The following is a 109935-nucleotide window of genomic DNA, read 5'->3' as shown; positions in this document are numbered from 1 at the left end:
TGTAAAAATAATTTCATAAAATCAACAGTAGGTTCTTTGATATGACAGGGGTGCATTTGAAATGAAAGTTTTTGTTCAAGTCAAGCCATTATTCAAACACTAGCAGAACCCTCGAGTAATGGTGTCATTGAATGTTGTCTATCACGTCAAAAGAGAAACATTTCTAAATGAACAACAAATAAAGAAATAAAGCTCACGAACTGCGTAACTTAGAAAGCATGTGAATTTATTGCAGACACACAGTACAAGACATATTCACAAGAAAGTCAGGAGGAGAGCGTTTTTAACATGTCCACTCACCTTGGTGTCCCAGATGTAAGACAACGAGAGAGAGAAAGGAAGAAAGGAAGTTAATATCACCACCTGTGGGCTGAAATATGCAACTGCTGGAAATAAGGAGCGGTGAGTGTACAAGTCTCAAACTTAGGATTTTGTGCATTGTGTGCAGTGTATGCAAACTAGGCTGGATAGCAGTTTGAGAACGTGTCTCTATAAATATTACCCCTGGAGGCTAGAAAATGTTTATGAGAAGAAGAAATATACAAACAAAGAAGATTCAAAACATGTCAAAGTCTGCGTGGAAAAGTTACATGACAACTAGTATGGGTGATGTAGGCTGCCACAACTAATATGGGTGATGTAGGAGCAGACAATGACGGTTCTAGATTGGAAAAAAACGATTAAAGTAGGTGCTGAATCTGATGAGTTTTTGAGAAAAGCTAGTTTGACACAGTCTATCATGACCGTGTCCTACTTATTATTGCGGTCAATAGCAAAGTATTTATTAGAGCGTTCCAATACTAGGTATTGTTCTTCATAAAGGGGTTGAAAGTGATGAGTGAGTGCAAGTGGGTGTGCACGATTCATTGTCTTGCCCATGTTGTGGACAAGATTGGTGGTACACTATGATTGAAGTCAGTTTTGCCAGGTTGGCAAGTGAGTCCGCAGTGTCAAATACAAACAAGTCTGTACTGATTTTGGAGTGCATCGTTCGAGTTGATTGAGTTCCCTGTGTGTTGAATTGAATCATCAAACGTCCAATTGAGCTTTTTAATGTGCGTGTTGCAGCTTAAACTCGTTGTGAAATAATGCAACTTCTTCCATAGTGGTTGTTGTTGATGTCCGTGGATTTTATATGCTAGATAAATGTCTGCGAAGGTTTGTTTGTTGAAGTTTGCAGAGCTTGACTTTTTTATATCCAGTATGAAGTCAAGAACTCAGAGATTTCCCGCATAGTGAAAATAGCTTCTGTTTAGAAAAACCATATATGCGACTTTTTGAATGTTGTATGAAGGCATCTTGAAATGAATGAAGTCTCCCTCGTGTTGCGGGGTTGCTATGGTCTCTTCTATAATAAAGTAAGAAAAATAGTTTCGTGTCCAATGAGTTTTTTGGATTGAGTTTTTCTTCTAAAATATATGTATTTTAGAAAACTATTGGGGTATTAGTTTGATGGCATACAGGCAGTAAGAAATCATGCAATAGACGGATATAAATTTGGGAGAAGGAAGAAAAATCTCTGCTCAAACACATAGGAGACACTATTTGTCGAGGCGCGGGATTGCCATTTTGCTGAAGGATTGTGATGCATGTTCACAATGATCGCAAATTAATATCACGTTGCTGGATCACCAGCAGTGGACGTCGTTGAATGTTGTCTATCACGTTGGAAAAGAAACATCGTCTCTTCTGTGGGAGAGAGGTTGCAGGGTAGAGAAAAGGGCATCTCCCACTAAGCCACGAAGTCAATTTTGTATTTTGTCAAGGCAGGATAGGCTGTTTTGAGCAGCTCCTGCACAGATATGGCAGCAGTATTCCATCCTTGGACGTACTTGGCTTTTATATAGATAGAGAATTGCATCAGTAGTGAGATATCTTCTGGAGCGGTAGAAGGATCCCACCATCTTTCCAGCAATCTTGGCAACAGACTTGATGTACGTGTTCCATTTCAGATCAGGAGTAAAGGTCAAACCCAGAAGCTTGTCAAAACATGGGGCCTCTCCCAGACGAGAGCCATCCATCACAATTGATGCCAGATGGGGATCAAAGTGTTGATGATGTAAGGATAGGAGTTTGGTTTTAGATGCATTAAAGATAACCAGACACGTCTTCCCCAACTGAACCACGCTCTCGAGATCAGAGGAGAGAGAATCAGAGAGAACTTTGTCATTTACAGCCTTTGATGTGTTGCTGTAGATGGTCGTGTCATCAGCATAGATGTCAACGAATGATTTAAGTATGTGTTTAGGGAGGTCATTGATGTAGATCAGGAAGAGAGTTGGGCCCAGGATTGACCCCTGAGGGACTCCAGCATTAATACTGCAGGCCTCTGATGTTTTGTCCATCGATCACTACTCTTATGAGCCTATCAGAGAGAAATGATTTAATGATTGAGAAAACATTTCCAGTTATATCGTAGCTGGAAATCTTGTGAAGTAGACCCTTATGCCATACCTTGTCGAAGGCCTTTGATATGTCAAGAGCAATTGCCCTAGAAAGGAAGCCTTTGTCAAGAGATTCACTAATCTTGTGAGATATAACCGTCAGCACATCTGCGGTAGATCTTGCAGAGCGGAAACCATATTGTGTGTCACTAAGAAGATTGTTTCTGCTGAGGTGGTTGACTATTTCTCTATTTAATATGGATTCCAGCAACTTAGTCATAACACACAGGAGACTTATTGGTCTATACTGAGAGGGAGATGACTTATCACCTGAATTCTTAAATAAAAAATAAAAAAGTAAATTCTTTTGAGTGGTTCAGTTTTCAAACGTGTGTGCGAAAACAAATCTGAAAACGAAGCCTCTCGCTCCTACCTCACAAAGATGAAGAGGTGGGTATGTTTCGCCCTTTTGAATTCTTACGACTCTTAAAAAGTTAATATTTAAGGTGAAATTAAAACTACTTTAAAACACCAATAAATGATTCAGGTAGGTTACAAAGGAATGGGAATATTTATTTGTTGTAGATTTGATTTTTTACCACTTTTTCGAATCTCTCTGTATTGTAAAGCAACCCCCTCCCAAAAAAAAAAATAATTAAAATAATAATTAAATACTTTTCAAAGTATTTCCTTATTTAAGAAAATGCAAAGTATTTCCTTATTTAAGAAAAATACAAGGACTGGGCAATCTTGACTAAAGTCATACGCAAAGTGACAAATATGAAATGAAATGCAAATTAAATATTTAGAAATTTAAAATGAATCGGAATCGAAATCGAGAATCATATCGTATCGGGAAAAAATTTGGAATCGTCCCATCACTAATATATACATATACATGCATATAAATATGCCTACATGCATACACACACACACACACACACACACACACACACACACACACACACACACACACACATATATATATAATGGCAGCTCCTTTAAGAAACTTGTTTCTTATCATTGATCACTTTCAGTTGTAATAAAGTCGGTCAACTTAGCTAATACACGCAGATCGTCGTATAATAATAAGATCACTCTGACTGACGCTAAAAGCATTTAATAAAAATAAATGTTTAATTTCAACTTGTATCTCTCGTGGTTTATGGTAGTCTAGTGGTTCGGGTCCTTGCTAATGAAGCCAGACATGACTTCTGTTGCCGGGGTTCGAATCTCTCAACTGGCGTTAATCGTGACACCCTGCACTGATGATTCCTGAAAGGATGAAACACTAGTGTCTGTAGGTATTTAATAATTATTATAGTATATATATGTACAAATACTTTGCAAAGGATGCGACAGATGTAAAGTGTTCCCGCTTGTTTTCTTTTCCTCATAAAGGAAATGTTTCTTTTCCTTAATCTTTCATTGTTAAAGTGTTTTTTTTATTTAATAAGTCTGTTCTTGTGAAAATTTTCAAACGACATATTTTTTGAATTTGTCCAAATGGTCTTGAAACAATTGTAACTAATAATGAAATACACTTTTGTTGCTATCTACCCATTTCTTGAAGTCTTGGTTTTTGTTAAAACAGTATATATATATATATATATATATATATATATATATATATATATATATATATATATATATATATATATATATGCATATATATATATATATAAACCTAGGGAATCAGACAAAAAGACACAAAACCCACCAGCTAATTGAAGCAAAAACAGATAAAATCCCAAATGAATCAAAAACATTAAAAATCACTTTTTATATTTTTATTTTAATTTAATTAAATTTAGGAAAATTAAACACCAGAGAACTAATTTTGAGAAGGTATAAAAAATTAAGCATCTACGGAATAAATGTAAATCGAAAATAGAGTTTAAGACCATTCTTAAAAACGATATAGTTTTAAATAGGATTCAAGTACTTCTCACAGAAATATACATACTTTAAAATATTAACTCTTGTTTGAAAGCAAGTAAGTCGATTTTTCTAAGTTAGGTACGCGTTTTCAACTCTCTTTCTTATCTACATCAATGACCTCCCTAAACACATACTTAAATCATTCGTTAACATCTATGCTGATGACACGACCATCTACAGTTTTTCTTGTATTATCTTTTACAATTATTATACTAATAAGAAAGTAAAAAATTAAAATCTTATTACCAGAATTAATTCATCATAATAAATTTCGATTTAATCGTAAATACGTCAATGATTATAAAATTTTGTTAATAGTTTGAAAAAAATCAATTACTCTGTGATTGTTCGAAACTTGACAGAAATTTGGGAGTATTTAAACTATCGAATAGAAAGCCACTTGAATAGTATTTGAGGTGTAGCGCTTAGTTCCCATTTAAAATTATATACCCTGATATGACGATCATAAAATCTGTTTACAGTCGATTTCTATTCCGTACGTGCTTAATGTTTCTACAATTCCAAAATTATATAATTTTCTGTTGCTTATTTTCCGTTGTATCAGTTAATTATCAGCAATGTTTGAAAGTATTTTTCTTGACAAAAATGTTTTGTTTAATTTTTCAACATTTTTTTGAACATGTAAATCAACTGCTTTCTTTGAAAGGTTAACTAAGAATTTATGCAACTTTTTTAAAAACTTTGTTTTACAAATAAAATAAATTTAATCGTATTTTGATGCTATTATCATTTTAGTTTTAGTGATTAGTTAAAAATAATAAATATTTATCACTAGCACCAATAATAAAAAATTAAATTAAAAATTTTAAAAAATCGGTTTTGGAATCGTAAATTAGGGATACATTTTTCTGATTCCGATACTTTCAAAAGTTCCAATTTTTTACAGCCCTTTCGGTATAAAATTTCAAATTTTTTGTTAACTTTTATTTTATTTTTTTCTATTTTCTTTTTTACTTTCTCAAAATGCCGCCCTGACATGTGCCGCTCGTAAAATAGGGGCACATTTTTCCGATTCGGATACCTCCAAAAGTTCCGATTTTTCTACAACCTTTTTGGTATAAAATTTTAAATTGTTTTGTTAGCTTTCATTTATTTTTATTTGGTTTTTCTATTTTCTATTTTTATTCTCACAAAATGGCGCCCTCTCGTATATTCCGATTTTTTTTTACAAACTTTTGGTTCTAAAATTTAAGATATTTTGTTAGCTTTTATTTATTTTTATTTATTTTTTATTTTCTATTTTTACCTTCTCAAAATGCCGCCCCCTGGCATGTGCCGCTCGTAAAATTGGGACACATTTTTCCGATTCCAATACCGCCAAAAGTTCCGATTTTTTAAAAACTTTTCGGTATAAAATTTAAGATATTTTGTTAGTTTTATTTATTTATTTATTTATTTATTTTTCTATTTCCTATTTTTACTATCTCAAAATGTTTTCCACTTACATGGGCCGATTGTAAAAGAGGGACACATTTTTCTGATTCCCATACCTCCAAAAGTTCCGATATTTTGCAACCTTTTTAACAAAAAAAATCCGATTTTTTGTTGGCTTTTATTAATTTTTTCTATTTTTAACCTGTCAAAATGCCGCCCCTATCGTGTGCCGCTCATAAAATAGGGACACATTTTTCTTGATTCCGATATCTCTAAAAGTCCCGATATTTTACAACCTTTTCGGTACAAAATTTCATATTTTTTGTTAGCTTTCATTTATTTTTTTATTTTTTTTACCCTCTCAAAATGTCGCCCCCTGGGACGTGCCGCATGGGCGGACCGCCCCCGCTTGCTACGCCACTGGTCACCAGCCACCTACACAAACCTGTATTGTGTAAGAGACCTGGCTGTAATGCGCCACTTTGAAACACAAATGCATGGGACTATATTTTTATCTCTGCGCGTATGAAAACAGTAAACAGGTTGGAACGTTTTAGAAACTCGATAGTGTACCAAAATCAAAACCAGTCTAGACAGTGCTTTCGCAAGTCACCATTATCGCTGGCTATAATGTCGCTCACATCTAACTCCATCCAAAGGACGTTAAAAATCACACCAAGTCCCAGCAACGATTCCGTGATCCAGCTTTTCGCCCGATTGAAACTGCTGCTCGAGATTATCACCATGTGAACTTCAACTGCCTACATAAAAAAAAGCGGCACAAGTAAACGTGTTATAAAAAATACCTGTAAACCAACGAAATACTCTATCCCTTACTAAGGAAGCTTATACAAGCATCAATGGATGAATGCTCACAAACTGGAAAACTGCCTCTGTGGTACCAGTCTTCAAGAATTCTGGTGAAAGAACTGACCCACTAAATTATTGCCCCATTAGCCTCCTCCCGCTTTTCGCCAAAATATTTGAGTCCTTAGTTAATAAAGCCCTAGTCCAGCACCTAACAGCTGCTAAACTCTTGACTGACAAACAATATGGATTCAGGCAAGCCCGTTCAACAGCAGATATCTTAACTGTAGTTTCTGAACGTATATACCGTTCATTGGATAAAACAGGGGAGGGTAGAGCGGTGGCCCTTGATATATCTAAGGCTTTTGACAGGGTATGGCACGATGGTCTTCTAAGGAAAATTAGATCATATGGAATCACTGGAAGAATTCATAACGTAATTAAATCCTTCTTAAGTAATAGAAAAATCAAAGTTGTCCTCGACGGACGTACATCCAAACAATATGACATAAATGTGGGAGTGCCTCAGGGGTCTATCCTTGGACCTCTATTGTTCCTGATATTCATAAACGACCTCCCTGATAATATTGTTTCGGAGATGGGTATATTTGCCGATGACACCACTCTCTATAACAGATATGAGGGGAAAACAAATGAACACATATCCAAGAAAATGGCAGAAACACTAGAGGATGACCTCCAATCCGTAGTGGAATGGGGACAAAAATGGTTGGTCTCATTCAATGCTGCTAAGACTAAGCTTGTTTCCTTCAATAACTACAAGAAACCTTCTCTACCACCAATAGCAATGGCCAAGAACACATTGCCTGAAAGTACTTCTTTTAAACTCCTCGGCCTAACGTTTACAGGGAATATAAACTGGAATAGATACATTGAGAGCATTGCCAAGGCTGCTGCAAGGAAGGTTGGCTCCCTCTACCGTGCTAGAAAACTACTTACGCCTGCCAGTATCCTATACCTCTATAAGGCAACCATTCGCCCATGTATGGAGTACTGTTGTCACATCTGGGCTGGTGCATCTGCTGCTTGTCTCTCGCTCCTGGACAGGGTTCAAAAAAGAGTCGCAAACCTGATAGGTCCTGAACTGTCATCTGGGCTTCAACCTCTGTCCCATCGACGAGATGTTGCATCCCTCTGCCTGTTCTACAAATACTTTAATGGTGAATGCTCTGACGAACTGCAAACACTTGTACCTCCCCGACGTAACTACCCCCGACAAACCCGACAAGCTACTAAGTCTCATCCCTTTACAGTGGAAATCCCTAGGTGCAAGAAAGCCTTTTACTCCAATAGTTTCTTCCCCAGAACTGCGGGTCTTTGGAACTCCCTTCCGGGATTCTGCTTTCCCAACTGCAATGATATGCAGAAGTTCAAGTGTAATGTTAACAAACATCTTTCTACTCTTCTCCCTTCATAATGACCCCGCTAATTAATTCCCTAATAGTAGCCCCCTGCTTCAAAGTGGCACTGTGCCTTGTTTGGGGTGAAAATTGAATTAAAAAAAAAAAAAAACTTTTTTTCCCGAGTATTTCACATTTGTAAAAGTTTCTTCGTAAAATCACGCTAACATTAATAACTTTTTCAGTCTCGGATGATCTCTCCAGTCAGTAAAAGCTTCCAGTAATACATTTACAATCATGCAATATTCTTTTCCATTTGAATGATGTTTCCGAACTCTTCTCTTATAAAAAATACACATCTCACCACATTATTAATAGGACCCATTATTTTTAATTTTACCCACTTAAGACAGTACACATTTAAAAAGGATTGTGATTTGCACACAAAAAAATGATCCATTTCTGGTTAAATAAAAAAAAAAATATTTTAAATATTTGTAATTGTTTTCGAGTCGTTGCTATTTACTGAGGATTTTTTAAAAAGTTTTTCTCTTGTTAGAGAAAGGAGTCTCAATCCATACTCTCTATTTAGTCATGAATTCGGAAACCGGTGCGGTCGACCCCCGCCCCCTCTCTCTACAAAGTTATTGATTAATAGTAAGAAAAAAAAGAAAAAAAAAAAAAGAAAACATTAACAACAACAACAACAACAACAACAACAAAGGAAAATGTAACGCTAATTGCAGAAGAATTGTCGTTTTTATGAAACAAAACTATTTTATTTAATACTAGCAGTTCCGCCCGGCTTCGCTCGCCCCCTGTGTACTGTTCATAAGGTTATGTGCATATGTATATATTAAAAAGTGTGAATATGTAAAGTAGGCTCTGTATAATGGTCTTCTTAACTACCATAGAGAAAAGACAGACAGACATTTTCACTTTTATAGAGATAGATAGATAGATTGGATGCAATATATAGTAATGATTTAAAAGTATATATATATATATATATATATATATATATATATATATATATATATATATATATATAAAAAGACTCATGCGCCACCACCGAGAATCGAAACCAAAACGTTCAGCTCACGATTTATTTTGCCTCTGCCGTAAATGACTGGGCTATGAAAACATGTTTACTGCAAGGCTAAAAGTTAAAACATGAACCAATGTCAACTACGTTATGCATTCGTAATGGCGGCGTTCGACCTTACCTTCACCTGGCAAATTTCATTTTTTCTTTTTAATTTTCACACTTTTGCACCGATTTTTCCGGGCTAAAACCCAAATAGAAAGTTTGGCATAGATTCAAATACCTTATGTATGAAGTTTCATGTCTGTAGACCAAAAACTCTAGGGGGAGTTTGGCAGGCAAAATTTGTGCAACAAAAATATATACGTATACATAAATATATATGGAAACAATTTTGTGTTTCCCGTAAATATTTTACGCAAATATTATGCAAGGATAAATCATGTAGAATATCTGCATGAATATAATTACACGTAATAGTTAACTAAAGATGATCATCCCATGAGAAAACCGAAAAAACTAATAGGGAATTAATTAAAATGAATGTTAAAGAATATGCTAATTAGCTAGATCTTTTGCAGATGGATGCAATTGTAGCAGTATCAGAATTTTTGTAGGAATTTTTGACACCCCTAACACGAAACTGCGAATACAATATAAAAATCTCGTAATTTCTCTGTTAAAAGTGGGTTATTTATTTTCTTTATGGATTATACTTCCAAAATAAACTATTACAGTTGTTTTAAAAGTAATAAAAATATTTTTATTTTTTTTTTAAAACAGTAATGAATTTTCCGAACTCAATATTTTTCAATTTTTAAACTCAATATTTTTAAATTTTTAAATTTTAAAAATCTATCAAAATTTTTCTATTGATTCTATTTTTACGATATTTTCAGGGTCAATGTGAAATTTTATGTTCTTTCCAATAAACCGAATATAATATTTTAGACAAACGTTTTTTTTAAATTCACGCCCCCCCATTTTCACGCCCCCCCCCATTTTCACGCCCCCCCCCATTTTGAAATGTCTATTAAAAAGTAAATAATTAATTTATGTTTAATAGGTTTATATATCACAAATTGAAGAGAAAAGGTCAATAAATAATATATTCAAATTTAAAACAAAAAAAAAAATCAGTTTTTTAGAAATTTACCTGTAAAGTCCGAAGTTTAAAACCTTATTTTATAAGAACACATTTTTTCTTTTTGTCTTTTTTTTTTTTTTTTAATGAAACCTTGGTCCTTGCTCCTTTAATTGAAAAAAAAAATTAGGGCTTGAATTACATTTTTCGAGGAGTTATAAGCTTAGAAAGATAGGGGGTCGAATAATTTACGCCTCTCATTTTGAAATGTCTATTAAAAAGTAAATAATTAATTTATGTTTAATAGGTTTATATATCACAAATTGAAGAGAAAAGGTCAATAAATAATATATTCAAATTTAAAACAAAAAAAAAAATCAGTTTTTTAGAAATTTACCTGTAAAGTCCGAAGTTTAAAACCTTTTTAAAAAAAAAAAAAACACATTGTTTTGTTTTGTTTTTTTTTTAAATAAAACCTTGGTCCTTACTCCTTTAATTGAAAAAAAAAATTAGGGCTTGAATTACATTTTTCGAGGAGTTATAAGCTTGGAAAGATGGGGTGGAATTATTCACTATTTTCACGAAATTTCTGACACTGCTAATGCAATTGTACAACCTAAGTATAACAAAATTGTATTTTCTTTTTAATAAGTAGAGAGGGGAGGGGTTTCAATATGAATATCAATACACCCAAAAGAAAAACGAATTTATAGTACAGATAACAAAGTTTTATAGCATTAATTTAAAATTTTAAATGCGACAATATTTTAACGCCGTTTTCAATTTTATATAAAACAATATTTCGCCCTAATACATTTGTGGCATTTCCTGAAGAATCTCGATTTGGATTCGAATTTTGTTTCTTTTGAATAAAATTAAAACTAATTTTTTTTTTTTCACAGGAATTTAAAAAAAAAAAAAAACATACGAAAAAGGGAGCTAATGTGGCCAAAAAGTGGGTGCTCACTGTACGCTAATGTCTTAGTAAAGCAGAGTTATTTCCCTCAGATCAGTGATGACATTAACAGTCACGGGAAACGGATGTTTTTAAGGAAAGCAAAACTGCGAATATTTCAACAAAAATTTTGTGATGTACATACAAACATTTACTAAAATATGCAATTATGGAATAATGGATGTTCTAAAAACATCCGTTTCCTATGAGTCACCCTGTACCACAGCATTTGTGCGTGTAAATTTTTTTTCTTCTAAATTATTCTTAAATGAATATGGGATGCACAAGTTAATTGAAAAATAGAAAAAGTCTCAAAATTGTATCCAAGTTCACTGGATATAGATGCATATACAAAGTGTAAAATGAATGATGGGAAGTGGGGAGATCTAGAAACACACCCAAAAAATAAATGTTGAAAACCAAACAAAATGTCTATTGGGGTATGTTAGTATGGTCCCTCCCAACCATTGTCTAAGTGTTAGGATGCCCACTGTTTTCGGTTTCCCGGAAATCAAGCAGGTCGGTCTCTGATTGGGAATGGGGGCTAATAGGGGATGTGAAAAGATAGTTAGATTGGGAAGGAACAAGGGGGTAAAAGGTGACATCCAAAAACAAGATCTGTGGGAAGACTGGGGGCAAAAGAAATGTGGGGATTGGGAGTTTTCAGCGGTTTTCTAGCACCAAAAAACAAAACAGGACCATACTAGTTTATTTCTATGGGATGGGTTCCAAAAAAACGCAGGACTGTTTGCCATGCCTATGGAGGGAAAATGTACTCGTTCTTGGCTCCTTAACGGATGCATAAACTAGTGTCATGCACCCAACTGTTATCGAACTCCACTTGAAGCAACCTCCTCCAATCGCATCTGATTTTCATTTTAAGTAGATGCTTAAAGTAGACCACCAGATCACGATCTGAAACAGATGTCCCCTCGTAGACCTGTTTGAGGCGTGTGACCTATGTCACCATTCTTGCTACTGCCAGGATATCTAGAAAAGCATTCTTTTCTCCCCAGACAGCAGTGAATCGATGTTTGGAGCCCAGATCTACTTTTTCTATCTAAGAATTATTAAAACAAACTTCTTGTTAAGTCATGGATATACGAGTGACTAAATAAAGGTTAACTAATTTACACATTTTTTGCAATTCGAACTTTAATTATTCATTCTTTATGGTTTCTTATTAAATGATTGGTTTTATTACACCCAATTTTATTTATGCATAGTTTCTACATTGTGTATAATTGGGTACCATTTAGAATGCAAACGTTCTAGTTCATGCGCGCACACACACCAGACACACACACCACACACACACACACACACACACACACACACGCACATATATATATATATATATATATATATATATATATATATATATAAGTGGCCATGTCTGTGTGTGTACAGAAGGTCTCTACCAAACTCTTGTCAATTTTTGGTCTACAGACTTGAAATTAGATAAAGAGGGTATTTAGACTTGTGCAAAAAAAAATGGCTTTAGCCGGTAAAAATTGCTGCTGAAAGGTCCAAATTCAAAACAAAAATATTGACCTCGGCAGGTTGATTAAATGTATTTTTATTTTACTCACGTTCACACCAAACAAAGCATATCACCATTTGGACATAAGAGGTTATTATTTCGGACCATGCTTAGGGATGATGAACATTACATTTAAACTTCTTATCAGTACAGTCAGGGGAGCAAGTAGCAGGAAGGGAATTACAAAGTCCAGCTGTTCAAGGGAAGAAACAATTAGAGTAGAAAGCTGTCTGGCATTTGGGGATCTCAACAGTGAAGGGGTGTGATTTTGTTGCTGAGCTTGTCAGGGGCATATACGTCGAGAGGACACAAGTGCAATGAGTTCATCAGAACACATTCCATTAAAATACTTGTAAAGCAAGTAAAGGAATGCAACATTGTGGCGATAAGACAGGGGTTGGAGTTTAGTTGACAAAGCAGCACTTATTAGATTATTCTTCTTTGGACGCTATCCACAGTAGAGAGACTAATGGTAAATGCACCAGCCCAGATGTAGCAACAATACTCTATCCATGGGCGAATGGTGGCTTTGTAGAGGTATAGGATACTCTCAGGTGTAAGTAATCTTCCAGTATGATAGAGGGAACCCACTTTCTTTACAGCAGCCTTTGCAATGTCCTCAATGTATTTGTTCCAATTCATATTTCCTGTGAATGTTAAGCCGAGGAGTTTGAAGGAAGAATTCTCAGGTAGGGAGTTATTTGTCATAGATATCGGTGGTTGGGAAAGCTTCTTTTAGTTGTTAAAGGAGAGCAGCTTAGTCTTTGTAGCATTAAATGTTACCTACCATTCATTTATAGTCCCATTCCTCTACTGTCTGGGGGTCATTTTCTAACGATTCTGATATTGTCTTAGATTTATGTATATTCGTTCTTCCCTCGTGCATTGTATTCAGCAAATATACCCATCTCGGATTCAATATTATCGAGGAGGTCGTTGATGAATATCAGGAATAATAGTGGTCCAAGGATTGACTCCTATGGCACTCCTGCATTGGTTATGCTGTTTGAATGTTTGTCCTTCAATGATAACCTGAATGGTCCTATGGTCTAAGAAGGATCTAATTATATTTAGTATTTATCCAGTTATGCCAGATAATCTTATTTTCATTAGCAACCCTTCATGCCAGACTTTGTCAAAGGCTTTGGATATATCAAGGGTTACAGCCTGCCTTATCCAGTTCATGGTATATGCATTCAGAGATGACCGTTAAAATATCTGCAGTAGAATGACGTTGTCTGAATCCATATTGTTTGTCAGAGAGAAGATTAGCTTTTGCGAGATGATGGACTAGTACTTGACTGATTAAGGTCTCAAAAATTTTAGTGAAGAGGGGTGGAGACTGATAGGGCGATAATTAAGAGGGTCAGTCCTTTCACCAGAATTCTTGTACACAGAAGCAGTTTTCTAACTATAAGGGAAATAAAATTCAGCAAGGTACTTGATGTAGAGTTGGAAAGGACAGGGACTAGCTCAGCTGAGCGTTTCTTAATTAGTATAGCAGAGATAAGATCAGGCTCACACGCCTTGAAGGTGTCTAAGCTTTTTATGATATCGCTTACATGAGAAAGAGTCATTTTCAGATCATCAAGTGTAGCTTCAGTTCACATAGGGAAATTTAGGAGGGAGCTTGTTAGTTCTAAGGTGAAGTTGAAGGCAAATCGTCGGGCATGCAGTTCTGTCTTCTTGGTTGCTGTGCATGTGATCTTCTGGTTGTTGGATAGTGGAGGAATTACTGATTATCCTTTATTAGCTACTCTGTTATAGATTTTCCAGGAATCACGAGTTTCGAATCTTTTGCGATTCTATGTGTTTCCTGGTTATTTCAGCATCCCTTCTTTTGGCTTTGGCTATTTAATGCTTACAATGATTTCTAGCATCTATAAATTTTTGCCTATTTGTATTTGATTTATGATGTACGAACCGAATGAGTGAATGCTGTCTTTGTGCAATGGCAGCTGCACAATCTGTAGTGAACTAAGAAGGTAAGTGGGGCTTGGTATAATACTTCTGTGTGGGGACATATGCTTAAATGTCCACTTTGCATCATTCAGTATCGTGGGCTACTAGAGAGATTAGTAGGGTTTTAAGTTTATGAGGTGATCTTTAAGGATCAGGGGGAAATGTAGTTTGATCTAATTTGCATATCAATGAGGTTACACACTGGAATGAGGGAATATAAGCCCGGCAGTCAAGATGGCAGGGTCGAGTTTAGGAGAACCGGATGGAATGGACCGGGCCTACGAATGTTTGAATGCTGACAAGAATCCCCTTTTGTTTTTTTTAATTAGCTACAGCTACCGTTGGTCGAGAAGATTTCTTGTAGTTATTAAAGGAAAGAAGTTTAGTCTTTGCAGCATTGAATGTTACCATCCATTTTTGTCCTCATTCCACCACAGACCGGAAGTCTTCTAGCTTTAGATATGTGTTCATTTGTTTTCCCCTTGTGCCTGCCATAGAGCATGGTGTTATTTGCAAATATGCCCATCTGAGACAATTTTATCAGGGAGATCATTTATGAATATCAGGAATAATAAAGATTCAAGGATAGATCCATCAGGCACACCCGCATTTATATCATATTGTTTCGACGTACATCCATCAAGGACAACCTGGATTCTTCTCTTACTCCAAAAAGAGTTAATTATGTTAAGTATTCATCCAGTAATTCCATATCATCTGATTTTTCTGAAAAGACCCTCAGGACATACTCTGTCAAAAGCCTTAGATATATCTAGAGCTACTGCTCTACCTTCCCCTGCTTTATTCAGTGCATGTTAAATATGTTCAGAGATTAAAGTTTGGATATCAGGAGTAGAACAGGCTTGCCTAAATCCATATTGTTGGTCGGACAGAAGTTTAGCAACTGTAAGGTGATGGACTAGGGCTTGATTAATTATGGACTCAAATATTTTGGTGAAAAGAAGCAGAAGCTGCCGGCATGTTTGAAAGTTAGAGTCTGGTTTTATGCACGATTACTGATTTTTACACTGATTAACTATGCTACAGTTTTAACGTAAATTTCATTACATACAGAAACAGTTATTTATATACTTATGTTTTCACCAATTTTGAATTCTGAAGTATTTTCACTTAATTTCCATACTGATTCTCGAGAGTGTGCACACGTTACCTCCTTTTTTTGTTTTTGTTTTTTTGTGGAGGGAGTAAATTTGTACATAAGGTCTACCTCCACAATTTTTTTTAGAATGTAGGTTTTCAACTAGGGTAACTAAGAAAATCTACCTCCACAATTTTTTTTAGAATGTAGGTTTTCAACTAGGGTAACTAAGAAAATCTGATTCAAATTTTGTGGAGACAAGTACTTATAGAGATATAAAGACCTGTATTATGCACTGTAATTCACTGGCTGCCAGATTTGTATGCACGCATGATAAACAAATCTACTTCTCTCCTACTGACACTGACACCTCACAATTTTTTTTTTTTAGCATTTGTGAGTGGGTATACTGACAACGATTATCATGGTTAAATTTTGGGGAATTATCTCCCCCCCCCCTAAAAAAAAGGGGGTTGTGTACTCCGAAAGCCATTTTTTACATGGGGATGTTAGGGGTGTCTATTCTGAACACTGTTCTTAACATGGAGCGATTGGTGGTGTCTATTCCGAAAGCCATTCTTAACATGACAATACTCAAAGAAGTGAAGTGAAAAAGTCGTAATTGTTTTGTTTTAAACGTTAAAAAAGGACGACATAAAACTGAAATTTAATTTTATACTATTGGTGGAGAAGTTGAAAAGAAGAGGAAGACTTGTACAACAAACGAAAGCAGCTAGGACTTCTACCACTGATTTCAATCACTCTAAACAGTTCATATACAGTGAGAATTCTTAACTTCTAAAACTTGTTTTTACTTTCCATCATTTTAATGGACCATTTTTCGTAATTTTATTAATTCATACTGATTTACGCATTCCCTTAATAGCTTTTTTAAAATTCAAACAGTAGCTGCATGTTATCGCCCCAAACCAGCATCAATTGCCTGTGAAAGCAAGATTATTTCATTTTAATCACAGCCACCAGTGTTTGCAATTGTTGTAGAATGGCAGTGGCCACCCAAACATCTTTAGTTTACTTTTTTGTGAGGGGAAGGGAGGCTTCCACCGGGCAACAGGTCCTGTCAGTAATAAATACAAAATCTGCATGAATTAAAATATGATATTATGTGTATTTTATGAGCGGGCAATGCTGGGCAGCCTGCTAGTAGTTAATAGTTTTAATGATAGTTTTAATGATAGTGTTAAGTTTAATGAATATCCATTATAGTTTGTTAAATCATTCATTGTTATATGTTTGAAAGTAAAACGAAATACAAAATTAGATCAAACGAAGGAAGGTAGAAAAGCACGCATGTCTAGCAATCAAACTTTATTTTAGAATTGAAGAAAGCGATTTCACAATAATACAAGAAAAAAAAATGACATTAAAATAAAATGGCAGCAGCAGCAACCATCTTTATACATGTAAAGTATAATTATCGGCAGCAGCAGATTCCAACTTACACATACAAAGAAATATCACCCCCATCTCCCGGAAGTCGGTTGCTCATTTTCATTTAGAATGCAATAAAAAGGAATGTAAATACCAAATAAAAATGTTATCTCATTATACAACAAATTTTGCTTAGTTTAATTCTGTTTTTTTGGTTTTGGAAACATATCTGCAATGTCCTCATTTGAGAGTATATCACAAAAAAATACATTTGTTACTTTAAATTTGATCTTATATAATATTTTACATTTTAGATCTTTGAAATTAGATTCCCAATTAATTTGATAGCATTATTAGCATATAACTATATGTGTACCTTGTAAGATATACATAAATTTATATGCTGATAACGCTATTTTTTATGTGTAAATGTAATTGAAGAAATTCTACTTATTCTTTTCCCAAATTCCTTTATAAGAAAAAAAAAAAACCTGTATGATGTACATAACCATGATGGAACGAAAATGTCATATTGTAAAAATTCATGTAAATTGATCAAGTAGTTTTATTTTTAATTAAGAAAATAAAATTTTATTGTAAGAAAGTAATAAAGAATGCAATCCGTCAGGTCCAAAGTAGCTGAGCAGCAGCTTGGTTCCTACCAGTTTTGGCAAATAGCAAACAGAATCCTGAACAGAAGCATGTGCTCTATCCCAACTATCATCAATGGACCTGAGGTAATCTCGTCAGCATCAGACAAAGCCAAACTCTTTGCCAAGAACTTTGCAGCCAATTCTACCCTTTGCGACCAACCCCCAATATTTCCTCCTGTATCAGAAAACACACTGTGGTATACATATATCTGTATGTGATGTTGCCAAGCTAATCAAAAACCTTGATTCCAGCAAAGCAACTGGCTCTGACGGTATTCCAATTATAGTACTCAAAAAACTTCAACCAGAACTAGCACCCATACTTACAAAACTGTTTAAACATTGTCTTAAGGAGAATAGCTTCCCATCACCCTGTAATCTCATCAGTATGCCCTGTATTCAAGAATTCAGGTGATCGCTCATCCCTGTCTCAGTACAGGCCAATAAGTCTCCTGTGCGTTATTAGTAAGTTGCTGGAATCTGTGTTAAATACAGAAGTAATCAACCATCTCAACAAAAATAAACTTCTTAGTGACACTCAATATGGTTTCCGTTCTGCTAGATCTACAGCAGATGTGCTTACAGTTATACCTCATAGGATTAGCAAATCTCTCGACGGAGGCAACCTTTCTAGGGCAATTGCTCTTGACATATCTAAAGCCTTTGATAGGGTATGACATAAAGGTTTATTTCACAAGATCTCTAGCTATGATATAGCTGGAAATCTTCTCAATTATTAAATCATTTCTCTCTGATAGGTTCATAAGAGTAGTAATTGAGGGGCAAAAATCAGAAGCTCACAGTATTAATGCTGGTGTCCCTCAGGGGTCTATCCTGGGCCCAACTCTTTTCCTGATCTACATTAATGATCTTCTAAATCACACCCTTACATCATTTGTAGACATTTATGCTGATGACACTACCATTTATGGTAGCACATCTAAGACAGTAAACGACCAAGTTCTCTCTGATTCTCTCTCCTCTGATCTTGAGCACGTAGTACAATGGGGAAAGGAGTGGCTGGTTACTTTTAATGCATTTAAAACCAAGCTTCTCTCTTTGCATCATCAACATTCTGATCCACATCTGGCATCAATTGAAATGAATGGCTCTCGTCTTTAGGAGGCCTCAAGTTTTGACAAGCTTCTGATCTTAAATGGAAAACAGTTAAATCTGTTGCCAGGGCTGCTGGAAAAATGGTGGGATCTTTCTATCGATCCAGTAGATATCTCACTGCTGATGCAATTCTCTATATAAGAGCCAGATACGTCCAAGGATGGAATACTGTTGCCACATCTGGGCAGGAGCTACTAGAAAAGACTTGTTCTGCCTTGATAGGGTTCAAAATAGACTTTGTAGCCTCGTAGATGTCCTTTTTCTCTTCCCTGCAACCTCTATCTCACAGAAGAGATGTTGCGAGTTTGTCTCTGATGTATCGTTATTTTCATGGAAAGTGTTCGACTGAGCTTTAGTCTCTGGTCCCCCCCTCGACAAACTTTCACAAGAAACACTCTTCTAGCTGAAAACACTATCAATAATTCTCCCCACTCTTTATCTGTGCCTAAACCTAAACGTAGATTCCATGAACAAAGCTTCTTAGAACTGCACGCCTGTGGAATTGTCTTCCATTTTCCTGCTGTCCAGCTGACTACAATATGGTTGTCTTTAAGTCTAACGTAAATAAGTTCTTGATGAGCCGTTCCATATAAGTTAACAAATTTGCCGAATTTTCATTACTAATGATTACTATCTTGTCCAATTTCTACTGTACACTCTTTAACCCTTATCCTTGGGTGGCCTCTTGGCCTTGATAATGTGGTGATGCCTGAGTAAAAAAAAATCGAAGAAGCGCTCTCTCTCATTGCAATCTGGAACAAAGGGAGATAACAATACTTGTGAGATCAGCCTTGTAATGTTTATGATTTCCATTAATCAGTTTAAATCATTCTAAAAAACGATTTTCTGTATAAAAATAAAATTACTTGATTAATTTCTATGCCTCTTGGAATATTATCTGTTCATTCCATTCAAAGATTTTTTCTGTATTTTTGTTTTATAAGAGGAATTTAAGATAACCACATTCTGTCTCTTCAGGTTGATAATATGACAGTTGACTATTTTCTGAATTTCCATGAGATTTATTCAATTGCTAACTACAGATATTTCTATCTTTTGAAGCAGCCCAATCTGAATCACAAAACCCGATCAGGTTATGTTTAAATTTCTTATAAGTTATACAGTAATCAAAATTTCTATTAATATATTTTAAAATGGATTTTCTTAAATCTGGGTTTTGACAAATGTCAGGATAACTTGCTATATAACACAAGTCAAGTTTTGTACAGGTCATTGCATAAATTAAACTATCAATGATTTCTCTGTATATTTTACTAGCAGTTCAGACCGGCTTTGATTGAGCCCTATGTACTGTTCATAACTTTATGTGCACACACACACACACATATATATATATATATATATATATATATATATATATATATATATATATATATATATATATTAAAAAGTTTGACTCATGTCCAGGTGATCTACATCTAAAATTTCAAGTGTTTAGACCCAAAATTGGCGGAGGAGTTTGGTAGAGTCTGCAAAGATCAACCCTTGCAACTTTGACCTTTTGCCAGCCAAATTTTCGCTCAAAAACTGAATAAAAAGCTTGCTGCATGTCTGAATACTCTTTATGTAAAAGTTCAAATGTTTAGACCCAAAATTGGCTGAATAGTTTGCAAGAGACCGCACTGGTCAAATCTTTTGAACTTTGATCCCTTGGCAGCCAAATTTTTTGGCCAAAAAACCGATTAAAAAGCTTGCCCTATGTCTGAATAAACTTTATGCAAAATTTCAAATGTTCAGACCAAAAATTGGCTGAGTAATTTGGTAGAGACCGCAGAGGTGAACTTTTTTGACTTTGGCCCCAATTTTGATTCCTTGACATTTATTGTTTTGGGCTCAATTGGAATTAAAAAGTTTGATCCATGTCCAAGTAACCTACATCTAAAATTGCAAGTGTTTAGATCCAAAATTGGTGGAAGAGGTTGGTAGAGTTTTCAAAGGTCAACTCGTTGAACTTTGACTCCTTGACAGCAAAATTTCTGGCCGAAAACCTGATTAAAAAGATTTTCCCAAATGTCAATATCCTTTATATCAAATCTCGAGTCTTTATACTGAAAATTGACAGAGTAGTTTGGTAGGAAAATGTACACACAGACAATTTCTCTTTTATAGATATACTAGCCTGGGTGCCCGACGTTTCCTGGGTGTTTGTAGGTGTTTGTTGAGCAAAAAAGAAAATTAGTAGTAAGCAACCCATAATGTGCCAGAGGAAAAGGAGGTGAAAATAAAAAAACAAACGGTCTTTTAGATGTGCCCACCATGATTGTGACGTCACGGGCAGTCGAAATAACGCCTTTTATGTGGTGTCGTTGACGTGAGATTTGAATAACAGAAAAAAAAAAAAAATCGACCAGTCCTTTGTAGAAAAGTGCCCAGTTGAGGGTGAAGGAATTAATGTTTTTTAGCCAATTTTTCGATATTTGTTGTCCGAAGGGTCAAGCTTGAAAATGATACCAATCTCGTGAAAATCTGTCACCTCTGTCAAAAGTTTTTGCAAGACATACAAACACACATTTTGTCTTTTATATATATAGACTAGCGTTGCTCGAGATCGTATAAACAATGAGAAAATTGAATTTGGTTTTGTAATATATTTGTTATTCTGATGAGAGAGGAATTTTGTTTATGTATCATTTGCTATTTCGAGAAAAAGAATATTTTACCTACATAAGACGGGTATTACATGTATGAAATAATTGTATCTTACCTAGGGTAGGTAATTTACAGCACGTATATGCAAGGACGGTAATTTATCTCATCAAATCCCAAGTGATGCCAGGTATTTTGCTAATATATATTCTCATTTATTTCATTCAATCCCGGGCAATGCTGGGTGTTTTGCTAGTATATATCTCAATCAATCTCATGAAATCCTGGGCGACGCAAGGTATTCTGTTAGTATATATTTCAATCAATCTAATTCAATCCAAGGCAATGCCAAGTATTCTGCTAGTATATATTTGCATCTATCTCATTACATCCCAGCTGACCATGTATTCTGCTTGCATACATTTGCATGTATCTTATTGAATCCAGGGTGACTCCGGGTAATCTGTAAGTATATATGTGGACGTATCTTGTTGAACCCATAATTCTTGGATTGTTACAAATTTCGACAATTTAGGCCACATTATCGCTCACCTGTCTAAAATAATAACTTTGAGACATTATCTTGGCTGGTTTTTCATTACAAACACATCATCCAAATAACTCACATTTCATCATTTTTCATAATGTTTGGATATGTTACTAATTTCAACAACCATGTCACATGATTTAACTTACATTATAGCCCCCACTCTTACTAAAATAAAAACTTTGATACATAGGCTATGGTATGTTACTAATTTCGACTATTGTTTTTCATGAGTAAATCCACATTATCACCCCCTTCTATCACTAAAATAATAACTTTTAGACATTGTATAGCTGGTTATTTCATTACAAACCAACCAACAAAGTAACTCATTATATCATTTTTCATAATTCTTGGATATGTTACTAATTTCGATAATTATTTTTAATGAAGTAACCAAAATAATCGCCACCTTTTACTAAAATAATAACTTACATACATTGTCTGGTCTGTCTACTTCATTACGAATACACCAATCAAATAACTCACATTTCATCATTTTTCATAATTTTTGAATATGTTGCTAATTTCAACCGTCATTTTTTCTGAGTTCAATCACATAATCCCTCTCCTCTTACTAAAATAATACCGTTGAGACATTTCTGGGCTGTTTATTTCATTACAAACACATCAATAAAATACCTCACATTTCATCAGTTTTCATAATTCTTGGATATGTTATGAATTTCGACAATCAAATTTAATGAGTGCACATATATAATCGCCCAATTCTTACTAAAATCATAAATTTGCTACATTGACTGGGCTGTTTATTTCATTATAAACACACCAATCAAATAACTAAAACTTCATTTTTCATAATTCTTGGATATGTTACTAATTTCGACAATAATTTTTCATGAGTTAATCCACATTATCGCTACCTCCTATCACTAAAATAATAACTTTCAGACATTGTATGGCTGTTTTTTTTTTCATTACAAACACACCTATCAAGTTACTCACATTTGACATTTTTCATAATTCTTGGATATGTTACTAATTTCGACAATTATTTTTAATGAAGTAACCCAAATAATCACCCCCCCTCTCTATAACCCACACGATCCACTTCTTCTTATAAATTAACAACTTTGATACATCTTCTAGCCTGTCTATTTCATTACAAACACACAAAGCAAATAACTCACATTTAATCATTTTTCATAATTCTTGGATATGTTACTAATTTCGACAATCATTGTATATGATTTAACCCACATAATCGACCCCCTCTTACTAAAATACTTACTTTGAGACAATATCTGGGCTGTTTATTTCATTATAAACACACCAATCAAATAACTTTTAATAATTCTTGTATATGTTACTAATTTCGACAATCATCTTTTATGATTTAACCCAAATAATCCCTTTTCCTCTTACTAAAATAATAACTTAGAGATATTGTCTGGCTAGTTATTTTATTACAAACACACCAATCAAATAACTCACATTTCGTCATTTTTCATAATTCTTGGATATGTTACTAATTTCGACAGTCATTTTTCATGATTAAACCCACATAATTGACTCTGTCCTACTAAAGAAATAACTTTGAGACTTTTTTCTGGGCTGTTTATTTCATTATAAACACACAAATAAAATAACTTACATTTCATAACTTTTCATAATTCTTGGATATGTTACTTATTTCGACAATCATGTTTCATGAGTTAACCAACATTGTCGCCCACCTCTTACTAAAATAATACATTTGAGACATTGTCTGGGCTATCTATTTCATTACAAACACACCAATCAAATAACTCACATGTCATCATTTTTCATAATTCTTGGATATTTTACTAATTTCGATAATCATTTTTCTTGATTTAACACTTATTATAGCCCAGTTCTTACTAAAATAACAACTTTGATACATCGTCTTGACTATCTATTTCATTAAAAACACACCAAAGAAATAACTCAAATTTACTCATTTTTCATAATTCTTGGATATGTTACTAATTTTGGCGATCATTTTTTATCATGTAACCCGCATACTTGACTCCCTTTTACTAAAATAATCACTTTCAGACTATATATGGGCTGTTTATTTCATTATAAACACATATAGCTTACATTTAATCACTTTTCATATTTCTTGGATATGTTGCTAATTTGGACAATCGTTTTTCATGATTTAACCCACATAACCCCCTTCCTCTTACTAAAATAATAACTTTAAGACATTGTCTGGCTGTTTTTTTTTCATTACAAACACACCAATCAAATAACTCACATTTTGTCATTTTTTATAATTCTTGTATATGTTACTAAATTTGACAATCATTTTTCATTATTTAACCCACATAATCCCCTTCCTCTTACAACAAAAATACATTTGAGACATTGTCAGGCTAGTTATTTCATTACAAACACACCAATCAAATAACTCACATTTCATCATTTTTCATAATTCTTGGATATGTTAATAATTTGAACAATAATTTTTCATGATTTTACGACATAATCGCCCCATCTTCCTATATAGAGTATTAGCACAAAAATCCACCTATCTTATCCGATCCCAGGTATTCTCCAAGGAAACATCCCACCTATCTCATCCAATCCCAGGCAACGTTGGGTATTTTGCTAGTACATATATGCACTTTTCTTAAACAATCCCCGGCAACGCTGGGTATTCTGCTAATACAAATATCGAGCTATGAAGCCACATCCAAGAGAGTTCACTGGCATAATAGTACAATGATTGCATATTAATCTAATGGTAGTCGACAATGAAGTTACATCCAAGGGAGGTCACTCACATATTATAACAATGATTGTATATTAATCTAATGAAATTCGACAAGGAAGCTACATTCAAGGCAGGTCACTTGCATATTATAACAATGATTGTATATTAATCTAATGAAATTCGACAAGGAAGCTACATCCAAGGGAGGTCACTTGCATATTATAACAATAATTGTATATTATTCTAATGGAATTAGAGAATGAAGCTACATCCAAGGGAGGTCACTTACATATTATAACAATGATTGCATATTAATCTAAAGATATTCGAGAATGAAGCTACATCCAAGGGAGTTCACTTGCATATTATGACAATAATTTTATATTATTCTAATAGTATTCGAGAATGAAGCTACACCCAACGGAGATCACTCGCATTTTTCTAATGGAATTCGACAATGAAGCTACATCCAAGGGAGGTCACTTGCATATTATAACAATAATTGTATATTATTCTAATGGTATTCAACAACATTTGACAATGAAGCCACACCCAAGGGAAGTCATTTGCATATTGTAACAATGATTGTATATTAATCTAATGGAATTTGACAATGAAGCTACATCCAAGCGAGGTCACTCGCCTATTATAACAATGATTGTATATTAATCTAACGGTATTCGAGAATGAAGCTACTTCTAAAAGAGGTCACTTGCATATTATGACAATAATTTTATATTATTCTAATGGTATTCGACAATGAAGCTACACCCAAGGGAGGTCACTTGCATTTTTCTAATGGAATTCGAGAATGAAGCTACATCCAAGGGAGGTCACTTGCATATTATAACAATGTTTATAAAAACAAAACCTCCCAATACTAAGAATGGCTTTCTGAATAATAATGTTTTTATTTTAGAATTTGGGATCAGCAGTTTAGCGCTGTGTGATGTTTGGAATATGACATCTTGTCTCAATGTAGTATATGATAAATATATATTTTGCGAAAATAAGGAGGTGGTCATGCCGGCATATCTAGCTTTAAAGAAACAAACGTCACTCAAAAATAAGAAGGTCGTAATGCCTAGCATGCCTAGCTTTAGAGAAACAAACGTCATCCGGAGGGTCGGGCTTCAATATGATACCAAGTTTGTTAATTTTTGTTCTGTCTGTCGAAAGTTTTTAGCGGACATAAAAACACACACACACACATTTTGCCTTTTATATATATATATATATATATAGACTAGCAGGGGTTACCTGGCGTTGCCCGGATGTTTAGAGGTGTGTGTGCTTGGGTGGGGGTTAATCAAAACATAAGAATAAGCGAAGTAAATATTTTTAAATATTAAAATGTTAAAACTTAAAAAAATTGAAAACAAAAAAAAACATTAAAAAAACTGATGTAAGGCAAACGAACGATGTTAAATGTAAAAATCGGAAAAAACAAAAAAAGAAAATGCGAATGTGATGGAAAAATAAAGCAGAAAAATGAACGTTAAAACTGAAAAATAAAAACCAAAAAAAAAAAAAAAATCTGAAAATGGCTTAAAATAACCGTTTCAATATTAAAATTAAAAAAAAAAAATCGAAAAAAAAAGAAAAAAAAAGACATCTCACACCACGATTCGAACCCAAAACCTTTAGATAATGAGGTCGCCCTCTAAGCAACTGAGCTAAGACGACATTGACAAATTGTGTCTTTTTTTAAATATTTAAACTATATCCTTTTCCGACGTCATTTGCGCATGCGTAGAGCAAACTTGTCATGAGAGGACGGTTTTTGCTGACCCTTCCCTCTGGAAAACTGATGTTTTTCAGGTGAAGAAATTATTTTTTTTGGCCAATTTTTTGATATTTGTTGGGCGAAGGTTGAAACTTTAAAATGATACCAATCTTATTTTCCCAAAATGTTGGTGGGGGAAGGGACTAGCTCCCCTTGTCCAAATTGAATAGAAATTGTTTGATATAAGGAAAATATTTCCACATTGATCAAAGCTGATTGCTTTTGGACATTTCCGGCTATCGTCAGAAAATAACGCCAGAATTAGTGTCGCTTTTATTATATGAAAAAGCCTAATCCACATGCGGCAAGCGACAAATGTTGAATATTTATCTTCCCGAAGTTGAGCAAATTAAATAGACAGGCGAGCTCTGTTGTTAACTCGGAGATATGATTTCTATGTGATATAAAAAGTTTTAAGAAGTTGCGAGCCGACCGACTGCTTCTCTGAAAAAAAGCCTTTCTTGGACATACACAAAAAGCGAACATACATACACACATTTTCGCTTTTATATATATATATAATCTGATAGTTCTTTTTTGAATACGTATTTATCTTTATTAACTTTTGAATAAGTCAAAAGCTCTGCAACAAGGTCTTTCATTCTGAACAGGGAATACTTTTTTGTTCTTCCAATGCTGAACTTATTAGGTTAGAAATTCTTTGCACTCTGTTCATGAGAAGACAAGACAAATGGGTGTATGTACCAGCCCACATGTGGCAACAATACTCCACTTAGCAATTATGGTGGTAAATACTGGGTGAAAAAAACCCTTTCTTCTTCAATATGTCTAATGTCAGACAATTTCCACAAACATCTTCACATGAACTTGCACTAATGCCTACTAGACAGGAGAGAACGAATGCCTACTAGACACTGCCCTCGAGTGTCTAAGGTCTTTCTGTACAGGGTTTGTCAGGACAACCTGGCATGAGGATACTTTGCTCTACAAGTAAACCCTGACTAAATATTCAAAATAACATAGTATTCGCAGCCCAAATAAGATCTCAGTATGGCTAACCCACATTGGCTTTTACAAGGAATGATGCACCTTTGTCAAGTGATATTACCTTAAGTAACAACACGCAATTGGATACTTCACCAGACTAGATGTATTCTTGTCCTGAGATAAAGGGGAACTTTAATGGAATATTTGAATATCTATGTATTTCATACAGAGATCAAGTGTTACTCTTGGAAGGGGGTGCCTTGATTTCTGAGAATTTCAACCGAAGTAAAATGAAACCAATGTGAAACATTACCACAGTATTGCTTCCCTGTAGATTCATATTATGAACCATCCTTTTAAGTATTTGAAATTAATCCATCACAGTAATAATTCTCAAGGGTCTCATCAGATTCATCTTTTAACTGACAATCATTCCATGTCATTAACCTTTATCAAAGCCAAAAGCCACTGGAGAAGTGGTGATTGATTGATTACGAGGAAAAGATTTTATGAATGAAATTGTTTGATTAATAAAATTACAAAGCTTACATGAAAGCATTTTTTTTTTTATTCAATTTTTTTTTTTAATTTGAAAAATAAAAAAAGATAAACAGAATCATAAAAAATTATGACAGAAAAAAAAAAACAACAAAAATTTTATAGAAAACATTTTATTAATCGAGTAGAAAGAAATTTATTTTGGCGCAAAATTTTTCAAGTTCTCGTTTTTATATTTTGTAAAAATTAATTTTCCTTTGTGTTTTGTGCCTGTTTTATTTTTTTTGTAGTTTAGTATCCCATACCTCACAAAAAAAAAAAAATAATTTTCGTTTATTTATTTTTTTTTTAATTCAAATTTACATTTAAAAGTTTTTGTTTCCAAACATGCAGTCATTGATGGACTTCAAAAAAAAAAAAAAAAAAAAATCAAGCTTAATATTGAGATTTGAATGACCTTGGTTTTAAAAGGCTCTGTCCGTATGTCTGCTATGTTTAAGTTTGAAATTGTATTTTATTCATATTTGTGGCACAAATTGAATAAATGCATCTTAAGATCTGTTCTTGTTTGTTGAAAATAAAAATAAAAAAAAAGAGTGAATTTGAAAAAAAATTCCAAAACCAAAGTAGACAAAAAGAAGGTGTGGGTATGAACATGTGTGTGTGTGTGTGTGTGTGTGTGTGTGTGTGTGTGTGTGTGTGTGTGTATGAGAGGATGCATGCTTTATACCCATAACCAGAAAATACAGTGATTGAAACTGAATAGAGTTTGATAAAATGCATTCAATCAATCTGAAGCAAGTAAAAACTCTGATCGCCATTAACAATATTTATGGTTGAGAGAATGATAGAATAAATAGTCAAGAAAGGAAGACGGGATAAAAAGAGGATTTGGGGGAAGAGAAGGGGAGTAACAGTCGAAATAATGTGATGAAAAATTAGATTCGAAATGAAAATATAAAATAAATGATTTTTATCTACATAAGAGTATTAAAAAGAAGTTAAAAAAATTGTCACATTCATTTTGTTTTTTGTTGTTTTTACCCACTTATAAAATCTTCCGGATAAAATTCGGAAAACATAAAAATGTTTTTTCAAGAGTTGCAAAGAAGGTGCAATTAAAAATTAGGGTTTATTTTTTTTTACAGTTAATTTTTAATAGTTAAAAAAAAAAAAAAATAACCACAAGGGTCATCATTTCAAGTTTGTATTTGTTGAAAATTTTCCAATAAAGGAATTTCTTTTGAATTTCAAATTGGATTATCTTAAAATAAAAAGGGGGGGGGGGCAGTCAGCATTTTAAAATTTTGGTCTGGTCGTAGCTTAGTGGCAACCACAAGCCTGAACAATCATGTTGCGGTATTTCTTAAGAATAACGTTGGCATTGTCATCAAAATAAAGCACAGAAATTCCGCTGAGTTTGGTCGGTGCACAACATGGCTTTGGGATGCCCTGGAATTTCACCGTGTGCACCAGCAGTTGTACAATGGCGTGATTGGTGGCATTCATATTTAAACCAAGAGGAAAGATGCATTCTCCATCACAGTAGTAAGCAGAATAGCCTTCGGGGGCAATTATCCAACTCTGCCAATAGAAGAAAAAAAAGAAAGAAATACATGAATACGTGGTTAAATAGACAAGAGTTAACTATTCTGTGCTTTCTAAGTAATAATTTCCGGGGTTAAATTTGACACATTGCTTTCAAAACCTGCTACTCCAACATCCAACTCCAAACTACTTGAGTGTCTGAAAAATCAGCCTTTTTATTCAAAACTGGAAACATTTCATTTGCGTATTAGGTGACAAGATCATAAGCATATAATGTTACGTACGAGTGCGATTAAGTGTTGATACTGGTATGAGAGTCAGCTAAAATATGTGATAACAAGAACACCCCTTCCTTGACCAAATTTTTATTCGATCGGTGAAAAGTGAGTCATTCATACACCCACACTTTAAAAACTAGAGGAAGCGAGGCAGATAAAAAGCCCCTTCCAAACACATTGTAACGTGAAATATCTTTATCCGCTTAACCTCCCCACATCCATTCTTCCTTCCTAAAAGTAAAGAGAGAGGGCAAGTAATTTCAAAAGGAGTTGGTGCACAAATGAAACCACATGAGGAGAAAATATTAAAAAGATTCTGAGTCCAAATGCTGTCAGATGTAGATGCAAGCCGAGCAAGCAGAATCTGTGTCGGAGAGATTGCTGAATTCACATGTCTGAATCAATTCAATGGAGATAGCTGCACTAGATAAAGGACAATTATGCCTATGTTTCTCAAAATAGCAGCAAAGGGCAGATAACCTGAAAAACCATGCTTACTACAAATCGATGAATGGATGTGTTACCGCGAATCTCAAAGAACTATTAAAATTCTGGGAAGTTTGGAATTGGACAATGATTTCTTTTTAATATTTTATTTCTGTTGGATCTTTCACATTATTCGGATTATACTTTTTGTATATTTAATTTTGAGTTTTTTGGGGTTTTTTTTTTGCTTTGTTGGCTATGCTCGAAAATCACTACTTTTCTCTCCATTAGGGACTGACATCTTGAGATTAATGCCACCAGAAAAAAATGAAAAGGAAAATAAATAAAAACACCAGTCATTTTTGAAAAAGCTGTGTTACACCGAAAGTCTCAGAAAAAAGAAAGTATTTTAATCATTTAAGAAAATATTTTATATCAATATTAGGTACTTGTACAGTTTAATCAAGACATAAAAAAATGAAAATATCTATTTGTTATGATACCAATCAAGGGGTAGCCATGTTTCAATTTTATGAAGAAAAGCTAGTATTTAAGATGGGGAGGAGGGTGTCGGTACTCTAGACTGAATTATCTCCCCATAGCATGTTCTAAAATCCAAACATGGCTGCCTTCAGCTCGCTGTCATAAAAATGTTTTTCTGCTGTAAAGAAGAAAAAAACCAAAAAAAAAACCTACTCAATCAAATTCAGTGAATTTTTTTTTTTGAGAACTTCCGTCCAAAACCGATATGCGCAATATAACTTTTCGATATTTCATTTTTTAATGTCTTCATTAAACTGTACAAGTACCCAATATTAAATTTTCAAAAATTTTTAAATTAAAAATGAATATTACTGTAACCAATAGTGAAATGGATCACAAGTTGAACAATAAATTGATTCATCTCCATTATAAAGCGTCTATAAACCAAGTGTTGCTGATCTAAATAACTCATTACCGATTGTTAAAACAAATGGCAATGTGATCAAAGTCAGAAACAACAATGGCTAAACTAAGTGGGTTCACCATGTACATGTCTGCTTACACCTTACATGTTTTACATGACATCCAAATCATTTATTACACATTTGACATGAAGGGTATCACCACCACATTTCTTTCTGATCCATTGAAACAAAATCTGAGGAGTACCATATAACTTTAAGAAATTTACACCACCCCTTCTAAATGTGAACAGTTGCTGCATCCTGTCTAAACCACTGGCCGTTCTTTGCAACACTTTTTTTTTTTTTTGAAATCGCTTCAGACAAGGCATGAAGTCAATTGATATAAGGATCTAACAGAACAAATACCACTTTAAGGTAAAAAACAAAACAAAAAACTAACCAAATATAAGCGGACCAAGAAAAACAGCAATTCTTCCTCCTTTGTCAACAGTATCACTCATGAAATGCAAGTATTAAAGAACAAAAAATAAAAAAAAAGGAAATAAGAGTTATGAGGCTGCTGAAAATAAACCCAATGCCCACTTTCTACTCTCTAGAAACTTCTTAACAATCAATAAATGATCGGTACTGATCATGACAGACACTGAATGGTGATAAAACGAAGACTGTTGGGCATTTATGATTGAAACCTAGTGGACATGTCAGGAAGAGAATAAAGTTTCTTTGTGCCAAATATGATTGGTTTGTAGAAAGCATTTAGAATTTTATTAAAGATTCCATGAATGAGGGTATTTGGGGGGGGGGGATCTACCCGTATTGTTATAATACAGCATTTATCTAAACATGGCCATGCTTTAAAAAAAAAAAAAAAAGGAGAACATTTACTCATAAAAATGTGTTATTAAAGAATTTAAATGTAAAGTTTGATATTAAAAACAAAGAAAACTCATTTTGCACCGAAATTGTTTTTGTTACATTTTGATGTTTTTAGAATTAAAATTGCTTAAGCAAAATTCGCACCAGAAGAAAACATTTTTGGAAATTATTGCATCATTGGCTATATAATAATAAAAGTTTCTTTAAAATTATTTACCCGCCATCCGAGGTCCCTGAAGTCTACATGCATTGTCTTCCGCCGACAAATTGGTCGTACATAACGGCCTGAAAAAAATGTTTAAAAAGTTCAAAGTGGCATTTAGCAAACTGACATCAATTAAAACGTTTATTGTCTAAACAGACCCTCCCCCCTAACTGCAACTAATATATTTACACAACCTCATTTCTCCATCTGTGAATGTATGTTTTTGTTTCTATTGATATTCAAATCAGTTACAGATTTAGGCACATATATCCAACTAAAAACAAATTACAAATATTCACATTATACTAATATTCAACCTTGCATATTTCTGTATTTAAACTACTGGGCAAAGAAAAACTCAAAAGAAAGAAAAGAACAAAGAGAGCTTTTTAACCATCTATGGGGTTTCTTGTAGAGGAAGTCAGTTACCTGATAGGAGAAATTTGTTATTTTAAAAATATTTTTATTATTTGCCTTTTCTTGTAAGTGATAATATTAAAACTTTATTATTGATTAAAATGCTAAAAAAAAAAATGTGATCAAAGAATATGGAGAGTTTTCCCTATCTTCTTTCCTTGCTTTCTATAATTATTTATGATGTGTAGGGAAAATTAGATGAACTTACGAGTCCGCCGCCAGGACCAATTATGGTCATCCCTGTGCGAGACAGCTGTACGAGAGTCCATTTGTCGACGGGCAGACCGTGTACGTCTAATGTGGAGTTGTTGGCTCATTTTGAAAAAACAGACCAAAAATGCCTGCTTGTCTGGTTCTCCTTTGCGACCAACAATGCCTGCCCGCTCAGGTCCAACTTCTTTGCCTAAAGATAATGAAAATTAAAGAAAAAAGTAAAAAGTTTTTGTTTTGTTTTTTTTTAATAAAAAAGTTAAACATATTCAAATTTTTTAATCTTTGGATTCTTCAGATTACTGTTTTTATCTTGAAGGTTATTTTCACAGCATTTCAATTGTTGTAACCTCCTACCTTGTTCAAACGTATCTTGTCAAACTTAAGAATCTTTCTGCCAAACAGAGTCCTGAGTTTGACAGAATGATTTCAAGTTTGACAAGATACACCTTAAGAAGGTCAGAGGTTACATCGACTGAAATGCAAAAATAATACTCAAGATGAGAACAGTAGTCAAAATAATACGAATAAGCAATTGTCATCTTAAAAAAACAAAAATGCAATTCTCAAATTAAACTAGAAGATTCCCAAGTTAAAAAAGATGCAACAAGAAGGTTGGAAGTTAGATTGAAACTCTGTAAATATAACTTTTAACATATCATAAATTTAACAATTCCAGGAGTCAAATATTTGGAGCGGGGGGTGGGTACTCTGCACTTTACCAGAAAGAATATTTTTAACTGTCAAATATAAGCCTAATTTTAAGTTTAATTCATAGTTCGGAGGATGAGATATAGATTAATAAATTTTGCAGACAGTTAACCAAGTCATTCACTTTTTATAAACTTTAAAAAGATATTAAATTTTCAGGATTATTTAGGTTTCAAGCACTCCAAAATAAGCACCGACCAAAAGGACATTATCAGATTTTTTTTTATTTCCAGTTGAGTTAAATTGTAAATAGGACAATACATTTTTTAGCCACAGATTGTTTAAATGAAAGTTTATTTACTTTTTTTTTGTAACAATTACTAGAAAAAATAATCTATTCTGTTCACTACTTCATTTAAATTGGCTTTAGTACTTTATAATCAGGAGTGTTTGTGTGAGGCCCAAACATTATAAATGTCAAGTGTCTGCAAGTGCTCTAGAAGAAGGTGGATCAGAGACTGATTATCTCTGATCGGGTCAGCGTTGTGAAGAAAGTACAATGTTGAAAGACCCCAAACTCCATGCAGAGATATCAATGATGGCACCTCCCAATGCAATAGTGTATTGTGTGCATGTTTCAACATAGATCACAGACTTTTTATTAAAGAAAAATAGTTTTTACTATTTTAGTAAAGGATAATTATGAAAAAAAAAATTACTGTTTTGGATGGGGAGGGAATTAAAAGTGAATCAAAAACAAATTTTTTTTAAAAAAATTTTTTTAAATTAAATTAGCTGCTCAGAAATCTGCAGATCTTTTATAAAAAAAGTTATGCATAAGAATTTCATACAGTGAATTCATTGATGGACCCCCCTACGACCTAAAAAAAAAAAAAAAAAAAAAAAAAAGTTAAACTTACCTGAATTCAAATCAATCACTTTTAGAAAAAGTCCCATATTGGAGATGGGAAATATCGTCCAAGATTCAGCAGCATGGGTAACATTCAAAAGGACCCATCCTTCGTACTCAGGTGTTAAAGTATAATTAGTTTCTGGTATCAGAAGTTTATCCCTACAGAAGGAGAGGAGGGTGAGAAAAGAAAAGAAAGCAAAATGGTTTCGGTTAATGAGTAAAATTTCAAGAAAAAAAACAGAAAAAAAGCATGGGATAGAAAATAATCAAAGTAGCAGCCGCTTAGAACAAAAGCAGCAGAAATTGTAGGTGTTATTTACTTCCTTCCCACTGCAGAAAGATGAGGCACAAGTTTAGAAGGTGGCATGAATCAAGTCAACGCCTCTGGAAGAGGAGCACTTTGACCAATTAAAAACTCACTGGGTAGTCCCGTCTGCATTCCCCAGTAGGGGCATCTCAGACAGTAAGCAATAAAGTGGAGTAAGTTTATTGCATCCTCCGAACTATGAATTAAACTTAAAATTAGGCTTATATTTGACAGTTAAAAATATTCTTTCTGGTAAAGTGCAGAGTACCCCCCCCCCCCTCCGCTCCAAATATTTGACTCCTGGAATTGTTAAATTTATGATATGGTAATGGTCTATGAAGATGGACTTCCTAAAACTACACAGGACATCAGCCATTCCTCAGTCAATAGAGAAAAATCCATTTCACAAATAGCTTATACTCTGTTGGCTTTGAAGACCAGGTTAAGAAAATATCCAAGTATAAACTTAAAAGTATAAACTACTCAATGAAAAACATGAATTCATTGCTAAATGTAGGCATTAAAATAAGTATCTTCTTTGACACATGAATCTCAATTAAATTATAGAATTACATAAAAAAGCACATTAGCAAACATACCAACACCTTCATTAGTCTACAGGCACAACAAATTGCTTTGGTAGTTAGGCCCAAATAAATAAAATATTGAAATAAATTAATAAAACTAATTGTCTAAATTATTATTAATCATTAGAGTATACAATGCACACTGACGAACACACGTTTGGTAATTAATATCAAAACGAAAGTAATAAAATAGGTTATTTCCCCTTATCTGACAAAAATAATGTTTCGTTTTCTCTGAAACTTGCTACAAATTATTAATTTATTTTTAAAGACTAATATTTTTTGGTCTTTGTTTTGAACGTATATTTATTTATTTAAAGTATGCAGATGTGTTTATATATTTTTATGCATATGATTCACTCCTAAACTAATTAACCAATCATTATGCAACTTTGAACACAGTTGCTTGCTGTAATAGTGAGTAATGTGGGCTATATTTAGTTTAATGCAAAGGGTAAAAATTCAAATACCTCTGATTTTTGTGAAATTTTAACCATATATAAAAATCTTATATTTAAATAAAAATTATTATAAACCCACTCAAAACTTTAAAACTGTACAAGACAATAATAAATATTTAAAAAAATGTTAATTTTTGAGGGCATTTTAAGAGCTTTTAGAGAGTATGATATTGGCATTCCTATTTGAACATTTAAATATTTCAGATTTGCATCGAATTTGATTCATAGTCATTAGACATCATTTAAGCAAGATTTCCTAAATTTTTTCAACCCCCTCAAACTTCAGTATTAAATTTTAGACAATTTTTAGAGTCAAAATCATGTAATGATTTTTGATCAAAATTGAAACAAAGATTCTAGACATAAGGTTAAGCTGCATTATATTTTGATCTTAATCTTTGTAAGGGTACATAAAAGTAGGTCAACACTGTTCTGTTTAAGGAATTAATTTCACCGATGATGAGTATTCTCTCTCTCTATATATATATGTACGTGTGTGTGTGGGTGTGTGCATGCACATTTTCTTAGAATGAACATACTGATAAATGAAATAAACTGACACCAGCATATAATGCAATGTTGTTTGTGTAAACAAATGGAAATCCAGTATTTGACAATGTTTATCATTGTAATTTCACCTACCTTAGCAGTAGCCAAAATGGTATAGGCGTTAAAACTGTTGACTGTCGTCTAGACAGTCAAGTTTTGATTCCAACTTGAGGCTACCTGCACTGAAGAACTGTGATACAGTGAAATAGTCTGGATGACGTGTATATATTTACTTATGAATTATGACTTATCAAGGTAAAATACAACTGAAGGATAAGGGTTGATGACATGCACAGATGAATTGCCGGTAGAATGATGAATTATGAGAGGATTGAAACCCGATTACTTATGGAGGATGGTTTACGATCAGTAATTTTTGACATTAGGGAAGCAATCAAATGATAATGCATTCTACAGATGGGAATTTCTTGGGGGAAAAACTGTTCATGCAAACTGTATCTGGCATTAAACATATGGAAGAGAAGTTTTATATTGTGCTAGAAAGAGGAGAAATTGGAGCTCAGTCGAGTATCTTCAATGAAAATACTAGAAAAAAAATACTAGTAACATCTTTTATATCATTTAACATTTAACATTAAAAACTATTGCACATTAACACAAATGACTATCTTTGATATCATAGCTGTAGAGTTTGTTTTGAATTATTTGTTCAACTAGTTTTGTCAGGAAGCAATAAAATTATCTTTATTAACATTACTTTATTATATTTGGTTAAGTGAGTGGGGGGTAACAGAATCTGGTTCTACTTGAAGTTGTCGGTGATCAATAAATGTAAATTACAATATAACATCTTATCTCTTTAGTCTATTTTCATTATCAACATAATTTCTATTCATATTATTGTGAAAGCAGGTGGGTGGAGGAATGGAATTACCTGAAATCAAGAACTTCATTGTTTTTTTTTTTTTTTTTTTTACTCCGTGTTGTCCTGAGGCAATAAATGAGATTATAGTACTACATTTAAAAAGGATACCTCCAGTAAATGAATTACATTATTATATTTTTTTCCAGCAGATTAAAACATGAAAGAATAGGTTGGGTAAAGGATAAAGGGAGGATTAAGGAGAAGGATAGAAAATTGTGGAAGAGTAAAGAAGAGAGAAAGATAAAGAGAAGCTTGGAGTGAGGGAAAAATAGAAGATCTTAAATTATTTAACTTTTTAGTTTTATATAACCTGGGCAATGCCAGATAGCCCTGCTAGACAAGTGTTGTGAGAAAAGATAATTCCTGAAGCATTTACTTAATAGCCTGGAAGATGGGCTGAAGCTTAAGCATTCATTGTTTGCTGTTGGGAGAATAAGTTCAAGAGAAGGAAGACAATAAAAATCTGTCAAGTAAGACACAGACAATTATAAATGATAAGACAAGTCACCAAAATATTTATTTAGATGTGAGAAATAGAGTAAAAAGAAATCCAAGCATAATAATAGTAAATATTTATTAGGACAGAAAATTTATAGGACTTTTTCTCCTGGTTTATTATAATTATAAAGCATATTTTAATATCAATTTAAAATAAAAATAGACCACAGATTCTGGCCAAATTTTCATTTTATTTTGAGGGTTTTTTTTTCCAATTTCATTTTTTTCTAGTTTGCTATATCTGTTGTATAACTTGATCATTTCATTCATAGTTTTTGTTTATTTGTGTCTGGATTAGGATCATTGATGTGGTTTGTCATGACTTAGATTTAGGTGAGGGTTATTCTTTTACAGGGTTTTGTCTATGCGCTTATGTAGCTTTTATACAGTAAGTTTTTGGTGAACTTGATTTTGGAGGAACGAGTATTTTGTGATAGTTTTTTTTATCTGAGAAACTTGTGATGGTGTTAATTGTTGTTCTTGAATATCTTTTGTTATATAGATAAGGTTTTGAGTTGAAGATTGTTTAGATTGTGTGGATCTCTAGTTCTTTTATGAGGATTAGGAGTTCGTTTGGATTCATATTTGCTAGTTTTCTTGTGATGAGATAATATTTTTGGTATTCAGAATTGAAAATGGTTTGCAATAGTTGAGTTACTCTTGAACGGACTGGATAGATATTCTCGACAATTTTTTTGGCTTCTGGGAAGGAGATGTTCCAGGTGTATTTAATTTTCATTAACTCTTTTTCTCTCTTCTATTCTTCAGAATCTGGAGTCAGCTGAAAGTTCTCCTTGGCAGTTTACGCATTTCAGCAGTTGATAAGTTTCTTCCTGGTGGTCAGATTCGTCCATTTCACATTTTTTTTTTTTTTATTACATAACTTTCTTCTGGTACACCAGTTCTTGTGGTGTCTGAACTTCTGGCAATTATTACATCTAAGTAGATTACAGATATAGATATCCAAATTCATTATTATGTATTCAATCTTAATTTTTTTGAAGGTTTGGGTTGGTTGGTTGGTTGGTGTTTTACGGCATATCAACCACTGTGGGTCATTTAATGCCAAACCATTGATTGATTTTAGATAGTTTTTTTTTTTTTTTTAAATTTTGGTTTATACAAATTTTTAATTATTATATTGTTTTGTGTTTTTAAACTTTTGGTTGCTTTCAGAGTTTTATCAGCATTATTTATAATAATTTAAAAAGTTGTATTTTTTTTAAATATTTGATAATCTGGTGTGGTGTTACCTTATGAAACAGTTCTTTGATTTCATTTGCTGTATAATATTTGTCTCTAGTAGATTTGTATTTCCGGCATTCTGTTAATATATGTTTTATTGTCATTTGTTGGTTACAGAATGTGCATTTCGCTTTTTCTGTTGCTTCAATTAAGTGTGAATGTGTTAGTTTGGTGTGTCCAATTCTAATTCTGTTTAGAACGATGTTTTCTTTTCGTCCTTTCATTACTATTTTATTTTGTTTTTTGATTGTAGGTTGGTGTTCATGCAATTTATTTTGGGTGCATGTATCCCATTCTGCTTGCCACTTAATTTTGTTGTATTCTATTATTTTTTTTTTTGAAATCTGTGTATTGTATTTTGATGTTTCTTATATTTTGATATATAGCTTCTTTGGCTAGTTTATCAACTTTTTCATTGCCTGGTATACCAACATGGCTTGGTATCCAGGCTAGGATAATCTTTTTCCCTTTTTCGCTAATTTCATTGTATTCATTCATTATGTCGATTATGTCAGGGTGTTCGAGTTCTTCTCCTTTTAGAGCTAAGATGCATGACAAAGAGTCAATGTATATAATAAACTTTTTCCCATTATTGTTTTTTATAAGTTCAAGTGCCATTTTGATTGCCTGTAGTTCCGTTGTATATATTGATGCATCAATGGGAAGTCTTGTTTGGAGATGGATCTGTCCATCGGTACATGCTGCACTTGTTCCTTTTGTTGTTTTGGATCCATCTGTGTATATTTCTTTGTATTCTAAATATTTTTCTCTAAGCTCACCAAAGTGGCTTCTATTTATTAAGTTGTTTGTATTATTTTTCTTGTATTTAGTGAGGGTTAGATCAGTTTTTGGATTTTTTAAGGTCCATGGTGGTCTGTTACTTACTGTGTGTGCGATTATGATATTAGGTTCTTTATTAATTTGAGTTATTGTGTTTTTGATACGATGTCCAAAGGAGGGTATGTTTTTTGGTTTGCTGGTATAGAAGTTTGTATATTGCAGGTTGAAAGTTTTTTCATATGTTGGATTGTTTGGATTACTTTGTAGTTTTATTGCATATTGTAGTGTTAATTTCTGCCATCTTAAATGTAGAGGAGGTTCTTTGGCTTCTATGCATAGGCTTTCCATGGGTGATGTTCGGTATGCTCCCAGACTAAGTCTTAATCCTTGGTTTTGTATAGTTTTTAATTTTTGGAGATAAGATTTACAGGTAGAGCTGTATATGATGCATCCATAATCTAATTTTGATCGAATATGTGCATGATATATTTTTAGCATTGTGTCTTGATCTGCTCCCCAGTTTATTTTAGATATTATTTTTAAAATTTTTAATGCTTTTAGGCATCTTTGCTTTAGATCGTTGATATGTGCATTAAAGTTTAGTTTATTGTCTAGTATGACACCTAAAAATTTTGTGTGTTGTACTACTGGGATTGGATTTCCCTGTATTTGGAGTTGTGGGTCTGGATGATATTTTTTCTTTCTACAGAAATGGACACAAACAGTTTTATCTTTGGCTAGTTTGAATCCATTTTTGTCAGTCCATTTTTCTATTTTGTTCAAACTATGTTGCATTTTTTTTTCTATTGTAGACATATTTTGAGCAGAATAGGCAATTGAAAAGTCATCTACAAATAGTGACTTTTCGAATCCTGTGTCGACCGCTTGTACTCATTCATGTTTACTAGGAATAATGTGATGGATAATACACTTCCCTGTGGTACTCCTGTTTCTTGTTCATATTGGTCTGATAGTGTATTTCCTTGTCGCACTTTATAATATCTGTGAGATAAGAAGTTATGTATGAACTTTGCCATATTTCCTCTTATCCCCATATTATGGATATCTTTTGAAATTCCATATCTCCATGCTGTGTCGTATGCCTTTTGGATGTCAAAAAAGACAGCCACCACATGGTGTCCACGCACAAAACCGTCTCGAATGAAGGATTCCAGTCGTACTATTTGATCATTCGTACTTTGTTTTTGTCGATATCCACTCTGGTATTTCGATAGAAGGTTGTTTTTTTCCAGGTACCACATTAAGCAGTAGTTGATCATTCTTTCCATAGTTTTGGAAAGACAGCTGGTTAGGGCTATAGGCCTGTAACTAGTAGGGTTAGCTGGGTTTTTATTCGGTTTGACAATTGGTATAATGGTGGATTCAAACCAGGATTCTGGTATGTCTCCAGTTTCCCATATTTTATTATATATGTTAAGTAGTATTTTGAGAGATGTTTTTGGTAATTTCTTTAAGAATTGGTAATGTATGTCATCTGGGCCTGGAGTCGTATTTCTGCTTTTTTTTATTGCTCTTTTCAATTCTTTTATGCTGAATGGTATGTTATATATTTCGTTGTTACTAGTTGTAAAATTAAGTTTTTCTTCTTCTGACGTTTCTTTGTAAATTTGAAATGATGCTGAATACTGTTTATTTGATGAATTTTTGTAGAATTCTTCAGCTAATAAATTAGTTATTTCTTTTTGGTTTATGCATTTCGTTCCATCAGTTTTAGTCAAGTAGTTTATGGTGTTCTGTATATCTTGCTTTGGCGCGCATTTCTCTGTATTTTTGTAAGTTAGTTGCTGTAGGGTTTTGTTTGAACTTTTTAAGTGTGTTTTTCCTTTCTTTGACAGCTTTTTTGCATGTTTCATTAAACCAGGGATTTGTTTTTTTGGTGGGGTGTGTTGAAGTTTTAGGTATTGTTTTGATGGCAATATTGTTTAATGTTTGTGTAAAATGTTTTAGTGGTTTTTCTTTTTTTAAGATGTTTTCATTTATTTCTGTTTTGCATAGGTTGGCAAATGTTTCCCAGTCAACTTTGTGTAATTTCCATTTTTGAGTTTTTTCTTCTGGTATTTTTGGATTACTTTCTAGTAGAATGGAGTAGTGATCACTTCCATGTTGATCTTCCAGTACATCCCACTGAAAGTCCATATAGATGGATGGGGTACAAATTGATAGGTCTATTGCAGACATGGATCCATTGGCTGGGTGCATGTAGGTATTCTTGCCATTATTTAATATGCATAAGTTTGTTGATGATAATATTTCGTTTATTATATTACCTTTATTATTATTTTGCTTATTTCCCCAATGATTGCTGTGTGCATTAAAATCTCCCATTATTATGAAAGGGGGTGGTAGTTGTTTGATCAGTATATCTATTTCTTTTTTGTTTATTTGCTGATTTGGTGGAATGTATATTGAGCATATTGTTATTTTCCGGTATAGATTAGCTGTTACTGCTATTGCTTGAAGTTCGGTGTTTAATTGGAGGGTTGTGAGGTATAGTTTTTTTAATTAGTATAGATACTCCTCCAATTGGTCTATTTGTTGTTTATGTGCTTGTTTTGTCATACATATTATATTCTTTGTATTTATAGCCATGGTTTTCTTTGAGCAGCGTTTCTTGTAGACAGATTGCCGAGGGGTTTTGTTTGTTGATGATCTCTAGCATTTCTTCATGGTTAGATCTTAGTCCTCTACAATTCCATTGTAGAAATGTTGTTTTGTTGTGTTTTGTGAGGTTTTCCATAGATAGGTTTTCAATTTTGCTTTTCCTTTTAAATCTGTCTGATTTCTGTAGTGGTTTTTATCCTACATCAATTTCCATCGCTTTGGAAGTGGATGGTCTGTTTCTTGTTTCTGGTGAGAGGCTTTTTGGGGGTTTTGGTCTGGGACTTTTAGATTTACTTTGTCTTGACTGTCTTTCTTGGCTATCAGTTTCAACTAGTTCAAATTTATTTTCATTTTCAATTAATACTAATTCTGTTTTTTGTTTGTCATTTTGTTTTTTTTTGGGGGGGGTAGTTTTTTTGTTGTTCTGTTCTATTTCCATTTTTTATGTTGTTGTGTGTTTATTTTTAACATCTGTTTTCGTCCTTGTTAGTGACTTGGATCTTTCACGTTTTGGTAATTGAGGAGGTTTCATTTCTTTAGAGATTGATTCCTCAATATTGATGGAAGTTTTTCTGATTTCCTTTGTTTTGTTTTCTTTTATACTGGGTTGTTCGTTTCTGACTTTTATTTGGCTGTTAAAATTTATTTTCAGTTCTGATAAAAAGGATTTTAATTCTTCAATGTTCTTTAGTTCTTTTGCTAGGTTTGCAATTTCTGGAGCAAGGTTTAGTTCATTGTAGTTGTACATTTTGTTTGCTTGTTGGGTTATTGTGGCATATGAGTTTTTGGTGCGATTTGTGACTTCTTTGCGGGCTTCTTGGAAGGTTATGTTTTTTTGATATTTGATTGTTATTATTTCCTTCTCTTGCTTATATATTTTGCACTGTTTTGAGTGAGAGTGGTGCTCTTCTTGACAGTTTGTGCATTTGGTTTTATTTGGGCAGTCTTCTTCATCGTGGTCTGGGTTTTTTTCACTGCAGTTTCCACATGTGAAGAATCTTAGACATTGGTCTTTATTATGTCCAAACTTTTGGCAGTTGTAGCATTGTAAAGGTTTTGGAATGTATTGTTCTATTTTCATTCTTTCATAACCTATATTGATGGTCTCTGGTATTTGAGGATAATTGAATGTTAGTATATAAGTGTTTGTACATATTACCTCTCCTTTTTTTAAATGTGATTCTTTTTATATCTGTGACCCCTTGGTTTTTTAGTTCTGTTTTGATTTCTTCTGTTGTGCAGACGGAGATTTCCTGGTTTTTTATGACTCCCTTGGCGTAGTTTAGTGTTTGGTGTGGATAAGCTTTGATGTTCATTTCATGCAATTTTTGTAGTTGAAGTAGAGTTTTGGCCTGTTTTTTATTTTGTACTTCTACCAATATGATACCATTCCTTAATTTTTTGACATTTTTGGGTGTTATTTTGCTTGATATGACCTTTTGGATAGTGAAGGGTGACATTTTAGTTAACGGTATATTAGACGTTGCTTCTAACACGATGAATCTTGGAAAGTTTGTATCTTCATTGTCGCTGTCAGAGTCAATTTCTGTGTGTGGTCTCTTGGATTTTTTGGTGTTCATAATTTTTGAAAAATTCATCAGCCATGCTCCCCACCCTCCTCGGAGCCCCTTATGGGGAAGAACTATGAGGGGGTAAATTCCATTCGCCTCGGTTCTCCAGAGCTACATAGCTGGTATACTCAAATATGGGGAGGTTTCCAAGCATTCACAATATATGGTTATGCCCACCCAAGTATGGGATTTCCCTGTATTTTTATTATTCCTGATGGTTACCTTTTTCCCAGCTTGATTGACCCTTCAGCCATCACTTATTAACTCAGTTTATTGTTTATGTTGAGTGTTAGTGTGTTTTTGTTTGGATTGTCTGAGTTAGTGTTTGTCATGACCAACCGATTGATTGGATCGGGCTTATCCAACCTCCCGTCTAGCCTAGTAAGGGCCAAAGTGGTGTGTTGTAGTATCATGTTATTATTTCCTAGGCATGTTCCACTCAACCACCAGGATTCCGTTCTTAATGCATTACGGGTTGCCACCAACGGTCAACTGGTGGTCCCATTGAAGGATTTTTACCCTCTGCAGGGGGGCAGTCGGTATGTTCTGTCGCCCTACCAACTAGGCAAAAAAAAAAAAAAAAAAAAAAAAAAAAAAAGGTGAGGAGGTGGAGGAAAAAGAAAACGAGGGAGGGGAGGGGGAGGAGAATGTTGTTTTTGTTTTTGTTTTCGCAGAACATGACTAAGTTTTGCAAAAGGGAATAAAAAAACAAAGACATCTATGTAGGTGCGTTTCATCTCAGGAAGTCAGTAGACAGCCTGATCTGGTAGCACCAGTGAAGGTTTGGGAGAGTTAAATGTGTTGAGTTCCTGACATTTTTCTTCATCAAGATTTTTTTTTACATCTGTTAGTTTTTTTTTGTTTTGTTTGATTTCATCTTCTGTGCAGTTATCTAGTTCTGAGCTTCTGACCACCTCTTTTGAAGTGTTGAGGAATTTATGAAGGTAAGCTTTTATTTTTATGTTGTGTAGTGAAATGGTTCATAATAATAGTTCAATATACTTCTTATTTTTTTACTTCTATCAAAATATTGTTACGTGTTGTTTTAATCACACGTTCACTGCAAGATAGTTTTTTTTTATTATGAAGGGTGAGAGTTTGGTGATGAGTTTGCCATCCATGGACTCAAGAACTATGTATGTTGGATAGTAATTGGTTGCTTCTTCTGTTTCACTATCTGAATCTGTTCAAGTATCAGTGTTCAGATGTGGATTTTGCATAATTTCATAACTTTATCTGTGCTAGTTTATTGTCAGGTACCATATGTAGAATTTTGAATTTCATTAGTTATGCTCTTCATCCATCTCAACCCCCATGAGAGGGTTTTCCTAGTAGAAAACTCATTCACCTAGTCACATCAGAACTAGACAGCCAACACACTCATGCTCATAATTGACAGTTTAGATTTCATTCCCAACATAATTACTCACCCAGGGACAGAAAGGGGTATGCATCATTTCTTAGCAAGATTGGTCTTACAGCCATTGTCCTAATTCAGATTTTGTAGATCTGGAACATCCGACATAACCAGTCAGTTTATCAGGTCGAGCTTCTCCAACCACCTGTCTAACTAAGGGCCAAAGACATCAAAAGTCACCAACAGGTGGCTGCATTGACGGACCAACTCTGCAAAGGAGCAATCATTGTATTCTGATAACTCACAGGCAGGGTCAGAAAGAGAAAGAAAGAGAAAAAAAGAGAGAAAAAAAGAGAGAGAAAAATGAGATATAGGGAAAAAAATAAAATAAAGAGAGAGAAAAGGAGAGGAAAAACAATAAAAGAAAGAAGAAAGTAAGGATGAGGGAGAAAGAGATATAGAGAGGGAGGAGAAAGTAGGGAGAGGGAGGAGAAAGTAGGGAGAGAAGAGAGGTAGGGAGAGAAAGAGAAACAGATGGAGGGGGGAGATGAAGGGAGAGGGAGAGAGAGAGGGAGAGAGAAAGAGAGGAAGGGAGGGAGAGAGAGAGGGAGGGAGGGAGAGAGAGAGAGGAAGGGAGAGAGAGAGGGAAGGGAGAGAAGAGAGGAAGGGAGAGAGAGAGAGGAAGGGAGAGAGAGAGAGGAAGGGAGAGAGAGAGAGGAAGGGAGAGAGAGAGAGGAAGGGAGAGAGAGAGAGGAAGGGAGAGAGAGAGGAGAGAGAGAGGAAGGGAGAGAGAGAGAGGAAGGGAGAGAGAAAGAGAGAGGAAGGGAGAGAGAGAGAAAGAGAGAGGAGAGAGAGAGAGAGAGGAAGGGAGAGAGAGAGAGAGAGGAAGGGAGAGAGAGAGAGAAGAGAGAGAGAGAGGAAGGGAGAGAGAGAGAGGAAGGGAGAGAGAGAGAGAGGAGAGGAAGGGAGAGAGAGAGAGGAAGGGAGAGAGAGAGAGGAAGGGAGAGAGAGAGAGAGAGAGGAAGGAGAGAGAGAGAGGAAAGGAGAGGAGAGAGAGGAAAGGAGAGAGAGAGAGAGGAAAGGAGAGAGAGAGAGAGAAAGGAGAGAGAGGAGAGAGAGAGGAAAGGAGAGAGAGAGAGAGGAAAGGAGAGAGGGAAAGGAGAGAGAAGAGAGAGAGAGAAAGGAGAGAGGAAAGGAGAGAGAGAGAGGAAAGGAGAGAGAGAGAGAGAAGGGAGAGAGAGAGAGAGGAAAGGAGAGAGAGAGAGGAAAGGAGAGAGGAGAGAGGAAAGGAGAGAGAGAGAGAGGAAAGGAGAGAGAGAGAGAGGAAAGGAGAGAGAGAGAGAGGAAAGGAGAGAGAGAGAGAGGGAAAGGAGAGAGAGAGAGAGAGGAAGGGAGGAGAGAGGAAGGGAGGGAGAAGGAGGAGGAGGGAGGGAGAGGAGAGGAAGGAAGGGAGAGAGAGAGAGGAAGGGAGAGAGAGAGGAAGGGAGAGAGAGAGAGAGGAGGAAGGGAGGGAGAGAGAGAGGAAGGGAGGGAGAGAGAGAGGAAGGGAGGGAAGGGAGGAGAGAGAGGGAGGGAGGAGGGAGAGAGAGAGAGAGAAGGGAGGAGGGAAGAAGAAAGGGAGGAAGGAAGAAGAAGGGAGGAAGGAAGGAAGAAGGGAGGAAGAAAGAAGAAGGGAGGAAGAAAGAAGAAGGAGGGAGGAAGAGAGGAAAGAGTGAGAGTAATATACAATCAATGCAAGACAAAATTAGAGCAAGAAGTGCGGGCATTATTTTGAAAAGATCGAAAAAGAAGAGGGGAAAAAACCTTTTTGCAATTGGATTAACAAATCTTTTCTTATTAATGTTCAGCTGAGAGATCACAGTGAGATTGGCTTACGGCAATGGCAAAAAAAAAAAAAACATTTCGAAAAGATCAAAAGCGTAAACTGATCAGATTTTGCCGCCACCGCCCGCGAATGCTGCCAATCGGAAATCAATTAAAAGAAAGTTTTTATTTCTTCTTCAAAAGAAGAACGGATATCCTGATGATGATGCGGCCACTGCATTGTCTGCATTGGAAATACCATTCCAAGCTGAAGCATGACAGACTGACGAGGTGGTGGGGTAGACGACTTCTTTCACAGATGCTAGTATATGCGGATATGAAGAATCAGGTGGAGGTTGGGAGTAAGTTGAAATCAAAGAATTGCTTGTCAATAGATTTTGTGTAAATCAGTAGGAGGTGAGAGGAAGAGGAGAAAGAGGGGATGGGAAGATTGCATTTCTCTTCCCTTTGATGTTGGGTGCACATCACCTGCTGACCTAATTTAGAGAATAGAGAGGTAGAAACATTTGGAAGTGATGAGATGCCCCCTCCCTTTTTCATGGAAAAAAAATCTGCAGTTCTTTTAAGGGTCATCGCTTTTTGTTAAAATTCCAGTGATCTTATTCTTAAGGTTATTTCGAATGCATCATCACCTTACTATGAGCGGAAGTTCTTTTTGTAGATCTGAACATGTTTAAAATCTGGGGTGGAATATTTTTTTCAAGTTTGAAATACTATTTTATTCAATCAATGAAACTTACATTTGAAATACCATTTCTATTCGTAAATATGCAAGCTGAATGGGTATGAATTAAGAATTATAATCTTGCACCATTTCAAAATATACTGAAAATATTTTCCCCACTTCTCATAAAGAAAAGGAAATTCACTATGCAATATTTCTTACGAAGAGGGATAAAAAAAAAACAGTAAAAGATTAAATACTCAGTATGAGATGACTACATTTGTTTTACATTATTTCTGTAGCAGCATCCAGATGGCAGAAATAAAAATCAAGCAAACAAAAAAACCATTAATCTAAGAACATGTGTTTATATATTTATATAAGATTTGACGTTGGGGGCCTGAAGGCCAGGCGTTTGCGTTGGAATAGTTTCACTTTATTTATACAAAAAGGACAAACAAACACCCGAGATGACGGCACGGTGGGAATTTATTTTAACTCGATCAAAAAAATAGAAAGAAAAGGTGTCCGTTTCCGAATCTGAGATATTATGATCTCGGAAGTATGGGAAAACTTCTCCTGGAATTTAACAGACAACAGAAGCCGATGTAAAAAAGCCTTTCATGGACATACAAATCCTTTTGCCCTTTATATAATAGATGAAAATACTTTTTTTAAAGTAGAAACTCTTACTCAGAAATCTATGTTCAAAACTTCATATCGCAGAATACTGGAATTTAATATCATTTAAATCTTTAAAAAAATTATTTTTTTAGAATTGTTTTTTTTTGTTATAATTCAACTAATTATACTGTATATTGAGAAAAAAAAACGATTTTTTTTAAAACATAATATTGATTTTATATACATTTTTTATTCACAACTTCAAGGTAAGCTGTATAAGTACTTGGCGTTGGCCGGGTGTTTGGAGGTGTGTGTGGAAACTCCGCGGGTGGGGGGTGTTGTTAAAAAAAAAAAGTAAGTATGAGGATCGAACCCGAATCCTTGAGAGTTGTAAATTAAAGTGTGAAAAAAAAAAAAAAAAAATGTACGACGTTAACCATTGCCCCACCGCGAGATGCTAACGGAAACACGTTTGAATTTATTTAATTACTTGGATTTAGCAGGTGCTCGTTTTAATGAGTTAATGAGGTCAAGTTTGACTGCGGGATTTCATTTACTTGAACGCCCCCCCCCCCAAGATGTTATAGCAAAAAGACTAACCCACAGCGAGCGACAAATGTTGAATATTTATCTTCCCGAAATCGAGCAAATTAAATAGACAGGCGAGCTTCATTGTTAACTGTGAGATATTACGATTTATATGTGATATAAAAAGTTTTAAAAAGTTGTGAAGCGAGCGACCGCTTCTCTGAAAAAAGCCTTTTGTAGACACACAGAAAAAGCGAACACACATACATACATAATTTTCGCTTTTATATTTATAGATATACTAACAGATATACCCGGTATTGCCCGGGGTCTGGATTATACAGCTACATCTGTATGCATAATTAGTTGACTCTCGTGCATCAGGGCTTTTACATAGTTCACTTCTTGTAACAAAAAAAAAAAAGAAAAAAAAATACTCAAGCTGAGATCGAAACCAAAACCTAAAGACAGTGAGTCAAGTATGATAACCATTAGGTCAGCTTGTCACGTCTTTAAAAAGCGTTTTCATACCTACTTATTCTTAACATAAGGAAGCTGTCAGGTGAACAATTCGCGCATGCACAGTTGACAAACAGATAAAAATCTGATGACCCTTCCAAATACCAATTTTTTAATTTTGACCCCTTAGCAGTCTTCTTTTCAGATAAAAACTGATTAAAAAGTTTTCCGCATGTCTGACTACCCTATGTACCAAATTTCAAGTTTGTATATCAAAAATTTGTTGAGTTGTACTTACACCCACATTTTCATATCTATATAAATATATATAAATAAATAAATATTTTTTAATTATTTAAACTCTTCAGCTTTATAAAATGTTACAATTTTTATGAACCTAAATTTATTTTGTTTAGTTTTCATAACATGAAATATTTCCCTTTACATATTTAACAAAAACCGCTTTTAAAATCTAAGTTAATTCAAAAATGAATGTGTACAAAAAAAAGTTCATAAAAATCTGACCATTAGTTGATTTTGCTACATTTATTAACATTGGTATGTTTACGCTTTCAAAATGATCACTACATAGGAACATTGTTTTAAGGCATTGATTATGTAAACGCAATTTTGGTCTCACATTTTCATATGCTGAAAAGAAATTACTAGTATATTTTAAACATCTTTTAAATAGTAAAAAAGTTTTAATATTAAATTAGATCACAGTTAGATCATGTTACAGGGGGAGAGAGTAAATTTGTGGCACGCGCTGGAGGTCCCTATTAACTTAATTATAACAAAATAACATTTAATACAGATACTAAGATATTAAACATATTTAACAATTAAAAAAAAATTATATAAAATATACAATTACAACAATAAATAAATAGTAGACTCAACCACATCCCTTATAATTTTATGCGTAAACTAAGTATTTAGTTCAACAGTGCTCAATACATTGGTAGAGCTAGGTAGTAAGTTAGAAAAATATACATGGCAGATATATTTTTCTAACTTACTACTTATCTATATACCTCAGGACATTTATAAACAGTCTCCAAATAATACAGGGAGAAGTCAAATATCTTTGGTGGGGTTTCATTCTTGATAATGAAAAAAAAAAAAAAATGTTTAATGTCATTGAAAATGGTTTGTCTCCATGAAGAATCTTTAGCAAAACAAAGGTTGCACAATCCCAACAGCACCTTTCTCAAAGCATCATTACTTAAGTCTCCAGAACAACTGAACAAAAATGTTAAAGTATAGAAAGACGTTATATAAGCATGCATTTTTTTGTATAGTTGTTCATATGAGGGATCGAGAATCTAATTTAACCCATAGCTGGAGGGAAAATATATGGATATCCATTTTTCATCAAGGATAATTCTGAAAGTGATGAGGTAAACAGAACTCCAACCCAGCACATCAAGCCAGTCTTCCTAACATAAATTACAGATATAAATCTAAAACTTTAGCAAAATCTGACAAAACTTACTGAAATCTTTCTTTGCAGCTGAGTATAATATGCACACACTTATATGAAAATTTGAATATATCAGATTTGCATTGAATTTAATAAACAATCAAAAGATTCCTTGTATTTTCATTTCTTCTTAAGACCTCTCAGGCTTAAGCCATAAATTTGAGACATCCTAGAACCAAGATCATGCGATGGATTTTATCAAAATGAGAATAATTTTTCTAGATATAAGGTTTATTATCATCATTAAATATAATTTTATTCATCCTCCTCGGAAAATTATTCTTGTAGTCTATTATATAAAGGACAGCTCTCTGCGTATGCATGTTTAGCTAAAACTATAAAAAGGACAAAATAAATATCCATAAAGTTGGTATTTTCTTGACCGGCCCTTTAATTTTTTTTTGATTCTGTAACCCTAAACTGGAGCATATTTGATCAAAGGAGGTCAATTTTGCAGAATCCAGTTTATGTATGAACTAATAGGAAGTAACTGATGTTTTTAATCAATAAATTACTACCCTTATGCTAACTCATTCCTCGAGAAACCCCTAAAAAAAAAAAAGAGTTGTTTGTGTGCATGTGTACGAGTGGGCCAGAGAGAGGAATGGGCAGAGTAAAGAAGATGGGGGTCGGGAGAGGGGAAAGGAAAGAGAGAAATCTTAATAATAGTAATATGTTACATTTTAGCCCTGCTAGTTATTATATAAAAGTAATAGCTGTATAAAAATCCAGAATTTCAAATGATTGCAAAATTGGCAGCAATATTATTGATTGAAATAATTGAATCTATTACGTACAGATATCTATTCACTCATTAGTTATCAATGATTTTCAAGGATTCTGCAAATGTTTTAGTCTGATTTTTAAATAAAAGGATTCTTTCTTTTATAATCATGATTAGTAAAAGGTTATTATTTAGCCACATAACAGTAGTTTTTATCATTTGATGCTAGAACAAGCAAAAAGCTGAAAGGCCTTATTAAGAGAAAGACTCTTCTAAAGAAGGTTACTGACTTCTTAGCATTGGAGTTTCTGGCTGTAATGAGCGAGCAAGTATTAAGGTGAACAAACTTACTAAATAATTTATGGTCAATTGACTAAAAACACGACAAGAATACTCAGAATCATTTTCTAAAGCATTTCTGAACTTTTTAGATGAGGATTGATCATTTATATCGTTTGGATTCTTCGAACTACTGTTCTCATCTTGAGTGTTATTTTCCTATTTCAGTCATGTAACCTCCGACATTCTTCAAGTGAATCCTATCGAACTCTGAAATCTGCACAGAATTTGGAATTGAACCTTTTATTTAATGCATAGAGGTAGTATGCCCTTACTTCATCAGCCATCACTGAGCAGAAGTCTTAAATAAGTCAAAATTGTATTTTAGAATGCACTGATGACTGAATCTTCAACCTCCAGAAGAGTGTAACTTACAACTGAATTTTACCACTTACTTTATCCACTATGCCATGGATCCTTGCATTTTTCTCTTATACACAAATTGTTAGAAAAATAATAATTTTACTATTTCACTCATAAAAAAGTAGAATGAAAAATCCTATTCTAAAGTTTTATTCACTATGCTTGACATACTTTATACAAGGAGATTATATATATATATATATATATATATATATATGGAAATTTATATTTGTCTATATATAAATTACAAGAATAATCTATATTCCTATTTTTACTAGCTAAATTTAAAAAATCTAACATATCTTTTGAAAATTGTTTTGCCATATTACTTCTAGAAAAAAAAAAAATCCTCAAAAAACACTTTTTTGGAAATACAAAATTTTTTTTTGCAAGTACCTCAATTTTCACGAAGTGTCCTTAGTGTTCACTTTTGTTAACTTTCTCTGTATATAATCCAAATAAGATGGCATGCGAGTGACATTCTCACTATGATTTATGAAGATGCTGACAATGAAGAAGTTGCTATGGTAACCAACAGTCAATCAGAAGAAATCATTTCTAAAACGTCAATGTTGGAAAAGTTGCTATGGTAACTTGTTTTAATGAACGAAAATTGAAAATTTTTATTTCAAAATATAGCTGAGAAGGTGACATGAACTGTAAAAATTGTTTGAAATTTGGGCGCAAAATGAGCGAGCGGTGAAGCTTTAACGCAGTTCTAAATTAGTAAAATTAACAATTAACTATTTTTTCAACACAGTAGTGTTTGAATGATAAATATACCTTACTTCATTATATATATATATGTGTGTGTGTGTGTGTGTTTTTAATATATATTTATCCACTTTTAAAACCAATATATATGCCACTCCCCATGTGGGGAGGTAGCAAATTGGTTAAAGGGAAAATATTCCCAACTCAAATATAAGTAAAAATACACTTTCATAAATAATTGAATTCATTCAAACCATATCACAAAAACAAACAAAAACAAAAAACAAAAAAAAAAAATATATATATATATATATATATATATATATATATATATATATGATAGATATTAGAACGACAAGGCGATTTTTATAAGCATTTTTATTTTTTTATATAATAAATCTTGTTTCCACATCTCTCTGGTCACTAGAATTACATGTGACAAAGATCTATTGCAATATTTTGGGAATATAACCCCTATCTTAAGAGTTTCTTTATTTCAGGTTACTCTCCACCTTGTGTGTATAGTTTCTTATTTTATTACTTGCGAAATTACTATTTCAGGATCGCAGAAAATTAAAATTCTCAGCTTGCTCAAATGCTTAACATTGCATAATGAAAATAAATGAAGCCGTAAATATTTTAATTATATTAAACATATTTGATTCTGAGTCAATGCCAATAATAAAGATTGAAAGAAAGTACTTTCTATAGAAAAGGTAAAATAAAATACTCACTCCAAGTCATGACCTTGTTTTATCATATAGACTTCAATTCGATAGGAAGTTCTTCGACCATGTCTGGGTTTTGTCTTGTAAAGTCGAAGTTCAGCTCCAGTTACTGTTTCAAGTGGAGACACCTCACCAAAATCAAAGAAAAACGTACGATCTCGTTCATGCCTCAGAAAGTGGATTTTATGAACTACAGAAACAAGAAAAAAAAAAAAAAAAAAAAAAAAAAAATTTTTAAATAACAAAACAAATTTGTTCAAAATTAAAATTTTAAGTATTGAAAATTTTTTTTAATTTTTATTTTATAAACTCAAAAAAGTATCTTCGATAAAACAAAAGACATCTAACTTCCCTATCTCTTCCATGGATCTTTTTTTTTAAGTCTTAGCCTTCACAGAAAAAAATATTGGGTATCTAGCAACATCAACTATATCGTCCTTCAAGCAGTCTTGAACAAAATAAAACTCTTGGTTCAGTCGTCATGGCAAATCCTCTTTTTTAGTAGAGCGATTTCTCCCTTCAATATATATGGTCAGAGGTCAGGATGAAGTCAATAACTTTAGTATACCATCTCTACTTATATATAAAAGGCACTTTGTGTATGTGTGAGTTTGTCCTTTACCGACTCCCAAACAGTTGAGCCGAATTAAAAAAAAAAAAAAAAAATTCATCCATGTATTTTATGTGTTTGGCATTGTTCTTAGATTTTGTATTGAAATGCCTCTAATAAGTATCAAAAATTTTTTAAATTGAATTAAAGAACAAACAGTCTGATTTTAACCAAGGTTAACGCCTTTATATAGCTTACCATCACAAGTGAATTGGAGATTTTATCAATTGCACAAGCAGAAGGGCCCCAGCATATAAAACCAACAGTAAATTCTTTGATAAGACATGCATGCAGTTGAAACTAATGTGCCTGTTTAGAGTACAAGTGAACTGCAATACTTGACTTTTGCATTTTTAATTCAAGTCATTATAATAAAAAAAAAAATGTATAAAATCAACAGTAGGTTCTCTCTGATGCCATGTAGACTACAATGTATTGTGGCCTGTGGGGAGGCACGTGAAGCTTTTGGTACACTACAGTGTATCACCGACTAGAGCAATCAATCGATTTGATTGAACAATGGAAATTTTCAGATTTCGATGGCAATAAAATAGATCTGTGTATCCTCATTTAAACTTGTTTGATATAAGGAATATAAAGTTTTGGTTTGAGATACATAGTTAACAGCTTTCAGAGAAATTAGTTATGTTCAACTGATTTAAGAGTTTATGGATAAAAATAAAGCACATGTGATTAGAAAAATTGCTGTAATGGCAACCAAATACAAGAAAATCAACTCGACCTCAACCCTAGGTTAAGAAAAAAAAAAAAGAAAAAGAAAACTCAAGTAAAAAAGAAAACCAAAACACCGTTGCCAAGTTCCCAAGAGAGACAAAAGAACTGTAGAAATTCACTTTCTGGGAAAATAACTTTATAAAAAGACAAGGTTAGAAACACCTGTTGTTTTCAGGTCATAAATCTCTAACTTCTAGAACTGCCCCAAAGCCCAGACATTTAACAACGAAAGAAATTAAGGAAATATTCATAAAAAAACTAATTAAAATAATTGTATATAAGAAAAAAATTAAGTTTATAGAAGGCAGAACAATGTAGAGGTCTGACGAATAGACGTAAACTGACGCAATTTAAGATATAATGGTGTTGCAGTTTCACTTTTATTGATCCAATTCATGTGCGTGTGTGTATATATATATATATATATATATATATATATATATATATATATATACGCACACACACTAGTAGGGCGCCCAGCATTGCCCGGTCATAAAATACGCTTAAATGATATTTTGATTAATGCAGATTTTGTATTTATTATTATACTAGCCTGGGTGCCCAGCGTTGCCCGGGTGTTTGGAGGTGTGTGTTGAGCAAATTTTGCAGATGAATCCAATTCCATGATCCATATATAACAAAGTTGTATTTTCTTTTTAAATAAATAGAAAAGAGAGCTTTTAATAAAAATATCAATGCACAAAAAACTCAAATTTATAGGAGTATAGATATATGCATGTTTATATATATATATATATATATATATATATATATATATATATATATATATATACACACAATATTTTATATGTCGTATGTTCTTACTTATGTCAGACGGTCAGGTGGTGTGTCAATGATGCTCTATTTCGGGATGACTTCCCTTCAAGCGTGTTTGACTTTCAAATATGCATGGTAAGTTTTATTGTAGATGAATCAGGTTCACAGAAATTAGAAATTAATTTGTTTCAGATGCATAATTTATTAATATCAGACAGGTGTTGTTACTCAATATTATTTGCAGATTTTTTATATTAATATTTAGCATAAGTTAATTATCTTTGTATTATTAATTTCTCTCCATCACACCTTTGCATTGTTCTGCCTTCTATAAATTTAAATTTCTTATATACATACATTAAACAAATCTTCAAGCAAATAACTTTAATTTATTAAAATAATTGTATCTTTGTTTTGGTGAATTGTGTGTTTATTATTTCAATTTATTGTTATGATTATTTTTTTTATTCTTAAAATCACTATTTTGCAAAAATGTTATGAAAAAACTTTATTCAATTCATGGCAGAATTGTACAATCATTTGTTTTAATGTTCGTTTTAGAAATTGATTTCAAAACTAAACTATTTCTTTATTTACACCTTTTTCTTTCAAATCGATCCTTATTACTTCCTCTCATGTTTTCGTTTGCTCTACCCTGCCACTGACTGCTACCTCAACTGTTCTACATCTAAGAAATTCTTATCCTTTCTGTCAATGTGACCATACCATCAAAGCCTCCTGTTCTGCACACTTCTCCCTATACTATCCAGATTTAGTTTTCTGAGGTCATGAGATCTAAGCTTAATTTTAAAATGCACATTACACATCCACCGTATTATTCTCATATCGTTTCTCTCCATTAAACACATGTCTAAAAAATGTAGTTGGTCAAGTTTCACTTCCATACATCATATTATGTATGCCCAATAGACTCTTCTCTTGGTCAACTGTGGAAACTGTTGATTAGTAATGGCAGAGGTTCTCTGACCTTACAACTCTAACTATTAATCACACCAGCATCAAGTCCAATAGTATCACTAAGATAACAAAACCTCTGAACAATCTCAATAGCATCACTATCCAAATATACTTTCAACCCATCAGATTTCATTATACTTTTATTATACACAAACTGGTTATCTCCTTATCTATCTGTAATTCCACTGCATGGCTTGCATATCTAATGTTTACAAGTGCCACAATAATAAAAATAAAATAAGTTGTACCCACCTTTTTTTTTCACAAACTAAACTTTCCTCATTTTGAGGGCTTACCAATATTATAACCTTTAATCATCACTTTGCTAATATTTACTCTCAGACAAAAGATTAAAGATTGGATAATTTGCTTTTAACCATCATTTATTTTTTATATAAAACTAAAAATACCCATCAAGAATGGATCAAATTAATTTCCCAAACAAAAGTTTTGCATTTTTTTTTTTATTTTGTTCAAGCTGGGGATGGGGCATCCTACCGGATACTAGGCATTCACCCACTATTTCATATTCCAATTGAAGAGATTTTTTCAAATTTTAACCATCCTTTTAAGTACAATTGTTTGAATCACCCTTGCACTTGGTTCACTGGGTATAGTTACCAGGTAGTTTGGGAAATTCTTTTTCATGCTCCTATAATTTTTGAAATCACCTTTAGGTCCTCTTATAAAGATTAAAATCAAGATATAATATTACTAAAGTTGATTACGATTTTAATTCTAGAAAATGTCATAATTCAAGGCGCTTCAAGAGACTGGAATTAGCAGATCTTGGTTAAAAGATCATGAATTCAATGCTAATCTGAAATATTGGAATTTTTAAATAAAAGTTATGTCCTAAAAAACTCTTTAAAATATTCTAAAAGAAACCAAAATTTGGGGAATATTAATTGAAGTTTAATACATATTGTAAAAATTTCACTAAAGGTATCTAAATTTTCACAAAAAGTTGGTGACCTTTGCATAAAACTAAATATGGCTCACAATCACACTCCATACGCTCAGCAGCTGTGTTCCTGAATTCATAATAAATTAATCGGTATAGAACTAAATCCTATACATGCAAGCCTAACTTTATATAAATATACATATGGGTAATATTGGGCAGCCCTAATAATTTTGTATGAAGAAAGGAAAGGCTGTTTTAGGAAAAAGAATGTAGTGACTGTTAAAATAAATCAATAAGAGAGGGAAAGAAGCCTGAAACTTGGTCAAGCAAGATTGGATAGAGAACGAATAAAAAAATGCAGTGGAATCATAGAAATGGCAAAAAAACAAAATGCGAATCTTTTAACAAAGGTAGTCATGTTGAAAAATTGATTGTGTCAAAAATACTCTTTTGTATATCAAAGAAAAATATAGAAACGGATGCTGCAGTCTACAGGCGAGTAATTAAAATAACGAGACTCGTGTGTGACGGTGTGTGGGGCAAAAGACGTAGACAATAATCATCAAAGAAATAATGCAGCAAACGTATGCAGCTATTGCAGCCGGAGATTTGGGAGTGAGGCAGGGAAATCCAAAAATAAATAAAATACTGATGTTGTAAGATTGAAATAAACCTATAACATTTGTTGAAATTTTTTCACGTCTCTTTGAAAATATATTAACATCCGGGCTTTATTCTCAAACTGAAATATCTTCACAGAATTTATTTATAATTTTGAATTCAATGAAACAAATACATCTCATACTACATGTCATTTCCTATTTCTTTTTGCTTGTTTTGTTTGAAAATATCTATTTATAAAGTTAAAGCATGTGCAAACGTTTATATAATTCTATATATAGTATTCATGCCTAAACTAATTAACCGATCATTATGAATTTTTGAACTCAAAGAACTCAACTGATAGATGTAAAAGTCTAAATTTGGTTTAGATGTAGTTTAATATAAAAGTGGCAAAAGGGCGTGGAAGCCCTTTGTGAAATTCAGATACCACTGATTTTTGTGAAAACAGGTCATTTGGGTGGGGCGAGGGGGTCGTTCCAAACAAGGCATGAAGCCACTTGATGAAAGGAGCTTAAAAACAAAAAAAAACAAAAAAAAAAACCCCAACTAATTCAAGGTCAAGAACTAGCACAGAATAAGTGTTAGATGGATAAAAAAAAAAAAAAAAAAAAAACAGCAATTCTTCTCCTTTGGCCAGAAACATCATTTATGGAATTACCATAAGTGATGTTATGAGGATTCCCAAATCTCAGTTTCTTTAGAGACTATAAAAGTGTTTTTAAGAGGCAAAATATATCAGACTGGCATTAAAAACAATCAGGTGTTTAATCTTAATGGCATTTACCTTTGATTACATATCACAAAATAGCCAGTTTAGTGTATAAAAATGAGTAAATAAAAATTCAATTTTTTTTTCAAACAAAATTTAATATTTTTCATTTATAAATGTACAATTCTTTTTCTTGTCATTTATTTTTTCAGGTTACTTCAAGTTAGGTTACTATTTTCGGAGTTGGGTTATTTTTTTTTATATTTTTCAATCTAATATGCATGTTATTGTGTGCCTATATATATATATATATATATATATATATATATATAAGTGTAAGCATCTTTAATACATGTCAGTTAGATTGTGTTTACGTTTGATTCAGACGTCGATTTTATTTGTGAAATAATGTGTGAATTTGTCCACATCATCATTATCTACCACAGAAGTGTTAGTCTTATAGACAAACTTTTTATGTAAAAATAAGAACAAGATGGAAATCCGTGCTTTTTTTTTTTTTGTCAAACTCATTTAATCGTGCCCATCACAATCATCGTCGTCCTGATCATTGAGTATTTATGACTTTTGGAATGTTCCTTCATGTGTATTATGTGTACGTATGTATATGCATGTGTATGTATATGCGTATATGTGTGCTTCTACGTGTGTATGTTTGCATGTGTGTGCACATGCATATGTATGTTGGCATACATCTGTGTGTATGCATGTGTTTATTTCCATGTGTGTGTGTGGGGTGGAGAGGGCTCTTGTAAGCCGTGGCGAAGGCAACCCCTCTAGGAGAAGCTAATCTCTGATTTAAAATAACCATAAAGCGGGAGACCAGTTCTGCAGTTCGACTTCTTGCTGGCTATCTTGCTCTTGCTTGTTGTTGGACGTCAACATTTTGAATCGAGAGAGAGATTTAGCTGTCGTACAAAGCTAAAACTCTGTAACATCATCTTTGTATAGATACTCCCTCAGGCATTTGTTTATAAAAAAAAAAAAAATAGTCCTGTGGCGATAAAAAAAGCTGTGACGTGTGTAGGCCTGAAATGCTGGATGCATGTAACAATTGATCTGTTATCATATGTATATATGCATGTATCTATGTATATATATATATATGTACATGTGTATGTATATGTGTATATATGTTTGTGTGTGTATATATATATACATTTATATATGTTTGTATGCATGTGTGTGTATATATGCACATGTTTGCGTATATGTGCATGTGTGTGTGTATGTGTATGAATGCATATATATGTAAGTGTATGTATATATATGTGCGTATGTGTAAGTATGTGTATGTATTTGTATATGTGTGTGCATATATGGATGTATATGTATGTGTATGTATGCATGTGGGCATGTATATGTATGTATGTGTATTATGCATTGTGTGTATATATATATAGATATGTATGTGCATATGTTTATAGATATGTATATATGTATGTATGCGTGTATATATTTATATGTATGCATGCCAATGGCCGTCTTGTGTATGTTTGCACATGTGTATGTATATGTATGTGTGCGTATTATGTATTGTGTATGTATGTATGTATGTTTGTGTCATATGTATGTGTGCGTGTATATATATGTATGTATACACATGACCGTCTTCAGTGTCATGTCTGCTTGAGCATGTGAATTCGCAAGTCATTTTCAGGCTCATGAACTTTCAGTGTCAGAGGGAGTGGCACTTGTCTGACAAGACGTTGCAATCATCATATATATATATATATATATATATATATATATATGGCATAAATATCACAAAACACAATTGCAACTACTCTTCTGATTTTTTCGTATTTATGTAATCATGCCCATATTTTTATTTTCTTTTAAAACTGATGAGTTCTTATTCTTCTGATGAGTCAGGACGGAAAAAATTTAAAAATTGACATAATTATATATATATATATTTTTTTTTTTTTATTACATTTTCACCCCAAACAAGGCAAATTGCCACTTTGGTGTAGGGGGCTACTATCAGGGGAAACAACTACTGGGGTACTATGTAGGGATTTGGGCAGCAAGGTGTCGGTTCACGTTACACTTGAACTTCTGCACGTCAGTACTGTTGGGGAAGCAGGGACCTGGAATGGAATTCCAGAGTCTTGCGGTTCTGGGGAAGAAACTATTGGAGTAAAAAGATCTTTTACATCTAGGGATCTCTACAGTGTGGGGGTGAGATCTAGTAGCCTGTCGGGTTTGTCGAGGGTGCTCGCGTCGTGGGGGCACAAGTGATTGCAGTTCGTCAGAGCATTCACCACTAAAATACTTGTAGAAAAGGCAGAGGGATGCAACATTTCGTCGATGGGACAGAGGCTGAAGCTTAGATGCCAGTTCAGGGCCTATCAGGTTTGCGATTCTCTTTTGAACCTTGTCAAGGAGCGAGAGACTAGTAGCAGATGCACCAGCCCAGATGTGGCAGCAATACTCCATACATGGGCGAATGGTGGCCTTATAGAGGTACAGGATACTTTCGGGTGTTAGTAGTTTTCTAGCACAGTAGAGAGAGCCTACCTTTCTTGCAGCGGCCCTGGCAATGCCTTCAATGTAATTGTTCCAACTCATGTTTCCTGTGAACGTTAGGCCAAGGAGTTTGAAAGATGGACTCTCAGATAAAGAGTCGTTGGCCATTGCTATGGGTGGTAGAGAGGGTTTCTTGTAATTATTGAATGAAACTAGTTTAGTCTTGGCAGCATTGAACGCGACCAACCACTTTTGTGAATGGTTCTGCACTATGAAGTAGGTGCTGTCAAGAATTGAACATTTTAATATGCTGAAAGAAGTAAATGGAAAGATGGACAATGTTTTGGAATATAGACTTGTTGTCACATATATATATATGATGATTTACTACTAAAAATATATATATATCTTGCAATAAATAAATCATATTGGTTGGTCGTTTGTTGTTTTTTTGTAAAAGATTCATCACTTATCAAGGCTCAAAGATCACTTGAGGATAAGGGTTAATGGGTGTATGGTAGTCACTGAGACAGCAAAGTAATCATTAGTGGAGGAAATTGGGTAAAATTTGATTATTTAAGAAGACAGCTCAACAAGAACTTGTTTACATTGGACTTTAAGGCTACAATATTGTAGTCAGCTGGAAAGCAGGCTAATGGAACAAAGTTTCACAGGCAGGTAGTTCAAGGAAATAAGCTTTGTTTATAGAACTTGCATTTAGATTTAAACACAGATAGTGAGTGGAAGAAATTGTTGGCAATGGTTGTAGCTAGAGGAGTACTTTTCGTGAAAGTTTGACAGAGGCAGACGATGCTCAAACAAGCACTTGCCATAAACTAATGATAGAGTAGAGACAGGCTAACAATGTTTCTTCTGTGGGAAAGAGGTTGCAGGAAGGATAAAAGGCATCACCTACTAAGTTTCGGTGTTAGATTTGAACACTGTCAAAGCAGGATAAGGTGCTCTGACCATTTCCTGTCCAGATGTGGCAAGAGTACGCCATTTTAGAACATATTTAGCTCTTGTACAGGTAGAGGCTTGTGTCTGGAGTGTAATACCTTCTGGAGTCGTACAATGATGTAATCATTTTTCCAGTGACCTTTGCAGCAGATTTGATATAAGTTGAAATAAATTTTAGAGAAAAGTCAAAGTTGTTTTTCCACATCATTTTTGCATGTTTTTTTTTTTTTGTCTAAATTGCAATTGTTTAGATTGGCTTAATCTAATAATTATTGCTTCCATCCTGATACATTTTCATTTACCATAAAATGACATGATACATTTGTAAGTATTTTTCACTTATCTAAAGCCTGTATTTTTAGTGAAAATTGGCTTTTTGAGATAGGTTAGAGCATCCTTCAGTCTTTGAGACTATGGAGGGGCACTGTCAACGGTGGCTGAATTAGGTTGATCTTCGATTTGCACAGTCGGCTGAAGATGTCACAAGTAGAAGTAGGTGTGCTGAGTAGAACAACAGTTGGGAGTTGGGCAGTTTTCCTTTTGTGTCTTTTCTGTTTCCTGGTCGCTGTATCTTTCCTCACCCAGAGGAAGTCTTTAGGATACCAGAGTTTTCCAGGATAATCTGTCAGTAGAGTGTGCCACACAGCTGACTTTTGGACCAGTAGTATACAAAATAGCAAATTTTCTAACTGCCAACAAACTGAACAATCACAATTTGGTAATTACTTGTGTTACCAAAATAAATTTGATATCACTATGTATACTTTGCGAAGATCTGTATGTCCACATTAAAAGTTTTTAGATACAACTGAAAATAAAATTTTGGTTTGAAATACCTACTTTGATTTTGTAAGGGTCACACGTAATGGGGTTAGTTAGGAGATAAAGAGACATATTAATCGGATTGTTCTTATTTTTATTATTTGCACAAGTTTCAGTCAATGTAATCTCTAACCATTTTGTTGAACTCAGGAATCTTGCAGACCAGTCGATAAAGTACTTAGTAAAATTCAGTTGTTCTGAAGGTTCAATCTTCACTGCAGGTGACACTGAAAATACAATTGCGAACAACTTAGGACTTCTCTCTAGTTGTGGCTGATGGAACAAGAGGATGGTATCCCGCGGACTGACTAAATGGTTACGTTTGAAATTCCATGCAAATTCCCAAGAAATAACCCAAATAATACAGATACGTTAGTAGCAGAGGGAACAGGCATTTTTTTTTAACTATCATCATGATATATCTAGACGAGATAATTCAATATATGAACCGTGTAATCTGATGATTTAGTGTCAGATAAATTAACAGAATAAAGTACATCATAAGTTGGACGCCTTAACGGGTTATATCTATGTTCCTCCTCACAAGGACAGATGCAAGGTTAGTTTTTAATGTGGGGACAATCTAGATCCCTAAAAAAGGCACTTTGGATTGGAACAAAACTTAAAAAGGTATCAGTCTAGAATAATTTCTTCTTTACTAACCGAAGACAGAAAAAAATGCAGTGTAATGTCATAATAGATACATTTTGTGTTTAGCCAAAAATGTGACAGTTTCCAACCATAAGGGAAACCGACATGGCATGTCAGATGTACACAGAATCCTTGAAGAAAAAAAAAAAAAAAAAAAAAAAAATGTAAATTCCCAGATGATTATCACAAGGAATATGTAAGAAAGTGTTGAAATCTTATAATTTTGTCATGATTCAGTGAACAAATGAGAATAAAATGAAGTTGCTTAAAGCGTGAATTTTATTTTCCATAAACTGAAATCACATGTTGGAAAAAAGACAATTCAATTAGGTGTGTTCTTTTTTGTTGGAGACTTACAAAACACTGCGCCCATATAAGAGATGTACATTTCCTTGTTTTGATTGTTATATTTCTTGAAATAACTAGTAATTAATGTGATAATTTCCACATTCTTATTTGGACACAGGATGTTATGAGTTATCCGCCTCTAAATGATAAAAATGACCAAGATTTTGTTTGTTTTGAAGTTCAACATTCATCATGATTACTAACCAGCCAAGCATTACCATAGTCAACGAAGGGAAGAGTCTATCAGGCATGTACATGCAGTGTGATGATGCATGGAAGTGAAACTTGGCCAGTGAAGGTTAATGACATGCATTGCATGGAGAGAAATGATATGAGAATGACGCAATAAACATATAATGCGAGTCTTAAAGACTCGCTTAGTCCTGATGATTTCAGAGAAAGTAAATCTGGACAGTATAGAGAGATGTGTGCAGAACAGGAGACTTTGATAACATGGCCGGGTTGAAAGACTGGATACGAGTACTGAGGTTAGCAAATGTAGAACATTAAAAAAGGTAACAGGTTCAGAGAAAAAGAAAACAGAAATGAACCTGCAAGAAATATTAAAAACTTAGCCAGGAATAGACTAGTTTGGGAGACAGTTTCTTAAAGCCGTTCAGTGCATGTGAGTATGTAAAACGGATGTTAAACCAAATATGACAATGATCATGATTTTCAATTTAACGTCCATTTTGCATGCTACCATGTGTTGAATGACGTTTAGACACTTCCAAACTTATCTATTCTGGTCAAGTTTATTTATCCCTCTTTTTGAATTTTTTTTTTCTTCAAGTTTCATTTGCAAGTACTAAATTATTAGCATAGAACATCTCTTCTGGACAATCCATACAAAATTTCCTGGACGACAGTTCTAAGACAAGTGAAAAACAACAAACGAGGTATATAATCTGATGTACTCCTAATATAACAATTAAGCTGTGACTAAATGCATTTTTAAGTCAAACATGACTTTGAGCAGTTCTGTACAATAATCACATTTTAGAATTCTACAGAAGAGTTCCTAAATTTTACTAATTGCATTTTAAAATGGTTTATAAAGGATGAAGATATTTTGACTAAAGAAAACATTTCTTTGCAAGTATCAAAAGAATACTCTCAAAAGTTTGGACAGTTGGGGTGAAAGTGAGAAGTCCATTTCAATTTATTAAGATAAAATTGACCATTCCAAACCAATCAGATTACTAATGGAGAAAAGAGAAGCATTATGGAGATGAAAGCTTAATAAAGGTATGTACACTTTAATAAGAAAATCTTCTGCTTTACCGAGATGAAATATATATTTATTAATAACAGTACGATTTGACTTTTAACAACTTTCACCAAAGTCAGTTCCTTTCAATAAATTCATTGAATCCGAAAAGAGGGCCAATCAAGCACAACTATCCATTGACAATGTTGAGACGAGTGATTGCCAGTTTCAATTTCATTGGTAAACATAACAGATGGACAACAATGAGTTCAATTACCTAAGAGAGGCCAACTTACAATGGGGAAAGAGGTGGCTTGTTACTTTTAATGTATCTAAAACCAAGCTTTTATCTTTACATCATCAACGCTCTGATCCCCATCTGGCATCGTTTGAAATGAATGGCTCTCGTCCTGGGGAGGCTCATGTTTTGACAAGCTTCTGGGCTTGACCTTTACTCCTGATCTTAAATGAAACACATACATTAAATCTATTGCCAAGACTGCTGGAAAAATGGTGGGATCTTTCTATCGATCCAGTAGATATCTCACTGCTGATGCAATTCTCTATCTATATAAGAGCCAGGTACGTCCAAGAATGGAGTACTGTTGCCACATTTGGGTAGGAGCTGCTAGAAAGGACTTATCCCACCTTGACAGAGTTCAAAATAGACTTCGTAGCCTTGTAGGGGATGCCCTTTTCTCTTCCCTGTAACCTCTTTCTCACAGAAGAGATGTTGCGAGTTTGCTTTATCATTATTTTCATGGAAAGTGTTCGACTGAGCTCCAATCCATGGTCCCTCCTCGCTAAACTTTCACAAGAAACACCTGTCTAGCAGAAAACACTATCATTAATTTCCCCCCACTCTTTATCTAAACGTAGATTCCATGAGCAAAGCTTCTTTCTTAGAACTGCATGCCTATGAAACTGTCTTCTGTTATCCTGCTTTCCAGCTGACTACAATATGGTTGTCTTCAAGTCTAACGTAAACAAGTTTTTAATGAGCCGTTCAATATAACTTAACAAATTTACCGAATTTCCATTACTAAAGATTACTATATTGTCCAATTTCTCCTGTACACTCTTTAACTCTTCTCCTCGAGTGGTCTCTTGGCCTTGACAAGTGGTGATTGCTATGTAAAAAAAAAACAAAAAAACTCCCATTCTGTGAATCTTTAAAAAGTAGAAATTGATATTTTAATCAATTCAGAAATTGGACAGAGGGCTTTTTATATTTTCCAGCAACTTAAAAATAAGAAAAAGTCATCTGACAAAGGATTTAACTGCTGAAAAGAAACAGGAAAGAAAAAGCGGTGTGACAGCTGAGTAGTGAAAAAAAAAAAAAAAAAAAAAAGATCCCATGAAGAACAGTTACACCCAAATAATACATAAAATGAAGAAAAGCTAAGAAATTTAAAAACTAAAAAAACAAAACAAAGCAGAGACAAAGTGGAGAAAATTTCTTCAAACACTGGGTGTTTATTGTTGGTACTATCATCATCATCATCATAATGGCTAAAAGAGGAAAAAGGAGTGAATTGTTGATGGGAGCCAGAAAGTGAAAATACTTGCCAAAGGCAAAGTAAAAATTGTTACTCAATAATAAAGTGTACGGTTCATAAAATAGCAATAAAAAGGGAACTCCAGGGCCCGGGGCGACAAGATAAAAGTGTAGTATCTGTCAGAACAGATACTGCAAGCAAAGACCAGATGTGGGGGCAACCCCACATACCTGACCTTTAACCAGCTCCCATTTCCCACCTCTCGGGAGTTGGTCCCATTTTTCCCTTCCCCCTCCCTTCACTCCTCACATTAAAAATTGGCCTTGTGCCTAATTTGCTCGGTGGGGGAGCAAATAAATACCCACTCCTAAGAGGGAAGGAAGTACATTACAAAAATAAAAATGTTCACACACAATCCTCAAAACTGCCAAGTTTGGAGACCGAGATTACAGGCTGTCAGAAAACGTCAGAACCCTGATTAAAGGGAAATAAACTGATAAAATTATAAGCAATATGTTATATAAAATAACATGTATCATATCAGCATTGTTTACAGACTCAACATTGCCTTTTAAATGCTACCAGTATAAAGCAAATTCAATATATTCTTAAAGAGAAGTTGAAAGCATTTATTTTATTTACCTTCTCTAAAGGGGATGAGACCCACAGTCAGCTGTGGGTTTCATGAATGTGTTTCAGTAAAACAAACTGGATATGACCTTTGAATACCCAGGTTTTAACCACTTAGCCCCTGCCGATTCATTGCACTCTAACAGTACCAAGAAGCAAACATTTACTTACACACACACACATATATATATATATATATATATATATACTAGCAGTCCAGCCTGGCTTTGCTCAGGCCCTATGTACTGTTCATAACTTTCCCTATGCCTGAATGCGCTTTATGTAAAATTTCAAATGTTTAAACCAGAAATTGTCTGAGTAATTTGGTGGAGACTGCAGAGGTAATTTTGTTTAATTTAACCCCACTTTTAACCCCTTAACATTTGTTTTGGTCTCAAATCAAAATAAAAGTTTTACCCATGTACAAGTTACCTACATCTAAAATTTCAAGTGTTTAGACCTCAATTTGGCGGAGGAGTTTGGTAGAATCTGCAAATGCCAACTCTTTCAACTTTGACTTTTTAGCAGTGACATTTTCGCCCCAAAACTGATTAAAATGTTTGCTGCATGTCTGAATGCCCGTTATGTAAAGTTTCAAATGTTTAGACCAAAAATTGGCTGAGTAGTTTGCTAGAGACTGCAAAGTTAAAATCTTTTAAACTTTGAGACCCTTGACAGCTCAAATTTTCGACCCAAACCAATTAAAAAGCTTGCCCTATCTATGAATACGCTTTATGTAAAATTTCAAATTTGTTTAACTTTGACCTCAATTTTGACCACTGAACATTCATTGTTTTGGTCCCAAATCAAATTAAAAAGTTTGACTCGTGTCTAAGTAACCTACATTTAAAATTTCAAGTGTTTAGACCCAAAATTGGCGGAGGAGTTTGGTAGAGTTTTCAAAGATCAAATTGTTAAACTTTGACAGCCAAATTTCTGCCCGAAAACCGATTAAAAAGATTTTCCAAAATCTTGAGTCTATAGACCGAAAATTGGCAGAGTACTTTGGTAGGGAAATGTACACACACACACACAATTTCACTTCAGCTTTATATTATAGATATATATACATATATACATACATATATCTATAATATAAAGCTGAACGTCTGTGTGGGTGTGTGCGTGTGTGTGTGTCTTGTCACAAATAGGCTCCTATATGGTTGACTATTTTAAAAACTGATTACATATAATGATAGAAGATGTATTGAGACACAGGAATGGGTATGTTTGATTTGGCAGAACGGTGGTTCATTAAAATTATGGGGGTCTGCGTTCGTGCCTGGTCCACAAAGTATGGAAATAAAAAAAAAAAAAAAAAAAAACGTTTACAAGTATTTTTGATATAGATGTACATAAGAATACTTTGATAAGTAGGGATGGTATAATAAAATTGTGGGGGTCTGAATTTGCGCCTGGCCGCCATAGAATGGAAATAGGCACAAACTTTAATAAAGACTTTTCATATCTATCTGCGTAAGTATACTTCGATAAATCAGAGTCCATTTTCTGTAGGCTGTTTTTGAACCCAGTCAACGACGGGTACTTTTGCTAATATATATATATATGAAGTGGTAAAAAAAAAAAAAAAAAAAAGAATACAACACAAACAATCCAATCTCATAAATTTATTTCAACCCCAAAATGGGCCTTTTTAAATGAGCTGAGCTATTCAGATTAGCATCTGATTTATATAATAGAGAAATACACAACCAATATTTGTCTTTATTAGAAAAAGATAACGCTTTTCTTTTAACGGTTAATTAAAAAAAAAAAAAAAGAAAAAAAGTCTTTTGAACGCTGATGTTATTAAAACTTAAATTCTTTTCTACAGTTTGCATTTTGGAGACGGAAGTGTTTTTTCGAGATAAGTGACTTCTATATTAATCACACTTTTTATCTTTAGATTAAAATATTAATAACTACATTTTATTTCAGTATTTAATTTATGTATTTCTGTTTTATTAAATATTGCATAAACGCAATCCATTATATTATTCTTTCAGTCCCCACCCCTTAATCCTGCTTTCATTTTATCTCACAATTACTTATAACATCACCAACTAACTTTCGGAAGAACCCCCCCCCCCCCACCTTAGCTTTTCTTTTATATCGCAAGTTTCTTAAAACGTGACTAGCTAAAGTCCAGAATAAGATCACACTTTTCTTTTAACGGTTAATTTAAAAAAAAAAAAAAAAAAAGTCTTTTGGACGCGATGTTATTAAAACTTAAATTCTTTTCTACAGTTTGCATTTTGGAGATGGAAGTGTTTTTTTGAGATAAGTGACTTTATTAATCATACTTTTTATCTTTAGATTCAAATATTAATAACTACATTTTATTTCAGTATTTAATTTATGTATTTCTATTTTATTAAATGCTAGACTTTTTCTCGTCCATAAATGTTTATTTATCTACCAACTTGATTGCAAAAATAGATTAGGTAATTGTATTCATTTTTAGTTTGTGAAAGGGCAATTTATCACCAGACTTTCCTTTAAACACGTCCGTTGGACTTTTATTAAGTAGAATACTTAATTATTATTATTTTTTTTTTTTTAATGGAGAGTAGAAAACGCATTATGGATGAGTTATCGTCAGCTCCAGTTACTCTCGCTTCTCTTTATTTGTCCCTCAGTCCTCATTTTTTAAGGAGTGATTTTTCTGACAAAGGGAGAAGAAAAAGCTGTTTTGTAGGTTAGCAGTATTTTGCGTGAACAGTTGGCAGAGATGGCGGAAATTTTCTGTTTCTATGTCTATCCTTGTAGCCATGTCACTAGTAAGGGTGCTGGAGGTAAACATTTTATCTGGGCTGACGTTATCCGCCTGATAGTCAGAGACACGAACCTTGGATTAACCACTAAGGAGGCTGTCCTATCAGCAGGTGCAAAGTACTAGGACTGCTGTATTGCCATTTGGTGAATGGATTCTGGACCATGCAGTAGCTTCTGGTGGGGCCTCTCGATGCCATATTAATGGGTAATTGTTACGGCTTTACCTTATGTTCAAAAAAAAAAAAAAAAGAAAAAGAAAAAATTCTTCATTTCTTTTTCTCTCCTAGTTTCCTCTCTGTCCTGCTCTAAGCAAATCTGACGACCTAGTCCACAAATTCCAAAATTCCCTCATGACAAGTTTCAAGAAAAAATACACGATTTAAACCCGGTTCTCCAACTTCCAGTGTAGACCCCTACTACCAGGTCTCCTTCTCCAACATCAGGGGTCTACGTTCTAACCTTCCAGAGGTTGAAACTCAATTACAAGAGACTAAACCAGACCTTTTATTTTTAAGTGAAACTGGCATTGGACAGGCTATTTCCCTAGAAGAGTTCGCAATTAAAGGATACTCAAACTTACTTCTAAATTTAACACCCAAGATCGCCATGCGCATGGAATATGTGCCTATATTAAAGATGGCTTTCCATGTGGTAGGGACATCTCCAGAGACGATCCTATCTTACCCTATATGTGTTTCCGGGTTGCATTAGCTCACACTACTGCATTTATATTTATTCTCTATCGCCCCCACAACAGCGGAGTTACTATCTTTAAAAGCATATCTGAGAAAATTGACCAAGTCTTATCTGCTTATCCTTCAGCTAACATTCACGTATGTGGAGACTTCAATGTTCACAACGTCGAATGGTTGACCCACTCAAACAAGACCGATGATGAGGGGAGGTTCTGTCATTTCTCCATTGATTATGACCTCACTCAGATTGCTCATGAACCCACCCGTGTGCCCGACAATGACGGCCAGTATGCGAGTCTACTAGACCTTTTTCTCACAACTTGCCCTGAACTATGCCCAGTTTCTGTTCTGTCTCCTCTTGGATCTTCCAACCACTCTGTTGTATCAATTAAGATAAAAATGAAATGTAATAAGTCCCCAGACGTACCTCTCCATCATACAGTATATTGATACACTAAGGCTGACTGGGATAGCTTTCGTACATTTATAATCGGATCTACCTCTGCGTTCTATGTTTAAAAAGGATGTGTCCTCTATAGTATTAGACCTGACGGAATGGTTAATTGTAGGTATAGACCGTTTCATACCCTCAAAAAAGTTCCAGCAAAAACCTAACAGCCAGCTATGGTTCTCTACAGAATGTGCTGCTGCCATTGCGCACAGAAATCACTTTTTCCACTGCTTCCAACGTAATAGATGTATGGAAACTAAAGCCGCTTTCAGGACTGCCAGCAATCATTGTAAGAAAGTAATAAAGAATGCAAGAGAGTTGTATGCTCAGTCCGTCAAGTCCAGTTTTGGCAAATAGCAAACAGAATCCTGAACAGAAGCGTGTGCTCTATCCCAACTATCATCAATGGATCTGAGGTAATCTCGTCAGCATCAGATAAAGTCAAACTCTTTGTCAAGAACTTTGCAGCTAATTCTACCCTTTGCGACCAAGGCCGCCAACCCCCAATATTTCCTCCTGTATCAGAAAACACGCTATGTGATATACATATATCTGTACGTGATGTTGCCAAGCTAATCAAAAACCTTGATTCCAGTAAAGCAACTGGCCCTGACGGTATTCCAATTATAGTACTCAAAAAACTTCAACCAGAACTAGCGCCCATACTTACAAAACTGTTTAAATGTTGTCTTAAGGAGAATAACTTCCCTACACCCTAGAAAATCTCATCAGACATTTATGCTGATGACATTACCATTTATGGTAGCACATCTAAGACAGTAAATGACCAAGTTCTCTCCGATTCTCTCTCCTCTGATCTTGAGCACGTGGTACAATGGGGAAAGGAGTGGCTGGTTACTTTTAATGCATCTAAAACCAAGCTTCTCTCTTTACATCATCAATATTCTGATGAATGGCTCCCGTCTTCAGGAGGCCTCGTTTTGACAAGCTTCTGGGCTTGACCTTTACTCCTGATCTTAAATGGAACGCATACATCAAATCTGTTGCCAAGGCCGCTGGAAAAATGGTGGGATCTTTCTATCGATCCAGTAGATATCTCACTGCTGATGCAATTCTCTATCTATATAAGAGCCAGGTACGTCCAAGGATGGAATACTGTTGCCACATCTGGGCAGGAGCTGCTAGAAAGGACTTATCCTGCCTTGATAGAGTTCAAAATAGACTTCGTAGCCTCGTAGGAGATGTCTTTTTCTCTTCCCTGCAACCTCTATCTCACAGAAGAGATGTTGCGAGTTTGTCTCTGATGTATCGTTATTTTCATGGAAAGTGTTCGACTGAGCTTCAGTCTATTATCCCTCCTCGGTAAACTTTCACAAGAAACACTCATCTAGCTGAAAACACTATCAATAATTCCCCCCACTCTTTATCTGTGCCTAAACTTAAACGTAGATTCCATGAACAAAGTTTCTTTCTTAGAACTGCACGTCTGTGGAATTGTCTTTCGTTTTCCTGCTTTCCGGCTGACTACAATATGGTTGTCTTCAAGTCTAACGTAAACAAGTTCTTCATGAGCCATTCCATATAAGTTTACTGAATTTCCATTACTAATGATTACTATATTGTCCAATTTCTACTCTACACTATTTAACCCTTATCCTTGAGTGGCCTCTTGGCCTTGATAATGTGATTCCTGTGTAAAAAAAAAAAAGAAACCAGTAAAAAAAACTAAAGAAAAAAGAGAAAAGAGAAGAGTGACAACGTTGTTGAGAAATAAACTTAAGAAGCATTGAAATAAAGTTAAAGAGGTGGAAAAGAGATCCAACTTTCCAAACTATGCATAAAATTAGGTTATATTTCAGCAATAACACAATGTTGCGTTTTGCAAGTGGTTTATTGTACCTAGATTATCAGTGTACACATGCGACTTTACATATCAAAGAAAATCATGTAATAGGGTTCAATCGCACAAACGAAATGTCTAGTTTACAGATCCATGTAGTGAAATTACTCATTCATCAAATGTTTCTTTCAGTAAATTGATCGCATCATTTGCAAATGATGCTTCATGATTAATTGCCAAACCTAGCCAAACTCAAAATAACTGAGAGTTGTCAATTCTGCGACTAAAGAAAAAGTTGTTAATTTAAAGTTTGCTGCCTAAAAACAACAATATAAAAAAAAACGCTCTAGACAAATATTAATATAGAAAAATAAATAGTTACTGATCCAATTCTATCCTGAAAATAAAAAAAATAAAAAAAAGAAAGAAAAATCTCAATATTCAAGATTGTGCATCAATTGTGAAGAGATTGAAATGAAAGAAAATTTCAAATTGTTCAAAAACTGGAAAATTGTGCATTCCGTTTTTGAACAATTTGAAATTTTGTTAAATGTTTACGTTGCATCCTTTAAATCTCTCTGTGTGTGTTACACAAAAAAGTTACTTAGTAAAAAATTGTGATGACTCCATTTAAAGCATCTAGAGAAATTGAGAAAACAAGTCTATTTTCATCTTGTATTTCTTTCTGATATTTATAATTATGCGTTTTTTCTTCCTTTCTACAAACTTTCCAGTTTTCCTTCAACTTTATTGATTCAGATCTTATCTATATATTAATACGATACCTGTGTGTTATTTTCTGTGTCACGCTTACATCCGGGTCATTTAATTGTTATGTACTTTCATTTGTTGTCATAAATAATTTTACCAAAAATTCTTCACAAGTTTTGGTTTCGGTTTCAATTATAACTGATGGCACTCCAGTAATCTATTTTTTTTTATAAATAATTTTATCAAGAATTCTTTATAAGTTTTGGTTTCGGTTATGGCTGAAAGAACTCAAGTTGTGTATATATGTTTTTTCAGACGTTTTTATTTCAGTTTCGATTCAAGCTAATGCATCCAAGTCATATGGATATATATATATATATATATATATATATATATATTTAGAAATCGCAACTTTATAATATAAAAATCGATAGAACATTAACTCTATAATAATATATATGAAATCTACAAGAATTAAAATATCATATTTAAGCGTACTTTATGACCGGGCTTTGCCAGGCGTTCGTGCTAGCTTAGATAAATACGTTTGCAGTTTTAACAAAAAGCTACAATAATATCAGAGCATCTCCATTTACACTGAACATCTACAGAATGTCAAGAACAATATATTACATATGAATGCGTCCCCTCTGGAATTTCCACAGGTCCTGCTAGTTTTATATGAATACTAGTGCAAACACTGGTGAGAAATCATTTTTGATAGAGGGCGTACATTCGTTTTAAACTAAATATTAAGATGAAGAGAGTTCAGAGATGCTGAGTGATGGTCTTTCAAGCAAGTGCCAGCATTCATCCAAGATGAGATGAGTGGAGGTTATTTTTAGGTTTTATTTTTCCAAATACCATATTAAAATGGAGCGACTAAAGAAAGAGTGCAATCTGTTTTTAGTAAAAGCTATTTTCCATAGAGATTCAAAAGTTCATCCTAGCAGAAAATGGCTAAAGTATCCTAGCTTCCAAACCCCACTCTCCTCTCTATAATTGTTGGCAGTGAAAAATGGCCAATATTTCAACAGATTATTTTTCAAATATTACACAACAGCCTGAAAGTTTTATGTTGGATATCTAGAGTTGAATATTAATAAAATGGTGTGGTAGAGAAGGGAGATTGAACCATTATTATTATTAGCAGTAGTAGTAGTGGTTGAGGTGGTAAGAGTGCAGAGTCAGAGATAGAAAAAAGCAAAAATGGATATGATGTACAGACTTTTCCTCATACATCCAAAAAGATAATATTAAACACAAATGCCATGAACAAAACTTCTTTCCTGCACATAAAATTCTGTTCTGCCAGTCTGCTTTCCATCTGACTTTAACATGGTTATCTTCAAGTCCACTGTAAACACGTTCTTGTTGAGCCAACCCCTTAAGTACTCAATTTCTTCCACTAACGATCACTATGCTGTTGTCTTGGTGATCATCATACACTCATTAACCCTTATCTTCGAGTGGAGTTTGTGTCTTCATAAGCGGGAAGTCCATTGTAATTAAAAAAAAGATCTGAACAATTTTTATTATGGTGCTGAATTTGTAATTACGAAACCAAACGCAGACAAAATATAAAGACATCACTACATTAACATAGTACCTTAGCACTTTCTTTATATAAAGTTTTGTTTTTACACGCCCAATCATTTTTTATGCGGACATTGGAAGCACATTGTTTCGATTGCGTCTAGACACTGTTAATGTAGACCTATTGCTCCCTTTAAGATTAGGTTGGTGCAAAAACTATGGTTTTCTCACATATGTTACTTTTATATATGATTTCTGAATGCATTGATATATAAATAGCCATGTTTTATACCGTTTTAAAGCGCACGTTTCGCTGTATCAAATCACGTTATTCGGTACCATTCTCAATCTTTTCATTTTTTTTGCAGGCTTTTCGACAGGATGGACAGAATTTAAATTTGCATGATTTTCTTGTTCCAATTCAAACTAAGCTGAAAAGCTGCCGAGACAGCTCGTGATATCAACGATGCGTTTGGTCCAGGAACCACTAAAGAACATGTGGTACAATAGTGGTTCAAGAAATTTTGCAATGGTGATGAGAGCCTTGACGATGAAGACGATCGTGGCCGGCCGACTGTGGTTGAGAACAAACATTTGAAAGTCCTAATTTAAGTCGATCCTCACAAAACCACACAAGAAGTTACTGTTGAACTCGAGGTCAACCACAACAGTCGTTTGCCATTTAAAGCAAATATGGAAGCAAAAAAAATTGGATAAATTGGTGCTGCATAAATTAAATGATAATTTTTAAAAAATCGTTGTTTTGAGGTGTCTTCTACGCTCCTTCTGGGCAACAAAAACGATCCATTTCTCGAGCAGATTGTGATGAGAAGTGGATCCTCTACAACACCGGCGATGTTCAGCACAGTGGTTGGATGCCAGAGAATGCCCACAATATTTCCCAAAGCTGAAATCGCACACAAAAAAAGTGATGGTGACCGTTTTGATGGTCTGTGGCAGGTTGGCTTTGGTGTTGTGTGAGGTCATGTCAGTGAGGTTATCAACGTATGATAAAACAAAAGAGTCCAGTTGGTCCAGGTCGGGAGAGGAGGGGGGGGAGGCAGTGAGAGAAAGGTACAAAATTGTAGCACGTCTTTTGAAGCCTGGGTCTCTTTGGACTTGTAAGCTGGCGCCAATCCTGCAGTCACACCCAGAGTCTGCCAGTGGCCACCTGATTGCATCAAGGGATCAACACACTCTTCAACACATCCAGGTACACATTGATAGCTGGAATGCCTATTTGAATAAATCTATCCCAAAACCCTGAGAACATCTCCCACATGGAATGGCTGAGCGACCCTGAGCTGAGAAAGTTTTAAGGACAGCCAGTAACCTCCACAGGTGGGGATCAGCAACTGCCCTTGTAGAAATTTCAGACAAACAATGGAACACATCCCCGATGATTGCAGTGATGGACTAAATTGTACTGACCAGGATTTGATGGACCCAATATTGGCATATGATGATATAGCAAGAATCTAATAAAAGCAATAAACACCTGAATAGTCGCCCTTTCATAAAATAAAGAAATATGAATGTAGATCAAATCAGCAGAAAACGAATGACTATGCATAAAGTAAATTAAAAAAAAAAAAAAATTAATATCCAGTATAGCAACAAGTCCGGGGGAAACATACCAGAAAGAATTGTTAGAAATAAGTTGTACATCATTCGCTATGATTATGTTATCCCTACAGTTACATATTTAGAAAATGGAGTTGTTAAATAAGAAATAGTAATATAGGATAAGAAGAAAAGTAGTAACCGTAGTTGAAGTCAATGTTCCTAATGATACTGGCTTAAACAAAGCTGAGGAGGAGAAAATAATTAAATACCAATATCGTATGTATAACATAAAAACTGAAATATTGCAAGGATCTACATCATTCTGGTAAGCATAGAAGTTACCAAGCTTATGAAAAATAATTAAATACCCAGTGAATCATGTGTAAGAGAGATCCAAAAAATTGGACTTAATTTCACCTCTGATTACCGCAAATGAATATTTTTTATCATAACGAGCTTGTGATTATATTAAATTGGAATATATATTGTTTTTAATTGTATCTCTGGTAGATTCAGAGTTTTAGTCACACACATAAGATTTTCATTATTGCAGCAATATTATGAAAACACTAGAAGAATATGAATTCCAGGACAGGTAATATTCATTACATGAATAGAACAGATTTGCACCACTTTTATATTTATTTACAATGATTAAAATCAAGATGCTAAACCTCATGTCTAGAATCCTCTTATTACCCGATTTTGATTTTAGAAAATGTCTATTCTCTTCAGCAAGAGTTCTTAAAAATTAAAATTCAGGGAATTTTGATAATTGATGACTAATAGTGATGGACCAAATTCAATGCAAATCTGAAATATTTGAGCTTTCAGATGAAAGGTTATGCCCATATTAAACTGCTTAAAAAACCTTTAAACCTTCGTAGCTTTATCTAAAACCAAACTTCTTTCTTTACATCATCAACGTTCTGATCCACATCTGACATCAATTGAAATGAATGGCTCTCGTTTTGGGGAGGCCTCATGTTTTGACAAGCTTCTGAGCTTGACCTTTACTCCTGATCTTAAATGGAACCCGTACATCAAATCCGTTACCAAGGCCGCTGGAAAAATGGTGGGATCTTTCTATCGATCCAGTAGATATCTCACTGCAATTCTCTATCTATATAAGCGCTAAGTACATCCAAGGATGGAATACTGTTGCCACATCTGGGCAGGAGCTGCTAGAAAGGACTTATCCTGCCTTGATAGAGTTCAAAATAGACTTCGTAGACTCGTAAGAGATGTCCTTTTCTCTTCCCTGCAACCTCTTTCTTACAGAAGAGATGTTGCGAGTTTGTTTCTGCTTTATAGTTATTTTCATGGCAAGTGCTCGACTGAGCTTCAATCTATGGTCCTGCTTCGCCAAACTTTTACAAAAAACATTCATCTAGCTGAAAACACTATCAATAATTTCCCCCACGTTTTATCTGTGCCTAAACCTAAATGTAGATTCCATGAACAAAGCTTCTTTCTTAGAACTGCACGCCTGTGGAATTGTCTTCCGCTTTCCTGCTTTCCAGATGACTACAACATGGTTGTCTTCAAGTTCAATGTAAACAAGTTCGTGATGAGCCGTTCCTCTTAAGAAATTTACCGAATTTCCATTACTAACGATTACTATAGTGTCCAATTGACTACTGTACACTCTTAACCCTTATCCTCGAGTGGTCTCTGGGCTTTGATAAGTGGTGATGCCTATGTAAAAATAAAAAAGAAATACTAAAAAATTGTAATTTGAGAAATACCTATTTATTGATGTCTAATATCTATTGTTAAAATTTCATAAAAATTGGAGGAAGCTGACTTTTCACAAAAGGGCTTCTATGCTCTTTCCCCTTTTGCACAAATTCAAATTAAACTAAATATAACCAACATTACCATCCCTTATACCTAGCAACTGTGTTCCCAAATTCATAATGATCAATTAATATATCTGTACATAAAATATATCAGGTTGACAAAAAAGTTCTTGCAGTTTTTAGATTAACATATCTCGGCTCAAACAAAAATTTATTTATCGAAATAACCACCATATCAGAATCAACACACTTTTGCCGTGGAGGAGAACTGAGCCTTTTCTGTTGACTAATGCTGGATGTTGTTAAAAGTTTTTGATGCATTTCATCCATTTCTTGACAGTACTTTTGCGCCATAATAGTTTCGCTTGCATTCAAAAAACTAATGGATGAGAACAATCGCAGACCATCAGTATGACCTTCCTTTGGTGCAACTCTGATTTCAGGAAGTGTCGTGGAGCTTCGTTGGTGCCTAACCACCTAGCTGAGCTGCAATAAAGAATCCACTTTTCATCGCAAGTCACAACCTGGCTGAGAAATGGGTCATTTTTGTGTAAAAGAAAGGAAGATGACACTTCATAACTGCATTTCTTTTGGTTGTTGTTAAATTTGTGAGCACCCACTTATCAAGTTTTTTGTCTTTCAAGGATTTCCAAACACTTGTTGGAAATCCGTGTACATGTTACATCAAGTTCAGAAACAAGTCCTCAAACAGTTGTGCATGGATTAGTTTTGACTAAGACTCTTAATTGATCATTGTCAACATCTGATGTCCGACCACTACGCTGATCTTCAAGATTCTCATCGCCACCACAAAATTTCTTAAACCACCATTGTGCTGTGCGTTCAGTAGTGGTTCCTGGGCCAAACATTTTCTTGACATTGTGAGCTGTTTCAGCAGCTTTTTGATCTAGCTTGAATTGAAACAAGAAAATTGAATTTGTTTTTTTCCATCTTGTATTCAACATTCTAAAAAAACAATTGTTTTAAAATGATTTTAATTTAAACAATAGGATAGACCAAAAGATATTCTTTAAAATGATATATAAAGTAAAGGTACTGTAACAGAAACTTAGTTGAAAATACATCATTTGAAACTAAAATTAAAAATTCTGTAACCACTTTTTTTGTCAACCTAATATAAGCATATGTACACACGTAATCTCATATGGATAAAGATACAAGCATGTAGTTTATTCCTTATATATCATAAATATTGCCATTTTTCTTGAAAAGTATTTTTCTTTGACAATGTCAGTTTTTTTCTGTTTATGTAGCTGACCCAAAATGTTTTTATGCATGTTGTCATTGATGAATATGGAGTTACTATATATGGGTCCAAATTCATAAGCAAGAGCAACCTGTAATCTCTGAACGTATATACCATTCACTGGACAAAGCGGGTGAGGGCAGAGCGGTAGCTCTAGATATATCTAAGGCTTTTGACAGGGTATGGCACAAGGGTCTCCTCAGGAAAATTAAATCATGCGGTATCACTGGTAGAATACTTAGCATAATTAATTATCCTTCTTAGATAAGAGAAAAATCCAGGTTGTCCTCGACGGTCGAACATCTAAACAGTGCGATATAAATGCGGGAGTGCCTCAGGGGTCTATTCTTGGACCTCTATTGTTCCTGATATTTATTAATTATTGTTGTCACATCTGGGCTGGTGCGTCTACTACTAGTCTCTCACTCCTAGACAAGGTTAAAAAAGAGTCGCCAATCTGATAGGCCCTGAACTGGCATCTAAGCTTCAGCCTCTGTCCCATCGACGAAACATTGCATCCCTCTGCTTGTTCTACAAGTATTTTAATGGTGAATGCTCTGACGAACTGCAGACACTTGTGCCCCCACGACGCAGACACCCTTGACAAACCCGACAGGCAGCTAAATCCCACCCCCACACAGTAGAGATCCCTAGATGTAAAAGATCTTTCTACTCCAGAACTGCTAGACTCTGGAATTCTATTCCAAGTTCCTGCTTCCCTAACTGTACTGACATGCAGAAGTTCAAGTGCAACGTGAATCGACATCTTGCTGCCCAAATCCCTACATAGTTCCCCAGTAGTTGATCACTGATAGTAGCCCCCTACACCAAAGTGACAATGTGCCTTGTTTGGGGTGAAAATGTAATAAAAAAATAAAAAAATTAAAAAAAAAAAACCTAGACAGCTGTTTGTTCACATTGTATTTAAATTTATGCATACTTAGTATGATTGGAAAGCAGGAAGAGAATTCCAAAGGCAAAAAGTCTAAAGAAAGAAGTTTTCAGATTAGAAAATCTTCCCGTATCTAGGGACCTCTACAGTGAAGAGATGGGATTTTGCTGCTAATTGAGTGGGTCAAGAGTATTTTAGTAGAGTGAGTATAAGTGCAGTAAGTTCATCGAAGCACATTGCATGAAAATACTTGTATAACAAGCACAAAGATGCAACACTGCAGTGACGTGACGGGCATGCTGCTTGGCAAATAACATTTTCCATTGTAACTTCATGCAACCCATCTATCCCATCAACCATATGGATACTTTCGGCAGCTTCACAACTCTTGCTTTAGTCCTCACATTCCATGAATGATGTTTCTGACGAAGGGGGAAGAATTGCTGTTTTCTGAATTGGAATCGATTCCTCTAATACTTATCATTAGCTAGATTTTGACCTTCTTGACGTAATATATTTTTAGCTCTTTAGTGGCTTCATGCTTTCTCTAGAGTGATTTTCATTAATAAAAAAAAAAAAAAAAAAAAAAATTAAAAAAATCGTTGAAATAATGGCAAGGTGTTGTGGCTACATTTACAACAGGCTCTCTTAAGCCTTGAGTACGAATCTTATTAGGGAAAGGGAATTCTTCTCCATACCACCATTTTTATTGCTATTTTCTATTCTGTTATTTTCAGGAAAGTGTTCGACTGAGTTTCAATATTTGGCTCCCTCTTGTAAAGAATTAACAGTAAGAACTTGTGTCGCTACCACAAAGATAAGATACATTCTTCCCTCCTTCCATGTGTTTAGTGTCAGGCGAAATTTTCATGGACAGAGTTTTTTTCTAAGGGCTTCCCATTTGTGGAACACATTATCACAGGGTTGCTTCTCTGCTGATTACAACTTGTATTAAATTCCAATGTCAACAAATTCTTGTCATAATCTGCTCCATAAGTAATCAAGCATAGTTCATAGCATTGGTCAATGTCAGTACTTTCATAGTATTCTTCATCTCTCGGCTGATATTCATTCTGCCTCATTAACCCTTATTGTAAAGTGGCTCTTGGCCTTAATAAGTGGTAACCCAATAACAAAATGTAAGGTTAAACTGGGTTTTAAATTTTAGCTTGTAAACACAGAATCATTCAATCAGTACTGTTTCAATTAAGATAAATCTTGTGGGGGATGCGCTCTTTCCTAAAACCTTTTTCTTACAAAAATGAAACTGATACTCTTTATCTACTCTATAGTTATTTCCATGGTAAGTGCTGGACTGAGCTCTAATTTATGCTGCCCTCCTGTAAACCATTCACAACAAAAACCCGTCTACCTATAACTATTGTAAATAATTTTCCTTTCTAAAACTAAACAGAACTTCCATGAGCAAAGTTTCTTTCCAAGACCTACCTGTCTGTGATGCACAATACTACAGGGGCTACTTTCTAGCTGATTACAACATGATAATTTTAAAGTTCAGATCAACAATCATTATCAGTAGTCATGGTATTGTTTCACAGTCGATCTAACTCATTAATCCTTTTATTTGAGCAGTTTTTGGACCTTGATAAATGGGAACTCATTAGTAAAAACAAGTGTTTCTTTTTACACTACCTTTACCTGCTGTTTGGTATAAGATCCCTGAATAACTTATGTATCGATTAACAATAGAAGTATGCAATATTTAAAATTGTTGTTGGTTTCATTTTTTTTTTTTAATTTGTTTAGCTCCTTTTTTTTATGATACCTAAGGGGGTGATAAGGACATTCATACCTTTTTTAAGAAGATAAGTTTGAAAAGTAACATTAACAATGTTGATTAATGCTTGAAGAAGCTTACGATAATGTTACCGAAAAGAACTTAACCCACTACGCAAAAATAAAAAAGTAATGCCGATTTTAAAACAAGTTTTTTTCCCCCAAACAATCCAAAATTATGAGAAAAACGATTTTCTTTTTCATTTTTATTGACAAACAGTTGCCTATCTCTGGCCTTCGAACTGGGATAAGAGTGTGGTGTCTGTTCTGTTTTTGGTCAGAGGAAGAGAAATCCTTGATTTGGGCAACTTTTATTTTGTTCCCATCCAGTGTGCTTCATTTGAATGGAAAAGATAGAGTTAGATATCTACCACATAAAAGCCGACCCGACCCCGTCTCTAACTTTGCCCTCGTGAGGAGGTAAGCAAATAGGGACAAACAGATGGTTGATTTCTCAGTCAGGACTGAAGATTTTTTCCATCACCAAATACTTGAAAAAAAAAAAAAAAAAAAAAAAAAAGCTTTTTTCTCTTCCTCTACATAAAAAAATTATTAGTAGCTTTATAATATATCACACACACACACACACACACACACACACACACACACACACTTATATTAATTAAGTAAGTCATAAGAAGGCTAGTGAATGTTTAATTTTGATTATGAACAGTTGCTGTGTTTGGCTTCCTGCCATATTTTTTTCCTACTTCCATTTACGTTTCATCAAAAGTGGCCAGAAATATTTCTGAATCATCTTCCCTAAATTAAGGATTTCTTCTTTGCTTCAACATTTGTCAGAAGCTTTTTTAAAAACTTCTGTTGCTTGTTCCCATTTACGAAACCACAAGGCAACTTTTTTGGTTCTTCTTTGTTATTGTAGAGAAATGGTATATATTTTCATTGTCATGTCCCAGTAATGAACATGTCCAACAATTACAAAAAACTAAGGTAGAAATTTAATTATCAATGAAAATAATTTTTCAAGACAATTAGTGAAAACGGATTTTTGCGAAAAAAAAAAAAAAAAGAAGAAACCGAAGAGTTCTAATCGTAACAAAACTGAAAATCTTTGATCAATAGTGATCTTGATCTCCACAGATGTAAAACGCCAGGGTTTTATCCAATAACAGCAACGTCATCATTTCGTGTGTTTACTATTTTCCCTATCAACTTTTATGTGCATTGGTGTTATAACGGTTAATGGAAGCAACGTTTTGTTTTGTTTTTTTCTTGCTATCGGATTTTTATATTTACATTGTAAAACAAATAGATTTTTTTTAACAAACTACACAGACGAGCGTTAATAAAATAAAATGAATTTTAACGTCCTCTGTTGATACTTATGTATACAAAGATAATGTTGCTTAAAGGCCTTCTTACTTTTTTGGAAAATAAAAAAGGTGCAAAAAACAAAAATAAAAATAAAGTTCACCCTCTATCAATTTAAATAATCAAAACGAATTTTTTAGGCCGATTTTGGATTTTATTATATCAAGAGTCATATATTGTATTATATGAATATATTTTTTAAAATTATTCGAAACCTGTTACAACAAAATCTTTGTTTAAACTTCATAACGTGGAATATTGGAATTTAATATCATTTAAAGCTTTTTAAAAATAATCATTTTTTAGGATTTTTTTTTTTGTTGCAATTCAAATAATTATATTACTGAGAAAAAAGAAATATCAAGAAAAAGTGTTTATTTTTTTTTTTAAATAATATTAATTCTATGTGCAATTTTATTTCCAACTTTAAGGTAAGTGAAATAAATAACAAGATTTTTTATATATATTTTTCAATTAATTGATCTTTTTGAGCTTTAAAAAATGTTGAAATTTTTATGGACCTACATTTATTTTGTTTAGTTTTCGTAACATGAAATAGAGGGGTAGAACATCTAAAAAAAAAAAAAAAAAAAAAAAAAAAAAAGAACTCCCTCTAATATATTTAACAGGACATGCTTTTATTATGTAAGTTTATTTAATAATGAATAAATATCGAAAATTTCAGGAAAATATTATTATTTGATTTTTGCTAGATTTTTAAAACATGGGTATCTTTACGACTTCCAAAAGTCCGATTCCATGAAGAAAGCTTCTTTCTTAGAATTGCATGCCTGTGGAACTCTTCCGTTTGCCTGTTTCCCACCTGATTACAACTTGGATGTCTTCAAATCCAACATAAACAAATTCCTGATGAACCGCCCCCTTAAGACACTTTATCAAATCTCCAATACTAGACATTACTACGATACTATCCCATTGATTACTGTACATGCAACAACCCTTATCCACGAGTGGCTTCCGGGTCTTAATAAGTGGTGATCACCATGTAAAAAAAAAAGAACGTCACTACATAGGAACGTTGTTTTAAAGCGTGGATACTGTAAATATGATTTTAGTTTTCCATTTTCTTTATTTTTGTATGCTGTAAAAATTTTAAAATATTACCAGTTTATCTAAAGCTTCTTTTAAATAGTAAAAAGTTAGAATGATAATATTAAATTACAGTTACATGGTGTTACATACAGGGGGGAAGGGTTTAAAACTGGTGCGCGTTAGAGGTACCTATTGGTCAATTTAGAAAAACTTAAATTTTCACTAACTGTCTTTGAAAACTGTTTTCATTAATAATTAATTTTCTACTATCATTTTTCATAATTTTTGGATATTTTCATTACGGCAACATAACAATTCAATATTTCAATTTTCGAACTTTGCTACAATAACGAAGAACCACGTTAAAAAACGACCCTGGTGTCTAACTCTGTCCCATGGGGAGGCATAGTAAATAGGTACAATAACGAAGAACCACTTTTTCTTTGTTAAAGTTTTTTCTTTGGCAATTTTTTTTTTTTTTTTTTTTTTACAATGGAGTTACCACTTATCAAGGTCACAGAGGCCACTCGAGGAAAAGGGTTAATGACTGTACAGTAGTTAATGGGACAATATCGCAATCGTTAGTAGTGCAAATCAAGAACTCATCAAGAACTTGTTTACATTGGACTTGAAGACAAGCATATTGTAGTCAGCTGAATACCAGGCAAACAGAAAAAAGTTCCACTTTCTCTTTAGGTTTCATATATGACGCTGGCTAATTATGTATTATGAACCTATGACACAACGGATAAAGTACTAAGCATTAATCAATTTTAAGTAACAGTATTCTGGAGGTTCAATTCTCAATACATGCAATACTAAGAATATAATAATATACAAGGTTCCTTCAGTAAGTTTCCAGACATTTTTTGATCAATTTTTACGATTTCAGGTTCAAATGAGCAGCTACAGCAAGAATTGGAATGGACCCTACTAAAGCCCGATTGTCACAACTGATGAATTTACAAAAATGCAATCTGGACATAAGGACACTTTAGAAGAACGTTATGCAATAAAATTCTGTTTTAAACTTGAAAAAAAAAAAAAAAAAAATGCTTTAGACTGCTTTTGGACCATCTTGCATGAATCAAGCATCAGTTTTTGAGTGGCAGAAAAGATTCAAGGAAGGCAGGAAGTTAATGAGGAATGATGAGAGGTGAGGAAGGAGTAAGGAAGTCAGAACACTAGAGTTGATTGGCCAAATAAAGAATTTCATAGATAAGGAAGGTTGTGTATCTATAGAGACAATAAGTGTACAGTTTGATGTTAGTCATAGGAACTATACACTACCTGGGGCTAATACTAACTCTATATGAGATACATAGATATTCAAATGTTTCAATAAAGTTCTTTATCTCTCAAACACCGAGTTAGAAAAGAAATTGAGAACATAATTTTCCTCTCCCCAATTAACCATTTTCATATGTTGTAGTAGAACTTTTGTTTTTGTCTCTTGGTCTTACAGGACAAGAATTTATCTAGTCTGGTGGAATATCGAGCTTCATGCTATTACTTGAGGTAACATCACTTGGAGAAGGTGTACCATTCCTTGTAAAAGCTAATGTGAGTTAGCCATAGTGAGGAGATCTTATTTGGGCAGCAAATACGAAATGTGATTTTGAATATTTGGTCAGGGTTTACTTGTAGGGAAAAGTATCCTCGTGCCAGGTAGTTCTGGCAAACTCCTATAAAAGGAAACCTTAGATTTTGATGCAGATTTCGAATTTATTATTATACTAGCCTGGATGCCTGGTGTTGCTCGGATGTTTGGAGGTGTGTTGAGCAAAAAGAGAAAAAAAGTGGTAGAAGGCTGGCAGGCTCGAACCCGTACCGCGAAAGAGGAAAAGAACGTAAAAAGAAAAAAAAAACAAACGAAAAAAACATTATATTTTGTCCGTTGCTAAACAAGAAGTGGCGAAGGTGTAAATTAAGGCTAGTGAAGCGAAAAGAGGGGATGACTTTCGAAAATATCGGCGAAAAAAGCGACTCCTCCTTGTAGAAAAGTGCCCAGTTGGGGGTGAAGGAATTAATGTTTTAGCTAAATTTTCTGATATTTGTCGTCCAAAGGTCGAGATTTAAAACGATACTGATATTGTGAAAATCCGTCGCCTCTGTCGAAACTTTTAGACATACATACATACATACATACATACATGCATACCAACAAACACGTGAATAGAGAATAGAGAGAATTTTATAAAAGTCGATGTAAATAAATGTAAATTGGACGTCTATTCACAAATCAAATATATTATAATCTAGGGAGTTTTTTTTTTTTTTTTACATAGGTATCACCACTTATCAAGGCCAAGAGGTTACTCAAGGATAAGGGTTAAAGAGTGTACAGTAGAAATTGGACAATATAGTAATCGTTAGTAATGGAAATTCGGTAAATTTGTTAATTTATATGGAACGGGCTCATCAAAAACTTGTTTGCGTTAGACTTGAATACAACTATATTGTAGTCAGCTGGAAAGCAGGAAAACGGAAGACAATTCCATAGGCGTGCAGTTCTAAGAAAGAAGCTTTGCACATGGAATCTACGTTTAGGTTTAGGCACAGATAAAGAGTGGGGGAAATTAGTGATAGTGTTTTCTGCTAGACAGGTGTTCCTTGTGAAAGTTTGGTGAGTATATAAAAAGTTCTAAAAAAAAAAAAAAATAGTAACCCGCCCCGAGAAGCCTTTGCTGAACATACAAAAACACGTGCGGCCGTTTTGCCTTTATATATATATATATATATATATATATATATATATATATATATATATATTAGACCCAATATATAGTAATGATTAGGATTATGACAAAATATTCTTAGCGTTTTGACTCGAGTATATATCCAACACAGATACTGTTAATCAACTGAGAACTACATCACTATATAAAAGCATATAAGATATGAACTCAATACACACTCAAGAGTCAAAACAATGAAAAGAATATGCTGTTGTGTTGTCCAAGCCCTAGTAATGATTTAAAAGTTAAAGAAATGACTCATGCGCCACCACTGAGAATCGAAGCCAAAACATTTAGCTTATGATTAACTTTTTCCTTTGACATTGATGGCTGAGGTATGAAGACATGTTTGCTGCAAGGCTAAAAATTAAAACATATAGCTATTACGTTATGCATGCATATTTGTAATGCCGTCATTCGACATTCACCTGAAAAAATCCATTTTTTTTCATTTTTGCAAAAGCCTCGATTCCCCTGGCTAAAACCTAAATATAAAGTTTCACATGGATTTAAATACCCTATATATTAAGTTTCATGTCTGTAGACCAAAAACTAATGGAGGAGTTTGGTGGGCAAAATTTTTTAAATAATTTTTTTGCATGCACACACACACACACATATATATACCCATGCTAGTATATATATATATATATATATACTAGCATGGGTGCCCGGCGTTGCCCGGGTGTTTGGAGGTGTGTGTTAAGCAAAAAAAATGGTAGTAGGAAAGCAGGCTCGAACCCATAACGTGAAGGAGGAAAAGAACGAGAAAAAACGTGACGCCTTTGCTGTTACGACCACCGCCAAACCAGAAGTGACATAGGTTTAAATTAAGGCTAGACAATCAAAAATATCGGTGAAAAAAAGCGACCCCTCCTTATAGAAAAGTGCCTAGTTGAGGGTGAAGAAAATGTTTTTAGCCAATTTTTCGGTATTTGTAGTCTGAAGGGTCGAGCTTCAAAACAATAATGATCTCATAAAAATCAGTTGCCTCTGTCCCAAGTTTTAGGCAGACATGCAAACATACATACATTTATATATTGGTAGCTCAAAATTTTCGACCCAATTAAAAAGCTTGCCTTATCTCTGAATACCTTTTATGCAAAATTTCAAATGTTAATACCAAAAATTGTCTGAGTAATTTGGTAAAGCCCGCAGAGGTCAGTTTTTTTTGTTTTTTTTTAACTTTGACCCCTATTATGACCCCTTAATATTTGTTCTGGGCTCAAATCAAGTTATTAAGTTAGATCCATCAGCATACACCTCAAAACACCCTGGCAACGCTGGGCACCCATGCTACTATATCTATAAATGTGAACATGTCTGTGTGTCTGTCTGTGTGTACATTTCCCTACGCAATAACTGTCAATTTTTAGTCTACAGACTCAAAATTTGATATACAGGGTACTGAGATTTGGGAAAATCTATGTGATCCGTTTTCGGCCAGAAATTTGGATGTTAAGGGGTCAAAGTTCAACGATTTGACTTTTGAGAACTACCAAACTCCTCCTACAATTTTGGGTCTAAACACTTGAAATTTTAGATATAGGTTCCTTGGACATGGATCTAACTTGATTTGAGCCCAAAACAATAAATATTAAGGCGTCATAATAGGGGTCAAAGTTAAAAAATATTGACATTTTTTTTTTGTTTTTTTTTGCTCAGCATACACCTCCAAACACCCGGGCAACGCCAGGCACACATGCTAGTTGATGAATACATAAAGTTTCACATTGATGCGACGTAAAATGGCAAAACGACTGAGATTTGTCACTTCCGGCTAACCATCATCATATCTTGTTGCTCCATCTCTTCAACCAGCGGCGTGCGGTTTCATTACCAACACTGAGGTCTTCGTCCGTGCAGTTGGGCCCCAGTGGGCAAGATGTTAAAATGTGCTCGATGGTCTGAACTTGGGCACCACAGGTGCATTCAGCAGTTGTAGAGTAACCCCACATGAGGAGGTTGTCGCCAGTTTTTGCAACTTTTGCCCTTGCTCTATTCAGAGTGACCCACTCCGAACGGGACAGGTGTGTGCCAGGTGGTAAGGTTTCACTGGGCTCTGGCAGTGCTATATTTGTAGACTGAGGGTCTACCTCTCTCCATATCTGCAGCCGGTAAGAGGATGTAGGAGTGTCCGGTAGTTCCTCCACTGTGGCAAAGCTTCGCCGGGACACAAGTCGTCTAGCCACCTCCGAGTAGCCATAGAGAGGGTGTCTGAGGTTTTAGAGTTGTTTAGTACGCTCAACTCTTGCAATTATATCCTGGCAGACTTTAGGTGGTGGTATACCACTTAATCGGTATAGGGCTGGTAGAGGTGTGCTTTTTAAGTTTCCGGTTATGATCCGGCAAGCTTTTTGGAGATCTGCATCAATGCGGTGAGCATGGGCTGAGCGAGACCATACTGCAGCGCCATATTCAGCCGTGGAGTAACATAGGGCTAATGATGTTGTCCTTAGTGCGTGTGGGTCTGCTCCCCAACTCGAGTTAGCCAGTATGTTGACTAAGTTAATTCGAGGCGCGATATTCTTTCGGAGCTTGTCTATGTGTGTCTTGAAGGAGAGAGTTCGGTCCAGTGTGATGCCAAGGTAGACTGGATATGGTTCATTTACTAGCTCCTTACCTTCCCATTGGATCTTCAGCTTCCTGTTGGCTATGTGGTTGTTAAGGTGGAAACTACAAACTTTTGTTTTCCCATTTCTTATAGTAGGAGGCTAGGGTTTTTAAGGCACTGGAGATTCTTTTCACAATTGCTTCAAAGCTCTTGTCTTGTGTCGCAAGACACGTGTCATCCGCATAGATGAATCTACGGATGTCTGTAAATTCTGGTAGGTCATTTGTATAGATGTTAAACAAAGTCGGCGCCAAGACAGAACCCTGGGGCAGACCATTCTTCTGTGACCTCCACCGACTCTGCCCACCATCCATTTCGGCAAAGAATCTTCGATTCCGGAGAAGAGATTCTATAATGGAAACCATTTTTCTGTTCTTCAAGGTCTGGCCAACTTTCAGCAGAAGTGCTCGGTGGTTGATGGTGTCATAGGCTGCCGTGAGGTCGATAAATACATCCCCTGTGATTTTTTTCTTTCATACCCATCCTCTATGTACCGAGTCAAGTTCAGAACCTGACCAACGGCTAACCATGCTAAGCAGTCAGTGGTAAATTGTAGCAATTGGTTCCCTGTGTATATTACACATACGAAAATCTAGGTCAACACATAAGGAATTGTAAAAAGTGATTTCTTCCATAAGAAATTCTGAATTTTATTTTTATTACAAATATATTCATTATAATTAAAATGTTTTCTTTTCACAAATAATCAAAGGAAATATTTGTTAAAGATCTTTAAGTTTAATATGACAAATTCGACAACTTTGTTTTATAACACATCACTCAATAAAAGTCCTGGAGGCAAACAAAATAACTTTGTACTATTCAGGCTACTTTTCTCATCTTGAATGTTATTTGCATGGTTTGATTGCAAGATATACCTTATTCAGGTATATCTTGCTAAACTTGGGAATCTGCACAGAACTTTGAATGGAACCCTGTATTTTAATTCACTTAAAAAAATAAAAAAATAAAACTTGCATTTTTAGTGTTTAGCGAAGTAAAAATAAAAAAACCTTAGTTTTAGAATTGTAAAACTACACAGGCTGGTGAAAAATTAATTTTAATACGTTTGGGAAAAGTTATTTTTTTTCATATTTTGCTTAGTTTCGATTTATCGACTGTTAATTATGAATACAAAAACTTTTAATGCAAGTTTAAATCTGAAATGTTTAAAATGTCAATTACAATATCATTTAAAGGCTGAACAATTTATCTAAAATAGAAACCGAGTAAGAATTTCCATTAGTTTCTATTCTACAATTTAACCTTTTATTCATTCTTAAAAAAAAAAAAAAAAAAAAAAAAAAGAAAGGAAAACGTTTGTCTTTTATCATATTACTAAACCATTAAAAAGTTTTTAGTAAAACAAGTCTTTAATAAAGTTAATGAGTTTTGAAGCCATTGAACGAACCCCCACAGAGATTGGAATGAGAGGAAACCCACTCACATTTGGGTGGGATTATTTTTGGTAAGAAGAGGTTTTACACGGCTACACATTGTTTTGTGAGTTTTTAATGAAATAAATATGTGGATCTGTCTGCTTAGATATTGGAGTAAATAAAGTAAGCAAATACAAGGAGTTTGTAAGATGATGAAGAAGAAAGAGTATAGAGGAGGAGAAGAAGGGCGAAGAAGAAGAGAGGAGAAGGATAGAGGAGGAGAAGAAGCATAGAAAAGAAGAAGGAGGAGAAGAAGCATAGAAAAGAAGGAGGAGCAGGAGAAGCATAGAAAAGAAGGAGGAGCAGGAGAAGCATAGAAAAGAAGGAGGAGCAGGAGAAGCATAGAGAAGGTCTGGCGAAAGAGACGGGTCGGCTTTGGGTGGAGGTGCTTAATCCTTGTCTTAACATGCTTCAATGAGTGTCTACTCATTTATCAAAGAAAAGGGCCAAAAAAAACGTGGTGGGTGCCCTCCTACTGAGATGCAACCCATTCTTCCTTGGTCTTACTCATAACCACTACTCCTTCTTTGAGGGTGAGGTATTTCAACTCCAGCAATAACGAAGTCAACTTAATCTCCAATGATAAACAAGAGAGATAAATAATAATAAAAAATCCACTGACAAACAAATTCATCGTCCGACTAACGTAACCCTTTTAGTTTGCCTTGAAATTCACATAGATAACTAGGTGTACTTAACCGGTGTTGCCCGGATAGAGACAGGGAGAAAAACAATGCAATATATATATATATTAGAAACTTGTGGTTTTTCCCCGTGAAGACGGAATATTTACCCCCCCCCCCACACACACACACATTCTCACGTCTGAGGTTTGACACGTGGTCAGTTAGGGTTTTGAAAAGTCAGCACAATAAAGGAAGTGTAATCTGACCCACAAAAATGCCCTGGTAGTTCCATCGGCATTCCCCTGTAGGGGCGCCTCAGGCGATTAGCAATCACTCACACTTTCTAAAAGGCAGAAAGTAAAACCAGAGAGAGAGAGAGAGAGAGAGAGAGAGAGAGAGAGAGAGAGAGAGAGAGAGAGAGAGAGAGAGAACCTTCTAGGACTGAACAGACAGAACCATAACCGAAACCGAGAGCAACAACGAATGGATTATTGCGGACCAAGCGGACGGGAACGAAAATCCCCCCTCCCAAGAACGGCTTTCAGAATAAACATCCCCAACCTCCCCATGTTAAGAACGGCTTTCGGAATAAACACTTCCAGTCTTCCTATGTTAAGAACAGCTTTCGTTTCTTTTTTTTTTTCCAATTTTTTAAATGGATTATTATTAATGATTGGGCACTAATATGGGTGGGGAGTGATTATTCTCCTTCAGGTCCGCCAAACCTATTTTTCACACGGGGGGGGGGGGGTTACTACATGTTTTTTTTCCTTACTTCTTCGGGACAAGATCAAAGTGTAGTATCTGTTCTTCAGATGCTGCTGCACTTCTATTTTTTGTTCTCTTTCGGTGGAGGAGAAATCCTTCACGACTGAGAATTTTTATTTTTGTACCTTTGCTCCACGTTAAAAAACGACCCTGGTGTCTAACTCTGTCCCGTGGGGAGGCACAGTAAATAGGTACATATAGGCGAGTAACTCAACTCACGCACAAACACGAGAGCTTGTGCTTTGTCCGATAGTTTAATTCCCTATTTGCCTCCCTATGAAGGCGAAGTCCGGTTTTTAATTTGTGGAGATATTTAATCCCTCACTCCCAGGGTTTATCTGGATTGAGACAAAAATAATGATTGTCTATTTAGAATTTTTCCTCTTCCGAACATTGGGGCAAGGTGGGGTGGGGGGGGGGAAGAAAAGGGTTCTTGTGCAGAAGAGTAGATTCTGAAACAAACGCATTTCAGGTGAAAACATTACGTACTTATGCGTCATGTCAAAATTAGTACGAATTCCCCAAATTTTATTTTTACTTATAATTATTTAGTTTTCTATTGAATCATTTTTCGTAAATTTATATTAATTTTGACATGACACGTACGTGCGTGATAATGTTTTCAGGTGAAATGCGTTTATATTTTTAACATCCACTAGTTTGCAGAAAGCACCCCAAAAATGTTTTTTTAAAAAAGGGCGGGGGTTAGTTGGCATCCTCCGTCTATCAACTTGACGCATTCAAACACCGTTCATTCTATTCTTTCATCATTTGTGAATAACTTTCACTTCGGCAGTGATCAAAATACCACATTTACATCATGGACAACGCTACTTAAATATCCCCAATGGTTTAAAACGAATTTTATTTATAAAAATGCCTGCAAAAAACGTTGATGCTAACACGAATCATAAAGAAAGTTCCATTTTACTATAGGTGCCATCATAATATCTCCTACTTCGCTCAATTGTTGCCCTAATTCTAAAAAAAATTGGTCTTAAACTGTATTTCTTGTCCCGAAATAAGATTATGCACTTTTTTTTTTTTTAAACTATTGATTTTAACTTTTGCTTAAACATGTTGATGACGGCGATTTCCTTAATTTTGATAATTATATATAGCAGTACTACTTACTGTGGCCATTGTGGCCACTGTGCTTTTAAATTCGTTAATCTTTGTTTTGTGTAACAATTAAAAAAAAAAAAAAAGAAGAAATGCCCCTCAGCGATTGAAAGACAAGATTAAAATCAGTGTTCAACACTTGGGGTCAATTAGAATTTTATTTCCGGAGAGGAACATTTAAAATTTAAGAATCAATTTTATCAAAGGTAAGACAAAGCGAGATATTCCAACCAACCCTATACTACAATTGAAATACCTTTTTGATACGAAATTATTATTTTTATTTTAACGTAGTTTATAGTTTTTAAAAGAAAAAAAAATAAATGAAAGAAAAGAAAACCCACTTTTGCGTTTTTGTAATACAAAATCTTAATCGTTGGTAAACCTTTGTTTTTCTTCAATTATACTATAGGCACAGTTGAAATATCTCATTCAATTATTGTCAATTTAAGAAGTAATTTATTTAGAATTGATTGCTTTTAAGAAAACCGGACGTTTCTACAGAGTTTGAACTGAAACAAACATAATTTTTCCGAACTAACCCTAAAACTTAGATCAAGATAAAAATAACACACACACACACACAAATCAGTTCTGTTAAAATTCTGTAGAAGTGCCCGAAAAAGATAATCCATTGGCAGTTAAGAAAAAAAATATTTTTATCCGAGAAAAATGTAACGGACTTAAGACGGACAAGTGTCCGCTTTCGGAATTTTTATGAGGATTGATATTTTTGCATTATTCTGACTACTGTTCTCATCTTGATTGTTAGTGACTTTCAACAACGTTTTTATGGAAGTAACCTCCAACCCTTTTCAGGTGCATCTACTGATATGAACGGTAAAACAAAAATAAAATTAGGTTTTATGTCGAACTCAGTAGGAATCTAGCCAGAATTCTTAACAGAACCTATGTAGGTACTTGTGTGCATCGATGTTACTGCACTAAATAACGTTATTATTTAGAAACATAAGAGGGAAAGTGTTTTGTAACTATTTTGTAATTTCACCTAACAATTTTATAAACAAAAGCTATTGTAAAAACTTGAATTTAAAAATTGCAAATACTTAAAAAAATAAAAAAAATAGCGGAGTTACAGATACACAAGCATCAATTGTAAGGAGCATACGCGGATCGATCAAAGTCCATGTTTCATCTGGATTCGAATAATATATGATCAATGTGCATTGGTTGTCTAACCTGCAAAGCGTGTTTATTCCGAAAGCCGTTCTTAACATCGGAGGTGTTGGGCGTGTTTATTCCGAAAAGCATTTTAACCCCTTCCCCGCATGTTAAGAACGGCTGTCGGAATAAACACCTTTTGCATGTTGGACAACCAGTGTACATTGACCTAATATACATTGCACAATAGTAGTAATGCTACAGGTTTAGACATGATTAAATTTAAGGATCCCAAAATTCATATTATGGCCTTGTTAATAATCAGTTCTAATTGTGAGTCTTCAATATAATTGCAGGTTCCCGTTTCAATCCTTACTTCAGGCGATAATAACTAAGAAAAACAAATTAATATTAGTCGTTCGTACTCAGTCATTGCTGACGAGAGTAAGAACAATCTACCCCCCCCCCCCCCACCCCCGAAAGGATTCCGTTCAAAATTCCGCACAGGTTACCCAGTTCGGAAAGATGCAGAGATACACCTATAGAAAATTACTATTAGTTGTATATTTGTTTTCGCTTTCCAAACTGTTTAATATATTGTACTAATGTCTTACTTAGTACTTTTGCAGTTTACGAAACATGCTATTTTTTAAAGATAATATTTTCAAGTTAACTTCAATTTTTACAGCATCTTTTGTTTATTAAACTATTAGGTGAAAGTACAGAATAGTTAACAAAGCCAGTTTCCTCGTGTTAAGAATGTGTTCCTAATAACACGATTTCAGCACGGCCCGTAAACTGCAAAAACGCCGACAAAAATCATAAAAAGGTAACCGGCGATTAAAACTTTGATATAAAGTTATAATTTCAACACATTAAAAAGTTAAAATTTTATTTCAGGAATAATATTTAATACAAAAAACGGAATGAAGTGAAATTATTAGACAGAGTCGACATAATTTTTTTTTTTTTTAATTAAACTCAAATTGTGTTTGTATTTACTTACCATGATTGACAAAACTCATAATAACATCAGATGAGTTGAGTTGTGGCATTTGAGTCTCCAAAGTGTCACTATGAAAGGTTGGGAAAGGGTCGTCATGACCATCCATAGAGGATCCACTGGCACCAGACCCGTGCAGTTTATTGTAAAGGTCCATCATGAAACGAGGGGCTGACGTTTCCTTGCCCATCGCCCGGGGTTTCGGTTTGTGGTGAAGATTAAGTAGTGTCAGGATCTCCTGTTCGATCTCCTTTTTTTGTCGGCGGGTCAACGGAGTGACCATCACGGATTGTTCGAGTTCATTGTCGGCATAGAAACCCGTATTGATTCCCTGGGAGGACCGGGACAAGACCACAGGTAAAAAAATCATCACAACCAACCACATTGATAAAAAGGTCCGGCCAACAACAACAACGGAATTTGATAGCAACAACATCGTTACTTTTTTGTTTAGGGTAGAAAAATAGTCTTCTCCACGTGCATATAATTTATAGGTATGGAAAAATTGTACAGATAATTAAAATCTACTATTAACCACATAGGCAAATATATGTAGAAGTTTTTAGAGAGAGGAGGGCACCTGTTTTTTTTTTTTTTTTTTTTTACTCTGCGAAGTTTAAGTTACGACGACACACGGCCAAATTTAGAAGCAAATTTAAGAAGGTAAAAATATTATATTTAAGTTTATAAAAATATTATTTTTATAACCCTTGTTTTTGTTGTAGAATTATCATTTTATTTTGTTGTGTAATATTATTTTATAGTTTTCGCACTTTTGAAGATAAAAGCGTTTATTATTAAAAATTTAATCGAACCGAACATCGAAATAATAAAATGAAATAATTCAATGATTTTTTTTAATGTTGGATTGTAAGGAAATATGAATACAAAAAGCCTACGAAAAAAAAAATGATAAATAAATAAATAGAAATATCTAAGACGATAAAGCAGAACCACCCCGACTTTTCAATGGGGAGGTATGCTTTGATTTTAAAATCCCGTAGCTGAAATAATGATATAATCGTCGAGGAAAGCACGTTTTCTTCCTCTTCTTTCTTTTGTTTTTGTTTCTTCCTTCTAAGTGGAAGTAGACAAACCCAGAAGTCGATTTTTTAGGAGTTAGATAGGAAAAAATCCTGTTTCTTTGTTACTAAGAAGAGAGAAAAAGCGCTACCATTCCCCAAATAAACAAGGAATAAAAATGCGACCCTCCACTTTTAAGGTCGGAGGAATGCAATTAGACGGCGAATAATTCGCATCATTCGGAAAGAAAGAGACAAGAAGAAGAAATGGTCGGCCTTTTTTTCTCTCTCCCAATGTTGTTGGTCGCCGCTGTCAAATCTTCTTGTTGTTATGTCGTTCGTTGATCAACACAAACAACGGTTAGGGGGATAATCACCCGACGCAAAATAAGTCTCGTTCTAGCCATTAAGCTCTGACATGACACACATATACAAAAGAGTAGGAGGAGGAGAGGGAGGAGCGATAGGAAAAGGAGAGAGAAGCAACAAGATTGTGTCGTCACTTCCGCCCAACAAACTCCGGACCAATTAGAATCGAGCAAAGCGATTTTCATTCTTTCTTTCTATCTATCTTATTGTTTTCTTCTTTATTTTACAACTTTTTCTTTCTTTCATTTTTTCTTTTACTTTCTTATTGGTTATATTTATTTCTTTTCTAACACTATTTATTTCTTATTCCAATGTCTTTCTTTTTTAAATATAATTTCTTTTTATTTACCCCTTCCAAATATGCCCCTCATTCTTCTTTTTTCAACTATTGTCTTTATATTTTTGGCACCTTTTTAAGTCTGCGACGCTTAAGTTTGAAATACCCCCACATTGGAAACTGATTTCCTTCCATATTAAAAACCTTGTGTCTAACTTTGTCCGCGTGGGTAGGAAAGTAAATGGGGCGCATTTTGAAATATTATTTTACTTAGTCTGTCAAGCTTAAGTTTAGTATTTAAATTAATTATTTAGTCTGTCAAGTTTCAGATGTCATTTTCTTTCAGGCATAAGTTTGAATTGCTTTGTCAAACATAAGTTTGAAAAATCATTTTCGTTAGTTTGTCTGTCAGGCTTGCAGCCGAAATTTTATTTTCGTTGGACTGTCAATTTGAAATATTTTTTGTCTATCAAATTTACAGTTGAAATAACTTTTGTGTTGGCGTTGTCGGGCTTAAGTTTTAATGACATTTTCTTTTGTTTAATTTTGAATAAGTAAATTTTCTGTTTAATTTTGAATAAGTAAATTTTCTGTGGTCTGTCAAGGTTAAATATGAAATAATATTTTAAGGTTTGTCAAGCCTAAATTTGAAATAGTATTTTTGTGGTTGGTTTGTTAGGATGTGAAATAATATTTTCTTTCATCTATCAAGCTTAAATATAAAAAGCCCAAATTTTAAATACTATTTTTTGTGGTCTATCAATATTAAATTTAAAATAGAATGTTTTGTGGTCTGCCAAATCTAAATTTGAAAAAAGCATTTTTGTGGTCTGTTGAACTCAAATTCGGAAAAGCATTTTTGTGGTCTGTCGTGCTCAAATGTGAAATAGCGTTTTCATCACTAAACCACACAGATAAACGTATCTTATGAATTGTTATTCTGATTATTTATTTTCTTTATTTCTATTTTCATTTCTTTCTTTCTTCCTTTCTTTCTTTATGGATACATTTTTCAATAAAACTCATATTTAATTTGTTTTAGAATGGCTATCCAGCATTGCTTGGGGCCATAAACAGAAATAAAAAAATGTGTTTAACATTTTTCTTTAAAATTCTCTCTCTCTCTCTCTCTCTCTCTCTCTCTCTCTCTCTCTCTCTCTCTCTGCACTTCTCTCTATTCCCCTCTCTAACTTTCTTTCATTATCCTTCTCCCTCACCCTAACCCCACTCTGCCTATTTAACTCTCTTAATAATAATAATAATAATAATAATAATAATAATAATAATAATAATAATGTAAGAAATTCAACTGAGCTTTAAGCTTTAAAGCTAATGCTCCCAGGCAGCACCAAGTTTCATTTCTTCTCAAATCAAAACGCTAATAAAACACACGTTTTAATGTACTTCCGGTTCATACCGAGTTTCGCATCGTCTTCCTCTGCTCTCAACACTATAATGAAAAGCATATTTGATTCAATGTATTTTAGAGCAATACAAAGTTTCTTGTCTTTCCCAACACCACATTAAGAACAATGCAACAGATAATTGCTTATTTTTTCCAGGCAACTAATATCTACATTTGACCCGGAGCAATAAAATAATAATATAGTATTACATTTGGTAAGTGGTATATAAAATTCATTAAACAAATATGTGTTTCATAGCATTATGGCATTATTTAGGGAGAGAAGGAGTAAATAACAAACTTGAAGTAAACCCTAACCAATTATTAAAAAAAATATGGCATGTCATCTTTTTAAACCATCCAACATGTCCTCTGGGTTGAGGATGGGGGCACTTCCTCTATTAAATAGAGAAACTTTGAATAACCAATAAGAAACTGTTCACAATGAGGATATTAACAAAAATATTTTTAAAAAGTTTTAAAAAACGAAAAGAAAAGAAAGCTCGGCATCCACAATAAACCCGTTTACATATCCGGCGAGAATAGGTCAGAATGGTACAAACCCTCCTGTTACTGGTATTGCCATTCAGTCATAACAGCGGCCAATCAAAAATAACCATCAAGTTGTGATAAAAAAAGGCCTTCTCTCCCATCTCCATGATGTGCCGTAAAAAAAAAAATAGCAACAAAAATAACAGAGGCCTAAAAACCCAATCAAGCACAGGGGAAGGTCGTATTATGTTGCTGCTACGTTTCTTAGTTTGAGGAGTGAAGCATAACATCAAATGAGATTCTAGCAAAAACAAAGAAATTAAAAAGAAAAAATCCTCAAAGAGAATTGAATATCTAGTAAAACGACATCTTCAGTTTTTTTTTTTCGGTCTCATTATAAAACACACTGACATGAGGATGCTTCCATTATGGACTAAACCTTGACTATTAAAATTACCAACAAAAATGGTGTGTCATTTCCTCAAATCACCGATCACGCCACTCACCTGGGCTGTGGAAGGGGACACTACCCTTATTAATAAAGGAAAATCTTGAATAACCAATAAGAAGCGTTGACAATCAGGAAATTATAAAAAAAGATGAAAAATAAATATTGCCAGGGCGATAGTTAAGATAAAAAGATCCTCTCAGCCTGCTTACATACCAGGAAGGAATATGTAAACACTGACGTAAAGCTTCCTGGTGCGGAAAGAGACCAACCAAGGACAGCTATAGGGTCTTGATAAAAACGCCCATCAACCATATCTCCATCATAGTCAGCAACAACAAAAAGAAACAGCAAATGCTTAAAAACTATGGTCACTTGCATGGAAGGCCACTGTATTCTTAGTTTCAAAGCAAAGCGGAATGAAGTTCGTCAAGCGTTACTTCTAACTGACCACAAACCAACATGTGGCGCGTTTCAAAGTTCAAACCATGCCAAATCAGAGAACACTAATAATTAACGGTCTTCCCTGAATGAATTTCTGATATGTCAAATGTAAACGATGATCAATACATAAAATCGCTGACTGGTTCGTTTTTAGTCGTGAGAAAAATACGCGCACATACGCGCATCTAGGAAGTTATTCTCACAATGTTTTGATTGATGCAATCTCTAGTCTTCTTCAGTTGCATTTTGTCAAACTCGGGAATCTGTAGAGAATTTTGAACCAAAACCTTTATTTGTATTTATGGGTGCAGCTTGCTCTCATTCCTTCATCCATGACCGAATAAAAGTTTTAAGTAATTCAAAATTGTATTCTTAGTAGTGTCCGTATTGATGAATCAACGTTCAACTTCCAGAAGAATGTCATTTAGAACTGATTATAACATAGAACTTATATCCGTTGCGCCAAAAGTTTTTACAATCTTCAATACTAAGAATGCAATTTCGAATTATTTAAGGCTGCTATCCATTTACGATCGACGGAACGACAGTAAGTTACCCCTACGGAGTAAATAAAGGGTTCTGTTCGAAATTCCGTAGATTCCCAAGTTGAACAATGCACCCGCAAAGTCCGGGGGATACATCGAGTGGTAAGGATCACATCCAAGATGAATCCGAATAATCTAACTAATAGAAATTAACAATTTTTATTAAAACATTCCGAAACACATAAAGTTCTCATAATTTTGTTAAAATAGAAATAAGTTATTAACAAAATAAAAACATCTTGGATGGAACGGATTGTAAAAAAAATTATTTGACAAAAATCGGTTTAAAAGGCGGTAGTTTAATAACGAATTAGAGACCGCTAGAACGGATAAATATTTTATTAACGTTGTTATCGACACTCGAATTGATCAAGACATCGCCAGCATTTCATGCTCTCATACTCTCTCTCTCTCTCTCTCTCTCTCTCTCTCTCTCTCTCTTTCTCTCCCCCTCTCTCTCTCTCGTATTTTTTTATTTTTCTTCCCTTTTCTTTTCTTTATCTTTCTATTTTTGTCTATCTGTCTCTTTTTCGACCCTTTTCCCCCTATTTTCCCTCCTTTTCATTATGCTCGTTCTTTTTTTTTTATCTTTCATTTTCTTTATTTTCCTTTCTTTATTTTTGTTATTTCTCTTTTTATTCGCACATCAGCTTTTCCACATTTGTTTCTTTTGTTTCTAACAATTTCAGCTCGTTCTCCCCTTCCCCATTTTTCTTTCTTTCTAATGGCATACCAACTTCTCATCACTACGGAGCAATTCGGTTGACATAATTACTAAATATTTGGATTATTCTGACTACTGCGCTAATCTTGGATGTTATTCTCACAATATTTCCATCGATGTAACCTCCGATCTTCTTCAGGTGCGTATTATTTAGAAATCTTTATGTAAAAATCGGGAATCTGTATGGAATTAAGACCTGAACACTTCATTTAATCCACGGGGACGGGGGGGGGGAGTAGTAATCCTTAATTATATTTTTAGCATCGCATCTACAAGCGATACTAAGATATCTGATTAAAATTACTGTACATCTTTTGGTATATTTGAAACGGGCGTGAACTATTAAGAGGCCTTACTGACACTTAAATCAAAGTGCAGGGATGCTGATTAAAGTGTTGTTTTTAAAGTTTAAATTTTCTTTGTCTCAAGCAAGGCATATTGCTAACATGGTGTAAGGAGTTACTATGAATCCTAAATTGTGCAGCCATATGTTTGTTCACATTGCGTTTAAAAAGACAATTATTGTTGAAATTTAAACATTTATTTTTTTAAATGCTTTTTTAACGTCTGTCAGAGTGATCTAATCATTATATGACAATCTGCGCATAAGAGCCAAATTGACTTACTTTTTATTTCAACTGAAAGTGCTCAACGATAAGAAACGAGTTTCCTAAAGGGGCCGACATACTTATTTACTATAATAATTATTAAATACCTCCAGACACTAGTGTTTTATCCTTTCGGGAATCATCAGTGCAGGGTGTCACGATTAACACACACACACACACACACACACACACACACACACACACACACAATTCGTGATAAAATTACTTTTTTTTACGCAGGCATCACCACATTATCAAGGCCAAGAGGCCACTCAAGGATAAGGGTTAAAGAGTGTACAGTAGAAATTGTAAATAAAGCAAATAGATTACTAAGGTGCCATCAGCTAAAATCGAAACCGAAACCAAGACATATGAAGAATTCTTGAGAAAATTATTTTAAAAAAATAGATTATTGGAGTGCCATTAGCTATAATCGAAACCGAAACCAAAACTTATGAGGAATTCTTGGTAAAATTATTTATTAAAACAAAAAAAAAATAGATGACTTAAGTGCCATCAGCTATAATCGAAACCGAAACCAAAATTATGGAGAGTTCTTAGTAAAATTATTTATAAAAAACTTAAATGACTTGAGTGCCATCAGCTATAATCGAAATTGAAACCAAAACTTATGAAGAATTCTTGGTAAAATTATTTATTACAAGAAATGGAAGTGCATAACAAATAAACGTCCCGGATGTAAGCGTGAAACAGAAAATAACACACAAGCTATCGTATTAATATTCCGATAATGCATTATTATAGCAGCCACGCCATACATCATTATAACCCTGCTTTGTAACAAGGCACAAGAACGTCCTTCATGTTATATTTTTAAATGACCCTTTTCCCCTGCCCCTTTGACTTTTCCTCTTCGAAGGACCCCTAGCGGTAATAAAATGACATAGGTTATCCCTCTTACATGGAAGAAATCCTTCCGCTATTACAGCACTGTACGAGAATCACAGCACGTGTATTCTTTGTTAGTTAATAAAACTTATATCAATTGTTTACCAGTTTTTTCTCCTTTCTTTTTTTTTTTTTTAATTTGTTATTCCATTTTCACCCCAAACAAGGTACATTGCCACTTTGGTGTAGGGGGCTACTATCAATGGCAGCAACTACTGGGGCACTATGTTGGGATTTGGGCAGCAAAATGTCGGTTCACGTTGCACTTGAACTTCTGCATGTCAGTACAGTTAGGGAAGCAGGAACTTGTAATGGAATTCCAGAGTCTAGCGGTTCTGAGGAAGAAACTACTGGAGTAGAAAGATCTTTTACATCTAGGGATCTCTACTGAGTGGGGTGGGATTTAGCTGCCTGTCGGGTTTGTCGAGGGTGTCTACGTCGTGGGGGCACAAGTGTCTGCAGTTCGTCAGAGCATTCACCATTAAAATACTTGTAGAACAGGCAGAGGGATGCAACGTTTCGTCGATGGGACAGAGGCTGAAGCTTAGATGCCAGTTCAGGGCCTATCAGATTAGCGACTCTTTTTTTAACCTTGTCTAGGAGCGAGAGACTAGTAGCAGATGCACCAGCCCAAATGTGACAACAATACTCCATACATGGGTAAATGGTGGCCTTATAGAGGTACAGGATACTTTCAGGTGTCAGTAGTTTTCTAGCAGGGTAGAGAGAGCCTACCTTTTTCGCAGCGGCTCTGGTAATGTTTTCAATGTAATTGTTCCAATTCATGTTTCCTGTGAACGTTAGGCCAAGCAGTTTGAAAGATGTACTCTCAGACGGGGAGTAACTGGCCATTGCTATTGGTGGCAGAGAAGGTTTCTTGTAATTATTGAAGGAAACCACTTTAGTCTTATATATTCTTTTCAGCTTATTATAATTTTATTAACTAACAAAACAAAACAAAGCAAAAAATGGACAGACTACTGCGCCCTGAAAGATTCGACGTCGAACCTACAGCTTCAAACTCAGAGAAATTATACAAGCATTCGAAAAGTACTTAATGACTATCAACAATGACGAAATTGAAAACAACCGCCAGGATTTCTTTGCCTTAATTAACAACATTTCAGCCACTATCTTCGAGATAATGAGCGATGCCACGGACTACAATAGTGCGATAGAGGCCCACGACGCTGTTTATATTAAACCAGCAAACGTTGTGTGCAATAGACACCAACTACTGACAAACAAACAGCAACTGGCTCAAACCATTGCAACAGTTGAAAGTACTCGAAAAGTCGTGCAATGTTCAAACTGTAACCACTGAAGAAAACAAAAAACAGTACATTCAAGACGCCTTTACAAGTGGCATCTCTTCCTCCTCAATTCCACAACAGTTGCTCGAGAAACCCTGCCTCACACCGAAAGAAACCTGTGCAATGGCCAGATCAGTGGAACAAGCAAGAAAACGTTCGGAGAGCTACGAAAACAACCACAATTCCTTTGGAAGACGCTCACTTAGCCTCTATAAAGGAGAATGCCCAACCTAAAAGAGTTTGCTTCTGTGGGAACTCGCAGCATCCGCAACTGCTATGTCCAGCGTGTAACGCCGAGTGTAGGAAATGTAAAAAAACGGACATTGGGCTAATGTATGTAAATCTTCCTCTTTTACTGCTGCTGTATTATACGATGCTGAGTTGTCCCCGCCTAGTCTCGCCTGACTAGGGACAGAAGCAAAAGACATTACTTTCACTAAATGTAAAATAAATGAATATATTTTGAATGGTAGATTCTAGTGGCGTGGGAATATCTATTAACAAAAATACAGCAAAAGACTGAAACTTGCTAAAAAAAACTATAACTCTGCCAGACCCTAACCAACACGCCAAAATTATTGTCGAAACCATTGCAGACATTGCGCTAAAAAATAAGACCCATCCCGACATGACAGTGGAAGTGATTAAGGATCTCTTTATCGACGTAATTATCGAGAAAAACATCCTAAAAATACAAAAGAGTGACTCTAAAATTCGACGGTCCTGAGAATGAATTCGTTATTGGAGCTATTAACAAAAATAACACTTTTCTATCTATAAACATCCCCCCCTCTTCTCTTTTCTCACCTTTCTTCACGTACAACTCCTATTGCAACTAAATCACGTCGTCATACGATTGTTGACAACAAATTCATAATGGAAGAAACTGCTAGAATGTTGAGAAGGCACAATAGAGTCATCGTTGTTTTCTTGGCGAGCTCAGGTTCTGGTGACCTCCAACGAAAATCATAAAAAAAAAACAAAAAAAAAAACGAATGGTCGTTGACTACAGTGATACCATAAATAGATTTACAGAACTGGATGCTTATACTATGCCTAACATCAATAAAATGATTGACGACATACCGCGGTATAGTATTTTTATTACACTCGACCTGAAGTCAGCCTATTACTAAATACCGATAAATCACATTGATCGGAAATACACAGCTTTCGAAGTAAGTGTTAAACTTTAACAATTCAATCGCCTCCCTTTTCGTATTACTAATGGAGTAAGTGCGTTTTGAAGATGTATCGATGACATCTTAGATAAGGAAAACCTAACAGATATTTTTGTGTACGTAGACAACATCACAATATGTGGAAGAAATCAAAAAGAGCATGACCACAATCTTCAAATGTTCTATGATGTAGCGAAAAGATATAACATTACCTTGAATGAAGCATCATGAAACATCACGAAGAGCATCATTTCGGCTACCACAATCACTTTACTTCGATACACTATAGAAAACAACCAAATTGCTCCCGAGTACCTAAGACTGAAGCCATTTCTCGAAATGCCACTACCTCTAAATCTCACATCTCAAAAACGAGTAGTTGGAATGTTTTCGTACTATAGCAAGTTTATTTAAAACTTCTCCGACAAGATACAATTGCTTAATCATAACAAGGAATTTCCACTGCATCCATTTGTTTTACACTCTTTTCAGACTTTGAAAAATGACTTGAAAAACGCTACTCTAATAACAGTTGACTCAGATAAAGAATTTGAAGTAGAGACGGATGCAAGTAATTAGTGCATAGTTGCTACATTAAACCAACAAGGTCGATCCGTTGCATTCTTTTCACAACGATGAAGCCGAATGAAATCAAACATCATGCTGTCAAAAAGGAAGCTTCTGCGATCGTTGAAGCTCTTCGAAAGTGGCGCCACTTCTTACTTGGCAGACACTTCCAAATTATTACGGATCAAAAGAGCACTTTAAAGTTATTACGGATTAAAAGAGCATTAGTTTTCTGTTCAATTGTAGAACATCGAAAATTAAAAATGACAAAATATGTCGATGATGTGTTGAACTGTCACAGTTCAAATTCAGTATTGTCTACCGTCCGGGAACAGAAAATGCCGCCGCTGATAATTCTCTCGTATCTCAGCTCTCACTCACACTTTGCAAGACCTATGTGATTTGCATATTCGATTATACCATCCTGGTGGTACACTTTATCAGGACGAGGAATCTTCCGTTCTTTTTAGACCAGATAAAAAGCAGAACCAACCCCTGCTCCTCTTGCCAGTATCTGAAGCTCAAATTTGTCAGAAGTAACGAAGGAACACTCATAAAGGCCATACTGCATTTTCAGCGATTAAACACCAGTTTTAAAGGCCCATTACCAACTTCTTTACATGGTAACAAATACCTCCTCACTATAATTGATGAATATTCTTGCTTTCCATTTGCTTCACCCTGTAAGGACAAAAACAATCATCCGCTGTTTAAACCAGCTATTTTCAATTTTGGGGATGCCTGAAATAATACATTTTGACCGTGCTACTGACTTCCTTGCGCGAGAAATTAGAGACTTCTTACACGGAAAAAGTATTGCTACCTCTAACACAAGTAGATACCACCCTGAAGGTAATGGACAAGTTGAGAAACTGAACGGCACTTTATGGAAGGCCATTCAAGTAATTTTACACTCTAGAAACATGAAGCTACGCTGTTGGGAAGATGTATTACCTGATGCCCTCCACTCAATTAGATCCTTACTCTCCATTTCCACTATTGCGACTTCTCATGACAGATTATTTAAATACAGCCGTAAATCTTCCTCCAGGACGTTGATTACTTCTTGGGCAAAACCCAGTCTATGTGCAAAATCACACAAGAACTAGTGAGATCGACCCTCCTGTTTCTCCAGCCAATCTTTTAGACACCAGCCGTTACTATGTTCATGTGAGACTACCCCCTGGCGCAGAAATTACAGTCAACGTGCGAGACATAGCTCCTTACTCCCCAAATAAAAAAGATTTTTATAATGAAAATAACCCTGCTAACTCTGAGGCCTCTCAAGAACTTTCTACTGATGAAGTCACCTAAATTGGTTTCAACAAATTATTTTGCTTAAACAATATTTAGAAAATAAATAAATAAATAAATAAATAAAAAACCATTTATATTTTAGATGGCGATTCATTTAATGTTATTAAATAAATGAAAGAATTAAATAATGAGGTCGATAAAGTATCCTAAAGTAAGACGATTTTATGAAGTACTAGCAGTTCAGCGCGGCGTTGCCCGGGTGTTTGGAAGTGTATGTTTAACAAAAAAATAAATAAATAAACGGTCAATTTTTTAAACTTTGACCCCTATTATGAGTCCTTAATACAGATTGATTTGGGCTCAAATCAAGTTATTAAGTTAGATCCATGTCCAAAGAACCTATATCTAAAATTTCAAGGGTTTAGACCCAAAATTGTCGGAGGAGTTTGGTAGAGTTCTCAAAGGTCAAATCATTGAAGTTTGACCCCTTAACAGCCAAATTTCTGGCCGAAAACCGATCACATCGATTTTCCCAAATCTCAGTACCCTGTATATCAAATTTCGAGTCTGTAGACTTAAAATTAACAGCGTTATTGCGTAGGGAAGTGTACACAGACAGACAGACAGACAGACAGACACGTTCACTTTGATAGATATATAGATAAATGAAGATTGCGAGAGGCAAGAATTACATATGACTGACGAGGAAAGAGCAGATACTGAATTTTAAATTATTCATTCGAAAATTAAATTAAAATTATTTTTTCCATGATAAATACTACACCTGGAATTATTTATTCACAAATAAAACACATTTTACTTAGAAATATTTTTAAATGATTTCTTAAAAATTTCAAATGCAAAGAAATGGACTTTCTTCATTTTTTGCTGATATTTTTATAGTTTGATTGATCGAATTAAAATTTATTTTATAAAATAAAAATAATTTAAAAATAGAAAAAACTTTCATCAGATCTCCCTTGGCCCAAAATCAGTTTGGAAATACTACAATACATTTCATGCATGAATTTTTATGCATACCATTTTATGATCAGAGATAATTCCTTCAGTCATCTTCACAGAAGTTAAAATCTCTTCCATCAGTTTGAAGTTGATAGATTTGCAAATGTTGAAGTGGAAAGACGTTTATTTATCAAAAACTCATTAAAACAAGCTAAGAGTAGATTCCTACTTAGCTATGCACATTACCTTCTGGCTTCACACGTAGTTTACAATATATGCATGAAATGACCCTAGATGCAATGACTTATGTCAGAAATTATGAAAAACTGAAAAACCAGACCTGTTTACCACATTTACTTCAAATCTAAGGTGGTATGAAATTCAAGATGAACTTCTCCTCCTGCATCAATTGACAAGGTCTATTGGCCAGAGTGTTTCGCCTGAAGATAATCAAAGTGATGAATCTGATAAACAAATCAGGCGAGCCTGTCTTTGTTTTATCGTTATTTCCATGGCAGGTGCTCGTCTGAGCTCCAATCCCTCGTCTTCCCTCGCCAATCTTTCACGAGAAACACCCATCTGGCTGAAACTACTGTCAATAATTTTCCCCACTCTTTATCTGTGCCTAAATCCAAACGTAGATTCCATGAGCAAAGCTTCTTTCTTAGAACTGCACGCCAGTGGAACTCTCTGCTGCTTGCCTGTTTCCCACCTGACTACAACTTGGACGTCTTCAAGTCCAACATAAACAAACTCCCGACAAACCGTCCCCTTAA

General features: G+C 34.3%; 1 protein-coding gene across 1 annotated transcript; it reads right to left on the bottom strand.

Annotated features, from left to right (window-relative positions):
- Positions 1–27984: 27984 nt before the first annotated feature.
- LOC145296024 (bone morphogenetic protein 7-like) lies at positions 27985–98090 on the bottom strand. The gene is made up of 6 exons (XM_080142064.1): positions 96639–98090; positions 53582–53765; positions 34267–34418; positions 32694–32888; positions 32081–32148; positions 27985–29411 (listed from the first exon to the last, which is right to left on the bottom strand). The coding sequence occupies exons 1-6, from the start codon at positions 97069–97071 to the stop codon at positions 29151–29153; spliced, it is 1293 nt and encodes a 430-aa protein (XP_079998190.1). The 5' UTR covers positions 97072–98090; the 3' UTR covers positions 27985–29150.
- Positions 98091–109935: the final 11845 nt, after the last annotated feature.

This window comes from Euprymna scolopes, chromosome 16, assembly GCF_053919585.1.
Source record: "Euprymna scolopes isolate OS-2025 chromosome 16, ASM5391958v1, whole genome shotgun sequence".
Taxonomy (NCBI): Eukaryota; Metazoa; Mollusca; class Cephalopoda; order Sepiida; family Sepiolidae; genus Euprymna; species Euprymna scolopes.
The sequence above is the reverse complement of the archived record's forward strand: the minus strand, read 5'-3'. Positions and strand labels throughout refer to the sequence as shown.

Excerpts from the sequence above, each read along its gene's own strand:
- LOC145296024 (XM_080142064.1), bottom strand. The coding sequence starts at position 97,071 with ATGTTGTTGCTATCAAATTCCGTTGTTGTTGTTGGCCGGACCTTTTTA. Across the intron at positions 34,419-53,581 it reads AAACAAGGTCATGACTTGGA|GGATAAACTTCTGATACCAG; the intron begins GTGAGTATTTTA and ends CTCCTTCTGTAG. Across the intron at positions 32,149-32,693 it reads TTGGTCCTGGCGGCGGACTC|GCCGTTATGTACGACCAATT; the intron begins GTAAGTTCATCT and ends CATTTTTTTCAG.